This window comes from Thermobia domestica, chromosome 6, assembly GCF_964235325.1.
Source record: "Thermobia domestica chromosome 6, izTheDome1.hap1.1, whole genome shotgun sequence".
Lineage (NCBI taxonomy): Eukaryota > Metazoa > Arthropoda > Insecta > Zygentoma > Lepismatidae > Thermobia > Thermobia domestica.
In genome coordinates this window covers 29480857-29614018 of record NC_137459.1, presented here as the reverse complement: position 1 = coordinate 29614018, position 133162 = coordinate 29480857, and the positions used below count along the sequence as shown (strand labels likewise).

At 35.9% G+C, this 133162-nt stretch overlaps 2 protein-coding genes across 2 annotated transcripts; one reads left to right on the top strand and one right to left on the bottom strand.

Moving 5' to 3' along the window:
* The first annotated feature begins 21167 nt into the window (after positions 1-21167).
* On the top strand, positions 21168-68540 carry LOC145687915 (protein ECT2-like). The gene is made up of 10 exons (XM_081761472.1): positions 21168-21552; positions 30396-30460; positions 35763-35896; positions 37624-37756; positions 42523-42729; positions 51377-51517; positions 53519-53722; positions 56071-56156; positions 63020-63158; positions 66917-68540. Exons 1-10 carry the CDS (start codon positions 21420-21422, stop codon positions 67004-67006), a joined length of 1332 nt encoding a protein of 443 aa, XP_081617598.1. The 5' UTR covers positions 21168-21419; the 3' UTR covers positions 67007-68540.
* Positions 68541-78909: 10369 nt separating this feature from the next.
* Rpn1 (regulatory particle non-ATPase 1) lies at positions 78910-127064 on the bottom strand. Its single transcript, XM_081761470.1, has 17 exons — positions 126846-127064; positions 123262-123318; positions 120695-120981; positions 117216-117443; positions 113582-113740; positions 112216-112360; positions 110262-110469; positions 109103-109209; positions 99389-99515; positions 97776-98027; positions 96005-96177; positions 93869-94030; positions 91267-91451; positions 89267-89472; positions 87391-87509; positions 81777-82000; positions 78910-79224 (listed from the first exon to the last, which is right to left on the bottom strand). Exons 1-16 carry the CDS (start codon positions 126924-126926, stop codon positions 81821-81823), a joined length of 2676 nt encoding a protein of 891 aa, XP_081617596.1. The 5' UTR covers positions 126927-127064; the 3' UTR covers positions 78910-79224; positions 81777-81820.
* Between the last annotated feature and the right edge of the window lie 6098 nt (positions 127065-133162).

The window sequence follows — 133162 nt, the reverse complement described above, 5'->3', positions numbered from 1 at the left end:
TTTAGGAACAATTCGTCAGCAAAAAATAATATATAATAATAACCGCATGCACATGACTGGCGACAGTTCGTGTTGGTCCCTTTACGATTCTCCGCGAAGAATCTGAGAAGTGCGGACCAAGACGAAGTTCTCGCTGGTCGTTTCTACGCGGTGGTACTTCAACACCCCGACGCGAGATATATGTTTCGACTAGACGAAACCCGGCCGCCAGTTAGGGCCAACTATCGCAGACCTACGCAAAAAGCGACAGAACTTTCTTCGTTACTTTTATACATAAGACTGATTTTCTTTGAAATTGCACTTAATTTATTTTAAGATTTTCTGAAAAAATGTTTATTTATTATTCGTGACTAAAAAGACATAATTATTTTATTAACAGCTATATCTCACTTCCTGTTTTACACGAAATAGCATTTTAAAAAGCGAATGAAATCCAAACTGAAAAACTGAATAAAAACGTTGCTTTTCACCAAATTTTCCATCTGATAAAAAGTTTTCTTGAAACACTAATTACAGCATATAAATAATATAATGTACTTACGATTTAGTATAGTACCATTGTTTTATGATAGAATTTATAGTGGGGGGCGCGGTGGCTCAGTGGTAGAGCGTTCACCTCCGGTGCTTGGGGTCTCTGGTTCGATCCCAGCTCGCGCCGTGTGGACTTTGTGGTGGACAAACAACCGTGCTCATGGGTTTTCTCGGGGTTCCGTTTCCTCCCACTTTCTTCATTCCACCATTTCATTCATTTCTCATAATCACCGACTCCTTTGGCCTAACCGGCATAGGCGTGGGACGTTAAACTCAAAGATTTCATTTCATAGAATTTATAGTACCTTGTCAAAACGTTTGTCTGCAAACTGTCAAATACAAATCGCCGTAAATTGTGTAATCTACTGTCACAAAAAGTATACCATACTATTTTCGGATCGCTATAAGGGAGAAATACCATACTATTTTGTGATCGGTATGGTAAAATACTATTTTTCCATACTATTTTACCGTAAATTATTAATTATATGTAAACATTGTTATTTTTAAATGACTGAAGCGAAGTAATCTCACGATGATGTTTTAACATCTGGTCATTAGGGGGGGCAGGAAATCATTTGGGGAGCCTGGCCCCGTGGCTACACCCCTGCCTAAGACGTACCTGGAAGATCAAAAATAGTACCCATCAGTATCAACGGACCTTCTGAAAACGTTCGGGATGGGCATGGATTCCTTCGCGGTAGAACTTGGTTTGCCGTGAAGGAAAGAAGGTATCAAGTGCATTTTGCACCTTTACTACGGAGTTGGACTTTAGTTCTCTAATGTGAGTGTCCAAGAAATGGTTCAGGGATAATTGGACGGTGCATTGTCCAGGGAGTATGGCGGTTGCAATAGTGTTTCCCATTTAAGGCGTAGGATGGTGTCCCGGGTCACTCTAATCATGTGGGGCTTAGCGTTGTCCCATAACGGTAGAACCCCTTAGCGATTGAGAAGTGCTGGCTCCAGGGTTTTGAGTTTTTCTTGAACACGGCTCAACTGCTGACAGTAGACAGTTGCATTAATGTTCTGCTCTGACCAGCCGGTAGCAGTTCCCGATTTTTCTCCAATCCCAAAAAGCGGGTGGTTTTTCGTGATTAAGATAGCGAGGGACGAATATAGAACCTGACAATCGGGTGGTACCTGCAAAAATCGGGTAATATGACAACACTAAGCTAAATAGAAAATAAGGTATATCCCTATTTAAGATTACTACACCTGCAAACCATGAAATCCAATTTGAAATCTCATCCACTTAGACTGAGATCTTTTATATTATCATTACTCTTTCACTTTGTTTCTAAATAGTACTGCCACTTTGTTAACAAAAAAAACACCACCTCCCTTTCTTAAAAAAAGAAAAGAAAAAAATTAGATCGCAATACACAATTTTATTGTTGATTTGTTGCCACTCCGATAAATGTGAATGTTGTGGTTTTGCATGTGTTGACTGGTTTCTTATCGCAAGTCCCAGACACCTGCAATAGTTCATACGTGAAGGGAACACCGATCATATTTTATTCTATATCTTTTTACTTCCCAATAACGATAGCCGTGCCTCTTTGTGAGAAACTGCAACTTATTTTCTTTATTCTGCCAATTGTAAAAGAATACTAAACAAGAATTTCCCTACACGTTAAGACATTTTAAGAAAAAATATCTTCTTTCACCTCTGCAAATTTTGAGCAATTTTTTCCTACGCCGGGGGAAATTTCCCTCCATCTGGCAACTGTGAGCCGAAGATGGGAAAGATTCTTTGCTGTTTCCTCGTCGTTACTTGATAATAGTGCTCTCGAATTTATGTGACTTCTGCAGTTTTCGGTTTTTGAGAAAATTGGTTTTCAAAACCAAAACCGCAGATGCGGTTTTCAAAACCTAAACCGCAAAAGCGGTTTTCGAAACCGAAACCGCAAATGCGGTTTTGAAAACTGAAACCGCAAAAGCGGTTTTCAAAACCGAAACCGCAAATGCGGTTTTCAAAACCGACATTTCGGTTTTATGAAATTTCACTTTTTTCAAAAACCGGTTTTCGGTGTTTTCAAAAACCGATTTCGACAGCACTAGTTTAAACCTGAGATGGTTTTTGTCATATCACTTTGACAGTGTAACTTAACGGTGGGGAGGGGGAGACGTTTACAAATGATCGAAAATAACAGATATTAGTGTCGAATCCATAATTTTCGGGGTCGCCGAGATGAACAATAACACTTCCGATGCCGTGCCCCGCAACATGAGGAGCGGAGGTATAAAAATCATCGAAATTGACCGATATCAAAGAGCGCTTTAGTAATAGTAAAAAGTGACTGACTGACGGAACATATTTCTATTTGTTCTAAATTTAACCAATCGAAGCGGGTAATTGATGCTAGTATTAGATAATATTATGAGTGTTTTCTACCTATTTTTTAAAGATCTTTAAAAAAATATTAACACTCTTCTCATGTACACAAATTCATCAAACCCAGTATCACACACACAACATTTACCGCCAACCTTCAGTGCAAGTGGTGTGCAAAGTAAAGCAGGAATGGGTACATTCAATGACAGTATTAAAACAGCGCTTACTCTCAGCGATATGAGGGAAAATTTGCTGGAAATAGTCGATTATTATAAATAAGCCAACCAAAGTTGCAACCTCCCTACTACACTAGAATCGAAAAAGTTGTAACGGAAATATTTAGGATATATATATATATATATATATATATATATATATATATATATACACAGGGTGTCTGAAAAGTCCCTTGACATAGGGTAACTCTATTATCATCAGAGTTACAACAAATTGTAAGAGGGGAAACCATCTCCAAATATGTTTTCAATCTAAAGTAGGGAATTTTTTAAATCGGAATAGCGGTTTGGGCTGTACTTGCGCCCAATGTTAAGTGAAAATGCGACGTTGCCACTTACCTGGACCCACAACATAAAGTGAATGGGGACTGGCGATCGACACGTATGTCTAAAAGACAGTAACTTCATTCACTTATGTTGTGGGTCCAGGTAAATGGCAACGTTGCATTTTCTTTTAACATTGGGCGCATAAAGAGTGTACAGCCCCAACGGCTTGTCTGATTTAAAAACTTTCTTCACTTTAGATTAAAAACATCATATTTGGAGAGATTATATATATATATATATAGGGTGGGATCCATACCACATGAGAGGAAGGTGAATTCATCTCATCCTTGACTGATTTTTATCCCAAGCACTGGGAAATTGCGGAAAAGAGCCCAAAATATATATATATATATATATATATATATATATATATATATATATATATATATATATATATATATATATTATGAAGACCAAATGAATTTTAGAGAATTTATTGTGGAACTCTAATCGGGGATAGGGAGAAAGGGACAAATTCATTACTTTGTTTTTTACTGATTTCAACTCCTTACAGAGATGATTGAGAACCTTTAAAGAAAATATACGCCATACATTCCAAAATCGAACTCTTAACAAAAATGATCATAGAACATATTTTTGAAATTCAGACGGCGGGAGAGGAGGTTCACACTCTCATGGTAAAGTGATGGTTTCTCGTTGTCTCTCACCCCGCATTTCTAATAATGGCATGGGAAGCATGCCCATTGTTGCATGAGAAAAATTGGGACACTTCGAATATATTTCCCAACAATGCTGTATTGTTAGTATAGTGAGAGCCTGAAAGAACAGCCTGCTGAACTGACAAAGTTGGTTTTACACTCAGCATAGGGTGTATAATCAGTGTGGAGCCCAAACTGCTAGTGCAATTAGAAAAATTCCAGCACTTTAGATTGAGAACCATCTAGCTCCAACAAAATTTCCTCTCCATTTTTTTTATCTACTCATTACAAAGTTGGCCTATGGCCCCGACCCCTGTATATTTTATATTTTATGTAACAACACAACAGGCGGTCTGCCCATTTACAGTGTTTGTTTACATATATGGTGAAATGTCATTATTTTTACAGAAGAAAAACATAAATTTTTATTGTTTCATTAATTAACTCAGCTCATCATACTACAAATTGTATTCCTAAACACTTTTTCAGACATATTGAATACGTCTATCATTTCACACTTTTCTTCATTATTATTGTAATAAGAGCTCATTCTCCATAAAGGGGAGTTGAGTTGATTTTGAGTTTAACGTCCCGTTCAGCAGCGAAGCTATATGAGACGTGGACCTAATGATTAACGTGGAATCCGAACCACGTGAGCTCCCGCCGGGAATCGAACCCGGACCTACCACGCCAAAGGCGCGCACGCTAACCACTTAGCCAGGGAGGAGTTCTCCATAAAGGGGGATTTATACAGGATGTCAGTACGTGTTTTCTTACAGTACATGGTACTACTATTGCTCAACCTCGTTCTAGACGTCGGAACATGCAGAAATATATTAGAACTTAGTTCCATGCAATCAATTTTATTATTTTATGTAGAAAAACTAAATCATTAACATACCTACGTTGCTCTAATGTCAGTATATTGAAATTGTTTATTAGTTCTGGGTATGATATGTATGCAGGGTACAGTCCAATTTTTTCATACATTAGTAATCTCAAAAACTTGCACTGTACTCTTTCAATCATTTGGATATATTTTCCATTATGGGAAGTCCAAATAACAGAAGCGTATTCCAGTTGGGTTCTGATATACGAATAATATAGTTTCAAAATTGTCATGTGGCTACGGAAGTCTCTACTTACACGACAAACAAATCCAAGACCCTTATAAGCATTGTTTGCAATAGTTTCGATGTGATTTGCGAAAGTCTGTTTTGGGTTGAAGGTAACACCAAGGTCTTTAACAGTTTCCGGCCTACAAAGGTTTACACCATCGATAGTATAATCATAATTTATGTGTTTTCCTTTTCTAGTAAATGTAGTAGCTTTACATTTAGTTATGTTTAGACTAAATTTATTCACGTGGCACCAGTGTTTTACATTTTCCAAATCTTCCTGGATGTTTTCTACAGTCTTCAAGTGATTTAATTTGAGCATATAATTTTAAGTCATCTGCAAAGAGTAAAGTATGCGATTTCTTGATGTTCTTAGTTGTCATTGATAGTGATGATAAATAATAAAGGTTCAAGGTTTGATCCCTGCGGTACTCAGTGCGATGTAGCATTAAAATTGTTGGAGATATGACCTGTGTAAGCTACAGATTGTTTACGATCACGTAAGTATGATGTGAAAAGTACTAATGCTTGCTTAGAAAGATTCATAAGAGCTAGTTTTTCAAGTAAAATGTCGTGGTTAACTAAATCGAACGCCTTCTGAAAGTTTGTATAGATTACATCCACCTGCCCTCCTTTGTCTGGTTCTGAAGCTATAAAGTTTGTTATAATTGTCAAATTAGTTGAAGTGGATCTATTCTTGAGAAATCCGTGTTGGTATACAGAGATGCTGGATCTAACATGATTAAGAAAGCGATTTTGTATTATATATTCATAAATTTTTGCAAATGGATATAGAATTGCAGTTGGTCTAAAGCTTCCTATATTTTTAGCATTGCTAGTTTTTGGAATAGGACATATCAAGCTTTCTTTCCATCGGTCTGGAAAAACATATTTTACGGACATGTTTAAAATAATATGTATGGAATGTTTTATGATATCAATAGTTCCCTTTATTGTGTAGGGTAGGATACCATCAGGACCACATGCTGTCCTAGATTTCAACCTTTTAATGGCATTTTTTTGTCAATGAGTTGTGTATTTCTAAGCTTTCGATATATATATAGCCAGTTTAGAACGTTACCTATGAGGGATGACGTTTCTCAGCGATTACAGTACCCGAAAAGTGAGCAAGTAGGAGCGGAATGGGACAGGAAGGAAGTGATCTGGGACCTTCACATTAGGTATCATTCGGCATTGTATGGTGTAGACGAGGAAAATTCTCACTGAATATGGCTGGTTTGAAAAGGTTTTTACATTTTGCCGACGGATGTCCCCCACCGGGAATCGAATCCGGAAACTGTTTATTATTAAACAAAAGCAATTTTAGAGAAATGTTTATTTCATAACATATCCGTTGATGATTGGCCCAATTATCAGGATTTCTGCATATCCTCACTGCTTGAAGAATTCATTACTCCGAATAATTAGTTTCACTGTACGTTCAAAGGGGAACATAAGATAGCGCATGGTTTCCTAATTAAAGATAGTAAAAACAAAAAGGCATAAACCAACAATATGGTCGCAATTATTAATAGGAATGCATAAATGATATTTAGTAGTGGTACTTAAAAACATTAGTGATTGATTTGATTAGAGTTGAGCGTCCCATTCAACAGCGAAGCTATACGAGACGTGAACCTACAGCTTAACGTGGTTTGGAACCACATGAAAAGCGTTAGTGACAAGCAGATCCGGAGCCATTACGGGAGCTAGGGAGGGATGATTCCCCCTAAATTTTCCGTGTTTCTGTAAATTATGCTGAACAACAATCCCAAAGGTACAGTATGCCCTGTTATATTTCATACTGTTTCTGTAATGCCTGTTTGGTTACGGACCTGATGACAAAAGTATCAAAGTAAAAGCGTACGTGGCAACAGTTCAGAAATTGCGTTCGCCAAGCACAACTTTTGTGTACAATTTTAGTTATTATTATTTAAAAGAAAAGTTATCAAATATTACAATAATAAATAATTTTGGGCAACTAATAATACTATTTTATTATAGTATTTCAGAGGGTGTATTTAATTTGATTTAGTAGACACCAAGGGCCTTATGCAGAGTCGTTCTGACGCATGATCAGTGCCTTACTAAAGAGCTGGGCTAACATATGTTTCCTGCAGTAGTCTGACCTTTAGTATGACGCTAATCATACATGAAAACAACTCTGAAATAAAACCTACTGACCGCCCTAAGCATACTGCCGTTGCAACTTTTATGCTGCATGAAAGTCCCAGTCCCTATTTTCTTACGAAATTGTTGTTTATTGATGAAGCAACATTTCACATTAATGGTTACGTGAATCGATATAACTGTCATATTTGGGGATCGGAACAGACTAATAAAATCCACGAGTATGTTCGTGATACTCCAAAACTCAATGTGTGGTGCTGTTTACTTCATGACCGAGTTATTGAATCTTTCTTTTTTTGCTGAAAGGACAATTACATTCCTTTCAGCATTTACCTGAACTTGCTTGAACTGTTTGTTTTCCCTTAAATTCGAAATCGTGAATGGGAAATCGAACAGACTGGTGAGAGGCCCATTTTTATGCAAGATGGGGCTCCACCCCACTACCACCGTAATATACGCGATGCGCTGAATGCCCGCTTTCCAAACGGTTGGGTTGGCAAAGAAGTCCCCATTGTATGGCCTCCCAGAAGCTCAGATCTTACCCCTTTGGATATATTTTCCTCGGGGTATGTCAAAAACATTGTGTATGCAGAAAACAACCGCGACTTGCTACATCTTCAGCAGCGTATTTCTGTCGTTATTTTGACCGTTACTCCTGACATGCTTCAACGCACGTAGACCAAAATTGATTACAGATTAGGCGTATGCAGAGCAACAAAATACCGGGATTCTTTTTCGATGACCCTGTGTCGTATTAATGGCCCTTATAGGATTCGTTTTCAATTTTTCACCTACTCCTTACCTGCAAAATTTCAGTGATTCATATTCGTCAGGCTCGGTTAATTCCAGACCTAGTTCCTAATTTTGCCACGAAGGGCAACACTACTCAGAACAGGTAAGCAGAACAAGTGACAAAATTATCCCTCTCTTTTCTCGGAGATAAATGATCGTGCTCGTACAAATTTAAATATTTTATTTTCGACTTTCCGTTTATTGGGGCATTACTTTTCTTAGAATAGGTAACTGCTCTATCTTCAATGTTGTGCAGACCTGGTTACATGATATACTCGTGGATGACTACACCACGAGACTTCAGCACGGTTAGTATTCTCTTATCAACTTCATACACACTTTTTTATAAAGAACTACCCAACAATGCTTCATGCCTCTTCTTTTACTGTTTTCCACATTGAATTCATGAAAGTAAATTAAATGTTTAAACACCCTGAATCAATAAGTCTTGGTATAAGAAGTTTCATGCTTTTTTTGCCTAACGATTCACAAGGAATATGTAATTATACGTAATATATTTCTTTTTTTTTACTTTCATCCTTCTTGGTTCAATATTCTCAATTAGTGCAAATGCAATCCTGAATGAATCGTTCAAATTTAACTAGTTTCGTAAATTACCCCGAGCTAACACACACAAACTCATACAAACTTATATATATATATATATATATATATATATATATATATATATATATATATATATATATATATATATATATATATATAACTCTATGGCCTATGGAACCCGGAGGTTCAATGCCGTGTTCACAAAAGCTTCCAATCTCTGCGAGATCCATCTTAATATTGCCCTCCCATCTGCGCCTAGGTGTTCCTAATGGTCGTTTTCCGATTAATCTTTCAGTCAAGACTTTGAAAGCGTTTCAACTTTCTTCCATTCTAGCTACATGACCTGCACACCTAAGCCTCCTAGACTTGACGACCCTAACAATGTTGGGTAAACCGTATAAATTATGTAGTTCCTCGTTATGAAGTATCCGCCATTCCCTATTCTCGTTCCTTTTGGGTCCGAATATTCGTCTCAGGATCTTGTTCTCAAATACTTTCAGTTTATGTTCTTCCCTCAGAGTAAGCGGCCATGTTTCGCAACCATACAGAACAACAGCATGATTATCGTTTTATATATTTTAAACTCAAATTCCTCGACAGAATTCACCACGACAAGAGATTTTGAACCGAATAGTACCACGAATTCCCTGCTTTTAGTCGACATTTAATTTCTTCGTGAATATGATTTTCGTCTGTTAATATTGATCCTAAATATTTGAAAGTATCCACTTTATCAAAAGTATTATTTAATATTTTAACGCGTCCATAATTTGCCGTATTACAGTCCTGACGCACTTCCATGTATTTAGTTTTCTCTGCATTTACTTCTAAACCCATGTCCCTGCAAGCGTTTAAGATCTCTGCATTTCTTTCTATTGTTCTCCTATCATCCCCTATTAAATTTACATCATCAGTGTATGCCATAACCTGGTGAATACCGTTCAACTCTAGGCCCTGCTATATTTGATTTTCCTTATAGCGTATTCCAGAGCAAAGTTAAATAATAATGGCGACAACGCATCTCCCTGTTTCAGGCCATTTTCGACGTGAAAGCTCGCGGACAAACATTTTCCTACCCGGAGTTTACTTTGGTATTCATTTAAACATACCTTAATTAATCTAATTAGCTTTCTCGGTGTTCCAAGTTCTGTAATAACGTTGTATAATGTTTGTCTCCTAACCGAGTCGTACTCCTTTCTAAAATCAGCAGATAGTTGATGTACAGGATTTTGTATTCCCACTTTTTTCGAGTATTTGGCGAATGGTAAATATTTGGTCGATAGTTTATCGATTTCGTCTGAATCCGCACTGATGATCTCCAATAATTTCATCTGCATATGGGGTCAGTCTTGCTAATAAAATATTTGATAGGATTTTATAGGATGTTGACAGAAGAGAAATGCCTCGATAATTATTACAGTCAGTTTTGTCGCCTTTCTTGTGAATTGGAACAATGATTGATTCTTTCCACTCTTGTGGCAATTCTTCCTTGTTCCAGATAAGGAGAATAAGTTTGTATATTTGTTCCACAATTTTTCGCCTCCAGCTAAAATTAACTCAGCCGGAATTTCATCTACATCCGGAGATTTGTGTTTCTTTAATTTCTTTATAGCGGTTTCTACTTCCATTCGGTTGGGTTCTGAAATATACGGTTCTGCGGTGTGTATCTCCTTTTCTCGACGCACACTAGTTTTTGGTTGCATGTTAAACAAATCGTCAAAGAAATCTTTCCATCTATTTAAGATGCTATCTGTATCAGTGAGAACTGTACCGTCAGCTTTCTTTAATATATAAGCACGAGGTTGATAGCCTTTCTTAAATTCGCTGATCCCCCTATACATGTCCCGGTTTCTTTGGAAGTTTTCCGCCTGATATCTGCGAAATTTTGTGTAGTTATTTCATTCGGATTTTGTAGCCAGCGTAATTTTGCCTGTTTTCTCTTCTCTGCTAGTTTTATGCATTCCTGGTCGAACCATGGTTTTTTCCTACGTATTTCCGCGCGTCCCAATTTTTCTTTTGCTGAAATTTTAATGCTATCTCTAATTGCAATTCAGGTATCCTCAACACTAGTGCACTCTATATATATATATATATTGAGTGTAACGAAGCTTGTCCCTACAACTCCTTTTAGGCCACTTGACCGATTTTGATTACTTTTGGCACCTGATGTGACCGTTGCCTAGCGTATGTTTTGTCATGTTATTTTTGTTAAAATGCTCATCATAAGGGGAAGCGGAGGTTCAAAATTTATACGAAAACTTTAGTATCTCATGATTCCCTCAGTTTAAAAAAATGAAACTTTTGGCGCATGAGAGGAACAACGCGCAATCTAGGCTTCTATCATGTGATTGTGATTAAAGAACTGCATCCTAAGGGGGAGCGAGAAGGGGTTAAAATTTATGCCAAAATTAAGTATCTCACGATTCCTTCAACATACAAAGATAAAACTTCGTATAGAAATTCAATATAATAATAAGAGTCATGGTCCAGTGCTTCTGAAAATTCCTGTTTTAAGGGGGCAAGAGAGTATTTTGTATATACAAAATTAATATAACGATATTTGTCTGCGAACTCCTCCGAGGCCGCTGATCCAACTTTGATAATTTTTTGTACATGTCTCAATCATAGCCTAACTTGCGTTTTTTATCACATTACTTGTGTTAGTAGGCGTATCCTAAGGGGTAAGTCAGTGGTTGAAAATTTATTTCAATGGTTTCAAATTTGAGTACCTCACAATAATTTTAATTTAGAAAGATGAAACTTTGTACATAAATTCTTCATTTAAAATAATCCTAACGTACTTTTTAAATTTCTGTTTTAAGGGATGACATCTTTGTTGTATTTAAAATTAATGTAACGATGTTTGTCCGTGATCTGCTTTTAGCTATGCTGATTTTGATTTATTTTTGGTACATGAGTGTACCTTTTGAATTCGTTAAAAATATGGAGGCAAGGCAAGAAAGAATATTGTTCCGACTCTACAATGAAATATATAAAACAGGAGAGTGGCTAAAAGATTTCCTGAAGACGATCATGATACCAATGATTAAGAAATGACGCCCAGAGAGATGGGAGGATTATAGAAGTATTAGTCTCATATCACATATCGCGTAAAAATTTTGCTTCGAATATTGAATAGAAGGTTCTATGGAAAAACAAATGAACAGTTCGTGTTCAGGAGAGGCAAGAGCACAAGAAATGGAATTAGATTATTAGGGTCAGTAAAACGTTTTAAAAACAGGGAATGACGTGTATGTTGTATGATCTAGGAAAAGCTTCTGACCGCGTTTTCAATATCGATGATGATATGAAGTTCGAATGTGAAATAAAAGCAAGGTTAGGGATGGCGAAAGAAGCCTTTAAGAGGAAAAGGAGTCAACTGAGCCTTTGGTACAGTAGGTGAACAGTCAGCTCAGTTCGGTTTAACAAGTTTAAGGACGGTGACGAAACACTCGAAGACACACCACGTGCCGGAAGATCAACACATGTACAAAATGAAGATCTTCAGGCAGCAACTGAGACGAACAGTGGCCAGACGTATGAGGAGCTGGGACTACAACTCAGTGTGAGTGGAGAAACCATTCGGCAGCACCTCCATCAATTTGAAAAGCACTACAAGTTGGGTCGATGGATCCCACATGATTTTTCTCCGATACAGAAGGCAACGCAAGCAGACGCCTATGTTTATTGCTGTCTCGTCTGAGGATGCAGTTTTTTCTGGACAGGGTGTTGCCATGTGATGAGAAATGGGTCCTGTAGGAAGCTCCACGGCGCTCATTTTTAGCATCCCATGAACCGGTTCCAAAACAGCCGAAACTAGCACTGCACCAGAAAAAGATATGTGTGTTTGATGGACTGCTCGCGGTATCGTGCATCGGGAACTGCTATTAGCTGGTTACAGCATCAATGCAACTGTGCACTGTTAGCAGTTGAACTGTCTTCAAGAAAAAGTGAAAACTCTGGAGCTAGTACTTCTGAATTGCAAAGAGATCCTCCTGGTACAGGACAACGCTAAGCCCCACGTTGCTAGGATGACCCGGGACACCATTCTACGCCTTGGATGGAAAACACTATTGTATCCGCCATACTTCCCAGACATTCCACCGTCCGATTATCACCTGTTCGATTCCGTGGACAATCGCCTTATATTAGAGGACGCTAGTTCAAATCCTTAGTAGAGGTGAAAAATGCAGTTGATACCTTATTCACTTCACGACCCACCAAGTTCTACCGCGATGGAATCCATGGCCTTCCAGAACGTTGGCAGAAGGTCGTCGATGCTGATGGGGACTCTTTTTGATCCTCCAAGTACGTCTTAGATGACATATCGATGTTCGAAGGTAGTGGGTGAAAAAGCGACAGAACTTTCTTGGTTTGCTTCATTTTAAAAATCATATCAGAATGTGTTGGTGAAAAGAAGACAGAAAGAAACACACTTTTCTAACTCTAGAGGACAAATGATTGTTCACCCTCAGAGTTTGTATATGGAATTCATCTGGTTGTCTTTTCTGTATAGCATCACATATCCACCCTAAAAATGCTCCGACATATTTATGACAAGTCAGGTAACCGTATTTTTTCATTTTTCTTTCTCTTTGAATAGTCTGTACTGTCAGCATCTTGAATCGCACGAGTTCGGGCGTTTATAGTCCTTTCCAGGGCTAACGCTGTAAAAAATATCTTGAATAATATATAAAATGCTTGGTTATAACACAAAAGGACACCAAAAGTGTCTTTCATTTAAGATTTCCAAATGTTGGTCGGAAATAGTGGTTCTAACTGTCCTTTCATATGCAGTCACTCCAGTAACATCACCTAGTTGCATCACTGCTTTTGAAAAGAAAAATGTTGAGTTGATTTTGAGTTTAATGTTCCTTTCAGCTACGAGGCTATGTGAGGCTATATAAGACAATAAATATATACATATTACACATGTACATAAATACTTATTATTATTATTATTATTATTATTATTATTATTATTATTATTATTATTATTATTATTATTATTATTATTATTATTATTATTATTATTATTATTACTAATATAGTGAAACCTGTCTATGTTGGCCACCATCGGTTCCATTGAAAAGTGACCAACTTAGACAGGTGGCCAACTTACAGAAATAAAGCATCATTATTGTATTTTTAGACTAGGATTTCTAGTATTACTTTATTGTAAAATTTTAATAAGCAGCGGCACGACAGCTACTTTTAAATAATGTATATAGAGTAATCATAACACTATACAGTAGTACAAAAAATACTACAGTATGTTTAATATATGTATCTTATCTTCCTGAAAACTAGTCAGATACACTCAGTTATTCGGATTGAAAACACAATAACACAAACAACCATAAAATAGAAACGTATGTAGGCAGTGTATTGAAACTGATATTGTAGCACACTGAGTTATTCATATTGAAAATAAGAAAAACAAAATTATAAACTAAACAACTTATGTGCAGTTTATATGACTTTTTTCGACAGTGATAAATATTTTCTGTAGATACCTTTCGAAAAATAGAAAATCATTTCTTATACGAATTTATTGAAGGTGGTTAATTAGAAACGTATTTCTTTTATTCTCTTTAGCACATATGCACATTCTAATTTTGTAGTTAACTACCTCTTGTTAATGAGCTCCAAGTGTTTCCCTCGGAGCAAAATATGTTTTGAGAAAATCTTAAGGGAATTCATATCTGATAACCTCCGATGCCTTTCGACAAGCCGTCAGGTGCCAATAGTTGACAATTGAGATGGTTAGATTTAACCTTGAGAATTGTCCGGAATTACTAAAGCTCCCCACTGATGAAAGTGGCCGATTAGGTAATGGTTTTACGAAAACAGACAGGATAAACAAATGCGTACAACTATTTCCTGAATTCCTGTACGTGCTTTCTCATATTCACATCTCCCTTCACCACCCCTTTATCAGGGTAGTATTCTGGCCATTGACCTCCAAGAACAAGTTGTGGGAATCCATGCTTCCTTGTTTCCTGTCACAAATACAGAATATCTGCCTCTCATATGGGAATACGAAAGAGTTAAGAGAAATAACAAAACGGTGTTTTGCGTGGCCAAGATACGCAAGTAAATTTATCATTATCATCATAGGGTAAACATTGCTTCAATGTGGCCAACTTCCAAGATAGACAGGTGGCCAACTTACAGATTAATAAGTAACGAATGCCTTATGGGAAAATGCAGGTTCAAGACGAACCAGGCCAAGATAAGCAGGTGGCAAACTTAGAGAGGTGGCCAAGTTCACAGGTTTTACTGTAGTTAATTCCAACGGTAACAGCTATGTTATTAACACTAAAATTATTGTTAATAATGGTAACGAGTAAAGAGTAATTAATTAATAAGCAAAATTTATGACATATATAACTAAAACACAACACTATGTTACTAATACGAGGTCAATGGTGTGGAAATAAAAACATACATTATGAAAGATCTAGGAATCAGATTTGATATTTAGTTAATATTTTGTCACCACACAAATGCTATCATGCAAACAGCAAGAAAGAACAATAGGCTTTATTTATTTATTTTTTTAAAAATTTCAGAACAATAGAATATGTATTTATACAAATTACTTGTAAGAACTAAGCTAGAATCTGGTTCTGTAATATGAAACAGTATATCTAAAACTTTGACTAACAGATTGACTGTTCTTGGTACGGACGCGATGGTAGCGCCACAAGAGATTTTTAGGTCAAGTGCCGTTTAGGTCTTGATCCATTTAGGACTAGTGTCGTTTACGACTTGTGCCGCGAAATGATTTATAGGACTTGTGCCGTTTCGGTCTTATGACGTTTAGGACTAGTGCCGTTTACGACTTGTGCCGCGAAATGATTTTTAGATCTTTTGCCGTTTAGGTCTTATGCCGTTTAGGACTAGCAGTAAGTACGCCAGAAATTTTTACTTGGGGGTGTGTTCAAAATAAAAGGGGGGTGTGTGCTCTCAGCATAGTGATATAATTTTTAAACAGACTCAAACAATTAAACAGTATATTTTGTTACGCAATTATTGCAATACTACTACTACTACTACTACTACTACTACTACTACTACTACTACTAATAATAATAATAATAATAATAATAATAATAATAATAATAATAATAATCATATAAGCTCTTCGCAGTGGTAGGTTCAATAAAGTAAGTTCACACATTTGAGCATTTATTATTATTATTAAACTAAATAATACAGTGAAACCTCTCAAAACGGACATCGGTGGAACCGATTACTTGTCTGTAAATAAGAGGTGTCCCTAAAAGGAAGGGTTCTCTCTCATAACATCACACTACACATATTTATGGCATGGAAGAATAAGAAAGTTTGTTCTCTTATGAAGATGTCCATTATTGAGAGATGTCCGTTAAGAGAGGTTTCACTGTATTGGGAATTAACCTCCACTATTTTACCCAATAACTCCCGTACACGCGAACTGATTACATATGAATTCTTGTAATTATTTTGCAAAATTCTGCTATTATTTCAATTTATTCACACCCAGCAAGTTTTAGTGGGTGATTTTTTTTAAAAAAAAAAATATTAATTAAGAAAAAATTCCCTCGTCCCATGCTGAAATCACATTCGTTTAGTAATTAATACTGTACATAGTTCCAATTTCAATATTTTAATATTCTAACCCTGTAGTTAACGTTAATTGTTGTAATATTATTTGATCTCTTAATCTCCGTTCCTGCCCTTCCTGGCTACGTTATTCGCTCTGAATATCTTTCATAAGAAAATTATTCATTGATTTAGTTGTTTTCCAGAAATCCAGTTTTTCAATTTACAAATATTTTGTATCTTTCTGTTTTGTCTTCTTTAATATGCCCTAATTTTAATAATCCCAGGGCTCATAGTGGTCTGGTCTCTTGTAAATAGTTGAAAAGTGACCAAAAAATGGCCAAAAGCACACAAAATCTTATCATGCCCTTTTTTTCCTTTGTCAATTTCTCGCTCTCTTTGTTTGTTGTATTGTTTCTGCTTTACTTCTTTTTCAGATTCCTCCTTTCTTAGGTTTTCAAAATATTCTTTGTATTTACGGTAAGCAGACTTAGCAGATGTAAAATACTTCTGAGTAAGTAGAACCAGTTCTGGCCTATTTCCGAATTTCGTCATCCCAGACATTATATTTAACTTCGCATTAAGAGTTCTCAAAAACGTGAAATATTCAAATTCATCATCTACTCTTAAGAAGAACATACAAAAAGCATAATACAAGACGAACATGATGAACCATACAAACACACACACACACAACGTTGAACGGAGCGTTAACTATTACGAGAGAAAACTAAAAGATTATTATGATAGAAGAAAGAATAGACACAGAAGGGTTCTCAACCCGACCTTGAGAACTTAAGCGTCCACCAACCGTCCACTGTGCTTTAGAAAGAATAAAAGCTGAAGTGAGAATGAAGCTGGCTGTTTCACATACTGAAGTTTTCAGAAGAGTAATGAGTAACAAGTTTCTGCCTTTTTCCATTTGTTTTTATATTTTCCTTAGAAAACTGCCAATGCAAAACACAAATCACACGAAAAAGTCACTTTACCTCTCAAAAAAGTAACTTTTAGTGACAAATTTTAAAAAAATAACTTTTAGTGACTAACTTGAAAAAAATGAATTTTAGTTAAAAAAAAGTGACTCGCCATGAGCCCTGTTCCGCTCAATGAATTTACGTGAATAAAAATATACTTTACAAAAAATTAAGCTAGCGGCAAATGCGTTCCTGCATAACACTATTACTATATTGTCACATTTTTCCTTATTGAGGAGGGGGTAGGTGAATGACTGCTCAAGACGTTGCTAATTTCAGTCATCTGCATCTGTCCATCAACCTCTTTTCTCCGAAACGACCGCGGAACCCAGGAGGGTAGGTATCAGCGGTCTGTTTTGTCAATTGTTTTGATAGAAACACCGCCCGAAACAATGAGGTCGTGTGGTTCTCGAAGCCGTACATGAGAACGAGGTCGCTTCGTATTTTGAAGTGAAATAAATAAATAAGAATATTGCCTCCTTTCCTAAACGCTAAACCTTTCTTAACTTGATGTAATAAATAACCTATATGATACTGATTGATACAATTGGATTTGGGGGAGTATTCCTTTTCCATCCAGGGGTGCGTGTAAAGAAATTTGGAGGGGTGTTAGGGGGGTGTAGATTACTCCCTGAGGACCAGTACCGCGAAATGATTTTTAGATCTTGTGCCGTTTAGGACTAGTGCCGTGTCCCCTTGGCATCAAGATACATTGGCAACATTGTGCGATGACGGTCACTGCAGTGACCAAGGATGTTACAAAATAGAGGATCTGTCCATATGTATCTTCATCCTATTAAATCGATGAACCCAAAAAAACAACTGAGCATCGGCACGTCTGATTTGCTACTCTCGTTTCCGCCATCGTCTCATTGGCTGCTTTCGTTTCCGCCATGATCAAAACATTGCGATCTTATTGGGCGGAGTGTGCAGAGTAGGGGTGGCAAAACTGTGACGAATGGCTTCAATTTTTTTTTTTTTTTTTTTTTTTTTGTAAGGGCAGACCCTCTATTTATAACATCTTTGGCAGTGACCCTGTTCGAAAGCCACAATTTAAAGCAATGCTTTTTTTTTTTTCGATTGGCGGACACTGAGAATTGCTCGAAACAGTTGCGCGAGAGCGGTCAGTGATGTCAACTGCGGTGTCTTCGTACGAAAGCCCCAATTTAAAACAATGCTTTACAAACAGTGACGCAACTCAGTGGCATCGTATGAAAGAGCGGCAAATGCGTGGGATCTCTGTATACTTATAAAACTTTATTGTAGTGTTTGTTTTTCATGAGATTTTCTTTTTCTCGAACAGCGATGGGCTTGTCCCTCTGCTACGGTATCGTAGGTTGCAAGAGGGCATTGCAGCTCCCCCGTCTCTTTCCAACGGCTTAACCCAAGATGCCAGTTTGCTGTAATTACATTTAATTCAATTCCGTTTTGTATCTGTTCCCTTTTCCTTGATGATTTTGTCAGCGCTATGGAGGGTGGACACTGAATATGCGTGTTATCCTTAATTCTTCATATGCTCGTCCCCTCCATTCTCCTTGGCCCAGAGTACTTAAAACTACGTAGAGGTTTTGGCTCGTTTTGACTATATGACAGAATAATCATGAAAGCATGTTTCATTCTATTGAATTCTATCACAAATTTATGTTTTAATGAAATTCTCAAACAGAGATGACTGTAACCCACAGTTTCAGGGGTGTCAATTAACCTTGACGGAAGGGCACTCCCTGATCCCGTCTGCAAACATGTCTTATGCTCCTCCGGAATATAGAGCCGAAACCTCGTGAATGATGTCCTTGCCTCCTAGCCTTCACGACTACCGAGGTCGGCAGTCATCTACTTTTCAGGTAGAAACTGCCTATCTTTCATGTCTATACACGATATTGTTATAATAATAATAATAATAATAATAATAATAATAATAATAATAATAATAATAATAATAATAATAATAAGTGGTAGTAGTAGTAGTAGTAGTAGTAGTAGTAGTATCATTGATAATAATGATATTGTCTATGCAGGGGCGTCATTTAGGAAGGGCAGGAGGGGGCAATTGCCCCCCTAAGAGTTTGAGAAATGCATACACTTTAGTCGATGCCTACCTACATACTAATACAAAACGTGAAACTCTTATGTCGGTGGTGCCTTTGCCCCCCCAAAGAAAGACTGAAATGACGCCCCTGTGTCTATGTAGAATACTTGAAAAAAGTACTTGAAACTACACACAAGATTTGGCTCGACTCGACTCGAATCTCGATCTGAATTCGAGCCGAGTTGAGTTGAAGGAAATTTTTCGAGCCAAGTTCTTGAGTCGAGCCCAAAGATGTCTTTTTCGAGTCGAATCGAGTTTCAAAGAAAACTCGCTCGTGCCCATTCCTAACTGTAAACGTTGTAAAGTGTATTTCAGAGCCCATAAAATTGACTTAGGAAATATGTATCCTTGAAAATAAGAAAGGTCACCTATTTTACACTTTCACCATCTGCTCAGTTAATTGCACTCTGCAATTCTACTGCTCCTGACACACTGAGGAGTTTACCTTAACACATCATCACAAGTTGTGCGAAAATGCGTTTTCCTTACTGTTGCGAAAATTGACAACTGATTTAGTTCCAACTTCACATGGTTCCATTATCGATAAAGATCTGATTAGCAAAAGTGTATAGTTGCAATAATTCATTTTTACGTTTGGGATACAAATCACTCGTCAAATCCGCTACTTTTTAATCTTCAGATCTGGCAATACTGCTGTTCAGGTTCAGGTTAAGGTTAAGGTATTTTTTCTTCTTTCTCTTTGCAAGTTTGGTTCTTGAAAAAAAAATAATAATGAAAGAAAAAAAATTAAATCGGCAATATGCAGTGTTGCTGAATGTATGGTCTTCACCGTACAAATACGATAATTTCGTACAGTATATCGTCCGATACCTTGACTGTACGCATTGTATAGGGTCTTACTGAAATTTTGTAGTAATATTCTTTTTTTAAGCAACAGTTGTGTACTATAATGTTTTGTTACTCACCAAATTACTTTCCTCAGCAAGTTCCCTTCTGTATTGTTCGATCACAAAGTTGTGTTCAACAGAAAGTAATAACGAGGCCCGTGGTAGCTCAAGGTAAAGAGTTCACCCACACCTTGCATGGGGTCCCTGTTTCGATTCTAGTTCCCGCCAAATAGGTTTTATGGTGGACAAACACTGTGTGCGGAGGGGTTTCTCGAGATTTCTTCGTTCCTTTCACTTCACCATTTCATTCATTTCTCATCACCACCGTCTCCTTTAGCCTACACAGCATAATTGTGGGACGTACAACTGATGGATTTCATTTCATTTTCATTTCAAGAAAGTAATGAGATCTCTTTTGAGAATGAAAACGAAAACTTCAGGTTTGATGCAGTGGCGTAACTAAATGCTTGGAGGCCTCCCCGCAAAAAGCGTGGCGTGGGGCCCCTTCTCTACGTCCCACTTCATGAGTTGGGGCCCCCTGATTGCTTGAGCCCCCCCCGCAATGCGGGGTCTGCGGGGCCCTTATTTACGCCCCTGGTTTGATGATTCGCAAATACATAAGTTTATTTGTTTGCAATGTTTCAAACTATATTTTAAAATAGTAATTGCCACAATGATATATAACTTTTACTACTTTATCGTGCACAATTTCAATAATCATATCTGGATACAGTGAAAAGAAAGTAATGCATACTTAAAAAGTCATGTGATTCCACAAAAACATGCGTACGCACCTTTGGCATGAGAGACCCTGGTTCGATCCCCGGCGGGAGCTCGCTCATGTGGTTCAGATTCCACGTTAATCAGAACCCGTCTCATATAGCCTCGTTGCTGAAAGGGACGTTAAACTCAAAGTCACCTCACCTCACCTCCAAATCAACTCTACAAAATCTTTATTGTACGGTCCTCCTTATCCTGCTAACGGTCTTCGCGTTGTTTTGTGTTTCTGGCAACGCTGGAAATTATGAGCCTATTTAAATTGTGTAGCAATTCAACTGCGAAATATGTATTGCCATGGAACCAGAAGGTTTGATGAAAATTTACAGAAAGAGTAGCCGTGTTTCTCAGTATTGTCCTCATTGAAAGTCATCTTGTAAGTGGGACATAAGTGGGAGAGGGTTCCCTTCTTCCCTAGCAGTGAAGTGAGGAGTAGCGAAAAGAAAATGAATCAGCCTAAAATTCTAGTCACAAGTATCAGTGGTACTGAGCACGAAGAATTTTCAAATCAAGAAAATGATGTACTTCATGAAGAAAATAATTTAGTTGTGGCATCTGCTGGAAAGGATATTTACCCACGTACGTATTGGTGTCTCAATAGTAGACTATGTCGAAACTGTTATTAATATTTTACAAAGTTTGGCATTACTCGAGCAGACGGCTGTACCAAATTTTCACACACTTATTGCATTTTCCGATTTCTTCTTGCAGAGCATGCACTAAATGAAGAGCTAATGCATAAACCATCTCAACTTGTGCTAGGTGGCCACTAAAAGCACGAATGCTATCTAACCGTGTCAGTGCAGGAGCGCAGCAGGGGGGCCCAAACGGAGCGAGGAGGTGCGTCCATAGGGAGCAGACGCGTCAGTGACTGGGGGAATACGCATAAACAAGGATAGTGGAAAAATACATAAAATATCCGCAATAAGTATTACCTTCAAAAACACTTAAATAATCGTAATAAGTCTTACTTTCAAAATTGCTCCACTAGTTTTCCGGGTACAAATGGCCCGCTGCGAGGAGAAATTCGTCTGTTTTGAATTTTAACTTTTTTTTTCACACTTCGCATAGTTAATTTTACGTTTCAAGATACCATGACACTGCAGAAACTTTATAATATAACGCTCCTTACCACACAATTCTTTGTAATAAAATTGAATGTTTGCATTATATCCATCACAAATGTCCATTGCTAACACAAACAGAATATTTGCGCCGTTTATTTCCACCTTTTTCGCATTCTTGTATTCTTCCGCTTCAGTAAATGCTTATACTTAAAATACGTTCACTCCCAATCAAAATATATTTTAATATAATATCTAATGACAGAAATTACTTATATTCAGACTGTACTTCTTTTACGAAAAGTGTTTGACATCGTATTTTACCTTTTTTGGTATGGCCGTCTACTCGAGTGAACCCCTTCCTGTTTCAGGTTAGGTTAGAGCTTTGTCTTTCTTTTAGCAGAGCATACACGAAATGAGGAGATTGCAGGTTGACTTCAGGAGGACTCAGTATTAATACAGTGTGGACCTGTGGCATACAAACTAGAGTGCATAAACACGAACCAACTTGTGCTAGGTGGCGCTAAAAAGCACGAATGCTATCTAACCGAGTCAGGGAAGGATTGCAGCATGAAGTCCCGAGCTGTAACGAGGGGGTGCGTCCATAGGGAGCATGTGCAGCAGCAACGGGGGGTATACGCATAAGCGAGAATAGGGGAAGAGCACAGTTACACTATAGAATACTTTCATTATCACTCAAAATTCATTTTATTATGCTTTGCACTAACAGTAATTACTTATATTCACACTCTCATTCCTTCAGGAGAAGTGTTTCACATCGTATTTTACCTAAAAATTTTCTTTTTGGTAGAACCTCGAAGTTTAATTGTTATATACTCTGATGGCAAGGTTCTAGAACATTGGTGCATATCCATTGTAATAAAGTAATCAACCTGGCTACTATCTATCGCTCGCTCGGCATTACTATGTGAATTGAGTATTAAGCTGTGATAAAGGAACCAACCTCGCTTACCCACCTTCACCTATGGTGTGGACCGGGATTCTAGAACATTCCCTGCGCGGTTTATACTGTAATTGGAAGTTTTAAGTTTATAATTTTATCTTTTCAAACAAGTTACACCTAGCACCATAACTTGGAACGGTCAATGTTCCGTTACGGGGGTCCAGTAATTTCTTCGCTTCTTTCCATTGATTTTCGTTTCATTACATAATATAACGTTTTTGTTTTGGACCCCCTTAACGGAACATGAAACCTTGGAACTTTCCGTGGGGACAAACATTAATATTTGATTGATTGATTTTGAGTTTAACGTCCTTTCAGCAGTGATTATATATAAGACGGAACCTATTGATTGATTGGAATCCGAACCACATGAGCTCACGCCAAAGCCACTTACGCTAACCGCTTAAACACGAAGGAGCTCTCATTAGTATTTGGTCCCCATAGAAAAATATAATATGGAATTTTGGAGCCTCCTAGGATTAAAAACCTTAATGAACATTTTCATTTAGGCAATGCTGTACAATGTTGGTGCGACTATTGGATACATAAAGATCCCGTATATTTGTATTATCGTGTCTTATTATTTAATACTGGTAACATATGTTGGTTGCCAGTACCATGTTGACTCTCCCTACTGTATAACAAGGAATCAATAATACACAATACAAAGATATAAGGGTTAAGTTCCGCAGGTGACTATTCAAAATACGAATATTTACGGGGAATATTGGTAGAATTATATGAAATGTAAGAATCAGACAAACGAAATGGTAATACAGGTCATCACTCTACGGGGACCAATTACGGAGAAAGATTGTTTAATCTTGGACTGTATTAAGACACGTAGTAAGACAGTATTAGATAAGCTGACAATAAAGCATAATGTGCAAGGGTTTCAAACCCACTGACTCAGTAATTATACTATATGATTTTTTTTTCTTTTCACTCCTCTCGTATAGGTATACTCACCGTCGCTGAAGCGCCTGCTACTTACAGACGCGGTACCGTGCGGGTCGCCTCAGTGCTGCGTTCCTGTTCTGGCTTTGTTAGTTTCGTCCTTTTTAGTGGTCACTTAACACAAGTTCATTTATGTTTTTAAGTTTGGGTGTTCTATACAATATAGCCACTGTTACCGATATTTTCGAATATGACACAGCTTGGAACACTAAACATTTGAAAATAAATAGTAAAATACCTTTAAAACACCTTTATGTTTCTCCGATCACGGAAGTCATCAGTGGAATCTTAGCCGGCAGAAATTGTGACGTTAAACACATCTTTGTTAACTTGTATACCCACAGTCGCAAACGCGTCTATTTCCTACAGACACGCCATCCGGCTTCGAAATTTTTAACATACTTCAATTTCAAGTTCAATCCATACTCTATGTGATAAAAGCAGAAAAGGTTATAAGCAAGATAGTTACTTGGTTGAATGCAAATAACGTTCTAAATGCAGATAAAACTGTCGCAATAAACTTTCGTTTTCCAGGAAATAATCCATCCTTCCCTTCGCTAAACAATAATGGAAAACAAATTGAGTATTCTAATGCAACAAAATTACTTAGTGTTTACATCGATGATGATTTGTCTTGGCAAACCCATGTTAAAACATTAAATAAAAAATTGACTACTTTGTTTTGCGTTCTTTAGGTTACGTGATACAGTTTCACGAAATAGTTTGTTATCGATATACTATGCAAAAGTTCAGTCACTCCTCAGTTTTGGAATTATTTGGGGGGGGGGGGTCAGCCGCATGGAGTCAGGAAACATTTCGGATACAAAAGAAAATACTTCGAATAATATTCAGACTAAATAAAAGAACATCCTGTAAACAAATATTTAGATCACAAAAAATGTTAACCCTTCCAAACCTATACATATATAAATCTATACATTTCGTGAAACAAAACAAACAAATGTTTATACAAACAAGAGATATTCATGCCTACAACACGCGGCAATTAAACGACATTTACGTAGTACGACAAAATTACTCCAAATAAAATATATATATATATATATATATATATATAAAAAAAAAGTATTTAAATTGTACGAGACTTTATAATATGTTTCCATCACATTATAAAGAGATAAATTTTAATACTCAAAACAAAATTCGTACTCTGTTGCTTTCTAAAGCATATTATTCAGTTCAGGAATTTGCAAATGATAACGATGTATGAATATGATGTAATGATGTAACAAATTTAACATGTGATGTTTGTTTATAATTTTGTACTACAAATGGTGTAATAAGTTGTAATTACAATTTGCATTTATATACATATGACAACTGTAGAACTTATAGGAGATACTCTCCATATTGTAAGGCAAAATAAATAAAATAAAATAAAAAATATTCAAAATTTTCTCTTGAAAAGAAGAGATGTTCGAATGACTGGGTATTTGAATAGGTTCATGAATGGAGACGAAAATTTAAATATTATTTCGTTCCAAATTTGGTATTTTCAGATGTATAATCATTTTTTTTTTTCACATAATCTACTGAAACAATACTTTATGCACACAACGAATTATGCCATTTATATATGACGCATTTACCATTATAAGGGACTTATTGGACAACGCGCTCCAAACAGTAGAAAGTAATCTCAAAATGGAGTTTTTGTCATCAAATCCACAGCTAAAGTCTGTTCCAGTGCTCTATAGACTTACCAACTGTCATCTGCTGGTTGAAATATTAGATGTAAATAGGATTGCATCTGTCCAGGCGTCTGTGATAGCATCAAAAGTATTGGATCCGACCTAATGAAGTTATAGGAGTCAGAACCAGGAAGATACTTTTGCTGCTGTTGTTTAATGCTCCAGTGCCCTTTTTGAACTGAGAAGTATTAGGATTTCCTCACCACTGTCATATACGTACAAATACATTGCAACTGATGTAAGAAAATAGAGGATGAAGGCAAAAGCAGTTCAAATTCAACTAAGCTATTTTCTGTTTCAGTCTCTAATAAAGTGATTTTAATCTTTTAGCTGTAAAATTGGTTTTAGTATTTTAAAATCAATGCAATTTAAACAGAAAGGTGTACTAACAATTACTGCATTAACAGTTACTGCTTTCCTTTTTATAAGAATTAAACAAATAGTAAAATGATTATGAAATTATCCCCTCACGAGATACCGATTCTCGTATCTTATCCACAGCTCAAGTGGAAAGGTAGAAAAGGGCAAAATGACTTACACAGTGAATGCCAAATCAAGTCCCATTGTTTTCCGAGAGAAATACTGCCACTTGGCGCTTGAATGCTTCGAAAGATGATGCAGTGATCCCCGCTGCTTCCTCCACTTTTTTTTTTTTTTTTATTTATTTATTTATTTTTTTTTTTATTTGAAAGTGTATCTTAACATTCAGTTTTATCTCCAGTGTTCAATTCCACTTTAATGTTTTTTTATCTGAAGATTGGGTGTTAGCATGCTGGATCATGATTTGGCTCGTCGTTTTTGGTTTAATTCAGTTTTGTTCTAGTTTCACTTATTGCAATGTAATGTTTTGTTTAAGCACAGTTTTCGAGGCGTAAACTAATAAACAGTCGTCTGCTATCATAAAATGTTTCTATCACTTTAATGACAATTTTTCTTCTTCTTCCTGGCGGGTTTCTTTTTTCTTGGTTACACTGTTAATGGAAAGTAGTGAGATTGATATAAAAATGACTACGCTTTTCCGATTTCCATTTTATCAGTTAATTCGTGCGATAAAATGATACGAATCACTTTCTTGTAATATGATTGTAACCAGCAATGGAATATCTGCTTATATATTTACAGTAAGAGACATGCTCCGTATTTTTAAATTCAGTTGCCAATATGTATGCCAGAACAAAGTTAAATAGTAATCAAAGATGTCAAGTGTATCAAATTTAGCAACCAGGACCTAGAGTTGAACGGTGTTCACCAGGTTATGGCGTATGCTGATGATGTAAATTTAATAGAAAATGATAGGAGAACAATAGAAAGAAATGCACAGATCTTATTAAACGCTTGCAGTGACTTGGGTTTAAAAGTAAATGCAGAGGGAACTAAATACATAGAAGATCGTCGGGACCGTAATACGTCAAATTATGGATGCGTTAAAATATTAAATAATACTTTTGATAAAGTGGATAATTTCAAATATCTAGGATCAATATTAAGAGACGAAAACCATATTCACGATGAAATTAAATGTCGACTAAAAGCAGGGAATTCGTGTTGTTATTCGGTTCAAAATCTCTTGTCGCCGCGAATTCTGTCGAGAAATTTGAAGCTTAAAATATACAAAACGATAATCATGCCTGTTCTGTATGGTTGGGAAACATGGTCACTTACTCTGAGAGAAGAACATAGACTGAAAGAATTTGAGAACAAGATCCTGAGACGAATATTCGGACCCAAGAGGAACGGGAATGGCGAAAACTTCATAACGAGGAAATACATAATTTATACGGTTTACCCAACATTGTTAGGGTCATCAAGTCTAGGAGGCTCAGGTGGACAGGTCATGTAGCTAGAATTGAAGAAAGTAGAAACGCTTTCAAAGTCTTGACTGGAAGAGCAATCGGAAAACGACCATTTGGAAGACCTAGGGAGGATGGGAGGACAATATTTAGATGGATCTCGCAGAGATAGGAATACGAAGTGGAAGCTGGATCAAGTTCGCTAAGGATAGAAGTCAGTGGAGAGCTTTTGTGAACGCGGCATTGAACCTCCGGGTTCCATAGGCCATAGAGTTAGTGGCCAATATGTCAGTTAATTTTCAGCGATAAAGACTCGTGGAAGCTATATTTAATTCGCGTTTTCTCGAAAGCGTCTAATTGAAGGTTACCTCTATCTTGCCGCAAGGGCAAGTCATTTAATAATGTTTTAGAAATGTTACTTTCTATTTTTTCTTTCTTTATTATCGTTAAGATACTAGTAAAGAGCAGAGCGAAGACCCATAACTAATCATGAAAAAAAAAAAAAGAATTCTTTTGTCATCTGGTGTCTTATTATTTAACTACCACGTCAGGAAGAGATTTCTTCCATTTTCTTTGAATAGTTGCAGTGAATGTAAAAATAGTTTTTTTTTTTCAAAATTATCTTATCAAAAACAGAGTTGTGATTGTAGTTTTGAATAAAAAATAGTAATATCTTCCGTTAGTCAATTACTTTTTACTAATACTAAACCGCTTTCTAATATCGGTCATTTTCGATGATTTTTTATATTTCTCTCCCCTCACTTTCCCCATATTGCGTGGCTGAATTTAGATTTAAACGGCATCGAAAGTGTCACTGTTCATCTCAGTGACCTCGAAAACCATGGGTTCGACACTGATATTGATCATTTTTGATCGTTTTTTTTTTATCGTTCCTCCCCTCCCCCAAGTTAAACCGTCAAAGTGATATGACAAAACCATCTCAGGTTCGAACATCATTCATGTTGAAAATTGGTTTGATATCGGTCGGGTGGTTCAAGTGTTACTAAGTTATATATCCCCTCTCCTCCCTCTCCCGTAGGTTCCACCGTCAAAGTGAAATTATAAAACAAAAAAAAAAAAAAAAAAAAAAAAAAAAAAAAAAAACTTCCCAGTCCCAAACCTCATCTATCTTAAATGTGATTGAGATCGGTCGGGTGTTCAAGAGTTGTGTGACAAATATAGTCACTTTAAATTTTGTTGGATTCGATTACTTAATAGTATAAGAGAGAAATCGCGTTATTTTTTACGCAGAATTGTTGTTGTGGATATAGTAATTTCCATGTGCAGGTTTTTCTCGATGTTCTCTAGTTTCTTCCCACATTTTCAATACAGCAATGGATAGACTAAGCGTCTTGGACGTGGGAGCGATTTCCGGCGGGAGTTCATGTGGCTAGTTCGAATCCTTCGTTAAGCTGAAGCTCCACATCTCATATAGCCTCGCTGCTGAAAGGAACGCTAAACTCAAAATCAAATCAAAAATCTCACTCCATCAATTGCTTCATAACTGTCTATTTCCAGGGTTGGCAAAAACCATGGCTTTTATTGAAAAAAAAGTTTTTTTTTTTTTTTTTTTTTTAATGCGCTCTATGTATTTGTATCATATATGGACAGAAATAAGTTTGTTTCGCCTTGGTGTTATTATGCAACAACCAGGTTACGCTGAGCTCCTCCGTGGCTAAGCAGTTAGCGTACGCGCCTTTGGCGTGGGAGACCCGGGTTCGATTCCCGGTGGGAGCTCATGTGGTTCGGATTCCACGTTAATCAGTAGGTCCACGTCTCATATAGCCTCGCTGCTGAAAGGGACGTTAAACTCAAAATCAACTCAACTCAACCAGGTTATGCTGGAAGGGGTCACATGAGCTTAAAGCGGAATTCAAACCGCTTCTCTGAGAGAAATTGTTCTCCATTTAGACTCGAAACCGGGACTAATTGGCGACAAATGCGACGAGTCTGCTGACTTACTCACGAAGGACTCTTGTTAAAAATACGTTGTAGTGATCTTTACATACTTGTGAATATAATTGTCAAGACAAAAAGAGTCATTTCAGGACAAAAAGATATATAGTTGCACAAGTGAAACCATTATACAGAATTACATATGGACAATTTCAAAGTACTGCAGAGAACAGAAGAACTAATTTAATACAAGTTAGTTCACTACGACTTTTATTATTCCAAGTCAAAGAAATGTAACGACTTACTTGGCATATCAGTAAGAAAAGTGAATAAAGATACGATATATTTGAGTCCACTTTGGTTCTGACCCATTTATACATAAATAGATACCAAAGATACTTCTGATTTCAATAAATGCCTCTCATGGGGTTTGTATGACCCCCTTCCTAAAAAAAGTACGGCATGTCGATCTATTTTATCAATAGTAAACATGATCAAAACGAAACAATATTTAGAATTTTTCTTTGATTGCAATTGCATAACAATAACAAACTATATATAAAAAAATCACAAACATTCATAAACTTATAAAATAAAAGTTGCTTTTGTAGTATAACCTCTTTGAGTAATGAATGGAGAATTTAGGTCTGAATATACGGGAGTGAAACGTGATAACCCACAAAAGTGTGTTCATCAAGATTTTACGAATAATTACATTTCACGTACATTTTTTCATATATTTTTTTGTTTAAACTTTATGTTTTTTTAAAAAAAAAAAGTTTAAACCAGCCAACCCTGTCTATTTCTTTCAACTTAATGGGAATATTCGTAGGACGTAAAACTGACTTAATTTTAATATAGACATCTTAAATTGTATTGACTTTTAGTGATTTTCTTGTTGCTCCGTATAACGTCCAAAGAAAAGATTTAGAAAACATTGTTTCTGACTCAACGTTATAAGTTATAGAGCAGAAGCTTTGGTAAATACCTTTTTCAAGGATGTGGGTAGCTCTTGATATTTTTGTTTCTTTCTTTCTAGATTTCACAAAGATATGCCTTGTAGGGAAACTGAGTGACAATAGAAGAATAATGGAAGCTGCACTTGTAAGTTGTCCGTCATTTTGTTTTTCGATATAAACACTAAGTTGTGCATGGACTACAGAAGTTGATATCGTTCATGGGATCTGAATGTTTGAGCACCGACCTCAGGAGTGGAAGTGTATGTGTGGTCAGGGAGCGGATAGATTGGTGGTTAGCACTTCATCAAGCACGATAAGCCACAGATCTCAATTGGATTCTCTGCCTAGTCACGTTTTTCAATCTTTGAATTTCATTAGAAACAAGAACTACCTCGTGGCTAAGCAGTTCGCGTACGTGCCTTTCATGTGGGAGACCAGGGTTCGATTCCCGGCGGAAGCTCGTGGTTTGGAGGTCCACATCTCATTTACCTTCGCTGCTGAAAGGGACACTAAACTCAAAATCAAATCCTTTTAACGTTTTTGAGGGAATGGAACTTTTGACCTGGAAAAATATTATAGAGGAGTATTGTATATATACAGGGTGTAACAAATGGACAAGGACTATCTAGAAAAATACACGTGCGATTCGAAAATCACGAAATACGTGTCCAATATTTTAAAAAGATTATTCAGGTAACATAAAAAGAAGTCCTCCCATTCCCTAAGGGGGTGGAGGGGCATCTTTAACATTTCAAATGGAAATCCCTAATATTTAACGTTAGCTCTGCATTGGGACATGAACATTTCAGTTAAATAATCGGGCACAGTGTCAAGTTATTCATTTTGCTATGGTTATGTAGATGTGTATAATGACCATTTGATTTCAAATTACATGTAATTTCATCTGAGAGGTGAAAGTGAACATATAAGGTCGGTCTCTGGATCAATTATTCATTAGAAAAGAGGGTAAATGTGCTCTTGTAAAAATTAGTGGAATAAATAACAATTGAGCAGAAAAACACATATGTGTCACTCCTGTGGCATGTTCTGCAAAAATTTATAGCTAATAGTAAATTAGGGTCCAGCAACGTAGAAACGATTAGATATTTATAGTAGTAACCACTGTTACACAAAACCTCTGAACACTTAAGCTCGTTTGTTTTAAGTGATTTGTATTAGAGCTCTCAAAGTAAAGTTCTAACGCTCTCTTTACTCAAATAAGTAGATTGGTAAAGAACTAACAATGGCCAACCTTTCCGAACGAGATATCTATTTTGATTTTACGAGGATGGGACGATCATATGTTCAAATTTAATATTTAACTTATCGTTTCACGATCCACACAATTCCATTTCGAGATCTGAATGAAGATCGCCCTGTAGAGTTTTGTGAAGATATAATGAAACCAATTGATGATAATCCTACTTTCCTTACCAGAATTATATTCTCTGATAAAGCCATGTTCCATCTAATCGGTCACGTTAACAAGCAGTTGCAGATTTTGGTCTGACAGCAATCTTCATTGGTTCTCTGAAACACATACTCAACATTCTGAAAAAGTTGAATATCTGGGCGATAGTGCTTAACAATAGAATAATTGGTCCCTTTTTTATCAATGGCAATTTGACTTTTGAATTGTATGAGGATATGCTTTGAAAGCAAATAGTTCCAGCTATCAGAGAAGCTAGAAGAAATTTCACCCCACATATGGTTCCAAAAAGATGGTGCAGGACCGCACTATGGTGTAAATATGCGGTAATTTCATAACACGAAATTTCCTCAGTGATTGATTGGCAAAAGGCGCGAGATTGAGTGGCCCGTTCGTTCTCCTGATTTATCGCCATGGGACTATTTTTCTGATATCTGAAAACTCATGTCAATCAAACAGTGACAAGCACTTGGATGATCTTTGTCAAAGGTGCACCTATTGATGAAGCTGCACTTGTTGAACTGGACGTCATCAGGAATGCCGTAGTTAGCTTTTACCATCGAATTGATCAGTGTCAGATAAAGATGCACAGTTTGAGCACATGCTGTAGAACATCAGTTACACTTTGTTCATGTGCAAATGTTATTGACAACCAGATCGTGAAGGGCAAGAGACTCACGTTAATCAAGTACCTCGAAGAGAACGGGAACAATGTACGTGGATGATAAAGCTGATGTTTAGTTACGCGTTCTGCAGCTAAGGCGACAGTAAATCAAAATGGTAGGAACGAAGACAGGACAGGTTTTGTGTTCTCGAATTTCATGTAAAACAGTCTGTAGTTAGTGTTTAACGAGGTTAGGATTGTGTTAAGAACAAAGTGTGTCACCTATCCCTACCTAACAATTAACCTAAACTTTGAGTACGCATTTAAGAAAAGAGTTGGATTTATTGATCTGTAATGTTGGAAGTGTGTGGCAAGAATTAGACTATCGGATTGATGTGTGTTGAATTACAAAAGGCACTCATATTCAGTGAGCATATTTGACGTGGAACATAACACGCATGTGCTTAGAATATATATATATATATATATATATACTCATTTAGCATAAGTTGCATGTCATTGTGACTAACTCAATGTGAGTTACTAATCTTTAAAATCAGGAAGATCATTTACAATGGCCCTGTGTATGTCAAATTTCTGTGTGTTTTATCCACGTTTCGTAAAATTGTTCTGTGACATCCCTTGTCGTAATTATGCTTCTACATGTTGGTATGAAACAATGATTTTATTTACAGGTATGTCTGTGTCACGTGGTTTCTCGAGCTCCTCCGTGACTAAGCGGTTAGCATACGCGCCTTTGACGTGGGAGGCCCGGGTTTGATTCCCGGCGGGAGCTCATGTGGTTCGGATTCCACGTTAATCAGTAGATCCACGTCTCATATAGCCTCGCTGCTGAAAGGGACGTTAAAATCAAAATTAATCAATCACGTGGTTTTTAACCATCATATTGGTCTACTTGAACTTCACAAATCTAAGGAAGATATTTTCTTGTTACAAAAGCAATAATTTTGCTTTTCACGTAGTCATTGTTTGCAACGGTTGTATTGAAGTGTAAATGAGGGCAGTTTCATTTTATGTTAGTTTAATAGACCTATTAAAAATACTGAACACGCATTTCGTATTTTTTAACTGCAAGAGTATTTATATTTCTCGAGATATTTTATCAACCTCAGCTGATGTACGATAGTATTCCTTTTCTTGTGATTACAGCGCCATCTAGGAAGATTACGGAAAAGTGCTTCAAGTAAAAGTTACGTATTTTCGGTCTTAGAATCCGAATTTGCAATAAAAATAGGCGGTTTCAGTTGGGACTTTAAGGGGAGGGAGGGGACAAGTTTAGGGACGGGGGCAGCTTCTTTTTATGTTAGTTGAGTAGATCTTTTAAAAATATTGGACACGTATTTCGTGATTTTTGAACGGAGAGACTAGATTTATGAAAAAAATATTTGAATCCCTTTTACCCCGTTTTTCAATGAAAGTGTAATAATAATAAGATACACTTTTGGCATAAATTTTTAAATACCCTACCCGCACAGAACACACCCTTTAATCAAATTGATACGATTGAAGGGCCCAGCTTCAGGTGGGTACTAACAACTTTCCAAAACTCGTTTGAAAAGTGTCAGCCGTTTTTCGACCCCTAAAACTATGAATTCGACACTAATTTCAGCCATTTTTGAAATTTTATTTTTCACTCCTTCCTCCTCTCCCTTTTGCCGATGGGGCTGAACTTGAACTCAAACGGCATTGGGAATGTCTACTCATTTCAGCGACCCCAAAAACTGTGGATTGCACATTAATATCATTCATTTTGGTTTATATTTACATGTTACCCTTCAAACTCCCACCACCTTAGGGTGTCTTACTCTCACAGTATTTTTTTCCAGACTAAAAGTCATATGTCTGTATAGTTTGGTTGAAATTGTTCCAGAGTTACGCTGGAATATACATTCATACACATACATCCAAAAATGTGTGTCTGAATGTATGTATATTGGTGTTGCCCCTGTCAGAAATAAAAAAAAAACTAAATATAGTTAATGACGATCAACGCCCTCGGTATAGCTTAGCTCACGAATTTCTGCCGCGATTGATGCCAACGAAGAATTAGAATCGCGGCAGAGATTCGTGAGCTAAGCTCTACTTGGGCTGTGCATTGCCCCGTAGATCTCACTTTGTCTTGTTACTGTTCTTGAAGCCTGCAGTTTTGCATGTTTGTGCTATTGTGACTCTCTTAGTTTGTAACACTGAATAATTAACCCCTTGTGTTCCAGATATCATTCTCCTATGCGTTCTGTAATACCAGTTTTTCATTTACTGTTATTACTGTCTAGACTGTTATATAGGTCATAGTTATTGTGCACGCGCGAAGAGAACATTCACATTGCTGATAAGGAATATTATTTGCATTGTGGAACATTTTGACCGAAAAAGGGAAATTTTGATGTTCTAAAGGGATTTTATGCTGCTTCAGGTTGGCAACACTGAGCGGAGATCAAAGACAAAGTGTTTTCTTTTTTCCGATCTCGAAGTTGTCAATTGTTTATCGTCAAAATAAACACAATGTGTCGTAACTCAATGCTCCCTTAGGCCTGCTATCTACTGAGACAAAACTCTGTCATTTCTGTCAGTAAGGTGCTGTCACCTAGGGAGAAATAGTAGAACTAAGTCTTAGCCTTGCATCCACTAACAAATTTCATCACCTCCAGGATCAATACGACCCTTAATAAAGGGTAATTTTCATGACATCTATATGGGTATCACTGGAACGCAAGGGGTTTGTGTTGTATTATTAGTTTTCGTTTAACATATTCATTTGGAATATATAATAATCTAACGTAGTCAGGGTATCTATTGGTCATAAAAGTCACGAATATCTCGAAAAAGTCACTAAATCAGAAAACGGTCATGAAAGTCACGAAATTTAGCTTTTGGGTCACAATTTTTTTTTTAATTATACAAATGTAAGTACAGATTGGAAAATTTTGTTGTATAAAGAGTCAAAATTCACTACCAAAAATATCTATGATCGGCTTTAGACGCTACCAAATCGCAAGCAAAGTACGTTTCTATCACATAGATGAAAATTCGGCCTAATTCGCACCTAAATTCTCTCTTGAAAATGTTAGGAAATTTTATGATTTGGTAAAGAAAAGGTCATAAAAAAAATTACGAAATTTCATTTTGGAATTTTAGTAGACACCCTGGTAGTGCTATTTGAAAATCTAAAACTTAATATTGAGTTGACAACACTTAATCCAGTGGTATTGTATAGTATGTCAAACAATGTTCTCCTGCTGATATTTCTATATTTCAAAACTTCAGCATTTCTATTAGTTCAAAAGTTACAAGAACGTTTCAAAAATAATGGTCCACCGTGTATATAACCTTGAACTATGAACTATATATAGAACCTTGAACGTCTAAAAATGTTCAATGATGTTTATTTTTCAGTCTTTTGGCGTAGGTGTAGTTTCAGCAAAAACTTCAGCGGCTATTTCGTATGAATTTCAACAACCTAATTCTGTATTTGTCCTAGAAGATTTTGAATGTTCTTTATTTGAAAAGCTTAAACGTAACGGAGTAAGGTAAGCTTGTGCATTAATGGAATATTTTATTGTGATTAAGGATGTTGTAATAACTTAACATTCTACCTTAAAAGAAATAAGAATAAATTTTAAAAATGAAAAAAAAAACACTATATTTTCCTTTAACTTGTAACTTTTAATAAATGCGGAAGAAAATTTTCTATTTTCGTCAAATTCCCAAAGCTTCCAATAAAATAGTCATTCAAGTGGTAAGTTATTATTTTTACACCAGTCTGTTACTAAAATGGATCTTTGGAGTTTTATATATATATATATATATATATATATATGGCAATCTTTATTTTAAAAAACTAAATAAGTTTGAGATATTTAAACAGAAACCAACCCATAAATGCGTCACATAAGTAGTTACAGTATTGTGATGGGAGACTTAAAGGAAATTGTAGTTTTATGATCCAGGTATATTTCCTAATATTACTTCACAGGATATAAACCCGTACATATCTTTCGACCATCACTGTTAACTTATAAAAGCCGTTAGGTTATTTACCCCTGTACGAGAGAAAGAAAACTAAAAATCTTGTTCAATAGAAGATAAATATCGCTTTGTTTTCTTGAAATTACGTATTATAAAGCATATGAAAAAAATGTGGCAAACATTTTCCCTTACGCGATTTTGTTCAACTTTCGTTGTGTTTAGGTCAAAATTTCAATACACGCTTACATCTAATGACAATATTCGATTCCGACCTCAATTCTATACATCAATTTCTTTAGCTTGACATGAATTATTAAGTGATCTGCGTAATACAAATTATACAGTCACGAGAGATCTGGAAACAAAAGCAATGTGGCCTTCAAAGAATATTAAGTATTATTACTCGTGATACTGTTTTTCTGTAGAAACGCGAAATCTTCTATTGATTCAAGGAACAGTAAAAATATTTCCAACCAATTACCTGACTTCATTTAATACTGCCGTGTGTGATGTTAAAATTGATTTTTCAGTGAAATCAGTGTGTTCACGAATGATTTTTAGACTTATCTTCTATAAAACGTGTCACTACTAGTTGAGCATAACTATCCGTGACATACAGCTGGCAATGAGCTTCTACCTCTCTTCTTTTTGATTCTGAAGGATCATTGGAACGTTTGTGACCAAGGGTATAAAGAATTTTTTAAGTGGAAAAATACTTTTAATACCAAAAATTTTAGGAATAATCCAAAAATGGATCAGAAGATTGCGATCTTGGTCAATAATTAGTTTTTGGATCAGGGGCCAGAATAGTTTGGAACGGGCCCCTAAATCGATTTTTTTTTTTTTTTTTTTTTTTTTTTTTAAACCTAATAAGCACATCATGCTGAGTGAAATGATGGTTTGGGTTTGACTACACTGTATATAGTTCTCTAGATGCAAGGCCTACAAGAATTTTTTTGATTGAAATATAATGGATCTTTTGATCCAAAAATATTTTTGTTCAGTAGTTAATAATGTTAAATAATATCGTGGGGTGCACAATCGCGAAGCGAAAGTTTCACAATTTTCTAAATTGCATACGTTTAATTAATTCCTTATGGGCTTCCAGATTTTATCATCAATATTATTCAACATTAAAAGCCAAAAGTAGTTTTTACTATGGATTTTTACTGTATTTTTGAATAAAATCATATCATTTAACAATTTTATTTTACATACGAACAAATGGTATATTGTACGACCTTACAAGCTCATTTGTATTCTACATAAAATCTTTTTTTTTTAATAGAATATTTGGACCTACCGCACTTCTTGAGATGGCCGAATCTCGAATTATTTCAGATAAAGTACGCCCAATGTTTTGCTCTTCAATGAAGGAAGTTGTTACTACGTTTACAGGCTTCAGAAGTAAAGAGAAACTGGTAAGTGCAAGAACAATAAGAAAGATAACTTCACACTAGCTATAATTGGAGTTTAATGTTTATCTTTTCTTGAAGTACTTTCCCGTAAAGCTGTAGTTTATAGAGAGGTAGATAGGGTGTTTCAAAACTACACCGAAAACGTTTAGGAGGTGATTCCTAACACCTAGATAAAAGTATAGACCAATCTGGGTGCACAAATCCTTCCTTCCGAAGTTATAGGCTGCCGAAAACATGAAAAAATGAACTTTAAAGGTCCATAGCTCCAAAACTATGGGACCTACCATACTCGGGTCCAGACTTCACTTAGGAACTAGTATGTGCCCTATCCGAATATTCAAGTTTCATATCTCGGGTTCGATCCCAGGCCCCGCCAAGTGAACTTTGTGGTGGACAAACACCGTGTGCGTGGGTTTTCTCGGGGCTCTCCCGTTTCCTCCCACTTTCTTCATTCCACCATTTCATTCATTACTCATCATCACCGTCTCCTTTAGCCTAACCGGCATAATCGTGGGACGTAAAACTCAAAGATTTCATTTCATTTCAAGTTTCAGAATTGTGCGGTACTTCCGCAACATTTTTTATAAAGGTAGTTGGTGACTACTTCAAATTATATGCCCTTAGCCTAGCTCCCTGTATAAAAATTGTTGCGTAAGTACCTTAGGATTATAAAGCATGTATTTTTGGATAGCATACATGTTAGTTCCTAAGTGAAGTCTTGACTGCGGTAGGTCTCATAGTTTCGGATCTATGGATCTTTAAAGCTCATTTTTTTCATGTTTTCGGCAGCCTATAACTCCGAAAGGAAGCATTTGTGCACTCAGGTTAATCTATACTTTTTGTCTTATCTTGATGTCAGGAGTCACCTGCCAAACGCTGTCGGTGTTGTTTTGAAACACCCTGTATATTATGATCTAGAAGTAAGTATTAATTCGCACCTCCGATTAATTTTATATTTCCTGATCCAATTAAACTGGTTGAGAACTCACATCTGATGCAAGGAGTCCTGGGTCCGATCTCGGGCTATGTGAGCTTCTGATCAACATCGTGTCTATAGATTGTATTGAGGTTCCCCTGTTTGTTCTTACTTTCTCCCTCTAACAATTTTTAGCTCCCGGCGTAAGCGTACCGGAGCTCATAGTGTCACATTAGGTGTATATTTGTGTATGTGGTACTTTATTTCTCGGAAACTATTGGCCAAATCTAACCAAATTTGGTGGGCAAATAGCCCATCGTGTAAGGAATAAAGATAGCTGTATTTATTGGCCATGCTCGGAGAGGCTGAGCTTTCGACAACATAGACTGTGTTCCACGGCTTTGCAGGCCGGAAGCTTCTGACAAGGAAAGTACTTGGACTCGAACGAGTGAATACGTACAAAAAGAAAAGCATGTCTAATGTCAGCACCCCGAAAGCAAACAGGGATGTTCGTTTTTCTGCAAGATGGTATAAACGTCCGCAAGAGTAGGGCAAAGTAGAGCACGTGGCATACCGAACAGGGCTTTTATGTACCGGGTGAGTGTAGAAACTCGAGACTTGCTTTTTTTTTTTTTTTTTTTTTTTTTTTTTTTTTTTTTTTTTTTTTTTTTTTTTTTAACAATATATTTCCAACGATATACTACTTGACCCTCTTACCATTTGAAAATTTTGGTTGGAGGCTGTCTGGGACCCTCCGAGGGACCCTGGGACATAATTTTTCATTGAAAATGTGTGCCCCTAAAAATAATGGGATACTTGTTCGCCGATTTTTCCAACCACCTAACCCTTTCCGCTAGAATGGCCTGGGTCAGACTTCATAGACGCCCTGTAGTTATGTCACGTGCTCTACTTTGCCCTGTTCTTGCGGATGTTTACACCATCCTGCAGAAAATGAGACATCACTGTTTGCTTCCGGGATGCTAACATTACACGTGCTTTTCTTTTCGTGCGTATTTACCCGTTCGAGCCCAAGTACTTTCCTTGAGAGTTCGGTTCGCCTCGGCTTGCCGTTTACTTGCGCTTATCATCCGTTTTCTTTAGTCTTGAAAACTAAAAGCATTCATTTATTTTCGATATATTAAGTAACTGTATGTTTTATTTGGTTTTTTGTTAGATTGAATATGGAGTATTGGTTTATCATTAGACCTTTATTAGCTGCAATGTAAAGCACTGATTGATATTTCCTATAAAGAATTGAGATATTTTCTATAGTTGCATTGAAACTGGTATATTTTTCTGATCATCTTCCTGCGGGGCTAAAATTACTTTGCATCTCACAAATCTGTAGTTCTCCTGGTGTAATATACTGGACAGAAAACTATCGGTTGAACGTAAAGGCCAATCTGTTATCTGCTAATATTGAGAAATTTCAATTCTGTGTTCTTCAGAACTTTGTTTCTTACACAGGTTTTTTTTTTTTTTTTTTTTTAAATTCAACAGAAATGGTTTCTCAAGTCGCAGAATAGAAATTGTGGTAACAAATTTCATTTCATTCTACGTCAATTTCACTTACTAGTCTTGTGTTCAGTTCAGAGATACTAGCGAATTCGGTATTTTTTTTTTCAGTTACTATAAAACAGGTTTATTTTCGAAATGTTTATTTCTATTGATCTGTGCATTTTTGCTGTCATTCACATACACTATCATAGTACACGAAAATAATAATAATTGCACATTGGTCACATATCCGCTAGTAAATTAAAGGCAAATACCCACAGAAAAAGAAACTAATAGAAAAACATAATTTCAGGCAAACTTAGTTCATGATATTTTATGCCTCGTGAGTTTTCAAAATAACTATATCCATATTCGTATTTGCGTGAAGAGAAAATGAAAACTTCATAATAAGCATGCGATTTTATTTTCCATTATTTTTCCTTCTTGTACACATGGAAAATTTCCAGTGTATGAGACACGGAATTAGAGATGATGCATACTTCTATAAAACTGGTAAAATAGAACTAAGAAAACATAGAAAATTCGAATCAGATTTCATGATATTTAAAAAATTATTTTCCTCCGAATACTATTTTGTTTCTGAAAAAAACTTACAGAATCAGAAACTGTTGTAACTGTACTGTTCATTCACTTTTACTTTCACTCCATATCGATAGCACAGGTCTGCTAAAAAATACTTTCTAAAAATTGATTATAATAGGTTATTTAAATGCATTTTTTAGCGCTGATTTCGAAAATGAAATCAGTTTTTCTCCATCACGTAAGGTTTTCCCACAAAATTTGGTAGTATCTTAGAAATAAGTAGCAAAAACGCTATTTTTAACATTTTTTCCTGTTGCATTGGATAAATACTTCAAGCAATACAATGTTACTGCATTAAAACACTAAAAATTAAGTAAACATAGACATTCAAAATAGTTATCATGGTTATAAGTCATTACGGAAACGTTTACGCTTTGCAACAAAACTTCTTTTAGAGCTTTTTCTGTTGGGGGCTTGTTGTGGATCGTCTATCTTCAACGTCCAACAATAATCGGCTATCATATTTGTCTTCCATCTTCCTTGATATCTTTTTTTTTCAATTTCTGTAATATCTTATAATCTGTTCCCTTGCTCCTCGCTGACAGCACCAAGATTTGTTGGAAAATAGTTAAGATGTGCATGGAGAAAGTGGACTTTCAGGCTCATGTTACATCCCAACTGCTTGAAGTTTTCCAACATGTCGGCTACAATAAACTTGTAGTTAGGATCCTGTTTGTTCGCGATAAAACTGTTTACAACAAGGGGATAGACAAGATTGAGCAACCAGAGGAAAGCTATCCAGTTTGAACCGGATTTGGCTAGTTTTACCATTGTCTGTTCAATGAATGATCTCTTCACTGAAATAACCTTATAACCTTGCATATTGTTTCCTTTTAAGTAAACAAAACTAAACAGGGATATTTTATAGATTATTTAATAATTACGGACATACATAAAAGACATTAATAGAGCAAATAACAAAAATAAATAAATTAAACGTGTAATTTGCAACCAAACTGTACGTGATGGCATTTTTTCATTATTTTTTCTGTAATCAGCGCAAAAAATACAAAAAATCACTGAGCTCCTTCGTGGCTAAGCGGTTACCGTACGCGCCTTTGGCGTGGGAGGCCCGGGTTCGATTCCCGCCGGGAGCACATGTGGTTCGGATTCCACGTTAATCAGTAGGTCCACGTCTCATATAGCCTCGTTGCTGAACGGGACGTTAAAATCAACTCAACTTCACTCAACAAGAAATCACTATATTTAAGACAGTTTTTCCATCGCAGACCTGTGTACTTTACCTAGGCATAAAACAATTAGTTTTAGCATGTTTCTGGCATTTGCTTTTATAAAAGAATTACGTATAAATTTTACTTTTAAGTAAATAATGTCCAGGCAATATATTGTGGGAACAGTATGGAACAGAACTTTCCAACTTAGGTGTTACGTGGTAGCGTCAAGGGTGTCGCAAAATTGTTGTTATGGATTTAGAATATGAAATGAATGAAGAACTTGTAATAAAATGGTAATAAATTTCGTTAGTGCATTAATTGCATGATCGAGATGTTGATTTTTACAATTTTGTGCGAGTAACCTTCAATCATAGCATTAGGTGTTTCTCTTCTTAATTCTGTAAGAACATGAAAGTGATACAATACATTGACGAATAAAACAGTTTAGGGGGTCGGGTAAAATTATATGTATAAATAGGGTGTCGCCATTACGAAAAGATTGGAAAGCACTGATATAGAAATTATGATGTTGATCCATTCTAGAAGATTTGGACTCATAATGTATTATTTGTTAACAGGAAAGACTTGTACGGCGAGTTCATAACATGGGAGGCAGTGTTCGTAAAGAGATAGATCATGAAGTGACTCACTTAATAGCAGCTTGTCCTGGGGGAGAGAAATACCGCTATGCTGTTACATTTGGAATACCAGTGATATCTGAAGATTGGGTGCACCAGTGTTGGGAAGAAAGATTTGAACCTGGTTTTGACGCTAAACAAGTGGCGGTAAGTTTATTTTACTGATCTCATTTCACTATTTTGTTCTCAAGATTTATATTCTGTATTATTTAATCTTGCGGATTTTCTATTGGTAGCGATTTCTCAACGTTTTGTGATTAAAATTTTGTAAGTTAACGTGATCAACAGTTTCTATCACGTAGAGATAGATGGTCCAACACAAATGGAAATTTAAAATTTTACTTAACATTGGATAAGATTTTATATATTCTCAACTCGACATCGTGTCGTGCCTAAACTTGGGATGTAGTTGCGTTATGACACGTGTAAGTTACTTCCGTCTACTATCTGAAATAGACGGGAATTACAGAATTTGATACGTTATTGTGAGAGGGTGTTAGTTAAATGAGAACATAAACACATACTATTAAAATCATGTATTTTCAAGTTTCGGTTTATTATGTGTAATGTAGTGTATGCGTGAATTAGTTTGTGAATAACTATCAGATCACACTAATAGACCTTTTTGGCAATTTCCTCGTTTGAGAGCAACAGAGATGAAACACCACATACCTGCTGACCTTTATATGAGATCTGATTATATTGGATTGTCTTCCATCTGGGATGCTAGTTCGATTCTGGACTCCGTGACTCCGCTGAGCTAACAGTGAAAAGAACTTCCACTGATTCTGGACGTCTTGGAACTGCTCATGGACTCCGAGCAACTGCTATTCAACTGATCCTATTCGACCGATCCACTGCACTGATCAACTGCTTCCAACTGATCCTTCTCCCTGCAACTGATCCCAATTCTTTTCAACATAACCTTTTTATTTCGTCGTCCAGACAACGATGTTGTGTTCTCATCTCTTTCTTCATTTTCGTGTTGTTTCATCTCTTTGCTGAAACCATTGGTTTCTCCATTGTCTCTCAATGAATTAAATTTCCAAATAGTCTACGTCTGCGATTTCAATAGTTTTGATAAACTCCTAAAATATGTTCGTGTTAACAAAATTTTACAAAAATTTTACAATTAAGATTTTCTCAATGTTTGTTGTTACAATGACGACACGTGCAGACTCGTGTCTATATCATTACTTCACATATGTAAACAAAAGCAAAACATAAACATAATGAAATCCTCTTTAGAAATTATTTTGTTTGCAGCATTTCTTAATTTTGAAATCCAACGCCAATTCAAAAGATAGTTTGTTTTTAATATTAACTTCTGATATTTTTAGTAAAAATGAATTTGAAAATAATATATAAAATCTACGTTCATTGACAATATATATATATCGGGCGTTCTAAAAACGGCGCCCACGAGCTACAGAGCTCTACACGTCAGTTTTCTGAGTGAACTCTGGTAGCTAGTTATAGAGTTGCCACCTACTGGTAGAAATTAAATATTTATAGAGAAATTTCAATTTCAGTTTATTAAAGACCGAGTTACGGCTTGCGCCTTATCTCCCACTTGGTCTATTACATAATTACATTGTCAACATTAACAAATAAAAATAAAATACAAAAGACCAAAAAAAAAAAATTAATAAATAACCGAGTATGGCAAGAAGATTGAAAAGAAAACACAAAAGTACAAAATTTAAAAAATAATAATAATAAGAGTAGTGACCATGTGTTAGATAAAACACGCACCGAAATAAGTATTGATTTAGTCGTGCTGGTAAGCCTGAGACAAGAAGTAATTTTTTAGTTGAAATTTAAACGTGGCCATCGAGGATGACTTTCGAGTATCTTCTGGAAAGTTATTCCACAGTTTTACGTCTGTGACTGTGAATGAATTTGACACAGTACTAGTTTTATGCCTCCGCAGAGAAAGTAGTGACATTTCGTTACTCCTGGTGTTGCGTTGATGAGATTTGTACTGATCTTGAAAACGCGACCTTAGGTACTCTAGCTTTTTACTTCCAATTCAACTTTTCAAAGTAGCAATGCAATTAAAAATGTTTAATGTGTAAGCTTGTTAAAATTATGTGCATATTCAATAGTTCTGGTCGCTTTTCAATAATATCTAAAAAGACAACATATGGATATCAGAACTTCAATTGAATCTGAGTTTCTTCGAACAGGAGCATTTTTCTCGTCTGTTAATGAGAAATCACTGACCGTAGATTCCAGTTAGATTTCAGTAGGGGGAATAAATTTAACAGAATGTTCTTACCTTAAACGTCGATCCACTGAAAATGTTAAGACAACTCCTAGATTCTCCATCTTTTCATAAGGGCAATTAAGAAGTGTTGATCTGCATGTCGATCCGAAATTTATCAGTATTTAAACATAGTTTCTGAAAGAATATCTTTCTTATATTGGTATCTTGTATATTCATTAATTATATAATGTTATAATCGATTTTTTTTATTTACACGTTCTCTTAGTGATATTATAACGCAAGATTTGCAGATGGTAGAATGTTTAAAGAAAAAACTAAAAAAAAGGGGGGGGGAAATGATACTGCATACTCACAGGTTATGTGGAAAGCGCTCCCGTAAATGAAAAAAGTAATTTATATTTAGGAAGATCAAAATATAACTTCCAATACCGTAATTACGATTCTATATCATGTAAACTTATTATTTTAAACAAGCATAATACCCGTTCTTCGGACGGGGAGAATAATTTTCATTTTGGACAAAAAGGGCTTAATAGATTTAAACTGCATCGGAAGTGTCACTGTTCGTCTCAGCGACCTCGAAAACTATGGATTCGACATTAATATCGGTTATTTTTGATCATTTTTATATCATATATCTCCCCCTCCTCCAAGTTCCGGAGCTAAATTTGGAATTAACTGGCATCAGAAGAGTCACTGTTCATTTGAGCGACCCAAACAACTACGGATTTGACACTAACATCGGTAACCGTCTCCTTTAGCCTAACCGGCATAACCATGGGACGTAAAACTCAGATTTCATTTTTTTTACTAATATCGGTAATTTTCGATCATTTTTATATATCTCCCCCTCCCTAAGTTGCACCGTCAAAGTGAAATGACAAAAACTGTCTCAGGCCCCGACCTCATCAATGTTGAAAATTTGATCGAGATCGGTTGTGTGGTTCCGGAATTATTGGGTCACAAACGTTATAACTTCCATTTTTATTTATATTAGCTGAACCTGCGCTGTCTACTCAGCGCATCATTGTGTTATAACCATGAATCTCCTCCCCACTGTGCATCTCTCCTTACTCACTCAAGTAAAGGATAGGAGAATCACAAAAGAAGTGAATTTCTATTTATAGATGTTGGAGTTAGTTTTAGCAAATTTGCAAAAGTAACTCGATATCAAGTTGATTTTTTCTAATAAATCCATATCCGTCAGAGTACGCCTCATTGCGTTTCTTCAGGCCTTTGAAATTTCCAGCACACAATAGGTTTTGCTATTCATATTTAAGCAAAGCGCCTGCGATGTCCGTCAACCCGCCATACACAACTTCTCTACTGGTTGCCTAACACCGTAGTTTCGGCCTGCAACAATGTTAATCTTATGGGCTCAAAACGCCCCCTAAAATGTTGAATAGAACAATAACGATACGGTTTTTTGAAAATTTAAATGAGAACTGGACAATCTATACAAAAATTGGAATCGACCAGTGAAAACTGCTTGTTTCTGGCACTTGTGGTTTTCGAGATCTCATTGTCGAAAGGATTGGCGACAAACATATAAACTAGCATTTTAATATATAGACTAGCTGAACCTGCGCTCTCTACACAGCGTATCATTTGCATATGAGCATAAATGTCCTTCTCATTCCTCACAACATCTGTACATGTTCTTTTACAGACACACATGAAAGAAGTCTTGAAAAAATATTGGCAAGGCATATCATAAAGGGGAGATTTTATCGATTTTTTTTTTCAATATCGCACCGTTTGCAAGATTTGAGCCTACATCCGCTTGGAGTTTCTAATTCATGAATGACAAGTGTTTTCTTTTTTCTTGCATGCAGTATGTAATAAACAAATACATTAGATACACAATTAATTATAATGGCAGTTATATATAGTGTTCATTGGGCAAAATACTCCAAAAATAAAGGTTCATCTTAGAGTGGAGAAATGGTTATCCTTCCTTTTTCATTATTATTTGGCCATGAAATAAACGTCTGAGATATGCAACCCCTATATACAACATTGTGGTGGTGGAATGTATAACGCGTAGGATATGATACGTTAGTTTTTTTTTTTAATTTCAGCCTTTCCAGTGTACCCTAAAAAATGTAATAAAGAAATAATGGCCATGTTTTTTTCAATATTCAAGTAGAACTGGACAATCTTCGCAAAATTTGCAATCGATCAGTGAAAACGTCATCTTTCTAGAGCCTGTAGTTTCCGAGATCTCATTGTCGAGAGGATTGACCACAAACATATAAACGTCCACATATCATAAACTTTATGAAAAAGATCTAGTTAACTAATTTATTTAAGGTACACATAGTTAAAATGTTTGTCTCTATTAAACGTGAAATCACACATAACCGTAAATGAAAGATTTGAAAGCCAAAGTTATATGTTAGAGCTCAGGCGCTTTTAATTGCTATTGTAGCATTTTAATAGATAGACTAGCTGAACCTGCGCTCTCTACACAGCGCCTCATTCATATATGAGCATGAATCTCCTTGTTATTCCTCACATCTGTACATGTAATTTTACAGACACACAGAGGTGGCGTTAGGTACGTGCGGGGCCAGAATACTGGTAAAAATCGCCGAGCGCTGACACGCTACTTCTAAAGCCGATAACGCAATAAGCAACTTCCCAGATGCTTGACTTTAATTCCTATATGTGTGTGTGTGTGTGTGTGTGTGTGTGTGCAATGTGCTTTCGTATCTTCTTCTTGGATGAAACATGCTCAGAACGCGGGGCCGCTCTAAACGCGGGGCCTGGGGCGGTTGACCCATTTGCCACCTCCAAACTCCGGTTCTGCAGACACAAGTGAAAGACGTCTTGATAAAAGAAAAAATCGGCAAGAGATTCCGTAAAGGGGAGCTTTTTTTAAAATACTTTTTTAATATCTCGCACAGTTTGCAAGATTTGAGATTATTTCCTGTTGGAGTTTTTAATTCATGTATGATCAGTGTTTTCTTTCTTCTTGCATGCAGTATGTAATACGTAAAACACATTACAGACACTATTAATTATAATGTCAGTGATATATATATATGGTGTTCATTGGGCAAACAATAAAAATTCAACCTAGATTGTAGAAATGGTTATCCTTCGTTTTTCATTATAATTTGGCCATGACACAAACGCCTGAGAGATATACAACCTCTGTATACAAATATGTGGTGCTGGAATGTATAGTGTGTAGGATATGATACGTTAGTTTTTTTTTTAATTTCAACGCTTCCAGTGTACCGGTAAAAATGTAATAAAGAAATAGTGGCAATGTTTTTCAACTATTCAATTAGGACTGGACAATCTACGCAAAATTTGCAATCAATCAGTGAAAACGTCATCTTTCTAGAGCCTGTAGTTTCCGAGATCTCATTGTCGAAAGGATTGACCACAAAAATATAAACGTCCACAAACGTATAGTTTAAAAGAACTCCAAAGATGGCAGCACAATTCATTTGTGTTGATTTTGGAGAAGATTTATTAAAATACAGAGGCTTTGAACAATAATTTAAAAAATCAACTTTATTGAAAAAGATCTATGTAAATAATTTATTTAAAGTACACATATTGTAAAATATTTGTCTTTGTTAAACGTGAAATCAAAAATAACCGTAAATCAAAGATGTGAAGTCAAAAGTTAGAGATCGGAGCTCATGTGTTTTTATTACTATTGTAGAATTTTAATAGTATCAATCTTGAAAATTTGAGACACTTGAGACTGATAAGTTAGAGTGAGAATTGCTTTTGCTATACGTATGAATTTCACAAATATGATCAAAACTGTCTTCAGTATTTTAGACTAACAATGTACTATTCAGGAATAACCTCTTCAAAGAGTTAATTTTTATAGCAGGAGGAATAATCCAAAGCAGCTTTAATCGACGAAGATAGAAAGTTATATGTATTTTAGCTAAGATTATATACACGTAATATTTAATTGTATGGTAAACTAGTAATCTTCCAAATTTATTACCGTTGAGACATCCAAAGTACATTGTATGTAAAGAAATGTAAATAGTCATGTATGAATTTCTTAATTATATACATGTATACATGCTTGTTTATCTCTCTCTCTCTTTCTCTCTCTCTCTCTCTCTCTCTCTCTCTATATATATATATATATATATATATATATATATATATATATATAAATAAGTTGTGTGTGTGTGTGTGTGTCTGCCAATTTCTTGTCCCAACAGAGAAAACAGCTATGAAATTCTTATTTTGAGTCGCTGCCTTCGAAACCAAACTTGACGGTACATTTATTTTTTAAAGGCAGTAATATATATATATATATATATATATATATATATATATATATATATATATATATATATATATATATTGAATTTGTAATCTCTTAGATTTGATTGGTGTGTAACATTTTCGTTCTTAATGGCCTCTGGTGGTCTCATACATTAACTAAGAAAGTGTATAAACTGAAGATGTCAATTGGACGTAGAGGCATAGAGATGTGAGAGGAAAAGTACCGTGTGTATCGATTATGAAAAATAGTATACATTCGTGGTATCAGGCCAGTAACTCAGGTTATATTGTACATAAGGTGTTGAAAAACAGAACATGCTTTAAGGTATTTAGTTTACCAAAACTCCTTTATATGTTTGCCCTATCCGACCGTCCGAGAAACAAAACAAAAAATAAGTAAATAAAATAAAACTCAAGGACTACTTGATCACCAAATTTGGTCAAGCTAGGAAACGAGTTAGTTTTTGGAACCCATATTCAAAACGGAAATGGTAGAAATTAACCACTTTCGGTTTTTAACGTTGATCGCTACAGAGCAAAAACGATAATGGATAGAGAAGAGTGGTTTTCTGCAATCGATTAACCTTCCCGAGGATAGATTAAGTCTCCATCTTTAACTCTCTATTAAAATCGAAAGTGGTAGAAATCCACTAAAATTCTGGTTTCGATATTGTACATACAGTAAAAATGAAAACTGCGAGAAATGGTTCGGTTTCTTGGAATCACTTTAGCGTTTCAAAAAGAGATACTACCTTATCTCTTAACCCTCTATTCAAACCGGAAGTGACACAAATCAACTACTTCTGGTTTTAACGTTGATTGCCATGGAATAAAATTCGTAATAAATAACGAGAAGCGGTTTCCTGTAATCACTGAAATGAAATGTAATATTTCAGTTTAACACGTCCCACAAATATGTCCTTTAAGCTAAGGGACCCGATGATTAAGGCAAGTGAATGATGATGGAAGAATTAGTGGAATGAGAAAGTGAGAGGAAACGGAAGTATCTCGAGAAAACCCACGGACATCATGTTGTCCACCACAAATTTACTCGGCTGGGTATCGAACCACGGACCCCACGCATCAGAGCTAAGCACACTACCACTTAGCCACCGTGCCGCCTCTGTAATCAGTTATGCGTTACAAAGATATATTCAATTCCCAATCTAATCTCTACTAAAATCAGAAGTAGGAGAAAGCAAACACTAAGTGTTCAAGTTAATCAAAATACAGTTAAAACGGTAACAGGTTGCGAGAAGCGGTTTTCTGGAATTGATTAAGCGTCCATAGAATATGTTCCATTTCCATTCTAATCTCTCTATTAAAATCAGGAGTGGTAGAATGCAACCACTTCCGGACCCCACGCACCAGACGTAAGCGCTCTTGCGCCACCGCGCCCCCTATAAGAAGAACTTAGAACTGCCTGAAGTTGTCATCGGGATCTTATGAAGTTAACAGTATCTTTGAATCTTTGAAAACCATACCCTTGGCACAGATTTTCCTGATGCAAAATCGGATAGGATGTGACCTGATAGTTTCCAGTGGAGTTACGTTCGGAAATGTGGGATGAGACTGTCACAAAATATTTTCAGCTATCCCACCTGTTGATTGTCTCCTCAGGGAAGGTCCAATCAGACTATGATCGGAAACATTTGTCTCGAGACTTCGAACAAGTAACATTTTTTTCGTTGAATATTTTTGGATTTTCGTGCCTTAAAAAACTAACATTTTTGTCTGTTCACGATGCTATCAAGGTGAAAGTAGACCACATCAAAAAACCATATGTTATTTTCAGCTCCATCTTTTCACGAATGTCAGTCGTTCTTCTTTGTGTCTGTCCGTGATGTTTTCTAGAGACCGAACAATGGCAGGCCGAGAATATAAACTCGGCCGAGGCCATAACTCTTCTTTATGAACTTTTCGTACAGTTAGTGTTCTGTTTTATCAGACGGAACTCACTTTGTTTTGAAATGAACATGAAACGGTCTTTGCGTCTGCACAACACGTTTGTTTCATGAATAAATAGTCCTGCGAGCACTCTTGAATAAGAAAGTGTACCTCGATCCGCCATTTTTTTTGTTTCGCTGGCCCTCTAGCGGAACTGCTTCAACCTGGAACATAAAAGAAAACATATATATTTACACCACACAGAAAAACTTCTACATATAGAACTGTGAAAGTTAAGCAACAAACTCCAGATCATTTCTTACCACCCTGTGAATTGTTATACCTACTATTTTTTATTTTATTTTATTTATTTATTCGTATCAGAATTGATCCTTTATATTTTAGATGGAGTATAAATTAAAAACGTTTGCTTCGTGTCGTATCAGTTTCTGTGGGTTTACTGATGTGCAAATATTGAAGATGGTTAACATAGTTGAGGAGAACGGAGGTGTTGCAGTTGGAGTGAATTCTAAATGTTCCCACCTGGTACGTAGTTCTTAATTCAATTACTACTACTTTGTAAGGTTACTTCCCATAAAATGTATAATATAGATTTAGTTATTTGTTTGTGTTTATAGGCATGCCAGATTTGTCATCTTTTAACGTATTAGAGACAAAAAAAAAAAAAATCTAACGATCATGGCACCAGGAAAAAGAGTCCCTTGGATAAAATTTCTAATTTTGCTTTCTTACATATACTAAGTTAGGACACTGAATCCAATTGAACTATTTTTAAATATAGACGTTTATTGTGTGCCTAGAAAAGTGATCTCAAATTTGGGATATAAGCAAATATAAATATTCGAACTTTGAAGTATTTTTTCTCGTGACGTCATGGACGGACATGTTTGAGAATAGTTGTATTGGATTCAGAATTTTCAAAAATGAAAATGAAATCTTTAAGTTTTACGTCCCACGGTTATGCCGGTTAGGCTAAAGGAGACGGTGATAATGAGAGATGAGGGAAATGGTGGAATGAAGAAAGTGGGAGGAAACGGGAGAACCCCGAGAAAACCCACGAGCACGGTGTTTGTCCACCACAAAGTTCACTTGGCGGGGGCTGGGATCGAACCCGGGACCCCAAGCACCAGAGGTAAACGCTCTACCACTGAGCCACCGCGCCCCCCCTCAGAATTTTCAAATTAGTATGAAAAACACAGTTAAAAATTGATATCCAAGCGTGTTTACTTTTTACTTTTGACATGATCGTTAGTTTTGTAGATTTATAATTTTTATGGTGCTCGAACGTAGTCGATTAATTAGTCCACATAGTTTGTGAGAACAAGATCCTAAGACGAATATTCGAACCCATGAGGAATGGGAATGGCGGAAACTTCATAACGAGGAACTGCATCATTCCTACCGTTTACGAGACATTGGTAGGGTCATCAAGTTTAGGAGGCAGGAACGCTTTCAAAGTTTTAACTGGGAGGACAATGTTAAGATGGATCTCGTAGAAATGGGAATACAAAGTAGAAACTGGATCCAGTTGACTATGGATAGAAGTGGATGGAGAACTTTTGTGAACGCGGCATTGAACATCCGGGTATCATAGACCATAAAGTGACTGAGTTGATGAGTTAATTAGTGTGCATAGTCCCGGATTCCATTCCTGATGAGGGTTGCAGAATTTCCAGTATTGTCCCACTATCATGAGGCAGTTGGAGAGTTACTTGAATTAACAGGCCTAATCACTGCGAAATTAAAATATCGTCTTCACAAGTCACCTAGTAGCTTTCCGTTTGCAGCCATTTGTAAACGCGAAAATAAATGCCGATTTTCTAAATGGCTGGAAATCGAAAGCAGATAAGTGAGTCGTGATAACGGTACCTCATGTAAATTAATATTGTCTAAGGAGCTCTTGTTCCAGTCTTTGATTATCTTTCATTTACTTGAAGGTATCACATAATTATTATAAAATTAGTAGTGCTTTAATTTCGCCGTGATAGAGCCTCTTAAGAGAGAACAAACTCTAGTCCAGAAAGCCGGAACAATGCCAAAAGAAGCCTATATGCTGAGCAATTGACCATAACCTTTCATGAGTTCTAACACCATGTGGTTTAGTTTAGGATACCGCCTATTGGGGTTTTAATGAGGAAGGTATTGTTTCTGTTCCCTCAAATAACGTAAATTTACTGATGAACGAATGTACAAAATTTCAATTTTGTCAAAAATCAACAATTTTGTTCATTACTATGTGAGTAATAATCCAATATTTCATTATACTTTTTCTGAGGGGAGGGGGTATTCGAGAATGTAGTTTATTAATGAGGGATAAGGTTTCGTTCCGAGTTGAGTCAGACTTGAGCAAGATCGTTGTAGACCCATACCATTTAATTCTATATATGTAGGTATTAAATAATTTGAGTGTAGTGACCATGACTATGATTTGATTTTTTAAGATTAGTCGTATTTCATTTCTTAGAATAATTATAGAAGTTTAAAGTTAGTTGAGTAAAGGCCTTTTTTGTTTTATCTTAATTTCAGGTTGTAGATGAAAAGGTATTTCCTAAAATACCCGGCAGAGCAGTTTTTCAGAATATGGCACAGCACATAGTCACAGAAAAATGGTTCTGGAAATCTTTAATGTTTGAATCGCTTGTGTTTGAAGAATTCTATGTGCCAGATGGTGTTGTAATCAGTACAAATGATTGGTACACAGGAAAGTTTCCAGGAAGTGTAGAGAAACCAGTGAGTATCGAAAGATCTGAAGGTGTAAGTTTCGTCCAAATAAAATCGTTCTAAATTTAAAGCTCGGAAAAGTAATTGTACGCAAATAAGAAGCTATAGTGCAGCAAAAGAATCTGATTTTACAATGGCAGTAAGTGCATTATTCTTGTCGCTTTTCTCGTTAATAAATTTTAAAAAAAGTTTAGGTTCTGCAATTAGTTGTTCCACATCACGAATCTTTCCAAAGAATCTTCCGAGATGGCGGTGTAGTGTTTGTAAAATTATCCCCAAACAATTGAACATCACCACTGTTAAGTATAGTCATGTTTCCACCACATTTGCAGTACAAAAACAGTTCTACGGATAATTTTGTATTCATTGCTTGTCAACTAACTACCATTAAAAGCAGCAGGATTTACATAAACGACTACTTCACCTCACATGAGAGCCTCATCACTAATGGTGTGAACTGAATCACGGGAACTGCTGCTCTAATTAACTAGCTGCTTTGTTAGTCAAATCAGAGTCTAATTACTGCTAGTACTCATTGATTTATGGACTACATGGTATATATCGTACGCGACCGATAAAACTTATCCCATCTTGAACCAACTTGGTGTGTGGTAAACATTAACGAGTTTAGGTGGCGTATGAAATATTATGGTCCGAAGATCTTTGGTTCCTTAGTTACTGTCCATCAAAGTTTGGTTTTGTATTTGCTGTAAGGATTTAACATGCGCTATCAACGAAAGTCATACTATCTTGATCAAACTTGACATGGCGCTAGAATTTGACAAGCTTAATATGCATACAAAGTACAAAGGGATGAATCTTATAAAAGTGTCCAAATTTGAACTTGAAGTTACGGCGCCACTATTTCTTTGCCTTGATGTGATTTCGATATGTCTTGACTATAGCCCTGCACCGCAGTTTTAGTTGTGGAAGACTTTTATGAAGCGCACAAGCGGAAATATTCTGCCGTTCCTCTTTACAAATTTTTCATATGTCCCGGAGAGTGGTGACACGATGCGAGGAAAGTACTGTTTTCAGGAGACCAAACTCTCAGAAATCCAACTCTGGTGAGTTCATCACTATGTTTTCAAATGGAATAGCGTTGATACAGATCGTTGCCTTCATTCATTGTAGCAGTCCGTCGATAGAATGAAAAGTATTTAATGAACCCTTGTCTTAATACAAGCACTTAGTTTGTGGTATTTCCATACAAACGAGCCAGGTCTTCGGTATAAATATGTCAGTACGTGTTGCTGATAGTATTCAGAGTTAATGTTACAGTTTGTTAGATACCTGACGATTAATAAATGGTCTATTGTAGTAGTATCCCACGACGACCATAAATCCTTTCGAAGAAATGACAAATTCTGAAAGGGATTTTACGCCTGCCTCTTATTGGATGAACCAATAGCTGGAAACTCCCAGTTTGTATATCACTTAATTATGTTCTTTGTATTAATCGATCTTATAGCGCATGCATTTTTGTCATACTGTTTTTGAATTCTATACAGAAAAATAGTCGTAGAAAAGTGGCACGATATATTCTTCCCAAAATTTAATCACTTCGGGAGCTCTGATGCACACACCACGTATTTACAATAGTGATACAGTACTACAGGGTGGTAGGTGTGTGTTGATCTTAAAGAAAAAAAAAAATGCGATCAATATTGTCTCCAAAGGTGGAGATTGAACACATATACGCGATTCAACCTCTAGTGTGAAACGCCGGCCATTTGGTTCCTGAGTTATTGGCTACTAAAGTTGTGGTTTAGGCTTAGTGGAATGAAGAAATTTCACTGAAACGCAATTGTTGAAACTTCGAGCTTGACGAAATTCAACATAGTTGTAGACCTTGACCTCCTTAGTACGCATGTGAAACCTTTAATTTTGACAGCCATGCAACGAATCAGTTAGGATAGAGAACATACACATTTTTTTTTTTCAAACGATACAAAGGTATATTGTATTGAAGTTAACTTCCAATTCGTCGTGACCATCGTGACAAAGATTGTGTTGTCCATTGAACTGACAAAAATTACCAACACGAATATAAAAGATGAATTAGCAAGCAATTAAACAGAAGTGCAATGCTTATGATACGACATACTCAGCAAGACCCAAACTCTAATATCGCCAGTTTAAACCAGTTCATAAGTAATTCGAATTAAGATCAAGACTACAGAATGTATACCATGCACATCGAAAGAAAGAAAAAGAAACTATAACTTACTTGTATTGTCTTTTTATTTTTCTTTAGAGATCTATATGAATGAATTTATATAAATATTTTTCACCTGTTTATCTAACGTACATCTTCTATTGCACAAATCATACTGAATCCCTTATTTTACTTTCAGGAAGGGTTCCTACAGTTGAAAGATCGAGACGAAATGGGTTTAAACACAGCTGACTTAGGCAAAACATTATCAAGGAATTCAAGAAAGTAAGTAATTTGTTTGCAGAACACAATTAGTGATACTTGATCGAATAATAATAATAATAATAATAATTGGAGAGAATACATTTTAAAGGTAAGCTTGTAGTCCTGAATGCTTAACTAAGAAGAATAACGATGTAGAACAATGTTTGATTCAGCGATCTTCTGTATGTCCTATAAAAAAGATCACTTCTTTGCTGTTGTTGTTATTTGGATTTGTTTACAAGTAGAATGCGCAGGAGGCACTGTTAGGACAAATCAAACTGCAATACAATCTGCTAGTCAATAGTGTATATTTGTTATTATCTTATGTTATAAACTTCTTTATTACAGACTTTATTATTATTATTATTATTATTATTATTATTATTATTATTATTATTATTATTATTATTATTATTATTATTATCATCATCATCATCATCATCATCATCATCATCATCATCATCATCATCATCATCATCATCATCATCATCATCATCATCATCATCATCATCATCATCATCATCATCATCATCATCATCATCATCATCATCATCATCATCATCATCATCATCATCATCATCATCATCATCATCATCATCATCATCATCATCATCATCATCATCATCATCATCATCATCATCATCATCATCATCATCATCATCATCATCATCATCATCATCATCATCATCATCATCATCATCATCATCATCATCATCATCATCATCATCATCATCATCATCATCATCATCATCATCATCATCATCATCATCATCATCATCATCATCATCATCATCATCATCATCATCATCATCATCATCATCATCATCATCATCATCATCATCATCATCATCATCATCATCATCATCATCATCATCATCATCATCATCATTATTATTATTATTATTATTATTATTATTATTATTATTATTATTATTATTATTATTATTTTAGTTAGTTATTTTGGTGCTTTGCTGGTGAGTTTGTAGGAGCCGAAGCATGTTAGGGTGACAGGAACAAATGCTCTTGCGGCCAAGGTATAGATAGATACCTCTCAATGACCAGGCATCTTAGAGAGGGAAATAAAACCTAGAGGCTAGGGGTCCTAGGGAGTAATAAAGTGCTTGCAGAGAACAGGAGTCCTAAAAAAAAAAAAAACGTACTAGAGAGAGAAAGATAAAAAGCTTTGAGAGACTAGGCGTTTTAACAAGTGGTAAATTTACGTTACTTGCTCATAACTGACGACGTTTTTTTTTTTTTAAATAGTGTGTTTTCAGCCAACACATGATTGGGAGCATGTATAAAACCTTACAATATGCAGTACAGAAGTATATATAATTATTCCAGCAGAATAGAAACCGCAACTGCATCAAAGTAGGAAGAAACTACACAATTACTGACACATGCTGTAAAATACATTTTTTTCGAAAACAAAATCTTACGTTGCACTACTAACGTTCTTGCTATTTAGGATTTCATTTTCACTATATTTCGGTTATCAGTTACCATCTCGTGCATAAGGAATGTAGGCAGAGACTATCACTTTAATTCCATTAATATAAGTGTGCCTTTTCCTGTAAAAGACAGTCTCTAGTATTCCAGAAAACATTCTTTCTCAATTATATTCATCACTTGTAGATATTAAAATCCAATCACTGTCATGAACTCGTTTGCATCAATATCACTTACCCCTACAAAAAAACACTGAAAAGTTCCCTAGTTCTTGCGCCGGTTATTCTTTATGTATTAACACTATTCCAAACTACTACACATACACAACTGCTATAAAGAATTGTTTCAATATTACTGACACTGTCCTCTTTTTTTTCAATTCTACTTAAATTCAGTATCGCTATATGCTGTTGAACACTAATTAATGCTCCTTTTACTTTCCATTTCAGGAAAGGTTTTCTCAAATTAAAGTTTTCACTCTTTCTGTGTGAGTCAATGTTAGCAGATCAAATTTCAATGTGCTGGTTGCCTTGTAAAATGATCATCACAGTTACACAATTAACAAAAAATTGGCTACTTACCAATGAATCCTCCCTTGAAAAATTTAAAGATTTTGACGTTTCGGAACTCTGGTTCCTTCCTCAGTGGCAAGGTAAAAAGGATTAAAACGGAAAGGAGATAAAAGGAGTAAAACCAGGAATACATACCAGTATACCTACCTTTGATACCTACATACCTATACCTACCCAGTATACCTTGGGTACCTACCTTTGATGTATACTTCGGATCTGGCAATAGTGGCCTAACATAGACACCTCGTTGTTTTTTATTCAGTTCATTCTTTTTTTCAGTCTGCTCTGTTCATCTCAGGATTTTTTTAACGTTACTTTTATATAGTGGTATGTATTCCTGGTTTTACTCCTTTTATCTCCTTTCCGTTTTAATCCTTTTTACCTTGCCACTGAGGAAGGAACCAGCTGAACGTTCCGAAACGTCAAAATCTTTAAATTTTTCAAGGGAGGATTCATTGGTAAGTAGCCACTTTTTTTTGTTAATTTTGAATATCCCCCCATGTAATTATAATCACAGTTACAAGTTTGTGCAAATGTATAAGCTCAAAATGCTACTAACATCTCGCCAAAGCAAACATGTGAAAAACATTCTTTTACGGGCTTTCCGTTACTCCACAAGTAAAGTAGATTTAGACGATCATATACAGCAATTATTTTGTTTGTTTGTGTATTTTTTTTCAGTTTGTCTCTTTCAGCAGCGGGGCTATAATGAGACGTGGACCAACAGCTTAGCGTAGGATCCGATCCACAATGAGCTCCCGCCGAGAATCAAACCCGGGCTTCCCACGCCATAGGCGCGTACGCTAACTGCTTAACTGCGAGGGAACTCGGCAATTATTTTGTTTAAGAAGAACTGATTTGATATTTCACTTTCGAGAAATGGAAAAAAGCGTATTGAGATTACTACTATAGTCTTAACAACAATACTGGTAGAGCGCTCAGCTCTGGTGCGTGGGGTCCCTGGTTCGATCCCCGGCCAAGTAAGTTTGTGGTGGACAACACCGTGTCCGTGGGTTTTATCGGGATGCTTGTTTCCTCCCACTTTCTCATTCCACCAGTTCTTCATCATTCACTTGCCTTAATCATCTGCCTAAATGGCATAATTGTGGGACGTTAAACTGCAAGACTTCATTTCTAACTACAAAACTAAAGTAGAATATAAATGGAGTTTGCTATCCCTTTGGCCGATAATTTGAGAAAGAATGGAGATAATAAATAATAATTTTGGCATCAACTTCTCTGTGAAATCAGGGGAAAGTTGTCTGCATCAGGGATTTACGTAGCTCATTACATTTGTATCAAACACTACATAGGAATGAGAGCTCCTTCGTGGCTAAGCGGTTAGCGTACGCGCCTTTGGCGCGGGAGACCCGGGTTCGATTCTCGGCGGGAGCTCATGTGGTTCGGATTCCACGTTAATCAGTAGGTCCACGTCTTATATAGCCTCGCTGCTGAACGGGACGTTAAACTCAAAATCAACTCAACTACATAAGAATGACAAAAAGGTATATTAAGACCAGGAGTGGGGAACGTACAAGAGATGCAAAAGATGAGAACCCCCCCCCCCTTCCCTGACACACACACACTTTTGGTTTGTCTAGACACGTTACAAGAAACAGGTCATGGAATTTACCAGGTGAAAGTCTTACATTCATGCTCCAACAATATTGAAAGGATTGTTTTTGAATCATTTTTCACCAGAACTGAATTTAGATCGAGAGAACGTAGATCATCAAATGGACGACATTATATTGTGATAAATTAAAAACAAAAATTAAATTAAACATCTTTAATTCTTAACTTATACATTTGTACAAATTTGGAATTGTAATTATCAGTTTACAAGGCAACAAGCACATTGGAGTTTGATCTGTTAACATTAATCCACACAGACAGTTTGAAATCTTTAATTCGGGAAGACGTATCCTGAAATTAATTACTGCCTATACGATGTATCGACACATAATTTAAGTGGAATCCAAATAAAAAAGTGACAGTGTGATTAATATTAAAACAGTTCTTCATATCAGTGATATGTCTGTAAGTTTAGAAGAAGAGTATTAATACACAAAGAATAACCACAAGAACCAGTTGATTTTTCAGATTGTGTATCTTAGGGTAAGTGATATTGAACCTTTTATTACAACTTTCCTCGGAATCGAGATATAAGTTCAAAAAAGGGATTAGATTTAATACCTATGAATGGTGAATATAATTGCTAGTGTTTCTGGAACACTAGGGGTTGTCCTTTACAGAAAAAGGAACACTTACATGAATGGAAATAAGGTAATTGATAGTCTGCCTACATCCTATATGCACGGGATCATGGCCACAGAGATGACCGAAATATAGTGAAAATAAAATCCTAAATAGGGGCAACTTGAATGCAAGGTAATATTTTAAGAAACGATCTCCATTTTTGCTCCATAAAAATGCGTTTATCTCAAAAACTATGCATGGGAATTTATCCTGTAGCATGCCATTCTGTTCAGCACAGTGTGATCTATCGACTGATCTTTGGATGATATTGTTTCAACAAAAATTCAAGTTGAATAGTTAATAATTTTTGACTCTATTTCATTAATCATACTATGTACTGTCGTCTTGCTAGCGTCATAATGAACAGGATGATGATGGTATACGAGGGTAATTCGAAAAAAAAAACTCCGTTTGCGCATGTGCGAGAAATAGCCGGGAAGAGTGAGTTCGGCGTTGTGTGCAGTAGTTTAGTAGACAGTGAGCAGTAGAAGGAGGAGGTCGTGTTGCAGTTCAGTCGTCCGCTATAATAATTGAAAATGAACCCACCAATAGCAAAGTCCGCCAAATGTGAAGTGCGCGCGGTAATACGATTTCTGAGTGCGAAAAAACTTTCGGCAGCTGCGATTCCTCGAGAACTGTGTTGTGTTTACGGACCAAACATGGTGAGTGAAGGTGTTGTACATGAATAGTGTCGAATATTTAAAGATGGACGAACTGACATGCACGATACGGCAAGAACTGAGCGCCCATCTGGAGTCAGCAATGAACTCGGCTGCACCTCTTCAGGTCCTTGAAACAGTGGCTTCCGTCGCACCGCTTCGCTACAATGTGTTTCACAATGCTGCTAGTGGGTGGCTTCATTCCCAGGCGGGAGATTTTTTTTGCAGAAGGAATTTCAAACCTTGTAAAACACTATGACAAGTGCCTTAATTTGGACGGTGAATACGTTGAAAAGTAACGTAATGTTGTAGTTTTCTAATGTGTATAATGAAAGTTCTGAATCTGCGATTGTATGTCATTGATAACCAAACGGCGATTTTATTTTCGAATTGTTCTCGTACTTCAGTACAGTTTTACCTTAATAGCTGCTCTTGTTCTTAGATCATTTTGTTGAGATTAAAATATGTATCCATTGATATATGTGTCATCCTTGAACATTTTTTTTTCTTCAAACTAATAATATTGAAGAAAATAAAATGAATTTCAATCAATGGACATATTTCTAAATGTTTTGTTCATTTTGGAGTGTGTATATCTTATTCAACATATTTAGACGGTAAACTATCAAAGCGTGTCTCAAATCAAGTCAAATACGTTTCTTAATACGTGTGTTAATGAACTATCTTTAAATAATAACTTGCCAATCCATACCGTACATGATTGCGTCATACTAAGGATGCAAAAAGTGTGAGTTTTCCGTCGACTGCTGAAGTACAACGCCTCAGACAAAAACTCGACTTTGATTCGCATCCCACTTTACAAGTCTTGTCCTTCATAATGATGATGTCACATAAAGGAAAATGACCATCTCTTTGTCTACCATGAACATATCTCATTAACAAACATAGCGTGTTTTTTTTCAGCGTTTTTTTTTTTTTTTCTGATTATGTTCCATTATAAGCTATAGTCATCCCGATATAGTCCTACAAAGTACCATTGCTTAATATGTTGTACATTTCGTTGGTTCACGGGTTACTATAGTGTGAAGTGAAAATATGGCTGTCTTTAGCTGTTTTTATGGTGGTTTCGGGGAAAGACTATAAAAGAATTTACCTCTTTCTGAGTTATTTCAGGTGGCTCAGTGATAGAATGCTTACTTCTGGTGCGTGAGGTCCCTGCTTCAATATCCGGACAACTAAGTTTCTGGTGGACAACATTGTGCCCTTGGATTTTCTCGGGGTACCCCCACTTTCTCATTCCACCAATTCTTCCATAATCATTCACTTGCTTTAATCATCGTCTCTCAGCCTAAAAGGCATAATCGTTCTGAAATCTAAATTTTTGAGTCGATATGTTTACAGATAAATAGTCAGGACGAAACATTTCGTTATACCGTCAATGCTAATACTTGAGTTCTTGAGATGTTAGAACATTGTTTAAAACAGAAAGACAAACATTCAAAAATATCTATAGAATATGACTTCACTAAATAACAGAAAAGGTAATTGGTAAGTTGGAACCCGTGAACTATGCAACACACAATTACACATACATACAGACATACACACAGGGAGGGAGATACCAGGACGGTTAGAGCATCTACCCGACGAGCAAGAGGCCAGGGTTTTCAACACTTCTGTAATTCAGCGATCACTTTCTTTCAACTGGCATTGTGCAAAAACAAAATAATTTAAACCAATACCTGTGTTGATCAAAATATGTATGCATATTCATAAATTCGTAGAATTCTGTACGCTAGATAATTTTAAAGATCTTTTCACAGAGTTCTACGAAAATGGAATTCAATCATTCTCTTTGATTTATCCGTCTCCAAGATTTAGTTTAATTTCCATGCAAGAATTGACTAGTATTTTAAACACTGTTCCTAGTATCATTCAAAAATAAGTACAAAATGGAGTTTACATACGTATGTTTGTTTTTAAGGATGGCTTCTCGAAGAAGGTCTTCGCTGCATTTGTGTAGAATACCAGATAAGATGAGGCGGATGCTAAGCAGTGCAAGTGATGTGTGTGGAAAATTACGTCTACATCATAGAAAAGAAAATAATTGCACTGATCTCGAGGTATGTAATGCTATTATCATTATTATTATTATTATTATTATTATTATTATTATTATTATTATTATTATTATTATTATTTTAATCGTGAATATAATGTTTGCAAAATGAAGCTATGAGAGCATTTTAGGAGTTCATACAAATTACACTCATAAAACCAGTCAGCTTGTATAGACATTTAATAGTACTCGAATAGTTGTCATATTTAAGGCAAGAACGAGAACTGCTAATTCAAGAAAATACTGGGAGTATTTATAGTGATAACTTATTAATGTAATACTTGTCGGATTTCTGATCCTGGAGGCATGAACGTAAAATTCGATCATTATAGAATTAGACAATAATGACGTAAGTAAATTAACAGAAAAATGAAAAAAAAAAAATGAAATGAAATCTTTGAGTTTTACGTCCCACAGTTATGCCGGTTAGGCTAAAGGAGACGGTGATAATGAGTAATGAATGAAATGGTGGAATGAAGAAAGTGGGAGGAAACGGGAGAACCCCGAGAAAACCCACGCACACGGTGTTTGTCCACCACAAAGTTCACTTGGCTGGGGCTGGGATCGAACCCGGGACCCCAAGCATCAGAGGTGAACGCTCTACCACTGAGCCACCGCGGCCCTAACAGAAAAATGAATCTATGACTATTGCTGTGTGGGTTAAACCTTTTCTCATGCTGAAATTAGTGCTTAGTTGAGCCTACTTAGACATCACGAATAGGTTTAACCCTACGTGGTCTCTAAGTCATCAATGACACCTGTGGTGGTTAGTACCATTCGTCACAGTGAGTCTGAAGTCATTTGTTTTAAGGATTTGTGTGGCCAATATTGTGGAAGTTTAGTTTTAGGAGATGCCAAACTTTCCACAAACCTCTTGTCCGGGCCACGGCAGAGTTTGAACCCATTTTCTCTCTTCTAGCGGGCGACAGCCTTGCTCTATAATATAGTGCCCTGTTCTACATGAATTGCGAGGTGTCCTAAGGCAATTCGTTTTTTTGAAAGGTGGTAATTCATTTTACAGTACCTCGATGTACAGGGTGTCCGGAATGGGGCTGACGGTTTTTAAAAGTGTATAGTTTTAATATGGTCAAAGATACTGAAGAAAGAAAAAAAAGGGGGGGAAGCTTCATATTGAAGGAAAACTCAAAGTTTTGTTCAGCAAATTTTCATACCTGAACAACTACCGGTGACGGCGCTAGTATCGCCAATAAACAGAAATGGCGTCGGCAGTCGAAAAGGCGCAATACGTGTGGTGGTTTGCAGAGACAAAAAGTGTTGTTCAAGTTCAACGAAACTTTCGACATGTTTACCACAAGGATCCTCCATCACACAAAACAGTATCCAGGCGTGGAAGGATCAATTTTTGTCAACGGGGCGTGTAGTGAAACAACATAGCGGTGGTAAATCGCGTGTGTCAGAAGAAAATGTGGAAGCAATAAGAGAGTGTTTCTCACGTACCCCGAGGAAGTCAATATCCCCCTGGACTTCTTCCTGTGGGGGCATGTGAAAGACCTTGTGTATTCTGGTGAAAAGGCGCGTAACCTTGATGAACTGAAGAACTGTATTAGTAATGCGATTACTTCAGTAACACCTGAGATGTTATAGAATACGTGGAGAGAGATTGAGTTCAAGCTAGATATTCTAAGAGTTACAAATGAAGCTTACGTGGAGTTACACTGAGTTAGAATGACTTGTAAGACAAAATAAACTTTTTAAGTTCTCCTTTAAAATGCATGTTTATTTTTCTTCTGTATCTCTGACCACATTAAAACTATACACTTTTAAAAACCATCAGTCCCATTCCGGACACCCTGTATTTTGCAGCATTGATATGCTCGCTAACGTGAGGTTACTATGACTACCTTTGGAAAGATAACTCCACGCCATACACTTAAGCCGCCGTATTTCATCTTAGGGTGATGGAATTCTGGTTAATTTTGATCGATCGATCGCTTCGAATGCACTGTTGACTACTGTCCGAGAATTAGCAAAATCGACGGTCATCGGAGAGTGCAACGTGGTTCCAAAGTGTCATAAAAATCCCATAGGCTAGATCAGTGACGTTTTTTCTTCTTCTTTTACGAGGAAGACAAAAAAAAAAAAATACATAATCGGGCTAATATAATTTATTAGAAAACACAGTGCCAGCTAGTGCGCTCATTCTTCAGATTAGAAATCATGTCGCGGGCCATAGTTTGTCTATCACTGATCTAACAAGGAGAAGGCAAAGTTTGGTAAGTGAACTTCGGGTCCATTTTTTGCGAGGTGGTAGTGCACATTTAAAGAGTTAATATTACAAACTAGGATAGCGCAATAGACAAAAATAACGAAGAAGACCGGTCTTAAAGTTTTCTACTCGCTACATACAATCGATCGGCGCGAATTTACCAACTGACGGTGTGGCAGAGTGAGTAAAATGTGTAACTTATGTGTAAAGTGTCCCGGGTTCGATTCCTGTTCGTCATACATCTATTTTTGCTTCAACCAATAAAGTAGGCATTTGTAACTATAAGTAAAATATTAATTCACCGTATGTTTATAATGAATAGAACAGAAATTTTCAAATCACTTTTAAAATTTTTCAGTGTTCCATGTTAACTGGCAAACAAATTTTAATCAATTCCGTAAATATACTAATATCACGAGTTATATTATGGTTACGACCAGTGGCGTATTTACGATTTTATTTCGGGGGGAGTGGGGGGGGGCTTTGCCAACTTTAGTCCTGGAAATGTGAAAATTCTCCAAGATATTTAATTTACTTTAATATAGTAAATAACATTTCGGGGGCTTAAGCCCGGAAGCGTCCCCCTTAAATACGCCACTGGTTACGACAGTTGTGTAATAAATGTTCTTGACACTTCGTTTCTACATCTGTTGACAGTTTGCGAATTACAAAGGAGTTGAGGGGGAAATCCCCTTTGCTAATACTGGATGTTGCTATAACCAAAAGAGATTTCCTTCTCATTCCCCTTGTAATTCGCGCACTGTCTACAGATGTAGACACGAAGCGTCAAGAACATATTTTACACAACAACTGCAGTAACAATAATATTTAAGGAATAGATTAAATTTTGTTCCTACTGTAGTTAACAAGGAACATTGAAAGATTTTACAAGTGATTTGAAAATTTCTATTGTTTTATTCATTATAAACATATAGTGAATTAATTTTTTACTTATAGTTACAAATGGCTACTTTATTGGTTGAAGAAAAAAAAAACATGTATAACTCGAACAGGAATCGAACCCAGAACCCTTTACTCATGAGTCAAAGATTTTCCTCACTTTGCCACGCCGACACTTGGTAAATTTGTGCGTCGTACAATATATGCAGCGAGTAGAAAACTTTAAGACGGTTTTCCGCCGTTATTTTTGGCCATTGTGCTCTCCCAGTTTGCAATATTAATTCTTTAAATGTGCACTACCAACTTGCAAAAAATGGCTCCGAAGTTCACTTACCAAAGTCTGCCTTCTTCTTGTAAGTGGTGTCCGTCAGCCTATTTTTCTAGGTAGACAGGCGTGATTATTCTTGACGTCTTTTTGCTTAGTCCCTAAGCTTTGACACATGAGTAGTGGCAAAGCCTGCAAACTGTCAGAGATTTTCACTTGTTGGCTCCTCTATAACTGTGATCAAACGTAAAACTAATGGAAATCGGTGGATGGAATTTTCATTTTGGTGATTACCAGTATCTATGAAAAAATACAGTGCTTTCTGTAATATTGATCATCATAACAAATTTTATTTTATTTTATTTTTTAGGATGATGTATTTGCATCAAACGAAGAACAATACCAGTTACCGAAACAAGTAAAAGCTAGTTCGATTAGTGAAGGAATACTGAAACACTAGCCACGTAATTCTTTCACAACATAAACGTATCTGTGATTTCTGCTGTGATATACCGATACTTTGTAGTGAAATCTGATCTCAGGGCCAATTACGTCCATTCAATGTAAGATTTAAATTTTAACGCTCAAAAGCTTTTATTTTAGGTATCACTGAAAGTTAAAATGTGTTAAAAATTTGTGTAGCATTTTAGTGTATTGAAATTTGTGTGGTTGGGACTTTCCCATTGTTATTAATGGCAATGAAAAGGTCTTGCTGCTGTATATTTTATTTATTGGTTTTATTTATTTTATTTTATTTTTTAAATACATTACATAAATTTTAATATAGTTTATCGATAAGCTGAAATTTAAAGTTTTAAATGTTAGAGATTGCTAAAAGTAAAAACTTGTTTCAGAAATGATCAGATATTTTGTAATGATTGTTTCAGAGTTTTTGTAATTGTATTTTACTGTACGTTGTTTCTGTTGATTGTACTACTTGTTCATGACTCACATGTAACATACTAAAAAGTCATTATTTTGTATAGAGAATCTATTTTTTAATATCTGTACTGAGTATGCCTTACCGAATATTTTAAGTGTGTAAATTCCATGTTATATGTTTTGATATGTGATCAACTTAATACCTCCTATATACGATGACTGAAATACTCGGAATATGTTATGTTGCCAATATTCGTAGTCTTCTCTGCATTTGACACACTAAATTCTACCAGTGCTATATCATGTACACTATAGAAGAGTTCGGTATTTCCAGAACGTCAGACGAGTATTTCAGTCATTGTATATGCGATGAATTAAGTTGAACACGTATCAAAACATATAACATGGAATTTACACACTTAAAATATTCGGTAAGGCATACTCAGTACAGATATTAAAAAATAGATTCTGTATACAAAATATTGACTTTTTAGTATGTTACATGTGAGTCATGAACAAGTACAATCAACAAAAACAACGTACAATAAAATACCATTACAAAAACTCTGAAACAATCATTACAAAATATCTGATCATTTCTGAAACAAGTTTTTACTTTTAGCGATCTCTAACATTTAAAACTTTAAATTTCAGTTCATCGATAAACCATACTGAAATTTATGTGGAAAGTGTTTCTTACCTGACTGAAACTATGCTATTGTAAATTGAGGTCAGGAAAAAACGTAACAGTAGCTCACAGTATTAAGTATCTGCATTCGTGGTATTTCTTTCGATGCGTTTAAATATTAAATATTCATTTGTACTGTATTTTCAGATTATTTTTTTAAATTTGTTAAAGGTTCATGCTTTGCTAATTAATGTTGTATGTTTTGTTAATTAATGTTCAATGTATTGTTAATGTCCAATGTTTTGGTAATTAATGTTGTTCATGTTCAATGTTTTGTTAATTAATACCTAATAGAAATCCTGCAGTCGTACCTTATAATTGAATGTAGAGTGTAAGATTCTTGGACATTACTTTGTACTGTCAAATCTATATGAATTATGTTTACAAGGTTGTCCTTCGTACCTGAATAAATTTTTTATTACCATATTTCTCTTTTAACTTCTTCTTTTTATGCTATACAGAAAGAAATTTGCTTTGAATAACATGTTCGAATTGTCTGATGGTCTAAACTCATGTCTTCGTATAATCATCTTCAATACAATCCAACTAAAAGTTAGTTCCAAAATGTCGTGAAGAAGTTCTCATATACAGTAAAGACTTTTGAATAACGGATACCAATCAGACATGATTAGTACATAAATGAATGGTGTTTGTTAGACAGTGAAACCTCTGAATGAAATTAAATGAAATCTTTAAGTTTTTCGTCCCATGGTTATGCCAGCTAGGCTAAAGGATAATGATGAGAAATGAATGAAATGGTGGAATGAATAAAGTGGGAGGAAAGGGAGAATCCCGAGAACACCCCCCCCCACACACACACACGGTGTTTGTTCACCACAAAGCTCACTTGGCGCGATCTGGGATCGAACCAAAGACCCATGCACCAGAGGTGAACGAAACCTCTAAATAACATACCAATGGGACACCATGATTTATACATAAATTAGGTGTTTGTTATACAATGAAAACTCTGAATAGCGGATACCGATGGGACATGGTGATTTGTCTATAAATGAAAGGTATCACTCACAAAGAAGCCACCCAAATTTTGATTACTTAAAACTTGTAATTCGGGTAATATATATAGTAATGTTGTTTATAGTAAATACAGTGTTGCTGCGAAAATGAGCGAGAAATCCTCTCTGTAAAGAAACATAAGTATTGCTGGGAGACATGTTTATATGGATGTGTTCTGCAAAGTATAACGCTTGTGTGGTAATTTTCTTCTCAAGTAAGTCATACCTCTTTAGACGTCTCTTTAATTCACTTACTGATTGTGTTACAAGTAAAAATAACAATAAAATTATGCAGTATTATTATTATTATTACATACTGAAAATGTAGATTAAACTAACCTATCATTACAGTTTTTGGATTTCTAGGAGGGAAATGTCTACAATACTTGTTTGCCATGTAATCTTGCGGGTGCTAGTTTCTGATCGAAATTTGGTTGTAACTGCTTTGTCAGTTGAAAGGATTTATTTTTAAATTACATAAAATATTCTCTGATAAATGTGTATGGGCTAAGCATAATTCATGTCCAGTATGAAAAGGTTATTAGCACGTTGTCGATAAAAGAACTGTCCATATCCATATCTCAGTGTGTCCGTACAAGTGAATGGTCCCTTTCATAATAATGCATATATTTTTGCTAGGACAAAGAGTTTATCCGTTTTATGGAGGTATCCGCTGTTGAGAAGTGTCCATCAAGGAAGATTTCACTGTACAGATAGTGATATACAGAGTGAAAAATGCACTATTGGGTTAGAGATTGAACTTGGCTCGGTGCAGTCGTGTACTCTTTGTATATCATTGAATTCGCACCTATAGAGAAATCGATGCCACATAAAATCAGTTATTTCCTCTATTTATTATATGTTATTGTTAAATATTGGTTTAATAAATCAGACTTTGCGGAATGTGTGTAGTCAAAATTGAAAGATACTTATAAAAGAAAGTCTACTTTGATTTTTCGGTTACAGTGTGCTATTTTCTAATGGAAAACTGATGGCAAAATTTTTAATTGGTTTGTTGAATTACTCTTAGCGCCCCTTTCAGCACTGAGGCTGTATGAGACATGGACATGCAGCTAAACGTGGAATCCGAACTATACGAGTTCCCACCAGGGATCGAACCTGGGTTTTCCACGCTGAAGGCGCGTACATTAGTCACGAGAGAGCTAAAATTTTGCTAGGATCCCTTAAGAGTAGACTATTGATTCCACGAAAACTACATCTTGGTGATTACTAATACAGTCTGTTTTGAAAAGTCGAGTGATTTTTCCTTGACTAAATTTTATTCAATAGTGCGTTTCAGATGAGAAGTAAGGATAAGCGAATTGAGCACCATCTACTGGCAATTTGTACAGTCCACAGCAAAAAGCCTGCAACATGAGCATGTAAGTTTATTGTGAAACGACGAAGTTTTTTGCTTCAAAATAGTATGCAGGGAAGGACGCCGAGGTTTCTCCTGGCGTGATTCGTACCACTTAAGACATTATGTTGATTCCCTGGGCTGTTAGGCGAAGAGTCACAATAAACTTACATGCTCATGTTGCAGGTTTTTTTTGCTGTGAACTGTACGTGAAGTCCCGCGACAGTTCGCCTATTTCGAAGAAGGCAATCAATCTTTCAATTCCTTGATGTATCTCGCAGCATTCATGTATCGATCACTAAAAATAGAGTGAACACTTTTTCAAATTGGACACCACAGCATGACGCTCACGCCGCCGTATTTCACCGTAGGAATCGTGCTCTTATCGATCGCTTCAACATCCCCTGTCGACCCTGATAATCGGTAAAATCATCTTTCATCGAAGAGTATAACACAAAATCAAAAGTATTGGATGTGGCTGTGATCCAATTGTCTCTGTTACATGTGGTTCTTGGCACATGTGGCTGCATTTCCGCACTATGAAAACCGTTGGACGGTTCGTGCCAATGTCTTCAACCCTGGCTGCGATGGTATTTGTAGATTTGGGACGGTGTGCCCTTGTATTTCGGACGACCTCACGTTTCAAGCGTGGCGTTGGTCCTAGTTGATCCGATCTTGAGTCTACGCATGTCGTTCGGTCCCATTTGACGGACGGGCTTCCCGACTTATGTTGCAATATACATACATTATTTTTATTATATAATTATAAAAATGTCCAGTTTCCCCGTAAAAAAGAAATAAAAAAAAAACACTGGAACAAGTTACTTTTAATGAATTTATATACAGAATTTCATCCTTCTAACTTGATGGATTTTTACCATAACTTTTGAACGCCTTTCGGAAAAACTTAATGTAATAAAATCGAGGTTAGACCATAGTCCACTTATGTACCAAACATCAGTTTAGCGGTCTAGGAGAAATTAGCCGTCATACATTTTTATATACAAGAATCAATCATAAGTCTTGCAATATTTCCACAAAACCCGAACAGCAAGAGCGTGTATACGCCGTAATCGACCATAAGTATAAGTCAAAGTGGCCTAAGAGATAGTGTAGTACTTTACTACGGACTATTTAACACGGAGGCCGCCACTCCGTCAGTATCTTCACTTTTTAGTGACAGTAAGAATGAGGGCTCAACAATGTCAGATACGTGAACTGTTATTCGACTGCATGAGTTGGAAGTGTGCTATAGCTCTACAGCAGCAACCCAAAACATTTGTAGACTGAAAATCCGTCCTAAGTGCCAAAAATGGAAAAGTTTGGTTTAATATCAAGATGTGGCCTATGTGCCTAAACACTGCTCAGTGAACAACAGGCTATCTAGTGTTCACTGTGGAAGTAGTTCATATAATCGCCAGAAGAATACGCGTGGGCATATGTCCCACCAGTTCTGAAGTAAAATCTGGACTTTTTACTCAACATTTTAATTTTGGCACTTAGCACGGATTTTATATTCAGTTTAAATTTGTCATTTGTTGTTGTTTTAAATTTGTTGTTCAGTGAACTACAGCACAGCAACTCGTTTCCAGAAATGTCGTAGATGAATCAAGGTCCGGCCGCCCAGGCTTCTGAGCTCATACGACACGCCACTCAGAAAACCCATCCACCAGTACACGATGATTGTCAAAAGAACTTGTCATGTTCGAGCCCACTGTAGTGTGTCACCATCACGAACTCGGAAAGACAGGAGCTGCCGCAATGTGCCACATGAGTTCACTACAGCTTAGGCTCAAAGGAGAGTGAGTGCGTGCAGACAATGACTACAAAATCCGCATATGTGCGTTTCCTCAGATTGTCACATGCCATGAGAAGTGGATATTTTTTTCGAAATCCGAGTGTGCAAAAGCAGTGGTTGAGCAAGAGTCAGCTTCCAGAACCGATCATCAACAGGGCCGTTTCGAGCATGAAGCCATGAAGTGAGTGTCGTGGAACTACGAGGAGTGAAGTCGGGGCCATGGATAAGCGACTATTTTTCCTGGAAGAAGGAAGACTTTCCTCTACCCCCTGTGGCTTAGCAACCGCAAACTGCACTGGAGGTCGCGAAGGACTCAATGATGTCAGATTTCTAAACTGAATGAACTGGTTCCTCTCTGTTTTGAAGGTTTCCATTCCAGATTATCATATGGGAACAGCAAAAGTAAAAACTTGTTTTTTAGTTCAACCTAGACACAACTTGCATTATGTTAGTATTCGAAAGTTTTCGATAAAGTGATATGTTTATTTATTGCCCATAAAATATCTGTAGGGAAAATGAGCTAACCAAGTATCTCATTTTTTAAAAACGGATTCTATTTTCTTCAGGATGACATTTTTTTTAAAGGAAAAAAAGTGTGGAAAGGGAAAAATTTACGCACTTAAAAGGTAAATATTTATTCTCAATTTCTGCAAGAGCCTAACTTTTGGCGCTATAGTTTACAACTAAAGGCAGGTAGTAGGGTGATTTTCCTTTCTTCCCTTTATAGTTTTCCGATTTTTGCAAGCCATAATAAAATGAATCATATATTTGTAAATTTAAGCATGATTTTTTTTTGAAGTTTATATATATATATATATATATATATATATATATATATATATATATATATATATATATATATATAGAAGAAAGAAAGAAAGAAAAAAAGTATGTCTTACGTCTTCATCCACGATTGAGTAACAACACAAAAAGAAGTTAAAACTTTTTTTTTGTATTGTTTTGCAAATTAAAGAAACGAAGAGAAGGAAGTAAAAATCTTAGCTTGGAATGCTTTCTCAAAAATTTTCATTCCTTATAGAACGCTTCAATTTATTGTTTATGACCATCAATGTTTTTCACGGTTGTCAGTTGGTAAGTTGTAGTTCTCTACTTTCCCTTGAGATTTTGTTCGAAGAGATTGTAGTATGCTGGTGGTGTCTACGTATTTTCTTGCTGATTGGAAATGTCTAATTTTTTCGGCGGTACCAGATGATAATCAACCTAGTCATTCTGGCCAGAAAAGTCTAAGTAACAAATAAAAGAATCATATACTTGGAAGTGAAGCAAAGCAGAGGAAGCAAAACATGGAAGTTTCAGGGGGCTGAAGGTGGTCGAAAGGGGCTCAAACCCTAGCTACCCCTAGCTAGGGTCTGGTTTCGATATGAATATTGGTTAAGAAATCCGGGCGATATGTATCTTTTTTAATTAATGCTAATTATTCAACACTTATCCCCACAAAGCATTTAATTTTCTTATTACTAAGTGCAAAAATTGGCGTACATTACTCTCAAAAGTCAAGGATATAAAATTACTTAAAAAACGAGAACATTTTCGAAAGAGAGGATAAAGAATTATTTGAGAATCGAGACAAGACGAGACTTCTTCAACCTTAACAAGACGTCTCCTCTCGTGGACAACACTAGTCAAGGCTGAGTTAAATAGTTTTTGTTCGTCCCAAACCAGTGACCTTACTTTAATCAAAGAAGATCACATATCGGAATAATATAAAATAATTCTAAACAACATTTATTTAATATCACCAGTTTATTGGCTTCAATGATGAAACCATAGACCCAGCCCACGTCACTAACCTTAGGATACGTTTTCATGTAAGATACTTGCACTCAATTGAATTACATTGATTTCAATACAAAAGTAAAGTATTTACAGATATCATTCTCAACAGCTTGTTTTCAATTTTATTTTAAGTTTCGGTACTGACATATTTATCAACCGAGTGCTAATCAAATTTGCAATTTTGCTGACATTTTTCACTAATCTTTGTTTCTAATTACCTGAGGATATTTCTTTAGTAAAACTAAAATTATAATATTATAGAAATTGACCCCATTTCCCCTTCTCAGGAACAGAATTAAAAAAAAGAAAGAAAGAAAATCCGAGAGCGCGGCCTGTAATATTTTATTAATGAGAAGTGTATGTGCTGAATTTTACGCCTTCTTAAGCGAATCCTCACATTCGGCATTTTCTAAACAAATAATCGGAAATTTGAATATTAATAGAAACCCCCTCTTTTCTCCTATAGGAGCGAAGTTTTTGCAGTCATTGAAACGTGTTTTCTGTTAATTTTAATGAAGAATTTATCCCTTAGTTCCATCTTCTTAACTTCAAGAATTTATGATATATTCTATTTTTAGTTAAAAAAAAAATGAACTCTCTTTGTCTCCTATAGGACATATATTTTTAAAATTGTTTTATTAGCCCTTGCCTTTTGACAAAGGAATATTCTGTACAAATCCATGTTTCTATCTATAATAGTTAGAGTAAGGTATTGATGAGTAAGTCACTTTAGATATAATCTTTTTTTTAATTTTTTAAATATAATAGTGTATATATCTTTCTAAAAACTCGTAAATAATTCGTGTTCAGTTTTGGTATTTTCGCCCTATTTGAATTTTGTTGGCACTCGATCATAACATTTTTCTTAGATCACTTTTTATTACACAATTCACGAGTCAATACGTTTCTACTACGGTTTTCTCAATGGCTCTCTCTAGAAGGAAGAACATATGGTGTCCAGACATTTTCAACAAAAAATGTGACAACCTTGTCCCTCAGCACGTGCAGAAAACACTTTTGTGGTCACTTGTGGTCATGCTTGTGGAAGGAGCTGTTTCTTACGAAGGGTATGGGTAAGGGTCGCTTAACGGTGGCCGCGACTTTAATTGACTTCGAATTCGTTCCTAACGATCATATCTCCAATGCCCAGCTTGATTCCAAACAGCTGAGGCGGATGTATGCTATACTACGCCAAAAATATCCTTCTGCAACAGTATAACAGAAAACCATAATTTGCCTCGAAACATGCAACAAAAATTCAGGAACTTAATGGCATCGAACTGATGCCACACCCGCATACATTCCTGACTTTCCCCCTTTGGATTACTTCCTGCTTCGGTCCATGATGCACTTCCTGATATCACGATGCTTCACCAACCAGCAGATGGAAACAACAGTTACGGACTTCTTGAGAGGGGGCGCGGTGGCTCAGTGGTAGAGCGTTCACCTCCGGTGCTTGGTGGGGTCCCTGGTTCGATCCCAGCTCGCGCCGTGGGGACTTTGTGGTGGACAAACACCGTGTGTTCGTGGGTTTTCCCGGGGTTCTCCCGTCTCCTCCCACTTTCTTCATTCCACCATTTCACTCATCATCACCATCTCCTTTAGCCTAACCGGCATAACCGTGGGACGTAAAACTTAAAGATTTCATTTCATTTCTGACTTCTTGAGCTTCCTTCCCCAGAACTTCGGAACGGAATTCCACAAATTCATTTACATCGGTGCTAAACTCTCTGTTCATCAGAAAGATTCATTTTCCAGGAGATGATTCCCTGTACCTGTATCCCCAATGTTGAATTTATCACACACTCATTCAAAATCTCATAATATTAGTGCAAATGAATACTAATGTGTGTATCAAAAAAACCCATATACCAAATTTCAAGCCTTAAGTGTTAAATATACATAATCTTACCTGTTGTACATGCGCCATAGTGAATTAGCATCTCACGCCTATAGGATGAAATACTAGTTTCCTGTGTATCAGAAAGCCATAGTTATATTTCGTTCAACAGGAGCTTCTTTGTATGAAATAGCCCGACTTGAAAATACCCCCTCCCAGAAGATACGAAACTTCCCCGAGGCGTATATCCGATAGAGCTGTGTGTGATATTAAGGTCGAACAATCGATATTTTCAAGTATTGATTTTTCTGATCCTTTCGATATTTTTTCGATGTGTTCCATATAATATAGTATATAAAATGGAAGTGATGTATAAGATCGCATCATATGAAACCGAATGAACCGTTCGATTGTTGGTTGGATTAGGATTTAGCGTTCTTCTCACTATTGAGACACGTGGATCTACAGGTTAACGTGGGATCCAAACCACATGAGCTCCCGCTGAGAATCTGAAACGTTTGAAATGTAATTTGAGTATAATTATGGTTTATATCTACTACATAGCTTCCCATCTCCTTGCTTCTCAAAAAGGAATCTGGTTCGGCCCACTTCATCGCTCGTGATGATGAATGTGGCTTTTCGTGATTATGAGCTCCCATTTCGTCACTCCTAAAGTTTACTGGCTTTACTGTTTCAGTATTCCTTAATTATTTTCGTAAGTTTATTGAAGGCATGAGAGAAAGATGATTATCAGTTCAATCTGAACCCAGAAAAGATGGTTCAGGCTATTGGCAATGTGTACATAAATATCGAAAATCAGGCCGATGCAGAGACAGCGTCAATATAAATGTGGGTAATGAGATTGTTCGTAAGCAGCCAAATATCTCCTCCCTCCCCTACGTTGTACCATCAAAGTGAATAGATAAGAACACTCCCAGGCCCGAATCTCATCTATGTTGAAAATTTGATCGAGATCAGTCAGGTGGTTCACGGGTTATTAGGCCTTATGCAGAGTTGTTTTGGCGTATGATCAGCGTCATACTAAAGGCCTGACTACTGCAGGAAACACATATGATAGTCGATCCTTTTAATATGGCACTAATCACGCGTCAGAATGACTCTGCATAAGGCCCATTAAGTCACAAACCTAATCACTTTCAATTATATATATATATATATATATATATATATATATAGACACGGTTTTAATGCCTAACAACAACGCGGAACCTAATGCGGGAAGAAGAATAGTGCAAGAAATACGTACCTTGAATTATGAGACTCTTCGTATCCACCATACTCGCTAGGTTTCTAGGCACCCTTTTATACATTTGTACAGCTTCTTGTCTCACCAACAAAGCAACTATGGACAACGCCTTTGGGAGTACCTTCGGTCAAACTGGTAGAATTAATTTAGTCCCATCTTCTTGGAAGAAGTTATAGATCATCTAACGGTACATATTTTGAGTAATAAAAGTTCCTTTACAAACAACTTCTGTTGTATGCTGTTTAAACACAAATTCGGAAGCAATCTTACATTATTTTTAAAATTTGTTCACTTCAATATTTCACAAGTTTTTCATACTAATCGTGTTTTGCAGAGCAAAAATTGCACTTCATTCTGCTGGTATCTTACAAGGGATGCTATCCACCTCGTCGACAAGTATCGCATTGAAACTTGCACAAGTAGGACATGTTGAAAGATGGAAACATGCTTACTCCTACGATTCACAACGTCGTAGAACAGGAATTTTAATGATTTTCCCCCATAGCCCCTGAAAGTTATGTACTCTGGTCATACGTGCCTTGGATGGAATATGTATCTGATACACTGGAACTTGTTTTCTCATGGAGACAAATTTTGCAAACTCAAGACGATAACAGTTGGTGGTAATTGTCCCTTTTCTCCACCGGGTAAACGTGTTCGTTTTGAACTTACGATCGCATATCGTGTCCAATTTGACATCGATTCGCATAAATGGCGTACCAGAGATCACCATCACCACCGACTGTTATTATCTTGAGTGTACAACTTTTGTCTTCGTCAGAAAACAAGTTCCAGTGTATCAGATACATATTCCATCCAAGGCACGTATGACCAGAGTACATAACTTTCAGGGTCTATGGGGAAGAATCATCATAATTCCTGTTCTACGACGTTGCGAATCGTAGGAGTAAGCATGTTTCCATCTTTCAACATGTCCCTCCACTTGTGCAAGTTTCAATGAGATACTCATGGAGGAGTTGAATAGCATCCCTTGTTAGTTTTGAAATAATAATTAATCTGTATTACAGTTCTGGAAATATATCATTCTCTACATCACATATTATTTAATCCACCAGACAATGATATATTGCCGAAACTGTACCACAGATTATAAATAATAAGTGTTTGCCTTGGTCAGTTTTTATTTTTGTTCACGTTCCAAAGCTGAATAAACAGTGTACATTGAACAATACTGCATGGCTTCGAGATATAATTAATCCGGCGGCACTGGCGCCTAATCTCACAGACCCATTTAAATTTTAAATCTTTACCCAATAATTTTTGTTTAAGTTTTTTGTTGATAATTTTATTTTGTTATTACAAGGCAATCATGTTCAGAAGTGTCCATTGAAAAATAAAATTTTCAATTTGAACCCCAATCAGAACCAACGGCCAACTATAATAACACGCTAGAAAAAACAGGTGGCAAGTCTGTGAGACTTGGCGCCAATGCTGCCGGGTTAAGGACGGATGGAATCCAGAAATCACCTTTTCGCCTTCTACCCAAATACTAAGGCATATAAACCACGTAAATTCGTTGAAATCTCCAATTCGAAAGAAATAATTCAGAAGCTCTATACTACACCAAATTGCAACAAATAACGGAGTAGACCATTTTTATTTTAACGCAGTACTCCTGATTTAAAAACTGCATAATTTATTTCCTGCTCAAAAAGAAAAAGGAAGGAGTGCATTACACAAAATAAAAAATACTTCCATTAAAGTAATATATTTATTTATTACAAATAAAAAAAACTCATAATCCAAAATAACTTATTAGTCAAAACTTGCAATCACAACATACTAAATTCTTTTTACCGTCATTATATATATATTTCTCTAATTTTTATTTGCAATCAAGAAACGTGACTTTTAACAACAGCACTGTATTGTTCACATTCGAAAACACTCAGCATAACTTATGAAAATTGAAAGTTTAGTGATTCAACCAACATTAATCGATTTTTTTTTTTTTCGTTTTGTTTTGTTTTGGGATACATTCTGGTGATCCTTCTGGCTACAGAACCAACAGCCTGAAAATAAGTATTATTAAACTACGTTAAAATATATAATATAACTGCTGAAAAGTATAGAAAACTTTTCAATGCAAAGTTGCACACAAATATACATCTAAAAAATTCGTAAAAATAATCTTCCATAGAAAAGAAATTACTTTTATTATAGCTGCAGTAATACAAACTTTACTTTTGCCCTCCCTGCTGATCTAGTGGCTAGTGTGTGTGCCCATGAGTGTGTCTTCCCGGTTCGACTCCTGATGAGAGAGCATTAAAAACTGCAACGCATTACAGTGGTTCGGGTTCTACCTTGAACTGTAAGTCAAGGTTTCAATATAGCTTCGGTGCTAAAAAGGGGACACAACTTCCATAAACAAACCCGCTTTATTTTTATTACTCGCTTGTTTTTAATTTAATAATAAATTACAAAATAACAAATTATCTTGATGTGTAAAGGAATAAAAGATACTAGAGAAAGATGCTTCATGACAGTATGGCCGTCGAAATACCGATCCGATGTTGGATGCACGCACTTTATGAAGTGAAACAGTACGTATCCTCTGTAAGCAGTGTCTACACAATCGCTTATCACTATATATATAGTACGTTGGATTGTGAGGAGTGATCAAAAAGTAAGGTTACAAAACCTGCAGTTTCGACATAGTCTCCATATCGGTTGAGGCACTTGTTGCATCGTGGGATGAGTTTGAAGATTCCTTCCTGATAAAAATCCTGTCCTTGCCTGTTCAGTGACGTTGTCACGAATTATTTCACCTCCTCGTCTTAACCAAAGTGACAGCGTCCTAGGTATTCCTTCAAGAGCGGGAACAGGTGAAAGTAGCTTGAGCGAGGTCCGGGCTATAGGGAGGTTGGTCAATGACATTCCAGCGTAACTGGGAATTAGTTGACACCGTGCTGGGTCGGCCACTGCGTTCCTCGTCGGTGACATTTTCTCTACCAGCCACAAACTTTCAACACCATTCTGCGACATGCTGATGAGACATTACAATCTCTCCGTAAACCTCTACCAGCTGCCGATGAATTTCATCCGCGGTTACATGTTTCGTCTACACAAATCAAATAACTGAGCGGACTTCTTCGCGAGACCAGTTTTCCAAATGAGTCGCCATTTGCGTTTATCTACAACTAGCCCCGTATATGGCGGGTGGCTGAAACTCTGCACAGTTGCCAACTCCATGTATTAAAATTACCGCACAATCCTCATTCCTTTATAACAGACGAAACTTCAGAAATATCGGCCTTGTAACCTTAGCTTCTGATCCTCCCTCGTATATACATGTAAGATAAAAGAACTACCGGTTACGTTACTGGTAAAAAGTGCCCAAGCGCTTCTAATTGCGCTTTTTAAACTAATTTGAAGATGCCCAATCCAATGGAACTAGTTCAATATATATCCGTCTATGGGAAAAATGAACTTAAAATTTGGACATTTATAATAATATCCCAGATATTTTATTCCCAACTTGGGTTATTTTTGTCGTGACCTCATAGACGAGTTTTATAATAGTTTTATTGGATGCAGCGCCGCAAATTGGTATAAAAAGCACAATTAGAAATTTATCCAAGCGTTGTCACCTTTTACCGGTGGCATTAGCATTAATTCTTCCAATGTTAATCTAACACAGAACTTTTTAGATTCACTACTCTTCAAGGACACAATCTGATATATTTCTATTCATGACTTCCGTAATCAATCTCTACTATCTGTACAAAATATGAATATTCTCAGCTCTTTGGTCCCCAAGTTATGAAGTAAAGGAAACGAAAAAACGAACGTATTCAGAACTAAGGGACGCGAAGCTTAATGAAAACACCGTGACGTGTAATGAACATTAGGAATAAACACTGACAGAAACTTTTTATCCAAATTTAAAATATCTGGACAACAGAATAAATTATAGGTATGTGGACATCAGATAACGCACGCCAGATGATGAAATACGAATGACGAATATGAATCGAGAATAATAGATATAACACGTCATTCCATACTCCCTCTTACGACATTACCTGTTTGGAAACAAATTCTGGGTAAAAGGGTATTCTAAAGAAAGCGCAAAATTTGCCTTGTTAATGAAAGATATACTTTATTTGAAACTTGCTGGTATTTTCATTGTAGTATTACGATTAAATGTGAAATAAACTGTCCTCACAGCTCTCCTTACACACGTTACTCATGAAGTTTTCCATTACATTATCGCACAATTATGACTTAAATCTCTCAATGGCGTGTTAAATCTCCGCTAGGGATTTTTTTTTTTTTTTTTTTTTTTTTTTTGCTGGAGTACAGACTTCATGGAACTTCAAATAAATCTGTATTACCGGTAGAATGCACAATCTTGGTGGCCATCTCTTGTGCCATGCAATTTTCAAAATGTATCTACAAAATTTAAAGCGTCATCTACATAACATAATAAAAATACCGTGCAATTAAGAACTTGCACCTTTAATAGGACACCCTTTATAGAATACGTTTCTCAGTCAGACTTTACTAAGACAACATCGAGAATTTTTTTATTATTATTTTTATCAGACACTTCTAAACTTACCGTTTCAGTTTTTAGCACTGGACGAGAAGTTTTTTTTGGTTGTCTCACTGATAGTCAGGATTCTTTCGTAAAATAACAAAACCTTCCATAATGGGGGTTAAAGGAATATATTCTTCCGTAGCCAATTCTGCCCTTTCTCCAAACGCTAATAAAACAGGGGTTGTATGAGTCTGGAATCCAGTGATAGTTTTAGGTTTGCCAGCCTGGCCTACAACATCCACTGCCTGGAATACACAGAAGCATATTTTTTGTAAAGAAGATATTATCTAACTTCACTCGCTAAAAATGTTTCCATTTTTATCTAACGTACTGTACCTCGTATTCCATTATTCTTTTCTTATGCTATTCCATTCCCAGTCTATAACACTATACGAGAATTTTAAAAATAATACACATATACCTAAGTGATAATGTTAATAAGAGAAATTATAAGCAGTACATTTTTCTGAGAAAGTTGTTCCAAATAAATCTTGCGTTTCATTAATAAGTTTTACCTCTTCGAGGCACGTTTCTACGTAAATGGTTGTACTCTACTGTGTACACCGAAACAGAAGTCCTGTCCTTTTTTTTTTTTTTTCAAATATATACCCGGTGTCTCAAAAGTCCCCTGACATAGGGTAACTGTTATCAGAGTTACAACAAAATGTAAGAGGGGAAACCCTCTCGAAATATGATGTTTTCAATCTAAAGTGAAGGAACTTTTTAAATCGGACGAGCCGTTTGGGTTGTACACTCTTGATGTACCCAATGTTAAATGAAAATGCAACGTTGCCATTTACCTGGATCCACAACATAAAGTGAATGGAGGCATGTTTGAAAAGGCCATCGACACGTTAGCGTAAAAGACAGTAACTTCATTCATTTATGTTGTGGGTTCAGGTAAATGGCAACATTGCATTTTCATTTAACATTGGGCGCATAAAGAGTGTACAGCTCAAATCACTGGTCCGATAAAAAAAAAAAAAAAACTTTAGATTGAAAACAAAACATCATAGTTGGAGACGGTTTCCCCTCTTACATTCTGTTTTAACTCTGATAACAAAGTTACCCTATGTCAGGGGACTTTTGAGATACCCTGTGTACACAGAGTGTAAAGAAAAGCTCGTTACAATTGCAGTTTCACGAATTCAGCCTCGCTTTCGTGATACAGGGTTGCCAACTTGAAATCCAAAATCGAGTCCAAAAAAGAGTGTACTGTAGAAAAGGACAACAATGACACACTATTCTCTGCTTTATATGTTGCATGCACTCATTAGCGAATATTTAGTTGCCTAATAATATGACAGTGCAATATGAAAATCAAACTCGATATACCAGGATGGCAGCAATAAAAAACTGATGGCATCAGTTGTTCTCCGATAATCCCCAGTGTATTGCTGCTACACATTACCTTCTGACAAGCAACTTTTCTAATAATGTTTTGTTTCAGGTTTATGGTGAAGCATTCTGTATTCTCATTGAACGGAATTGCTTTTGGGACTCCAAGTTGGACACTGTATCTCGCAAACGAAGCTGAATTCGAGAAATTGTAAGAGGGCTTTTTTCTTTTGTTTTGATTTTAAGAATCACCTCCCGAAGTTTGTAACGACCTTATCTTTACACCCTGTATATTTCAGAAGGAAAATTAATGCATTCAAAGACAGTGGCAGATATAAAGAAAATTGGTTTCAAAAGTAGATGGATCAAGGAAAGTTAAGAAATTAAATTCAGAAGGTTCTTTGGAAGGACTGATCAGTTAGTCACCGCAAATAAAATAAAGTTAGAAAAAAAGTGTGATTACTTTACATCAGTTTTAATAATTTATATTACTATTCGTCTTTCCCTCTCCACGTCTTTAACTCATGGTGGTATAGAGTTTAATGTTCCTTCCAGCACTAATGTTACATGATACCTGAACTTATAGCTTAACGTATGATCCGAACCACATGAGCTCCCACAGAAAATTGAACCTGGATCTCCCGCACCAAAAACACGTATAGCTAATGAGGCAGCTCTCACGGTTTTACGTCTCTACACTAATAGCCCAGTAAAAATAGACCTAAAGGAGGGAATTTGGAATAGCAAGCTAAAATTTTCAGCATCACTTCTCCTGTATCTATATATGAACATAGTAAAAGTCCCAAGGAATCCCATTTGAGGAAACGGAGATATGACGTCATCAATATGGCTGCCAGCCGAACTAGTCTCTCAAATTTCAAACTTTAATCACTTTAGATCATTTTAAGATAAGAACTTTGTTCTTGCGCCATTTACGAGACAACACATTGGAAAGAGTTTTCTATGCAAAAGCGTTTTTATTTGTTGCCGCTATTTTGAAATATGGCGCCATGAAGTGAAGAAAGGATTATTCTCAATTCTGTTTTTGATGTTTAAGTTCGAATATCTCCATAACCGCTACGAATTCCAAGAAACAACCTGAAACAAACATTATTGGGTACTTCAAGAGCTTTTCAATGCGGTATGTATCACTGACGTATCTTTAAAACTAACGTAGCTAATAGCGTTTATATAATGCGAGGTGTAATATATAATTTTCCGTGATACCAATAATAGTGACAACATCCGATATAATTAAAAATTTCGAGGAATTTGTAGCAATATTCTGAATATATTCTATAATATCTTTATAGTTATGACAATATTTTATTGTTACAGTAAAAATGATAGTTTAATTATAGTTATAATACAGTAATGGAAGCCTCCATCCTCAGGTATACATTGTAATTTAAACATTTACACACCAATAAGAAATTATACTACATTGATTGTGCAGTATACTCTTACCGATAGGTAATAATCACTTCATCAATAATTAATATACATTTTAAAAATAAAAAATTTCTCACATTGTAGATAAAATTCTTCATTGAAGTTCTGGAGTTTTAAGGAGAGTTCTGTGCTTCATTCAATTCTGTGACGGCGATAAGATGGTTGAGAAGTCTCATTTTCATTTGCTTCTTCATTATCGGAAGAAGGTAGATTACCTGTCTTCCTCTTTTACCACATCACGATTACTGCATCCATAGCCAGTACAATGACCACGAAAGTTGCTGCATATAAGCTGATGTCTCCAGAACGTGCATCTGAATTTGCAATCTTCTTTCCAATTACATGATATCCAATTCAAGAGATCATCAGGCGCTGGCTTCTGCTGAGAAGGAACAGGTTGACGATAATTTCCTTCTTTCTTCTAACTTCATTCAGTTGGACCTAGTTTCCACTCTTGTATCCGGTAATAGGCCCTGAACAAATGTTCCCTTGTTTCAGCAGACGTTGAAGACAGGTTAGCAAGACTGAAATTTGTATTAATTGGTCGACGTAATGTCATTCTTATGTACATTAAATATCTCTTCTTGTTTTACGTATCATTAGAATTTCCTGGGTACATTGAAGAAAAAATTCCCTATCCTGCAGAAGTAATTAAATTATGATAGGCAACCGAACTGTTGGAAATCTCCACTGCTCTTTGTAATGAAACCGTTTGTATCAATTTCTTGAAAGGTTTTCTTTTCCTTAAGTAAGGTGCAGAACTCTAATCACAGTCAGTGATTACATAAAGAAGAAGAATATACTGGTGAACTGTCCTTAATGCTTCCTGCAGAAGTTTAGAACTGAAGATCGTTTTCGGGATTAAATTTGATCCAGGCATTAAATAGAAAAAAATCTTTAGATATAAGGGCAATGGGAAGTACCAGGAGATCTGTATGCTGGCCAAAAACTACCAACCAGCCTCCGCTTTTTGTAATTTCTTATGCTTTTTTTTATTATTAATACATGTGCGCCATCAGTAGCCTGATAAATAGATACATCTTCTTGTACGTGGTGAGCATATTTATAAGACCTGCCTTATTATTATTATTATTATTATTATTATTATTATTATTATTATTATTATTATTATTATTATTATTATTTGTAAGAAACATTCTAGGTCCACATTTGTTTTGTTTTCAATTACTGGACTTGTCCCTTTACTTGAACGACGAATGTATTCCACGTAATTTGTTGAGAACTCTACATACCCATCAAACACTACTGCTGAATTATTGCCATATTTTTCAATAACGAAGAGAACAAAATATTTACAAATGTTACCAAAGGTATCTGTTCCTGCCCAAGACCATTGCGAAACAGGTATCCACCATCGATTATGTAGATTGGATTTAACGGTAACTCAATGTCAGGCTGTGAAACTTCTGGTTCTTTCATCGGCTCTGATTTATTTCCTTTTCTCAGTGTATGTTCATCTAATAAAGCAGACAGAAGAGTTGGTAACTCATATCTTGGATAATTTGCAAGTTCTTCATTGCTTCTATCAATACACATCATGCGATGGAATAGCTGGTTTGAGGTAACTGTTTCTAGTCTTTCTCGAATAAATAAACCATTCTTTGCACTAGCAAGTAAAACTATTTCATTTTTCCGTGATAAATGTACGTCACTGTATGGTTTCCCCTCCAGATCTTTCGATTTCTTCTAAGACATTGTCACAATTTACTTTCACTTGCTATGACACCAGTAGTCAGAGATATCCAAGGAGCATGATATTCCTCTGGAAAGGGTTGTGTAACCACGGCCAATCAACAAATACTTCAATATTTTTCATATCTCTAATTTGGACTTATGACCAAAACAAAGAAACAGCTGCAAATTTCTCCATTGCGTATGTAACGTTGGCAGTCAATGGGGTGCCCATTTTGCAAGTGTCGAATTTACAATTCCTCTCCAATGGATGAGTCCACTACTAGTCTTGATATCTCTCATGTCACTCCAAAACTTATTACTACGCCCTATACTGAAATATTCTTGTTTGGTGAATTTCTCGAATCCTTCCGAGGGGAAAATGAAATGAAATCTTTAAGTTTTACGTCCCACGATTATGCCGGTTAGGATAAACGCGACGGTGATGATGAAAGATGAGTGAAATGTTGGAATGAAGAAAGTGGGAGGAAATGTGAGAACCGCAAGAAAACCCACGAGCACGGTGTTTGTCCACCACAAAGTCCACAGGGCACAAGCTGGGATCGAACCAGGAACCCCAAGCACCGGAGGTGAACGCTCTACCACTGAGCCACCGCGCCCCCTCCTTCAGAGGGGATTTGTGCCTTTAACTTCTTCATTTGCTGTAGATATAACGCCACATATTGCTCATAATTAATATGTCCAGAAGCATGTAAATGTGGAAGTATTTGCTAGACGCTGTATAAATGTAGGTCTTAGTCACCTGATCTCTCGGCCCTTATAGAAAGACGGATTATATCTACTAGCTTGAAATATTGTGCGAAAAGTTTTCCTGTGCGACTAGCTTTATTTACTTCATCCAGTTTTGTATATACTGCAGATAAGACCTGTAGATTTCACAGCAATTCGAAAATCTTGAAATGAAATCTTTAAATTTAACGTGCCACCATTATGCTCTTTAGACTAAGGGAGATGGATGATTAAGGTAAGTGAATGATGATGAAAGAACTACGGTGTTTGTCCACCACAAAGCTCACTTGGCGCGAGCAGGGATCCCCATGCACCAGAGGTGAACGCCTCACCGTGTTCCCCTTCCCCAAGACCAAAAGAATCTATATGTTCATGCAAAAGAAAATAATAATAAGGTACTTACCAATCCCACCCTGACTGGAACAGACACTGGGTTCAGTTCTTCATCAAATGTCACCAACATTCTGGGCTGCATTGCTGCAGCAAGCGCATACAACAGGTAATGAGATTTCCCAAGAATGACTGGAAGAGAGAGAAAAAAAAAAAACCTTTGTATGATCTAAAATCATGTATGTCAAGAGATCACAAACATGTGAATTATAAAACGTGGAAATAACAGCAAGCAGTAACAACATTAACGCTACTTTCTAAAAGTAAACTACCACGCTAATAGATGTCGCTGTCTGTATGTCTAACGCCAATAGATGCCGCTAGTGTGCAGGTAATTTGCCGATTTAAAACCTATTGTGACGATTTAATTGCAACTTAAAAACTGTATTGTATCAATTTAATTACTTCAAAAGAAAAGGTCTGTAATGATATTTAGATTTCAGCGTTAATTTCTGTGCATTTCTACAGTAATACATTGTAAAGACTTCAACTTAAACTGTATTGTTTGAATTTAATAATCTGAAAACGGATAGGGACGGAACATGAACGTCCTTTACTGTTTATGGTAATAGTACACATGAGAACCCCCTGATTTGCGTTTCTTCTGTGTTCTATTACCACTTCTACATGAAATACCATAAATTTTCTACGTAGTGCAATAGTAAGAAGTATCCATGTGCACAAGACATGCGATATGCGTTAAATTCCCCCCTCTCCCCCCCTCCACACACACACAGTCATAGATAAAGTACAAGGGCACGGCACTACACATGCAGATATAAAGTACAGGTACGTTCTTTTTTATTTTCGTATCAGTCGATAAGTAAATAAAAGTCGCTTTGGTACCCCCTTTGTAAGTTCGTACATACTCAATGAATAATCCCTAAAAGTGTGAGCGTCCTGCTCGTTCGGGAACTGATGCATCTTCATGTATACTATATCCCAAATGTAGAAACCAGCCATTTATCGACAGTGTTCAAACTGTTGACCACTGTGGTCCAGACACAGCTGACAACGCTGACGGATGGAATCCAAAATGATGGAAGAATTGATAGAATGATAGAGTAGAAGGAAACGGGAGTATCCCGAGAAAACCCACAGACACGATGTTGTCCACCACAAACTTACTTGGCCGAGAAACGAACCTAGGTGCCCACGCTCCACAGTTAAGTGCTCCATTACGGACACCGAGGCCCCTTCTTTCATTCAAGTTTACCCGCCTCTATTCAGTATCGAAAAACATTACACGTACAACCCAAGCATTTAATATGGAATTTAAATCACATAAGGTTGCGTCTTGTGTACCAAAACAAAAAAAATGTTATACATTCAATTATATGGAAGCTCTATAGTATAAGTGTGTAACCATCGTAAATGACAAAAATATTCTCTGTTACAGGCGGGAAAAGAAAATGAAACAATTTGCATATTACTTGCAATCTTCTAAAGGGAAAAAGGAACCTCTGACAATATCAGCCTCAGAAAGCAACAACACTTCGACATACTTCAAGCAACATCTATGCATTCCCTTGGCTCACAAAGACAGAACAAAAATTTCAATTGTAAAATCATATTATGGGTTATATCCAGGTATACAAAAAAGGAATTATTAATTTGTTATACGAACTTCGAAATAACTCTCACGTGTCCTTTTATATAAATGAGAACGCGATTTTACTTAGGATTACTTTTAGCGTTTGGTTTCTTAATTTGAGGATGGGTACAGAGTTGTAGCCCAAAGCACATCAACATGTCGCATATTGTTTTGGAAAATTGGTAAGATTTTTATTTGAATTCTATGCTCTTCCGCCTCTGATTTCTGGAAAAATTTTCAGTTCAATACACCACGAAAACACTTTGCTTCCAATTCATTACATTCGTTTACTTACTGTTTTTGACGTCCAGGAAACCAACTAAAACTGCCAATAGACCGGACAATGCCACAGGACTCAACAGCTGTCTATCACTGTGGTACGGGGAAAGTGTGAGCGTTCCTTTTCCAAGATGGGTCAAACCCTGAGCAATACGCACCATAAACAAATTGTTTGGATCCTTGGCGTGGTATTGTGCCAGTTGACGTAACATTGCAGCTAACCTAAAATCAGAAGCAAAAGCATTTAGGTTATACTGTCCATTTCAATGCTCACCAGTCTTAAAGAAATAATAAACAAAAATAAACTTAAAATACTCATCGTTTAGTCGCTTGAAAAGCAGTCTTAAACTGAAAAAGTACACGTCTTACTCTTTAGTATCTTGTTTCGGGTTTGATCAAAACACTGAATTTTCGCTGATTTCTGTTAGCATTGTCAACACATAAGAAATAAAGAAAAACAATAGTAGGGACAGAAGGATGAGAACAAACACTACATAACCAAAAACATTAATATATCTACACTAATAAACACTAACTTCTCGCTAAGTTTTCTCAGGGTTTTTCCGCTTCATCTCAAATTCTCATTCCACCAATTCTTTCATGATCATTTACGTCCATTAGTTAACCATTTCCTTTAGCCTAAAAGGTATAATAGCGGTATGTAAATCTAACTTCTATTCTTTCATTTACTAACCTGTCGAGGATTCAATACTTAAAAAGAAAAAAAGAAAACATATTGAAGCCTCAAGAAGTTAGTGTTTACAAGTGTAGATATACAAGTATATACTTGCATATTACCTATTTAATTGCCATCCATCCAATTCCTACTAAACTTTATATTTTCTCGTTAACTTTTGAGTTAATTGTAGAACTACACACCACATACATTCATGTTTTACTCAAATACTGTTCCTTGAGTTTCGTTTGTGCTAATGCCATAGGCTTAATAATTTCAGACGAGCGAAAGGGGGAGAGGAACTGTACCTAGGCCACCCCAGACATTCTAGATATTTTCCCTCTTCATTCTTTAAACCCTAAATATGTGATTTTCGTTCTTGTTCTCAAATTCAGCAGTATTTCGCTCAGTAAGCTTTGGCAAATAATGTGTGATTGATCGATTAATTTATTTTAACACACACCACCATAAGCGGATATGTCAATGTCTATCAACATATGACGGACTCCCCGTGTAACTACGACATCGACGATGTGAATAATAATGCTCCCAACGTTTCTGATGCAAAAGTAATAGTAAAGTTTTGGGATTGTCTGCAAACAGCACTACGCTATAATATTTGAAGAAACTGTTCAACTGTGGAACGTAAAACTGTTACTAGCTTCACACGAATGGTAGTGTCTAACACTAATGAACACAAGGTAGCAAGAAAAACAAATCCCTTGAAAACTGTGCATTGCTACACGGGTATTCAGCAGGAAATGAAATAAAATCTTTAAGTTTTGCGTCCCATGGTTATGCTAGTTAGTCTAAAAGAGACGGTGATGAGAAATGAATGAAATGGTGGAATGAAGAAAATGGGAGGAAACGGGAGAGCCCCGAGAAAACCTACGCACACGGCGGGTATTCAGCAGAATTTGTTTACAGCAAAACAGTACTTGAAATAACCTCTGGCTGTAATTCCACGAATCTGTACGCCTAGTTCGACACAAAAAAACACTACAGTATGCCTTACTTCTTTGAAATGTTTTGTTTAATATAAATAACTCTTAAGATGTTCGTTACTTGATAACTGATTCTAATGTTCTTGTGCTTTTTTAGATCAATCGACTTAATTCCCTCTCCTCCTGTTATTGTTTTCCGGTTCTACGTGAAAAGAATGAAACAATATGTCCGCTGCATACCCTCTAAATTGCGATAAATATTACGATTTTCACATGAATAAAATCTAAATACAACAATTCGGTTCGAAGTTGATCATCTGTTTTCCAGTACTTTGAAAGTTCCACTCCGCATAGTAATTATAAAAACAAATATGATGGAAATTCGAAACAGCTTACCTGGCATTGTTGGTTCCTGCTCCAACCAATCCCATTGCAAAAATAGCGTTATGAGCCACTTCGGGGTCGTTGTCGTGAGAAAATTTACTTAGGGTATCCAATATCTGCAACTTTGGATTAGATACAGATATCAACCCTAATGCCAAGGGCACCGCTCTTCGTATCACAGGCTCACAGTACCTTAACTGAAACAAATAACACTTCGTTAGTGCAAGAATCGTAAGTAAACGTAAGAGTGATTTTAATTCAATGTTACACACCAATTATCTCATATAAATGTATTTTCAGTGCCTCAATAACGGGAAGTTCGCAAAACCGATTCTGCAACAATACGGTGGACCAGTACAGAAATGTTATCGATAGGATATGTCACTGTTAGGAGTTGGCAATATATGTCGCCATTAGAAGACAACAAAATAGATTCAGTAATTTAGGAGGAGTTAACCGTCAAAGATTTTTTACATATTAAAACTTCAACGGATACAGGAGTCCAAAAATAGATTCCGTATTCTCTCTCATTATTCTATAGAAATCGTAAATAGTAAAAAAGTAGATAACTTCGAATCCCGGTCCAGCCATCCACTTTTTTCACTCTTTGTGTGTTATTGAATTCCCACCTACAGAGTATGTGAAAAAATTCGGTTGTTTCCTCCTTTCATTAATATATAACTTCCGGTCTCAATATTGTAAGGATTTTTACTTTTTAGTGTGTACTAGCTGAACTTGTGCTCTCTACACAGCACATCACTCACATACCAGCATGAATCTCCTTATCGTTCCTCACAACATCTGTACATGTCTCTTTACAGACGCAAGGGAAAGATGCCTTGATAAAAACCGGCAAAAAGTACCATAAAAGAGATTTTTTTTTTTTTTTTTTTGATTATTGTCTCAATATCTCACACCGTTTGCAAGATTTGAGCCTACTTTCGGTTGGAGTTTCTAATTCATGTGTGATCAGTGTTTTCTTTCTTCTTGCATGCAGTATATAATAAGCAAATACATTACATATACAATTAATTATAATGTAATATATGGTGTTCATTGGGCAAAACACATTTATCTTAGCCTGGAGAAATGGTTATCCTTCATCATCATTTGGCCAAGAAACAAACGCCTGAGAGAAATCCAACACCTCTACACAACTATGTGATGTTGGAGTATATAACTCGCAGGATATGACGCTTTACTTTTTTAAAAAATTTCAACACCTTCAGTGTACCCCTAAAAATGTAATAAAGAAATAATGACCGCGTTTCTTTTAATATTCAATTAGAACTGGATAATCTACACAACATTTGGAATCATCCAGCGAAACGGCACATTTCTAGCACTTGTGGTTTTCGAGATCTCATTGTCGAAAGGATTGGAGACAAACACACAAACTTTTCTTTGGAGACAAACATAAAAACATAGCATTTTAATATATAGATAGATTATTTCTAAGCAATATGTTATAATTGTAAACATGTATTATTGTTTATAAAGCAGATAATACAAAAAAAAAAAAAAAAAAAAAAAAAGAAAAGAAAAGAAAGAAAAACATGAAGCCAATGCAATAAAATTTAAAAATAAACGAATTACCTAAAACTTACCCATAAAAAACCAAGACAAAACCAAATTATCAGTTAACCACTAATCACTTAACCTACAACACCCACTCCTGAGGTCACATTAAGCAAAAAAAAAAAAAAAAAAAGTTATACGCACATCATCGCCAGTAACTACATTAAGAAAAAAATCCGAATCACAACCCACTTCCGGTGGCTGCTTTAAAAAAAGTCTCCCATAGTTGTAAAAATTCCTTTATAAAACTCTAAAGGCAGCATTAGGCAAAAAAAGTTATTCGTACATCCCTAATTCTAACCTTCATCAACCAAAGCCACTTTATGTGTGCTAAAAACTAATATTAAAACACTTCTTTTATATCATTACAAAATAATTATAATTATTCCATAAAAAATATTTTTGTAATAAAATTAATAAAAGGCTAATCTCAAACTATTATTAACTCTACAAAAAAAAAAAAAAAAAAAAAATAATAATTTCCTAAATTTCCTATACAGCAATAAGAATTTTAAGATGATCCCTTTAAAAAATGCATCAAAAGATTGCGATCTTGGCAATAATTAGTTTTTGGATCAGGAGCCTCTAAATACAGTTTTCGTATTTTTTTTACGGAATAAGCACATCCTACTGAGTTAAGTGGTAGTTTGAGTTTGGCTACATTATATGTAGTTCTGCAGATATAAGGTCTACAAGAAAATTTTCGACTGAACTATATTGGATCTTTTGAAGAGCTTGTGGACAACTACTTTCGATGTAAATTCAGAGTTTCAGAACGTGAATCCTCTGCTGTAACCGAAATCGATAGCTTTAGTACTTTCGGTTGAAATATCACCAATAGTTTGAAGGTCACTGCAGTTTCACAATGTGAAACGAAACCGAATTGTCCCAACATAATTACCCTTGACATTCATTTTCACACGTTCGATAGCTGTAGCCAACTGCAATGTACAAAATTAAGGTTTTCGTTTACCAAGTGGACAAAACATCTTGTGTTACATGAGCAGAGAGAACTTTGTCGTACATGAGAACTTACCAAATGACCGAATGTCCTGTAGGCCATTTCCGAACCAATTTCTTCGCCCATGGCAATCAGAGCAATGCCTATAACAGCTACTGCCTGCCGAGACGATAAGTCTTTCTCTTTGTCCTCTTTCTTATCGTCCTTCTTATCCTTCCTCTCCTCTTTCTTCTCTTCCTAAAATAGACAACAAAAAGGAACTTGAGTAATGGGAGCATATCATAGGTCTAATACCAGTAACTCACTCATTTTATCTTTAAAAATTGTCCCGGAACAGGAACTTTCGTAGTTGACATATTTTGGGCGGAACGTTACGAAAGTGATTCCATGACTGTGGTGTGCGAAGTTCATAATCTGAGTTAAATCAATGACATATTCAAGCGTCTAAATTGTAATACTATTTAAACCCCCATGGCAACAAATTTATGCATTTTGTTTCGTTTGATTTTCTTTTTTTTTTCTTTTTTTTTTAAATAAAAAAAATCAATTACAAGAACAGTATATATCGTATGAGATCCACAGAACTCATCCGATCTTCAGAAAACTTGGTGAGGAGGTATACCCTGACCTATTGACTGTATACGTGAAATATTTTCCTTTTTGCACCTTTGGCTTCCGAGTTACTTCACATCAAACTTGACATTTGGACTTAAGTCAAATGTTCGCAAAACATTCCGCCAATTGCTTTTCAGAACAGAACAGAAAAATACATGAAACTAATCTCTTAAACGGTAATATGAAGTTATGTGTTAACATGCTAATGCAGTGTGTACGTAATAAATGCAGTGTGTATGTATAATAAAGATTTCTTAAAATCAATCAAGAATTTTTCTTTTTCAATCGGGAACTCGTTATTTGTTCTAAATGGCCTCAGAATCAACACAATAATGATTTTTTTTTTTTTTTTTTAAATCAATAAACCTGTTTTAACGTCTCTTATTACTTGTATGATATTCGATGACTCACTCCTGCTTCGATACGTAGTTTTAATCCGTTTCTTCACCTAGTTTTGTTCCAACTATTTTCCTCAAAGCTTTGTTTTCAAACATCGCAGCATATGTTTCTCCTTGCAGGTTGATATCCAAATTTTCAGATTCACACGCGACACGGCCAGGAGCGATTAATACCTAAGGACGCTCATTTTATATTTTTCAATGCACAGGAACAGTAGCGTACATTTCCTGTCATTAATATTGATCATCTTTACATTACCCTTATCGACTAAAATATTTCTGCAGTTTTCCTGAATACAAAGACTTAACATCCTGCCGACAAATATTTTGACTTCTTACCTTTCCTATTTTTGAAGAACCTGCTTATATGCTTTCTTATATGATTACAAACATAAAAATAATAATAAAACAAACTGTACATCTTTTGATTTTCTTCAGATAAGAAACAAAAATCTTTGTAATGATCTAATAGAGAGTACACTACCGAGGTATCGACAATACCTAGGAAGTCTACTCTCTATTAGGGCATTACCTGGGTAGTATTATTAGTGATGGTATGAAGGGTAAAAGTGAAACAAAAGCAAGGATACGAATGTCGAAAGAAGCCTTTGGGGAGGAAGAAAAATCTATTTTGTGGAACTTTGAATAAATAGTTGAGAAAGACTCACAAAATGCTTCATGTGGAATATTGTACTGCATGGGTCAGAAACATGGACATTACGCAAACATGATCAAAAAAGACTCAAAACTTTCGAAATGTGGGTGTGGAAGAGAAGGGAAAGAATTAGCTGTGTCAAGCGGAAAACGAATGAGAGGGCATTAGAAATGGTGGAGGAGAAAATAACTTTTTAGATATTATTAAGAAGAAGAAGATAAATTGGTTGGGACACTGAGTAAGAAGGAACTGTATCATGAGGGACGTGGTAGAGGGTATGGTGACAGGAAAGGAAGGGAGGGGGTGAAGAAAGCTACGATTGATGGAAGATATCAAAACAGAAAAATCGTATGTGAAGACGAAAAGGTTAGTGGAAGACTGTGGTGGACGGGAGCTTTTTAGTTGCGGCAAGTTACCTGCTAATAATGACAGAATACATATGATGGTGATGAATAGAGAGTAATTTTCCGCATCATGATAGAATACGCAAAAATGAAGAACAAGCTGCTAGAACAACCGAAATGAAACACCAGATCTCCTCACCTTTTCAGACGGTTCATAATGTTCACTACAAATATGAAGTAAATGTTGAATTTTGAGCACATTCCCTGTTCCCGCATAAGCACACACTTCCACCATGGTTGTTGCCATCGATCTAAACGGCTCCAGTATCACTTCTAACGCAGCCACGATTGCGTCTGTTGCATCTTGTCTACCTGCAAGGTGTAGACCAAAGATCTGTCAGAACTAAGTAACATCTTAAAACCTATAAAAACACCTTTGCTCAGTAATATGTTAGATGCCTTCGTACAAATAAAATAAAAAATGTATTATTATAAGAATATTAAAAACAGCACAGGATCAGATTTCACAATTTTCTTTAAAATAATTTCAATCATCAATAAATTCATGTACTTAATAGCTAATGTAACTTCATTTTCAAATTGTAACAATGTTATTTAACATAGAAAAAACATTGCTCAAGATTTTAGTTGCGTACTACTAGGTAATATGTTAGAAGTTTATTAACTCATTATCTTACAAATGGTTGTGTAATTTTATTTTGTTTAGATACAGTAGAAATAGAGTTAACATTACAGAATTAATTTGCACAATTTCGTGGCGAAATGACTAACATATATGCTTTATTTGCGCACAGTCGCAGCCCTGATTCCTGTTGGGTACACTAAGCCTTGGAAACAAATAGATCGCATACTGTTTTTAAGACTTAGGGCCCGTCCCAAATAATCACGTCCTAAAAACGGGCAATACACTTATATCAGTTAATAATTAATTTTATACAAAACTTTTCTACTTTGAAAGATACAATACATCAATACAAAAGCACTCGCCTTTGATGCCAATAAGCCGTAATTCACTTTCAGGGCATGTGTGTTTGTGGTGGTCAACATCGTATCCGTGGGTTTTATCCGAGCTCTCCAGGTTCCTTCTACATTTTCATTCCATCAAATTATTTCATTCAAATTCACTTTCATTTATCATCCTTTGGAATATTAATGTAAGACTTTAAGCAATTGTTGTAATTTTATTTGTTTAGCGTCCCTTTCAAGTAGCGAGGCTATATGAGACGCGGGCCTATTAGTTTACGTGGGATCTGAACCACTTGAGCTCCCGCTGAGAATCGAACCCGGGTCTCCCACGCCAAGGCACGTATGCTAACAGTTTATCCACGAAGGAGCTTGCAAGACGTTAAACTAGACTTATTGGGCCTTATGCAGAATCGTTCTGACGCGTGATTAGAGCTGTGCTAAAGAGTTCCACTAACATATGTTTCCTGCAGTAGTCCGGCCTTTAGTATGACACTAATCATACATCAAAATGTCTCTGCATAAGGCTTAATGTTTTTAAAAGGAAAAGAGTGATCTATTTTAAATTCGACCAGAAACTTCACATACATGTGATCCTACTTTTATTTTGACAAGGGTTCTTCTTGAATGAGGACATATTTTAAAACTTTCAACTGAATTTCCTAGGCTGAAACCAAATTTCTTACTTTTATAGGTCTACTCATATATCCTTGAATAACAGCAGCAATTTAAATTGACTTAATCCTGTTGGTGTTTGCTGAAGTCTAGTATCCTTTTTCAGAACTGTCGCTATATAAGACGTGGACCTACAGTTTAAGGTAAAATCCAGACCACAGTAATGCCTTCAATGTTCTTCCATAGGGAATCGAACGTGAGAACCTATGCACCAAAGGTGTGCTAGCCACTACACCAGCTGGAGGAAGAACTGACTTTTCTTTTAACAAGTGATGGTTAATCTTTTTTCCATAAAAATCCAATAAACTTACCCAATAAACAAAGTCCTAAACCTAAAGCCAAAAATCGTGCGTATGTATCACGAAGATCAGCTTCTGTCTTCTCCATTAAGGTCTGTATAATACTTTCGGTGACTTCATGATTGCACGTTCCAACTGCCACCATTCCACAAGCTAATCCTGCCATTCCTACAACTTCCATATTCGACTTCGAGTCACTGAGAACGGGAATAAGCAGTTGTAGAACATCTTCCCTATTTGATCCTGCATACGCAAGACCAAGACCTAGAAAAAAAAGAAAACAAAATAAGTGAATACAAATAATCCATTCGTTTAATAAACATACTACTTTGAGGCATCAAAAAGTGGTCTCTTAATTACATGAAATATTAACGCTTGAATGTAATGATTACAACACCATGCAACTCTACAAAAAATCTGAAGCAGAACAACGAAAACGTTATTATTGCATAATATGGTCCCAGTTAAAAGATTTTAAAAGATATTCAATTCCGATATGTAATATAAAGTCTATACGATATATATTCATAATAATGAAATTTTCAATTAGTAGAGTTCGCTGAAGGTGTCAGTATAATAAACAGTTTCTAACAAACAAAACTGTTTTCCAAAATTGATTTTTATCTACTTTTGTTAGTAATTTAATCAAAGGAAGAAGGACTGATGATTCTGTGGCTCAAAATTGAAGTTTCTAATCCGTCAAATACCATACATTTTTAGAAAATTATGAGAAATTTACTCTCACGCAGAAGTAAAATTTTTATTTACCCATATCATTCATACGAAAGTAGGCCTCATGTAAATGTGGTATCTTCTTCGCTTGTCCACGATTTGTACACTCCGAATCGTATCTCTCTTAGTAAGTCTATACAATATAATGATTTTGACTGGAAACAGCTGAAAATATGACTGCAGAATTCTTTGCTGTGATCGACGAACCCTCCCCAATGCAGCAAAAGCCGGTCTGTTGATTTGAATGGATTTCAAATCAAAGTTACGCAAACAGTTCCGATGTTTTCAGATGTACAAATATTAGAGCCCTGCAGCTTTCTTCTTCCACGTGTACAGAAGCGTTACATTCAAACCACTGTTAGGCAATGAATTGCATCAAACTGAACAAGAAAATGTCTCCCAGTTCCTTCATGAAATGAAATTAAATCTTTCAGTTTTACGTCCCACGCTTATGCCGACTAGGTTAAAGGAGACGGTGATGATAAGAAATGAAGGAATGCATTAAGTGATGAAACGGAAGAACCCCGAGAAAACCCGCGAACACGGTGTTTATCCACCACAAAATTTACTTTGCGCGAGGTGGAATCTAACCAGTGACCCCTGCACCAGAGATGAGCGTTCTACCACTGAGCCCCCCCCCTTCCCCGCCGAGTCCCTTTATTTCTGAGGGGAAAATAGTACGAGTTTCATCTAAGTTAACAGCTGCTTCTTTACCATTTTAAAAACTGGTGAGTTTTTTACAGCTATGACTAGAACCGACATATGATGGTATATATCAAATTTACCACGAACAGAATTCAGTGTCACGGTATGAACACTGATATTTCAATAGTACGATAATAATCCGATAACTAAATGGTGATACATCCTGAATTTATATACTTACTACTTACCTACAATAGCACCTATTCTCATGATGTTTGTGTTATGAAGAACATAATCGGACAGCAATGCAAGCGCCGGGTCACATTCGTTCCTCACACCGCAATTCACAATACCACATGCTAGCAGGGCACCGGACTGGAAGACAGAAAAGAACGCTATCAGTACGATCATATATTTCATTTTTTACTTTCACCAAATACAGTAAAATTACTAACTATACCTCATCTAGAAAAAAAGTTACTTCCAGGAAATTGTACTCAAGTTTTCATACACTAAGAGATTATTTTTGTACAAGATATATTACAAAATGTTATCTAAGTACCATGTAACAAAAATATTGTAATGTTTCACACGTGATCAAGTGATACATCAAGACACTATTAACTCTCAAAGCACAATATTCTGCCACTACAACGACCTCCGCAACAGTATTACAATTTTCGACTTAATTATTAACTTGTCAGTTACATGCTCTGTCTACATTTCATTTCAAATGTATCAATATTTTATCTACAAAATATAACAGCATTTAGTGTTCGCATCTGCACTTGGTAATACAACGACTTATCACTGGATAGTCGTTAACCTGGTTCGGCTAAGTAAGATATACAAATTTCGAGTGGTATTTCTTTGCATGTAAAAATTAGCTTCAATAATTATATACGATTATTCTCACCTTTACTATTAGAATCATAAAGTCGGTGAACGGTGTTAAAAATGGTTTATTAGTTGATATACTTTATAATATCTTTTCCTTAAAACTGTCAAGCACACAAACTTGCTGACTAGGTATCCATAAACATGTACATAGCAACAACCATCCCATAATAATACTTTACATATCTTAAAAACATTCTTCTTTTGTTAATATGATATTAACATTCTACTAAGTATAGTGCACATGTATGAGCACTTTCTGCCCAAGGTACAGGTAATTATTACTCAATCCAAAGTATTTTGTTATATAAAATGTCGCCCGACAATTGGACTGAATATAAAAGTCATGAGTAAGCTTGGCTTTTATCTTCAAGAACCACTGGTCCGTTTACAATAGTGTTCATAAATTACATATGTACTTTATATTCTGATCGCACCTCGTATATATCTTCATTACATTTCATATATATATATATATATATATATATATATATATATATATATATATATATATATATATATATATATATATACATTTATGACAAATCTTTAATTTAGTTAATACTTATTTTTAACAATAAAGTTTCAACACAAATTGATATAATGAAAACAATTTTTGTGCTTAACCAATCATGAATTAAATTATAATCCTTCACGTTAATAAGAAAGAATTCAAATCATTGAAAACTTATCGTTGATGAATGAAAATCAAAGAAAATATAATTGAACAAAAATCAAAAATTAAACATAACCTACGTTTGAATAACCAAATGGAAGAAAATAAATCTATTTTTACAGAAACAAAAGACACCCTTTTGTTATTATATAAATACATTTTTTTTTATTATTATTATTATTCTTCATTCCTATTTATTTGAGCAAGAATGTCAGGTGCTACTAACTCTTTCACTAGACGCATCCATTTTTCCTTTGTATACGGAGTAGGTTTCCAAACCTTTAACTCATCTATATTACGAAGTCCAATTGACGTACCCGTTTTAGCGTTCAACAATTCGAAAACTTTAGGATTTATTTCCTTAAAACATAAATAAGGACCTGAGAAAATGTCACAAAATTTATAAATCTTCTTCAACAACATATTGCTTTGTGGATGTTGTTTAACAAAAACTAAGTCATTGACCTTGATCCGATATTTTCCTTCTTGCAAAGACTCTACCTGAGAATTACGTTTCAAAAATTTGTCATGTCTTCGGATTTTTACCATATTCACTAAACTGGAAGAATCTATAATTGTCGAATCTTCTAATTTGACATCAAAATGTTGTTCCACAGGGAAAATCAAATCAGAGCCATTATGCACATTAGCAGGAGACACACCTAAAGTGTCTGATATAGAATGATTCAAAAGGTACGTAATTTGGTTGACATGCTTAATCCATTCGGCATGTTTATCTTTACAAAAGTGTCGAAACAACATACCAAAATTGCGATGTACATTTTCTACCACAGAACTACTAGGATGGTACGGAGTTACAAAATGAATTTTAATGTTAGTCTTGTTCATGGCTTTGAGGAACACATCACTTTTGAATTGTGAACCGTTATCGCATAATATATGTTCGATAGGGCCACAATGTGGAATATATACATTCAGAATTTTATTTACGATAGCAGCGGAAGTTGCTTTACGCAAGGGATAGGCTACTACGTATCGTGAAAAGATATCCATGGTTGTTAACAAATAAATTTCTCCAGTAGCTGCTCTTGGTAAAGGTCCATATAAATCGATCGACAGAAATGAATGTGGTCTCTCAGGCGTTATTGAGAGCATTGGTTTTTGTATAGCCTGGTAATTATGCTTGATTCGCATGCACTCAATGCAATCATTGATATAATTTTTGACTTGAGCTCTCATTCCCTTCCAGTAAAAGGATTTATTAACCAAGGCACATACCTTTACATACCCAAAGTGTCCGAAATCGTCATGGTAGGCCTTTAATATGCGTGCTGTTAACGTAGGTGGAATGCAAATTTTGTTCCTAGATTTGAATTTAAAATATTTAATAAGTAGAATTCCGTTGTTTAATTTAAATCTGGAATTCCAATGCTTGGGACAATTACATCCCTCACCGCATGAAGATAAATGTTCCATGATTTGTTTATATTCATGATACTTCATTTGATGTTCTCGTAAATCTTCTACTGAAATGGTAGCTATTTCATCCTGTAAGATCTTAAATTCGTTAATGGACAAAATATGTTGCTCTTCTCCAGGAAACAGACGTGATAAGGTATCTACGGGTCCATTATCTACCCCTTTAATGTGTTGTACTTCGAAATCATAAGCTTGAAGATCTAACGACCAGCGAAGTAATCTGTTATTATATCCCTGTACGCTGTTAAGGTATCGCAATGAATTATGGTCGGTCAGTACTATGAAATGACATCCGCTAAGATATGGGGCAAATTTTTGTATTGCAAAACGTACAGCCAAAAGTTCGATTTCTGTCGTGGTGTACCCCTTTTCAGCTTTCTTTAAAGTACGGCTAGCGCAATGAATAACAGCCGGTTCCTGAATAGTTGGGTTAGGTTGCCAAAGTACTGCAGAAATCCCAAGTTGAGAACCGTCACACTGAACATAGAAAGGAACGTCGTATCTGGGGTGGTTCAAATGGATATTTCGTTTTACGCACTCCTTCAATTTATTAAAGCTGTGTTCTTGAATCGGACCCCATTGCCATGGTACTCCTTTCTTTATAATCATAAATAAAGGCTGGGCTATCTCAGCGAATCGCGGGATGGCTTTGCGAAACCAATTGAAGAGTCCTAATATTTGTCGTGTCTGTTTCACATTTACTGGAGCAGGCAGATCTTCTATGGCTTGAACTTTAGATTGACTGAATTGTAAACCAGAGGCATCAATTTGGTACCCAAGAAATTCTATAGAATTCTGCAGAAATTTGGATTTCTGTAGATTGATAGTAAGGCCTGAACTTTCCAATCTGTCTTAAAACTATATCTAAGTACTTCAAGTATTCATGTGGATTTTTCCCCATGATTAAGATGTCATCAGCATAAGTTATCACGTTGCTACGTAAGTCTTGACCTAGAACTTTGTTCAAGCAGGATGCTAATGCCGCACTACCATTGATAAGCCCAAAGACTACACGATTGTATTCGTATAAATGACCTTCAAAACTAAATGCTGTGTACGGTTTCGAATCTTCATGTAATTCGACCTGATTATACGCCATCACTAGATCTAAATTTCCGAATACAGTGTTCCCTTGTAAAGAAGCTAGTATTTCTTCCACTGGAGGATACCTCACTTGTTCCAGATCAATGTGACTATTCGTGCGTCTCAAATCTAATACCACACGTAGAGAACCATTTTTCTTTGGAACAACATGTAATGGATTAAGGTGGATGCTTCGTGAAGGCCTAATGATCCCATCTCTTAACATATCTGTAATTTGCTGACGTACATTCTCCCTGTATCTATATGGAATTATATAGGGCTTGGTTACTATGGGTTTGTCTGTTTTAACTTTAAAAGAATAAACAAAATCCTTGCAACGCCCAGGACGTTCCGAAAAGACATTTCTATGTTTATATAAGATGTCCTTAAAGTCGGCTTTTACTGTATTATCAACAAAATCAAGGCTGCTTTCGAGTGATTTAACACGCTCAGAAAATAATACATCGTCCTTTAAATCCACCAAATTTTGTGTGTCTTCCAATCGTTGATCATTTAATTTATCACTTTCTGCACTAACAGAAACATTATTCACTACAGGAGAAATATCATTATATTGACAAGCAAGATTATCTAATTTTGGAAGCAGTTTCTGAACGATTTCCTGAGGTATACCCGGTATAGTCAACGTTTGGTTTTTAAAATCAAGCATGACACGTAATTGAGATAATAAATCTAAACCCATAATTAATTTCTCGTTAAGTTCCTTTATTACTAGAATAGGAATTGATATTTCAAAATCTTGAATAGATATTGTCACACGAGTAATTCCAGCTACTCTCTTTTTATGTTTACCGGTAAAATCAACTATGATAAGGTTCTCAGCCTTTTGTAGTTTAGGATTCGAATAATTACTAGTAATTGCTTTCCACAATGAATACGATAATAGAGAGGCATTTGCTCCTGTATCGAGTAAAGCTTCAGTACTTAACCCATTGACTTTAATAGGTATTTTAGCTGTACTATAGGATTTTAAAAATACAAAATTTTCTTCAATATTAAAACCATCATTGACAGTATCATCTTCAAACCAACAACGATTTACAACAGGTATAAATTGGTACTGACATCTATTAATTGCTATTTCCGAATAATTATTTACAGAGACGTCATGTGAAAGATCGTTTTCATAATTAGCATGAACATGTAAATTGGAAGATAAATGTTCATAAGAATTATCGCTTAAATTTTTAGATAAATGTTCATGAGAATCTACAGCTGACATGGGTTTAACCCCTACCACATCAGCCGCAATTAGTTTAAATTCATACTCGTGTATGGTTCCAATAAAGTACATTGTACAGCACAATCATGATTATGTCCCGTATTATTGTTCTGTACAGAAATTACTTCAATACCGGGATCTTGATGCGAAGCGCCATCTCTTGTCCTTCCATTACGTCTATCCACGTAGTTCGCTGTATTCCTGGAATTTCGCCATACATTACGTCTATTTTTAAACCTATTTTGATTATATGGTCTAACATATGGATTGCTACGATTAATTAGGTTAGGCGGATTCCCTACATAACTTTGCCTATTTTGCTCATTTTGATTGCTAGAATTTACTCGGCTTAGGTTATGTTCCGTATTATTCACACTTCGGATATTCAAATTCCGAACTGGCACAAAATGATCTGAATTATTCTTATTTTTACCCATTCGGGCTTGTTGATTCATAGCATGGTATTGAGTTTCATAGCATTGGACAAGCATTAATAAATGGTTGAAACTCATACACTGGGTGGAAAATAAGATCTGTTGTAACTTAAATGGAAGCAAATTTCGAATCGATGCTATTATTCTCGATTCCGATTGCAATGGATTAACGACCTTTAATTCGTTGTATGTATTTACAACAAACTCTACAACAGATTTATGCAATCGAGGATTGAAGTGTTGATTTCTAATGGTGGCATCTCTATTTGCCAGCAAAAAGTCATTTTCATAATTTGCGATTAGTGCCGCTTTGAATTCTTCATAAGTACTGATGTGATCACGTACTGCTTTAAACCATAATGAACAAGGTGGGAGTAATACATGAGGGATTAATTTCATATATTGTGATCTATCTATACACATAATATTGCACTCATCCTGGAATTTCTCTAAGAAAGAAGTAGCATTCTCGTTACACTTACCACTGAATTTACTCATAGCTCGTATTTCACTCATCTTAACACTTAATTTTACCTTCCTTTTATCATTCCGTGTACTTGTTGAGTGATAGTTCCTATCCATTACGTGATGTGTTGTTACACCATCTATGTTTCGCCCATCTGTACTCTTCGGATGTATTTCGTCCAATATAATATCCTCATCAGACCCCGGCGAAGGTGAGTTCATCACTGGTGAGTGGGGAAACTCCAAGCGATCACTACCCAAGTTATTACGGTATGTGTTGTCCTTAACCTGTAGCGTTCTAATCTCTTCCTGTATAGTAGCTAACAATTGCGTATTTACACGTATGTTGTTAGAATTGTTGATGACCTGGATCTTTTGCTGTTGAACGGAAGATTCTATTACTTCTAAATCTTTTTTTACAGCACTGATTTCTTGGTTTTGGTGATTGTGCTTCTCCTGACAATCATCGGATATTCTTTTTAACTTTTCCTCGAACTGTGAGGATATGTCATTCACCACCTGGACAATTGTCTGTCTCGTTTCATCTGACTTCTGTTCTATCCGTCTACCTAATTCTTCATATTGCTTGTTAGATTCGTCAAACTTCTGTTCCATTCGTCTACTTAATTCTTCATATTGCTTGTTAGGTTCATCAGACTTCTGTTCTATGGTCTGCTTTATCTCGGTAGACATCTGAATCAATTGTCGCTGTAAAGCTAACAAGATTCGGTCTTCCGATGTCAATCCTGGTGTTACACTAGTTTCACCGTTGTCACTATTATTTGATTCATGCTCCGTTGTTTCGTTGACCATTTTTCTTACAATTATTTTACCACTTCTCAATACGGTCAAATTTGTATTCATTAACTAAAAAAGTAAATTCACTCCTACTATGCTTCGGGATGAGAATTTACAGTATATCCCGGGTGAGGTAAACCAAAATTTTTAACAAACGACTTATCACTGGATAGTCGTTAACCTGGTTCGGCTAAGTAAGATATACAAATTTCGAGTGGTATTTCTTTGCATGTAAAAATTAGCTTCAATAATTATATACGATTATTCTCACCTTTACTATTAGAATCATAAAGTCGGTGAACGGTGTTAAAAATGGTTTATTAGTTGATATACTTTATAATATCTTTTCCTTAAAACTGTCAAGCACACAAACTTGCTGACTAGGTATCCATAAACATGTACATAGCAACAACCATCCCATAATAATACTTTACATATCTTAAAAACATTCTTCTTTTGTTAATATGATATTAACATTCTACTAAGTATAGTGCACATGTATGAGCACTTTCTGCCCAAGGTACAGGTAATTATTACTCAATCCAAAGTATTTTGTTATAGTAAGTACTTTCTACAATATAATATTTAAAAAAAATAATATAATAAAAAAACTAGCCTTTCATTTATATTGTAAAAAACTGAAGAAACTAGATAACGGGTAAGATTTTTCCAAAAGCATTGTGAACAAACCAAGTCAACTGTAAAAACTCTAAATTGCACTCCAAAATTGATTGACTGATTGAGTTTAATGGGGAAGTCAATATCGAGGATATTTGTCCCCGTCACGATCAACACGAATGCTCAAACACGGACTGCCGTAAATAAAAGTTAAAAACGAACAGATCAATATATAAGAAACAAAGTACTCCTGGCAAAGATAAAAACCTAAAAGAAATAAAATAATAAATATATGAGAATAACGATTATATAATAATAACAATAAATGCTAATAACAGTAACAATATAAAATATATAGGGTGTTTCAAAAGTTCCCTGACATATGGTAATTATGTTACTATCAGAGTTACAACAAAATGTAAGAGGGGATAATATTTTCAATCTAAAGTGTTTTTTTTTTTTAATCGGACCAGTCGTTTGGACTGTGCACTCTTTATGAGCTCAATGTTCAATGAAAATGCAACGTTGCCATTTACCTGGACCCAGAACATAAAGTGAATGGGTGCATGTTTGAAATGGAGACTGGCCATCGACACGTTAGCGTAAAAGACAGTAAGTTCATTCACTTATGTTGTGGGTCCAGATACATGGCAACGTTGCATTTTCATTTAACATTAGGCGCATAAAGAGTGTACAGCCCAAAGGCCCGTCCGATTAAAAAAAAAAAAAAAATCCTTCACTTTAGATTGAAAACGTCATATTTGGAGACGGTTTTCCCTCTTACATTTTGTTGTACCTCTGATAATAATAGAGCTATCCTATGTTAGGGGACTTTTGAGTTGAGTTGAGTTGATTTTGAGTTTAACGTCCCGTTCAGCAACGAGGCTATATGAGACGTGGACCTACTGATTAACGTGGAATCCGAACCACATGAGCAGAGAACGTGAGCAATGTTACAAGCGTGCATAAAACAAAGAAGCTCAACAGTATCAATACCATTGCCCAACATAAGATCAAGTGTAAGCGGCAGTTCAACACGTTCTGTGAGATCTGAGTACTCAGGACATTCGATACGAATGTACCGACTACTCAGTGGGACAATATATTCCTCACAATACGGCCGGTACAAACTACACAGCAAATAAGTACGCATCAGATAAAAGTGTTCGATCCCCAAACACGTCAGGAGTACTTCATCTCGACGACTAGAACGAAAGGATTTCTACCACTCGCCAAGAAGCGGCTTGACTGCGTGGAGCTTATTGTCATTTTCCTGATCTCAATCTGGTTGGCAATGAGAATGCATCAAGCTGTATAAATAACTACAGAGGAAGACAATACTCCAATGGAACATTGGCAAAGGCGATATTCTTGGCAGCTGTGTCAGCACGGTCGTTTTCTCTACTGCCGACATGACCTGACACCCAGCAGACAACGACGACACAACTCTCTTGCTGTAGCTGATGGTCTTGAACGAGGGCGTACTTACTGAAGACGTTCTGTAGGCTCATAACTACGCTTTTAGAGTCGGTGCAAACCAGCACGCGACGTCAGGTTACAAAATTGAGCTATGGTATTTGAAACAATCAGTTATGTAAGCGAATTTATTAACAAAATAAATAAAAAAAGGAAGGAAAACGGGATAGGATTTGCTAAAATTACTCGGGAGGTTCGGATGCGGTCAGTGCTTACCACTGTATCAAAAATTCTTTTTCTGTGGGTAGTAATACCTACCACCTAGAAATTTTGCCTAGTTGCTCATTCATGAATGTCCACGTACTTTTCATTTTTGTCGCTAGATGGCGGTGTATAACGCATATGAAAGAACCCTTCCCATTTCGGTCATCTACCGTAATTGCTTAGAGCTGAAATGAGACCCCTGCTTTAATTTCTTGGAGGGAGGGGGGGAAAAGCAGAGGGACAGAAACAGTTTTGAGTGGACAGTTATTTCTTTGTATATTGGAAAAATATTTTTATATTCCTTGACTAACATTACAACATGCCTGAGGGGAAACGAACAATGCCGTCGGGAGGCCCCTTTGCCCCCTCTAGAGTCGTCAGTGGAACTGAATCATGAATTGCTCATTTGTAAACTTTCAGTAATATTTTTCATTACCTTTTTCATTAAAAAAATCTACTATTACATTAAGCAAAATTTCGATTTTATTAGTTCTGGGCTTTTCCAGTAATGCGCGGTGAACAAAAAGTTTAAGAGTTTTGAGAGCATTCAAGTCAACAAATGGACAAAGTTCTACAGAAACGCTTTCACTAATTACAGTTCGAAATACTTTCATGAATAGTTACTTACTTTAATGTAGTCTTCTGCCGAATACAAATATTTGTCTATAGGAGTCAGACCACCATCAACGTCCCACAGAAGAACCAACCCAAGAGATGCTGTAGCACTCAGCATACCTAACAATGAGAAAGAAAGAGATCAAAAATAACACACAATAAAGCATAACAACAATAAAAAAGGGAAATGCAATATTGCAGACCGCAACAAATAAGTCAATATTGATTAGTATTGTATCACTAGAATAGACTATCAAAAAAAAAGTAAATAAATAAAAAATAAAATAAAATAAAAAATAAAATAAAAAGATAAAAAACACAAGTTTTATGTGAGTCACCATCAGAAGACAAAGTTCTTTCTTTCAGTTTAACGTCCGCACTATTATGCTCATTAGGCCAAGAGACACGATGATTAAAGCACGTGAATCATGATGAAAGAATTGGTGGAATGAGAAAGTAGAAGGAAATGGGAGTAGCCCGAGAAAAATCCACGGACACGATGTTGTCCACCACAAACTTACTTGGACGGGGATCGAACCAGGGATACCTTCACCAGAGGTAAGCGCTCTGCCACTGAGCCACCGTGGCTCACTTTAAGTTTTTCAGTTTTACGTTCCATGACTGTGCTTTTTTAGAGTAAAGGACACAATGACATATAAATAATGGTAAATACATGAATGACACATAACATCCACCCTCTGATCGGGATTCGAGTCCGCGACAGACAGGTTTTGCGATGGCCAGCCTAAATGGTTCACACAGCTTGACCATATCAAGCGTAACAATGGTGTATTACAGTGCACACTAAACATTACATTAGTGTATTTCTTTTTTACTTTTATTTATTTCCTTTTTCTTTTAGATATGCGAAAAACGATAATTTAACTTTCTAAAATGAAATTTTGCGTATTAATGTGCCTTTAATGTTTGATACTACCTTTAAATTAATGTTATAAAAATATTTTGCACTTTGGCAGCACGTTCTGTTTACAATCATACTTTTTTTTCGTTCCGCATCATACCAAAGAGCTGGAACTGCCACATTTATTCATTTAAAAATAATGTGAATCTAAAAATCAATTTGCTGTAATGGGCAACATGGTTAAATGCAACGCAGTGAAAAAAAAAAAAAAAAGAAAGAAAGAAAAGAAAAGAAAAGAAAACGCTCTTACCATGTTCTTTGTTCTTATACAACCATTTATTGCCGTCTTCCATCAACAGTTTGTCATGTCCAAAAGCAGCGTTCACAAAACCATTCACGAAACTTGCAGCAAGATTCTGACGCGCTGAATCCACTTGACCAGCTCCAAAAGATGGACGAATATTCTCCAAGTGTGATTTGTACACATCTTCTGGGACTTTGGGCTCCATTATATCCAACTGCACGAAAAATACGGAGAAAATGCATAGAATACACTACCGTATTTATGTAATTAGAATAGAAACTACCGCTACTGATTTAGCAATTCAGACAATAATAATAATAATAATAATAATAATAATAATAATAATAATAATAATAATAATAATAATAATAATAATAATAATAATAATAATAATAAATTTAATTTTACTTAACACACAAAGGCAATTATAAAGGAAAAAAGTTTTCACATAGCCATCAATATTATTTACATAGTCCATAATACAGACAGCGTTATATGATTGAGGCCTTGGGGTGTTCTATACAAGAATTTATATCGCAGGTGCATTTGGACAAGGCTCGGGAACGCGGCTAAAAGAACAGTTTTCGATCTAAATGTACCACTAATATTTATTTCTACGGATATATTTACGATAAATGAATTTAATATAGTCTCTGAAGAAGTTATGAAGACTTACAGAAGCTCATAATAAGTTATACTGTGATTATTGGAAAACTTGGAAGTGTACTTTTGCGAGCAAATAAAAGGTGGAAAAGTGTGTGGGTGGTAACCACAGTATAAACTGGAAAATAGTATTTTAAGGGATGTTATTGCCTTATAAGACATGAGCAAATGTCCTAGCTCAATGTCATAAACTGTCGAATAATGCTAACATATCCAAAACTGTCTCACTACCTCTTCTTAGGTATGTCAGGAGAAAAAAGGATTCTTCAAATGTAGTTTCCGAAAATGCAATTTGAAGCTGGAGAAGCAAAGAATAAAAATTTCCAAAGATTGCAAATTGCACTACACAGGTACGTTCATTTGAAGCACTTCAGTTAGTTCTTTGCATACACAAACCAACTAGTGAAGGAAAGTGTAAAATTAGAATAAACAAGACGAAAATGAGTCATGAAATGCACAAGTGAACAGACAAGATGAAAAATATGTACGCTTAGAAAATAAAAAAGAAAGAAGGAACAAGCGAAAACTATCCCGCACTTGGAAAGTGTTATTGCCTCGGACGACAGGAATGCAAACGATGTCACAATACGAATAGCTCAAGCGAAGTACGCACTTAACAGGAAAAAAAGGACTACTTCCAACAGCTTTCGACGCAAGTAAGAAGATACTCCACCAAGACCTTTATTTGGACTGTTGATGCTGATCACAGACATCGACACCGAAAATGAGGCATTTTTTTTTAGATGTAATGCTAACGCAGAATGCTGAATGTATCCTGGACATAAGAGGTATGACATTTTAAGCGAGATAAACGAAAAAAGGCAGATGACTATGGAAAAGAGAAGAAACTGGATGAGTGTGCATCTCATACGATAATCGGAAAGAATTAATGTTCTCTTTGAGGAGAAAATGAGACGAGCGAAACAACAATTAAGAGTACCTTGACAACATTAAAGAGAGTACCAATGGGTATCAAATGAATGAATGAAAAAATGGAATAACCTTGTTGTCAACTAACCCAAACGGTGGGGAAAAAGAGAATTTTATCTCCATTTTAGCCTTTGGGCTAATGTTTATTCTTTCTTTACCCAACGTTATATTTGGTTTCCCAAAACAACATTTCGAAACTCGCTCTTTCTCCTAAAACCTCTTAATGCAAAAAACAGAAATCTAGGAAGCTATTCTGAATAACTTTCCATGAACCGAATTCCACCTTTAAATTAATTACTTATGAAGGGTAACGGGACAATGTTAAGAAGTTTAGTTACAAAGCAACAGTTATTGATATAATACCCACCTCACGAGCGAGATTCAGGAAATGGTTGTTCAAATGAGCATTAGACATTATCTCCACTAAATCATCATATTCGTCCATTTCTTCGGGTAGCTCCAAAAAGATCTGCTGACGACCTAACATGAAAGCCAACTGTTTCTGTATTGCCCTGAAAAAAAAAATAAATATAATAATAAAATAATAATAATAAAGCACAGCAGACATAAATATAATAAATCACATTTAATAACTATAATAAATCCTGATCTACGAACACAATTTAAGGATACATAATATTTATAATAATAAACTACGAGTATTATCAAAAATTGAAAATAGTAAAAAGGAGGAAAAGAAATTGGTTGGGACGTGTTATGCGAGAAGAAATTATGTTATTGGAGTGTGATAGAATGTATGATACAAGGTAAAAGAGGGTAGGGAGACTATTATCAATGGACGACTCAAAAGAGGGTTATTGGTGCATCAAAAAGAAATGAAAAGATGAAGACTTCAAAGCCTGGGAGCATCTACATTTGAAACAAGTGACTTGCTACGGTGACAGAATGATGAACGTAATACAGGGTGTTTCAAAATGAATATAGGGGTTCTAAGGCTTTATTAGTACTTATTACATTTAACGTACAATTATAAACAATACATCAAGTAAAAGACCACCTGAAACAGTTTTTGCTACAATTGTTCAATCTGAGCCCATTCGTCACACGGCACACATCGAATCGATAAACGAGAAAGGCTCAAACTTTCCACCGGGATATGCCACAAAACACATTCAATTTAGGGGAGTCTCGTTGTACCTGTACAATCTCATGAGGATTTGCTGATTCCAGATACGATCAATATGAGTGTTCACATCGCCACTTTGGTGAAATGTCGATTCATCACTGAAGACGACATGATCCAGAAAAGCTTCATCGTCATGTAGCAACATTTCATTTGCAAAGTTGGCACGTAAAGCGTAGTCTGTAGGCTTTAGAGTTTGTAGCAACTCTAAATGATAAGGACGTAGTTGTAAGCGTCTCCTTAAAATTCTCTACACAGACGGTTGCACTGTAACTACAGATTCAGTCTTTGCAAAATGTAAAAACACAAAAAGGTTTCTGCTCACTAGTCGCCATCTTTGCTACTAGCGCTATCTAATGGTATGCGTAAATACAAAACTGTTTGAATTGCTCTTTCATTTGAGGTATTGTTTATAATTGTAAGTTAATTGTAATAAATATTACAAAGCGTTAAAACTCCTATATTCATTTTGAAACAACCTGAACAACTGTGGTTTGTGTAATATACAATTTATTAAGCACAGTATGTTCACGATTTTCAGCGTTCACAAAATAAATAAAAAAAAAGTAAATAAATAAAAAATGCTTACACGTCTTTGCACGACATAAAAATTTCTTCTATCAGAGGCCTTTCATTGAGCTGCATAGCAAGTCGTAACGCTTGAGGAAACTGGTTGAACTTTTGAAAAAGACGAAGTGAATGTCTTAGTAAGTTGGTGTTCTCAGGGTCTGGCACATAAGGCACACAACTGAAAAGAAAAGAAAAAAATTAGGAAAGAAAAGCACATTATTTTTTTTTTAAAAAAAAGAAAAAAACTTAGCAAAAAGCGTAATATTTCATACTACATGGTATAGATATTAAAATTACATCACATATTCAATGAAAAAGAAAATATATTTTGCGCAATACCATAAAATACATTTTATTATCGCTTTTTCCCATGTTAGAACTGAAAACGAAATGTTTACTTCAACGTCCCAAGATTCCTGTAAGCTAAAGGAAATTAGGGGTAAATACAAGTCCATAATTGATGAATTGAAACAAGCAGGCGGAAACTAGATAACACCGAGAAAATGACTGACACAATGTTGGATTTAACGCTTTCGATCTGAAGCCCGAACAGGACTCGTGGTAACTTATTAATGCAAATGGCCCAGCTCGGTATTATAGTAATAATTTCACCCAGCAATACCAATAAATGTTGGATTCATTTTAAAAGAGAATTCAAAGATTTATTTGCCATGTATATAGCATGCCTACCTTTATTACACATGTTATAAAAACTGCAGTGAACTCACAAGAAGCTGGAATTTAATATATAATCTCAGGAGCAAAATTGTTAACCTTTTAAATTCTATTGTTGTACTACAGGATGCACATCCAATGATGGTCGCAAAAATTTAACTTCACACATTTACTGTTCTGTGTACAGCAGACTCTTGACTATCCAGCGCAGTAAGAAAACTCCGTCATAAGATTAGGAATATACAGGGTAAACAAAAGTCACGAAGAGGTTATAACTGTGAATAACTTTTTTATTTATCATTAACTTCCAATGATATTTCACAGACTTAACGACCAAAGATGGGAGATTGTTTACACATGTGTGGAATATAATCTCAGGATCTGTGCGCCATTATAGACCTTACAGATATGGGCTGTGTAGCACATTACTCATGACAAGGGGTCAACACCTCAGTTCCGAGTGCCCGTATTTCTGCACAAATACTGTGCTTGAGCTGCCATATTGTATATGGTTTGTTCACATGTACTTTGTCCTTTAGATACCCCAAACAAAATAATCAAACGGAGTGAATTATTATTAGTGAATTTAGGCTAGCGAGAGGGACAGTTTATGTCAGTGTTTCTCGAGATGACGCGATGGACGAAAATTGTTGTCACAAGTACAATATAGGCCATTTCCATATGTGCTTTTTTCATCTAATTTGCCTATGTTTTCACATTGGTGTAATCATTCATCAATGACCAATAATATAAGTCTAAGTCATTCTTAGTAATTAGGCCTAGGTTTACGTTCATATTTTATTTATTTTAAAATTGTATGTATTCATACTGCACCAGTGTGGATCATTTTATGTTTTCTGTTTTAAGTTAGACATTTCTTTTATAATGTGTATAATATTTTCACACTTTGATTTCCTTTTTCTGTGATAAATTCTTAAAACGTACAATGAAGTACAAAACAAACATCTCAGTACTAGCCTGTACTAAAAGATCAAAAAACATAAATAAGAGCGGATTTTGATATTTAAAAAGTGTGTTTTCAATGCTATAGGTACGGCAGAAAATGAGTAATTATAAAACTTTGGGCTATCCGGTTTCTTTTTTTTTTTTAATCTGGCTTGATCTTCTGCCACATTAGGCCGTAACTCTACCGTATTTTGATAGCTCAAAGAGTGTATAAACGAACAAATACAAATAAAAATTTAAAAAGTCGGGAACATTAGATTAAGTATTGCCTACTGAAATTTAATGTACTGTATACTGGTATGGCCAAAGTAAAAAACAGATCGATTATGGTTTACATTAAAGCAATTTGAAACTCAGACCATTAACTGGACAAAAATGAACTTCGATAGTTCGTCCATTAACTAGTAATGCAACAAGGGAAAAGATGTATTTGAAAGTAAAATCAACACTTTGTGAAGACAGTAAACAATTATATCCTTGCAATCTACTTCATTTTAAGTAAAACGGCTAAATAAACAGATGCCTTCTATCGGTAAATAAAAAATTACAGTGTACGTAAGTGTATCTACCAGAACGAAATATTGATAAACACAGTAGTTTTCCAGAGATGGATGCTCATACGCAGAATTCTCCCATTACTGTAAATATAAATCTGAAAAATCAATCAGAAAAGGTTTTTTTTTTTTTTTTTTTTTTTTTTTTTTTTTTTTTTTTTTAAAGGGAAGTTGTATACTATAGCACGGAAATACTATATATGTTGAATTTACTTCTTAATTTCCTTTACATATGAATCAGTAAAGTTTCATTTCAACGTTCAATTTAAACAATAGAGCAACCTTGCTTTGCACGTATTCCTGACGTCCCACTTTAAAGCTCTGGAAAATGTGTTTAACACTGCGGACACGGAACTGTGGATTTGTTGTAAGTATTCAAAGGTTTAATTAATTGGAAGAACATGGGGACGTCGGAAGCGTGGCAACTTGTCTCTGTCACGATACAGACTACTGACCAAATGGACCGCCAAAAAGGAATAATAATAATAACCTGAAGATGAGCAAAACGCACAAAAAGAAAAAAATGCTACACGATGAATGAAATGACAAAACAAAGCTTAAAATAATAAACAGAAGAAATAAATTAATAATGACAATATAAAGAAAAAAAACAGTAAAACGAAGTACGAAAAAAATAGCAGCGGAAAAAAGGAAGACGCAAGAATTTTTAAATAAAATATCTGAGAACATTAAGACCGAAACCAAGAACTGTCATTCCTTAATGTGAAAAGTATTGGGCAGTTCAGTAAGTTCTATGAGAGCTGATTCAGCTCTTTTTTTTTAAAGATAAATATGGATATACGTCTGAGAATTTATCCAAGTCTCTACCCATAATTTTCTTTCTGGATTGAATGTATTGCTCACAAATAATATATAGCGTCCTATTTAGTATCTCCCCTAAATCGCTTCGTAGTGATTACGGTTCATTATTTGTAATTGTGATGAGTATAAATACAGTGTAGATGTATAGCATAAAAACTACAGTCCATAAAACACGAATGAACTTGTGCTAGGTAGACACTAAAAAGCACGAATCTATCTCCCAGATGGCAGGAGCACAGCAGTGGGCCCCTGAGCTGGGGGTGGGTATACGCATAAATGAGGTCGTTTACAACGGCTCACCATAAGTGACAGTACCGTCTCCGGAACCGTCGATGGATTTGGGGGAGATACTAAATACCATCTTAATATATATAATATGAATAGTGCAATCTGTTACAAACTAAACACAACAACTTGATCAATGCCAGGGCAAAAGTGTCAAAAACCAGTTATATTATCAAATGGACAAATCACTAGCAGGCACAACTCTATGTTAAGCTGATAAAACAGATATCAATACGAAGCTATTAACTCAGCGACTGCAATACAACAGAGATCAAATCATTTAGGTTGAGAAATACAACACTTTTGGATATAGAGAAACTTCTTCATTAATTTTCTACTGCATTGCCTTACCTAGTAAGATACAAACACACTCGCGGATAAGCACTTTCATCCACAAACTCTTCGAGTAAGTCCAATCTTTCAATTTCCATTAACAGATCACAGGCTTCTGCTTCAGCGTTGTGTGCCATGTTGTATGGGATAATCTCCCGTGCAAGCTTCACTAATTTCTCACGCAACTGATCGTCTTCGTCTTCTCGCAGTTCTGCCCACTCTCCTGCTATCTCGCCTGACAGATGCCTGTAATACATCAAGAGAGTTTACTTTTTTAGTATTGAAGCAATAACTGAAAAAAACGTTTTGATATTTGCCTTGTTTGTTGGTCCGTCTGTACTTTTATAGACTCGAGAACGATTACAGATTGACAAACTTCATTGAAAATTAGACATCCCCACGTTAATAGTAGTACCAGAAGTTAAGCACTGATTTAGTGACACCCTCAAGAGCTACCATACTTATGATGTACTAATGGTCCCATTACTACATCTATTTCCATTTACTAATGCTAGGAAACAAACTATTTTTATGACTCTTTCTCATATGAAAACTATTCACAGACTGTTACTTAACCCCATCGTTACAGATGCCATTTTCCTATGTGCGAGTTGTAATACCAGGTTTTCATTTACTGTTAAAAGACTGTGTAAACCCTTATATACGGCATAGTTATCATACAAAGTTGAATGAATATAATTCTTTGTACAATTACCACGCGCGCGCACACACACAAAATATTCACATTGTGGAACATTTGGGTTGAAAATGGGAAATTTTGATGTTCTGAAGGGATTTTATGCTGCTTCATGTTGGTAACACTGACCGAAGATCAAGGAGAAAGTTTTTTTTTTTTTCTTCTTTCCGATCTCAAAGTTGTGAATTCTTTATTGTCAAAACAAACACACTTCTCGTAATTGAATGCTCCCTTAGGCCTGCCATCTACATTTTTTTCTTTCTTTTCTGTAAGTAACATGCTGCCACCTAAGAAGAAACAGTAGAACTAACTCGTGCATTGCATCCACTAAAAAAAAAAAAAAATCATATCCTTTAGGATTAATACGACCTTAATAAATGATTCGTTTTCATGACATCCGCATGGATGTCACTGGAACGCAAAGGGTTAAGATATAACCCATTTCCATATTTTTGAATTCCATGGAAGTCTAGATCAAACAATTACTAGTTTATTTTATAGCCATTTATGGGTGAGACGGGGAATTCCTTTCCAATGTAGTAATATCTTTACAAAGTTTTGTTTTAATACAAATGAACAAAAGCTCTGCACTAACTGTAAGTACAAAACGTTCAAAGAAATACAAGTAATAATCGTTCTCTTCTCAATTGCAAATGTCCGTCCATGAGTCATATTGTATTACTACATCGTATTTTTAATATTTCAGTACACTACTTAAACAAGCTTTCAGGATCAGCACAAACCTTAATAAAACAAAGTTTTCAACAACATGGACGGAAATGACATTATGTACCGTACTTTTAAAAAGAATTGCGTCACGACCTTAAACTAAACAAAGAGTTTTTAACATTCAAAAATAACCCAAGTGCTAATAATACATTATTAAATTACACTCTACAGTCGTTCAATATATCAGCAAATGTGAATACTGGTTTATCCACGGTTTAAATGTTCTTCCGTCGATAACTTCAGAACGAATGAACGAATTTGAATACAGATTTATATCTAATATACAGAATATATCGAAGGTAAAATTATTCAAATTCCTTCATTCATTCCAAAGTTACTTTGAAAAGAACATGTGAAGGAAGAGTATTCACATTTAATGGTGACTGTACAAAATATGAATTAGGACCAACTGATGTATATAGTAATTACTTAATGAATTCATGGGATGGATATGTAACACTAATAAAGCTTGTACTCACCTTAAGCACCTGACCGATTCACAATGGTAATATAGCCCGCAGACGTTTCAACAACAATTTGTCACCTTCATCAGTACAAATTCTTAAGAAATCAACATTGTTTGAAACCATTTATTCCGATAAGTTTCCTTCACTGTAGAAGTAATTTAAAACTAAATTATCCTTTTATTAATGAGTAGGAAAAAAAAAAATGTGAGTGTAGATGTAATCTATGTTGTAATTTGGTATCTAAAGTATATCAGCATATAGCAACTTGATCAGCATCCGACACATCCACTAACTGTGCAAACTGGTATCGACAGAACTTACTTGTAAATCACAAACAAATAATCAACAACATACCTCTTCCCTCTGCTAATAACCACATTTATTACTTTATCTGATTCTCTCTCCGGAGAATCTACTCTCTCTCTTTCTAGAGATATAAACTCTTCAACACAATGCCTAATCCCCCATGAACAATTGTCATCAACAACCTCAACCACCAAGCAAGAGAGCACATTCTAACTTCCAATTGTGAGTTCACAGGTAAAGGGAAAACAACAGAAATGTACAACAAAGAAACCTAAACAATTTTTTATTAACCTTTTGGAAACCTAGCCTCTCTCACAATGTAAAATCATTCGTACCCGGCAGATTTTCAGCAAAATACAGAGTCATTTTCATATGTTTGTAGGTGAGTCACTAATGGACCTACGAAGTTGAACGATAACCAAACGAATTCTCAGAACATGTATGAAATGGGCTCATTGCACGAAGCATTGTCCTGGTGAGGCGATGAAATTGAATATTTCAGATATTTTACATTAAGAAATGGGATCTCGAGCAAGACGCACACGCAATGTCAAAGAAAATGTGCCTTGGGAAGTTACCATAAGATTATATTTGAGGCGCCTAGTATCAAAAGCCGCGATTTTTTTTTTAAGTGAAATTGAGTTACATATCGCTTGTTATATGTTTCATCTAAAGGGATTCCATGGAAACAGAATTTTGTTCAAAAACTTAGTATTTCATACTAAAAAAAACTAGCTCAAATATAGGACTTTGTACATGTGTATATGAAGCTCCATTGCACGTTCTGCGAGATTATTCGAAACTAAGAGAAATGGATGTGGTGGATTTTGATACTATGTGCCTCATTTGTACTATTATCATATGATCACAACAGCGTGAATTATAGCTCCCCAAAATGAAAAACATACACCACTAACTTGAAGCTAATTTTGCAGAGTTATCTTCAAATGTCTGTATCTGAGTCCCTAATAGGTCCAGAAAGTTGAAGTAAAATAGAACAGACTTTTAGGGGCCAAGTGTATCAACAAGAGCGGGGAATACTCAACTAAGAGATAACCCAGTTTTAAACTGTACAATGCAGGAAAGACATCGATAATTTAAGTGTTCAAATAACGTTGATTTCTTACTGATGAAGATGACAAATCATTGTTGAAACGTCTACGGTCAAGATTATCATTGTCTATGGTCGGGTGCTTAGTGAGTACAAGCTTTGTTAGTATATAGCAGTCAGAACAATCTCTAAAGAAGAAGTTATAATTAAAACAAAGACACAATATTAACGCCTGAAAAGAACTTACCTAACATATTCGTGGCCCCATTCACCAACTTTGGTTTCTGTTCCACGCAATCGGAACCGCAAACAATCTCTGTTTGTACCGGTAGTCATAGCAAGTACAGATAATATATCTGCGCAGTATTTCTTTTCTTTGTCATCCGTCAACTTCTTATACACATCTTTCAATGTGTCATAGTGGCAGCGCATAAACTTCAACGGCTTTGGGACACTTGTCATTGAAGAGGTGGACGCTTTGATGTGGTTCCGAAGGCCATCCAGTGCAGACATATACACATTGCCATCGCCTTCCTGTTGAAGTAAATATACCGTAATCATTATTACCAACACAGAATTTCAGATATTGGCACATACGTAGGTACACAGTTCAGATATTTAGGTTAATAATACCAGTATTGTACAAAATGGTACAATTTGAAATTTTGTCACTCGCTAGACCCTGATTAAAAGTCTCTAATAAGTGTTTCTTTAACTAAATTTTGTCATTCACTACTTCTTTAACGCAACTAAGAGCATATTGGAACTTACATTATATTTTTTTCGTAACACTTTATAAATCTATCACGAAACACTAATATAGCACATGTCAAAATAGGAAAATGTACCTTAATTGGCTAATTTTTATTTATTTTTAAGTGATTTTAATTTCTAATTTTTCAAGAAATAATTCGTACAGACTATACTAACATAGTATTCTGTACGTACATGAAAAAAAAAAAAAAAAAAAAAAAACAAACAAACAGCAAAGCACACAAATTCTCATTGTACTTGTATAGGTGATACTATGTATATTTGTGTTAATTCTCGTACGTAATTAATAAATACACTTTTACGAAAATATTTTTTAAAAAAAAGCACTTGCTTAAGATGCGAGCTGAAAAGATCTTATCACTCAGAAAATGGATTTAAAAAAATAAATAAACGCAATGCGAAAACCGAAAAACCAGTAAAAGAAAATTGTAAATCTATCTTCTACTTGTTTCGATCATCCCACAACAACGACAACTAGCATTTTATGACTTATACGGTGATCTAGGAGCAAGCACATGTGCTTTTAGTACAAGGGGTCTTGGGTCTTATTCTCATCGAACACACCAAGTTAAGATCCCATATTGAACTGTACGTTTCGTCCTACACAACCTCCCTGGTGACGAAGAAATTAAGTAGAGTTGATATTGAGTTTAACGTCCCTTTCAGCAGCGAGGCTATATGAGGCATGGACCTACTGATTAACGTGGAATCCGAGCCACATGAGCTCCCGCCGGGAATCGAACCCGGGTCTCCCACGCCACAGGTGCGTACGCTAACCGCTTAGCCATGGGGAAATAAGTACAAATCAACACATTTAAACCTTTTAACTAATCAGTTTCGAGGTTTCCTGAGCACCGAATAAAAAAAGACAAATTACAGTACAATCATGACAGTTAGTGGACAAGAGTTCCATATTAACTCCTTTACAAATCTTGACGCGATATTTCAGCTTACTTTAAGAGTGGAGTTGTTTCCTTAATATTTCATTTAATTCGGTTAAATAGTTTTTCACAATTATCTTTCTTCTATATTTTGAGGTCTTGGTTAACGAAAATGTTCATGTAATGTAATCCTTAGCTATTATAGTAACAATAAATAATTATGAAAATGACATTATATAGCTGGAGGCTCCGCCCTCAGGCTCCCGCGTCTGCTCGCCCTACGGCCTCGTACCTCTAAAACCCACAATTCTAGCGAATTTGAAGTTTCTTTCTTATTACAAGCATCTAAAAAGTAAGATTTTGCATTCCAAGAAAAACCCATTTAAATAACATTGTGATTTATTCATTACCTCTTTAGATCACCTAAAAATTAAAAATATTCGCTTTTGGCAATTTTCCCGTCAGTTAGCCCAGAAAAGCTACAATCGTGTCAAATTTAATCATTGTAGCCCTACAGGAAGTGTCTAATAATTTTGGAGTATAAAAGATGTCCCATATAAATAACGAGCAAAATTTAAAGTTGGAAACTTATTATTAGTGATTTACTTACGTAATGCTAAAGAAAACGTACGAGCATACTCAATTGCAAGTTTTTATTCCAATTCCAAGTACCTAAAACATGAGATCATAGGTCTCAAAAAACTTTAAATAACATAGGGAATTTCTTCATACCCCCTTTACATCATTTAAAAATTAAAAATATTTACTTTTGACAATTTTCCTGTGGGTTAGTCCCGAAAAGCTACAACCATGCCGCATAGGAACTTTCCACGTCAACCGGAAGTACCCGTTATTGTATGTCAGGGAGTTCATGTGGTTTTATATATAAAGATATATATATGTATTGTTTTTTGAAAACTTTATGCTGTTGATACTCAGGTACCACATGCACAATCACGTTCCACAGTCTCGCCCAGGAGGACCAAGGAACTCATAAATATCTCACCAAGGCAAAACTTCTTGTTTTTTAAATCGTGATTGTGCCAAATCATTAACTTCCACAAGTACGATAAACTTACAACGTCTCCATATAGGATTTTCAAGAAATGAAACAAATTTATCCAAAATAACAAAACAGATACTGCTGGGTTGTACTTACTGTAAGCCGCTTTACAAGAAGGTTCAACTCATCCTGTAATGCTTTGTCTTCCTCAGTCTGAAATAAAAGCAAGGAGTACAATTCAACAGGAATCTTATACATTGTCATGAATTACACTAACAAACCAATAAATCACAAATATATCTAAAAATCAAGCCGGTAATTTACATCAGCAGCAGGTCATTTATCAAACCGTAAAGCTAAAGACATGCGCAAAGCTATACTGGAAACGGCATTCCTTTGCGCCTTCTACGTAATACTTCCAGAGTCTTCTTCCAGGGTCTTCTAACAACGTTGGTGCATGAGTCACCTTCCGTACCTACCTACCCCACTCCATCACGCATGCCTGCAAGTGAATCATACATTTCGAATTACAATTACAGAGAAAAAGAGAGGGAGAGATTCTGAGCTTGACTTTGAAGAAAACAATGTAGAAGACATTCATAATATATTTAGGTTTTTTTTTTTTTTTTTTTTTTTTTTTTTTTTTTTTTTTTTTTAAATTCCCCGTTTATGTTAGTCAAGACAGCGACCATGCAAAGGTAATTTTCAATCTTCTGGTAATGATTTAAAACGTATTTCTGCCACAGCAGCTTCTAAAACTTTTGCAAGAAATCAATCATGTTACTATTAAATGCAAAATGCTCATCCTTTGAAGAACTTTTCCTTTAAAAAAAAAAAAAAATATATCAAATTATATACAGGGTGAACCTGAAAGATCTGCACAAACCCCGGAAGGTGATTCGTGATATCTAAAGAAGATAAAAAGTCCTCTTCCATGTTGTCGAATTTCGCGTCGTGTACGAAAAATGAAAAGAAATCTTTTAGTTGCCTCGATTATGCCAGCTAGGCTAAAGGAGATGATGATGATCAGAAATTAATGAAATGAAGGAAGTGGGAGAACCCCGAGAAAACCAAAGCACACGGTGTTTGTCCACCACAAAGTTCACTCGGCGCAATCTGGGATCGACCATGGAACCCATGCACCAGAAATGAACGCTCTATCATTGATCCACCGCAGCCCCGCGTCGTGTACGAGTGACAGGGGTGCCAACCTGGAGTTGAAACTCGAATCCTGACAACTAGAACGGAATAGAAAGATGTACATATCTCTCTGTTGTGTTCCAACTGTCAAAACTCGATTTTCGATTCGAAGTTGGCACAGCTGTCACTCGTACATGACGCGGAATTCTACAACATGTAACAGGACTTCTTGTCGCGAATCACTTCCCGAAGTATCTGCATATCTTTCTGTTCCGTTCCAAAAGTCACGATTCGATTTTGGATTCCACGTTAGCACCCCTGTCACTCGTACACGACGCGGAATTCACAGCCATGTGTTTATTATAGATAAATTAATGTTCCAGTGTACGTCAATTTTTCAATCCGATTGTAAATTTTTTTGAAACAAACACAGAAAGTCTAGTGTTCATTAACTTCAACGAACAAAAACAAGAAAATAAAACAAAAAATAACGCGACGACAGAAAGCTTCTGTAAACAGCAACCTAAACTTCAAATATATGTATAAATGTGAAAATTGGTACCAATTCAGAAGACGGATCCAGATATTTGTAAACTTTAGAGAAGAAATTTGTAATTATATAAAAGACCTTTGTGTAAATAATCGAAATATGTTGTGTTCTTACCTGTGATATGCGTATCTACGTAAAAATACATTAATGAAACTCTAACCGGTTAACTAAGGATTCTCTATAATGTAGCCATTAAGCGCAAAGTGAAGTACCTTTAGTCAGTATGCTAACTCATGATGCGCAACCACAAAGGTGTCCAGAGTTAAAAGGATCCACATATTAGTGAAATTTACGTAAACTATGTTTTGTTGTTTTAAAACAGGAACGTGGAAGCAATGAAAACATATTCGGATCTTCCACCCAACATCCACAATAACGTACAAATACATAATCCAACACGTAAGGTGTTTTTATGTCATATTCAGTGTTTTTTCCGCTTTCCTCGTTTATATGTACACTGACCATCGTTTACGCGCCTGTTCCCTACCGCTACCTTTCTCTATTGCGCTCCTGCTGCCCTCACTCGATTAGACAGCATTTGTGCTTTTAGTAGAAACCTAGTAGAAGTTGGTTAGTGCCTTCTGCACGATAACTTTTATGCCATTACGTACATGTAAGCCATCCTAAAGTGAATCTAGAAGCCCAAGCAAGGCAAGTCCACTCACTAAAAATGATTTTTTAAGGTACAAACACGCAACTTAGTGAAAAAGAAGTTCTCAATCTGCACCCCGAACTTTGTGTCAACGTAGACATGCGTCATTACACATAACGGGTGAAGTTACACAGGTGCCTCCACCTACGCGCCTCAAAAGAAAAATACCTGGAAATTGATAGAATTATACGAAATTTAAGTATTAAACAAACGAAAAAGAGTAATAAAATTTATCACTGTACGGTGACTTATTACAGAAAAAATAAAGTAAAATGACAATAGAGCGTAATGTTTCAATGCTTCAACTCCACTGTGCACGTAGAAGGTACGTGATGCAATAGAGGGAGGACGGTGACCCCGAAAACAGCACTCGATAGTGGCCACAACATATCATCCCTTTGGAGCTCGGTTCTATTCTATTTTAGGGGGGGGGGGGGGATTTGTAAAATCTAAAGAAATATATGAATTGATTTCACAATAGAATTTTGTAAGTAATCAAAATATATTATTATATTACCTATCATATATATATAATACGGTAGAAATACGAAACGCAAAGTGTGCTCCTCACCACGTAGTAAGCATAAGGAAGATTTGGTTGAGTGAAGTACTATATGATGGCAGTCTACAATATAGCTAACAATGGAAGTACCGCAAAGCTGTGCTACATGCAAGACATGTGTTATCATGTTATATGAAGTGTTTTTCACTATCCACCCACCATCACTAACGCGACTGCTCTATACGGGTGTACTCTCGCGCGGGAGTTCCTGCTGTACTCCTTGCCTGACTCAGGTACACAACTTCCTACATTTTAGTAGACACCTTGCACAAGTTTGTTTGTGTTTTTAAGCTGGTTTGTGTTTTATGTATGTAAGTTTTTATGGCAAGCTATATCCTCCCTCATACTGATATGACAGAGTCTGCAGCGCTGAACAGTTGAAAGATACTACTTTTGCGCAGTAATACAACATGGATGCGTAAGCTCCTCCGATCACGAAGGGCCACCAGCTGAATGTTAGCTACAGATATAATTAAGGGTACATCGTATTTATAAATAAATAACTAAAACTAAAGAAGGCTGTTTCCATAACTTGAACGATTGAAAACAAGGAAATAGGACTAAATAATGAGGCAATGGAAAGTTTTTGTAAGCAAAAATTCAGATATACGTGTAAATTCCCAAAATCTATGTCAACATAAGCATGCACATCAAAACCGGTAAGTTAGGTGTTCAACCGAACCAAAGATACCATATATTTTAAATAAACATGACTTTCAAATTAATATGATCACTCTTTGCTCCGATCCTATAGGAATACATTTCTATATTTGTTTTATCAGATAATACCGGGTCACTAAATTTCTGTCACTGTCATGTACTCGTTACAAACTTACGGTATCTTCTTGAGATCGATCTGGTCCATTCTTCTCTGGAGCAGTACCGCTTTTAGAACTTCCTTCTTTAACGTCTTTCATTTTAGATACTAGCAGTCACTTAAAGAAATTAAATATCCGAACGATAAATTAGTCTTTATTCACTATGAAATGTATAACACGAACACAACGCACTGCAAATCACCAACCTTTAACAGAACAGTGCACAGTCACATAACATCAGGGTTGGGTTTTTTTAAATCACAAAGATCATACATTGCCAATATATATTGCATTTCATGTTGAATTGCCTTGCATTTTATTTTGTATTATTATTATTAGGATTAATTGTGTATCGGGGGGGGGGGGGGAGAACTAGGTAAAAGAAAACAATGTTTACGGGAGAAGTGTTACGGAAGGATAATTAATGTGTGATCAATCTGTGAAGTGAATAGAATGGAAATGCAGTGTGTGTGACGGAGGAACACGAAATATTATCGGGGAGGGACAAAACTAAGTAAAAAAAAAAAAAAGTCGTTGCCGGTCTATACAAAGTTAAATTTCCCGTGAAATACCTAGCCTAACGTAACCAAAATTAACTTAACGTCAGCTAACCAAAATTACGTTATATTTAGCAAAAACTATAAACTTTTAGAAAAAAGTCTGGCTCTCTAAAAGCAGAATTTATTCTTATTATCAGTGGTGTACCCAAGGAGGATTTTAGGGTTTTTAATCCATCTGAGCAAGATGTTATGAGAAAGTAAACATTTTACCATAAAATGTAAAGAAAAGTGTGCTCAAAATGAATATATTATGGCAGGGGCGTAAATAAGAGCCCCGCAGACCCCGCATTGCGGGGGGTCTCAAGCCATCAGAGTGCCCCAAATCGTGAAGTGGGACGTAGAGAAGGGGCCCACTCCACACTATCTGTGGGAGGGCCCCCAAGCCTTTAGTTACGCCACTGTATTATGGTATTTGTAAAGGTTTTAATCTTTTAATGCAAGATAAGTTTACTGTTTAACGAGACATCTCCCAGTTCATGAAAAAATATTACGCCATATGCGGGTGTTTAAAAGGGCCAGGAAGTACCGGTATACTTATTTATTAATATATTTATAATAAAGTGAATACAGGTGTATCTGTAACACACTGTTAACTATTATTCATACGTTTATGCACAGCAGTGGCATATTTAGGGGGGTGGCTTCCGGGCTTAAGCCCCCCCCGAAATCTTACTTAGTATAGTAAAGTAAATGAAATATCTTGCAGAATTTTCACATTTCCAGGCAAATCCCCCCCCGAAAGTTAGCAAAGCCCCTCCCGAAACAAAATCGTAAATACGCCACTGATGCACAGTATAAGTTACGCGAAGACAATAAATAAAAAATGTGAAATAGGAGGACATCGTCAAGCTTCACGTTTTATTATTCCCCTTAGTTTAGTCGTTTCCTCTTGGAATGTGATTTGTAACTTTAGATAAGTATAGATAATCTTCCGAAACTCATATCATGATGCATGATCCTAAGATGAAACTTCAAAATTATACTACTTTCCTGCACGGTAATTATTTTATTCATATGCAGTACAAGCATTGACACTATCCTACAAGCATGATAATTACTTTGTATTTTCCAACTCTGTGCATCTTCTTTTTCATCTAAGGAGCACTTGCTGGTCATCATATGATTGTATTCAAGCCAATCCTACGTGTTCTATACCGTCAATATTAGCCAAATATCTTTCAACGGTGAATTGTTCTTTCAGAGGTTTCTTTATATTTTCCAAATTCAAAATTTTTCATTCACTGCTACTTGAAAACTCATTATCTAATTTATATAATAAAACTAGCATATATTACCCGCTTCGCTGAGTTGAAATGAAAATTTAAATGCTCAACTCCCTATCTCATGTGTTTAGTACCAGTGAAATATGGTGTTTTCGTTTTTAGTGGCATCGATTTAAACGGCATCGGAAAGATCATTGATCATCTCAGCGACCCCGAAAACCATGGATTCGACACTTATATTTGTCATTATTGATAATTTTATTATCTCCCCCTCTCCCAAGTTGCGGGGCTGAATTTGGTTTTAAGCGCGATCGAAAGTGTTACCGGTCATCTCAGCGGCCCCGGAAAACTGTGGATTCGATATTAATATGGGTTATTTTTTATCAGTTTTATGTATTTTCCTTTCCCCCTCCCCAAAATACGGGGCTGAATTTGGATTTAAACAGCATTAGAAGTGTCACTGTTCATCTCAGAAACCCCAAAAACTATAGATACAACACTAATATCAGACATTTTCGATCATTTATATATATGGGGCCCTCCCCCATGTTGCGGGCCATGGCATTATAAATGTCACCATTCATCTCAGCGACCCCAACAATTGTGGATTCAGCACTAATATTGGTCATTTTCAATCATTTTTAAATATCTCTTCCTCCCCTCCCCCAAGTTGGGGGGTTGAATTTGAATTTAAACGGGATCGAAAGTATCACTGTTCATCTAAGCGACCCAAAAAACTATAAATTCGACACTGATAGTGGCCAATTTCGATCATTTTTCTATATCTCTTTCTCCCACCTCCGCCAAGTGGCGTTGCTGATTTTGGATATAAACCGGATCGGAAGTGTCACTGTTTGTCCGAATGATTCCGAAAACTATGGATTAGATACTAATATTGATCATTTTCTATCATTTTTACATGTTCATCCCTCCCCTACGTTGTACCCTCCCCTCCTCAACCACCAGGGCTGAATTTGGATTAAAACAGCATCAGCAGTGTTACTCTTTCTCTCATATACCCCAAAAACTATGGATTCAACACTAATATCGGTCATTTTTTATTATTTTTAAATTTCTCTCCCTCTCCCCCTTCTCTACGTTGCATCGTCAAAATGAATAGCCTAAAGTAGTCCCTGCCACTAAACTCATGTATGTTGAAAATTTGATTGAGATCGGTCGGGTGGTTCAAGAGTGATGAAGTCACAAAGACAGTCATTTTTATTTTAATTCTATTACATATATCTCTCCCCTCCCCCTCCCCTAGGTTGGCTCGTCAAAGTGAAACGATTAAAAACACCCACGGCCCGACCCTTATATATGTTGAAAATTTGATAGAGATTTGATTGGGTGGTTCAAAAGTTATTAGGATTTATTAGTTTTTATTTATACGTCCCCCTCCCCTAGGATCTACTCTTAAAGTGAAATTACAAAAACGTTTCGAGACCCGAACCTCATGTATCTTGAAAATTTGATTGAGATCTGTCGGATAGTTCAAGAGTTATTAAGTTACAAAAATTGTCACTTTCAGTCTTATATAAATTGATTTTTATATATCTCCCCCTCCTTCTCCCCACTACGTTGCTGCGTCAAATTTAAATCATAAAAACGACCTCAGGGCTGAACCTTATCTATGTTGAAAATTTGATCAAGATCGGTTGAGTGGTTCAGAAGTTATAAAGTTTTATTAATTTTTTATATCCCCCTCCCTGCCCCTTAGTTCTACCGTCAAAATGGATAGCCTAAAACCAGCCCAGCTTCGAACATCATCCATGTTACAAATTTGTTCGAGATTGGTCTGTCAGTTCAGGGGATTTACAGTCACAAACATAGTGATTTTCAATTTTATATATATAGATTGAAAGTGACTATGTTTGTGACTCGTAATCTCTTGAACCGCCCGACCGATCTCGCTCAAATTTTCAACGTAGATGTGTTCTGGCCTGGAAGTGTTTTTGAAATTTACTTTGACAGTACAACTTAGGGCAAGGGGGACAAAGAAAAAATAAATAGAACTTAATGGGCCGTATGCAGAGTCATTTTGACACGTGATTAGTGCCATCCTAAAGAGTTCGACTAACATAAGGTTCCTGTAGTAATCAGGCCTTTAGTATGACGCTAATCATACGTCAAAACGACTATGCATAAGGCGGAATAACTCTTGAACCACCCGACCGATCTCGATCAAACTTTCAACATAGATAAGGTGTGGGCCTAGGATGTTTTCTTCATTTTACTTTTACAGTGCAACGAAGGTGGTGGTGGTGGGGGGGGGGTTGATATACGTAAAAAATGTAAAAATTAAAGTGACTGTCTTTGTGACTTCATCACGTTTACACTACCCGACCGATCTGAGCCAAATTTTCAACATAGATGAGGTTTAGATATGAAGTGCTTGTAATAATATCACTTTGACGGTAGAACTTAGGGTACGGGGAGGGGAGAGGAGAAATTTATAAAAATAAATAAAACTTAATAACTCTTGAACCACCCGACCGATCTCGATCAAACTTTTAACAGAGATAAGGTTCGGGCCTGGGATGTTTTCTTCATTTCACTTTTACAGTGCAACGAAGGGGGAGGGGAGATATAAGTAAAAAATGTAAAAATAAAAGTGACTATCTTTGTGACTTCATCACAGTTAAACAACAAGACTGATCTTTAAAAAAATGTTCAACATAGATGAGATTTGGATCTGAGGTGCTTTTTATCATATCACTTTAACGGTAGAACTTAGGGGAGCGGGAGGGAGGGGAGAAATCTATAAAAATAAATGAAACTTAATAACTCTTGATCCACGAGATCCACGAGATTAAGTTCGAACATGAGATGATTTTTTTCATATCACTTTGACGATATAACTCAAAGAAGGGAAAAATTATTTACAAATGATCAAAAATGACCGATATTAGTGTCGAATCTATAGTTTTTGAGGTCACTGAGATGAACAATGACACTTTCAATGCCGTGGCCCGCAACATGGGGAGGAGAGGGGATATATAAAAATCATCGAAAATGACCAATATCAAGCGTTAGTAATAGTAAAAAGTGACTGACTAACGAAACATATTGCCATTTCTTTTATTAATTTAAGCCAGCGAAGCGAGTAATTGATGCTAGTCTATATTATAAAATTGAAAGTGACTATGTTTGTGACTCTTAATCTCTTGAACCGCCCTACTGATCTCGATGAAATTTTGGACATAGATGCGAGTCTGGCCTAGAATTTTTTTAGCTATTCACTTTGAGTGTGGAACTTAGGGGAGGGGGAGGAGGGAAGAAAGAAAAAATAAACAAAACATAATGGGCCTTATGCAGAGTTGTTTTGACGTATAATTAGCGTTGTACTAAAGGCCTGACTACTGCAGGAAACATATGGCTGGTTTCAGTGAATAAGCGACTAAGTTGGCTTTTTCTGAAAATTGGGATTTTACAGGTAGGTCTATACACTTTTGGTGAGTTCTACATTCTGTAGAAGCGTCAGGGCCGGCTTTAGGTAATGCTGGGCCCCAGGTTTACAACTAACTTGCACCAAGGTCTGTAGAACGAATATATATATATATATATATATATATATATATATATAGATAGATAGATAGATAGATAGATAGATAGATATTAGGGTGGGCCGAAAAAAAAATTTTTTAGAGAATTAAGATTGACTACCGTGCAAAAGTTGTAAAATGTTATATTATGTTTCCTCACCAAAGTAGAGCCGGAAAAAAATATATTTAACCGGGCCCCGGGGGCCCAAAAGAACGCTAATTTTGAAAAAAGAAGTAGCGACCAATGAAAATATTATTAAAATATATTTTTAGAAAGTAAAGTTTCAGTACCGTGCAAAAGTTGTATAATATTATGTTATGTTTCTTCACCAAATTAGAGGCGGATAAAAAAATATTTAACCGGGCTCCGGGGGGCCCCAAAGAACCTTAATTTTGAAAAAAATAATTTCGAGTAGTGAAAATATTGAAATTTTTTTTAGAAAGTTAAGTTTGAGTACCATGCAAAAGTTGTATAATATTGTGTTGTGTTTCTTCACCAAAATAGAGCCGGATAAAAAGATATTTAACCGGACCCCAGGGGCACGAAAGAACAGTAATTTTGAAAAAAAAAAAAGTAGCGACCAATGAAAATATTATTAAAATATATTTTTAGAAAGTTAAGTTTCAGTACCGTGCAAAAGTTATATAATGTTATGTTTCTTCACAGAAACAGAGCCGGAATAAAAGTTTTTTAACCGAGCCCAGGGGGCCCTAAAGAACTTTTATTTTTTAAAAAAGATAGTTGTAAATAGTGAAAATGTTATTGAAATATATGTTTTAGAAACTTAAATTTGAGTACCGTGCAAAATTTATAATGTCTTGTTTCCTAGCCAAAGCAAATAAAAACGGATAAAAAGATATTTAACCGGGCCCCGGGAGCCCGAAGGAACGTTAATGCTGAAAAAATACCGTGCAAAAGTTGTATAATGCTATGTTTCTTCCTCAAAACAGAGGCAGATAAAAATATTTCACCAGGACCTGCGGGTCCGAAAAGTGTTATTTTTTTAATA

What these genes read in the sequence shown, in the direction of transcription:
- LOC145687915 (XM_081761472.1), top strand. Translation starts at nt 21,420, where the DNA reads ATGAATCAGCCTAAAATTCTAGTCACAAGTATCAGTGGTACTGAGCAC. An exon ending in TTGACGCTAAACAAGTGGCG is followed by an intron (nt 42,730 to 51,376) that starts GTAAGTTTATTT and finishes TTTATATTTTAG; the next exon opens with ATGGAGTATAAATTAAAAAC. An exon ending in ATTCTAAATGTTCCCACCTG is followed by an intron (nt 51,518 to 53,518) that starts GTACGTAGTTCT and finishes TCTTAATTTCAG; the next exon opens with GTTGTAGATGAAAAGGTATT.
- Rpn1 (XM_081761470.1), bottom strand. Translation starts at nt 126,926, where the DNA reads ATGAAAGACGTTAAAGAAGGAAGTTCTAAAAGCGGTACTGCTCCAGAG. An exon ending in GAGAATAGGTGCTATTGTAG is followed by an intron (nt 98,028 to 99,388) that starts GTAAGTAGTAAG and finishes TTTTTTTTCTAG; the next exon opens with GTCTTGGTCTTGCGTATGCA. An exon ending in ACAGGACATTCGGTCATTTG is followed by an intron (nt 91,452 to 93,868) that starts GTAAGTTCTCAT and finishes TATTTGTTTCAG; the next exon opens with TTAAGGTACTGTGAGCCTGT.